Source organism: Typha latifolia, chromosome 6, assembly GCF_019914945.1.
Source record: "Typha latifolia isolate L0001 chromosome 6, TyphaL0001v2, whole genome shotgun sequence".
NCBI classification, from domain to species: domain Eukaryota; kingdom Viridiplantae; phylum Streptophyta; class Magnoliopsida; order Poales; family Typhaceae; genus Typha; species Typha latifolia.
In genome coordinates, this window is record NC_133091.1 from 9,735,821 (window position 1) to 9,879,999 (window position 144,179).

At 35.6% G+C, this 144,179-nt stretch overlaps 8 protein-coding genes and 1 long non-coding RNA gene across 15 annotated transcripts in view; 7 read left to right on the forward strand and 2 right to left on the reverse strand.

The window, feature by feature from the left end:
• Positions 1-16,388: 16,388 nt before the first annotated feature.
• Positions 16,389-22,273, forward strand: LOC140791137 (uncharacterized). 2 transcript variants are annotated; one of them, XM_073141543.1, is made up of 6 exons: positions 16,389-16,757; positions 18,496-18,809; positions 18,902-19,016; positions 20,651-20,769; positions 21,091-21,151; positions 21,922-22,273. In XM_073141543.1, the coding sequence occupies exons 2-5, from the start codon at positions 18,562-18,564 to the stop codon at positions 21,140-21,142; spliced, it is 534 nt and encodes a 177-aa protein (XP_072997644.1). In that variant the 5' UTR covers positions 16,389-16,757; positions 18,496-18,561; the 3' UTR covers positions 21,143-21,151; positions 21,922-22,273. The 2 variants fall into 2 exon arrangements, with proteins under 2 accessions (XP_072997644.1, XP_072997645.1); XM_073141544.1 differs by lacking the exon at positions 16,389-16,757 and having other exon boundaries at positions 17,430-18,809.
• Positions 22,274-22,598: 325 nt separating this feature from the next.
• On the forward strand, positions 22,599-23,532 carry LOC140791138 (uncharacterized). Its single transcript, XR_012109530.1, has 3 exons — positions 22,599-22,867; positions 22,958-23,080; positions 23,185-23,532. It is a non-coding gene; the product is annotated as an uncharacterized lncRNA (long non-coding RNA).
• Positions 23,533-35,402: 11,870 nt separating this feature from the next.
• LOC140790117 (mitochondrial fission 1 protein A-like) lies at positions 35,403-50,888 on the forward strand. The gene is made up of 5 exons (XM_073140047.1): positions 35,403-35,623; positions 41,063-41,192; positions 41,377-41,498; positions 42,764-42,827; positions 50,508-50,888. Exons 1-5 carry the CDS (start codon positions 35,531-35,533, stop codon positions 50,600-50,602), a joined length of 504 nt encoding a protein of 167 aa, XP_072996148.1. The 5' UTR covers positions 35,403-35,530; the 3' UTR covers positions 50,603-50,888.
• A 623-nt stretch (positions 50,889-51,511) lies between these two features.
• LOC140790203 (annexin D3-like) lies at positions 51,512-59,935 on the reverse strand. The gene is made up of 6 exons (XM_073140172.1): positions 59,756-59,935; positions 59,468-59,613; positions 53,168-53,395; positions 52,866-53,078; positions 51,945-52,034; positions 51,512-51,866 (listed from the first exon to the last, which is right to left on the reverse strand). The coding sequence occupies exons 1-6, from the start codon at positions 59,829-59,831 to the stop codon at positions 51,660-51,662; spliced, it is 960 nt and encodes a 319-aa protein (XP_072996273.1). The 5' UTR covers positions 59,832-59,935; the 3' UTR covers positions 51,512-51,659.
• A 3,110-nt stretch (positions 59,936-63,045) lies between these two features.
• On the forward strand, positions 63,046-64,857 carry LOC140790160 (annexin D4-like). The gene is made up of 6 exons (XM_073140110.1): positions 63,046-63,276; positions 63,379-63,563; positions 63,677-63,892; positions 63,992-64,216; positions 64,320-64,391; positions 64,465-64,857. The coding sequence occupies exons 1-6, from the start codon at positions 63,237-63,239 to the stop codon at positions 64,666-64,668; spliced, it is 942 nt and encodes a 313-aa protein (XP_072996211.1). The 5' UTR covers positions 63,046-63,236; the 3' UTR covers positions 64,669-64,857.
• Positions 64,858-83,709: 18,852 nt separating this feature from the next.
• LOC140791078 (F-box protein SKIP5) lies at positions 83,710-91,210 on the forward strand. 6 transcript variants are annotated; one of them, XM_073141465.1, is made up of 6 exons: positions 83,807-84,224; positions 84,355-84,469; positions 86,447-86,591; positions 86,682-86,760; positions 90,337-90,395; positions 90,616-91,210. In XM_073141465.1, exons 2-6 carry the CDS (start codon positions 84,445-84,447, stop codon positions 90,959-90,961), a joined length of 654 nt encoding a protein of 217 aa, XP_072997566.1. In that variant the 5' UTR covers positions 83,807-84,224; positions 84,355-84,444; the 3' UTR covers positions 90,962-91,210. The 6 variants fall into 6 exon arrangements, with proteins under 6 accessions (XP_072997561.1, XP_072997564.1, XP_072997565.1 ...); XM_073141461.1 differs by having other exon boundaries at positions 84,098-84,224; positions 84,342-84,469; positions 86,478-86,591; positions 90,235-90,395; XM_073141460.1 differs by lacking the exon at positions 84,355-84,469 and having other exon boundaries at positions 83,710-83,970; positions 90,235-90,395.
• An 8,738-nt stretch (positions 91,211-99,948) lies between these two features.
• On the forward strand, positions 99,949-110,500 carry LOC140791016 (probable ADP-ribosylation factor GTPase-activating protein AGD11). The gene is made up of 8 exons (XM_073141362.1): positions 99,949-100,282; positions 101,014-101,104; positions 104,909-104,984; positions 106,657-106,820; positions 106,898-107,096; positions 107,257-107,373; positions 107,467-107,562; positions 110,005-110,500. The coding sequence occupies exons 1-8, from the start codon at positions 100,237-100,239 to the stop codon at positions 110,284-110,286; spliced, it is 1,071 nt and encodes a 356-aa protein (XP_072997463.1). The 5' UTR covers positions 99,949-100,236; the 3' UTR covers positions 110,287-110,500.
• Positions 110,501-114,101: 3,601 nt separating this feature from the next.
• Positions 114,102-115,061, reverse strand: LOC140791414 (uncharacterized protein At3g28850-like). The gene has a single exon (XM_073141974.1). The coding sequence runs from the start codon at positions 114,916-114,918 to the stop codon at positions 114,328-114,330; it is 591 nt and encodes a 196-aa protein (XP_072998075.1). The 5' UTR covers positions 114,919-115,061; the 3' UTR covers positions 114,102-114,327.
• Positions 115,062-126,307: 11,246 nt separating this feature from the next.
• LOC140791227 (flowering time control protein FY) overlaps positions 126,308-144,179 on the forward strand; it is a 24,770-nt gene continuing 6,898 nt past the window's right edge. Inside the window, exons 1-13 of the mRNA XM_073141657.1 lie at positions 126,308-126,651; positions 129,086-129,177; positions 131,205-131,273; positions 132,252-132,356; positions 134,848-134,943; positions 135,035-135,117; positions 135,222-135,293; positions 135,370-135,467; positions 136,022-136,081; positions 136,193-136,253; positions 136,328-136,415; positions 136,568-136,631; positions 139,473-139,551. Coding sequence (XP_072997758.1) covers positions 126,513-126,651; positions 129,086-129,177; positions 131,205-131,273; positions 132,252-132,356; positions 134,848-134,943; positions 135,035-135,117; positions 135,222-135,293; positions 135,370-135,467; positions 136,022-136,081; positions 136,193-136,253; positions 136,328-136,415; positions 136,568-136,631; positions 139,473-139,551 — 1,106 coding nt within the window. The 5' untranslated portion in view covers positions 126,308-126,512. The remainder of the gene's footprint in view (positions 126,652-129,085; positions 129,178-131,204; positions 131,274-132,251; positions 132,357-134,847; positions 134,944-135,034; positions 135,118-135,221; positions 135,294-135,369; positions 135,468-136,021; positions 136,082-136,192; positions 136,254-136,327; positions 136,416-136,567; positions 136,632-139,472; positions 139,552-144,179) is intronic.

A 144,179-nucleotide genomic window follows, 5' to 3' on the forward strand; every position in this document is an offset into this window, starting at 1 on the left:
TAACGTGTGTATATTTTTGAGTGAGCATGACATCATGAATTTTTTTTTAAATAGCTCACTATTGATGTTGATTTGCACAGTTTGACCTCATGCTTAGTCATCTCAAATGTGTTCATAAAAGATCAATGAAAATGGCTACAATGAGTTTGTGTGAAAGCCATCTTGTTTAGAGTCCAGTTTGACTCAGTACATCGTTTGATATGTACTACAAGAAATGGGCTACCTACTCATGTGTGAAAGCCATCATTGCACCTATATGATTTATGTATAAAAAAATAATACAGGAAAAATTCCTGTTCGATTATGGAGAATAAGTCAAAAAGTGCAAATTTAAATACTAAGTCGGTTTAACTACTGTGTTGTATCATTGTTTAAATAGGAAAGTTTATTTTAGAAGAATGTTTCATGTTATCTATGCTCACCTTGCATATGTATATTGTTATGATCAATCAAGATTAATTTAATTTTGAGTGATGCATTAGAATTGATTATAATATGTTTTTGATGATTTGATTGATCTATGTATGACTTATTTCATTCGATTGTCATATTCTATGTCTTGAATATATTTTGAATTTTTAGAGGTGCATCTCCAAAAAGATTTTTTGATTTTTTCTTAGATTTTTTACTTAAAAAAAAAGGGGCGTTCGAACGCAAATTTTTGAGTTCGAACACGGTGACTAGCGCGTTCGAATGCGCAGACTGGTGCGTTCGAACGCACTCGAGGATTCTTTATATATTGGATCCGAACCCAAGGGTTTTCGTCTTAGATTTTTTACTTAAAAATAAAAAAAGGGCGTTCGAACGCAAATTTTTGAGTTTGAACGCGGTGACTGGCGCGTTCGAGGATTCTTTATATATTGCGTCCGAACCTAAGGATTTTCATCTTCCATCTTCCAAACCCTAGAAACCCTTTATTTTCTCCCTCTCAAATCTTCAAGATCTTGGTATTTTTCATCAAATTTCTCACCACAAACCCTTTTAAAGGGTCGTTCTCCTCCGGATCTAGCATCTTTCGGCCGAATTTCTTAGTTTTTCTTCACTTTTACGAGGTATGATCATCCATCAATTTTCCTATTTTTTATTCAATTAAGTCTCTTGATCTTGATTGATTTCGTGCGTTTTCGAGTTTTGATCATGTTAAAGTTACTATCTTGATGTTTCTTGTGTGATTGAACGTGATATCTTAGCGTTTTCAAGTGGATGATGGATTTCATTTAGGGCCTTCATGGTTTCTTAAATTTTTTTTTCTTGCTATCTTTTTGTTTGCTTCAGGCATGTATTGAATCTTGCATCTTGTTTCTTTCTCAAGAATGCCTAGAAAAAGCTGAAGTTTCCAAGAAACCTAGGGCACCTTCATCACCATCTTTGGCTCCAAAGTTTTCTACTTCAACGGCTGCAGGGTGATACAAACATAATTTTGGCACCCGTCCTATTATCTGTGAACGACCCGTAGTCATTTCCAATTTTTCATCTTTGGGGATAGAACAGATATTTACTGAGCGAGGATGGTTATCAGTGTGTCGGATGAGCGGGACTGCTTATGTGGAAGTTGTTCGGGAAATTTTTAGTAATGCCACGGTTTTAGACCGCTGTATACGTTCTACTATTCGTGGGGTGTCTGTATACTTGGACTCAGATGTTATTCGCGGTGAACTTCGTCTTCCTGATGGTGAGTTCTAGTATCCAACGTCTGCTCCACTTTCAAATGTCGATGAATATGCTGGCACTGTACTGATCAAAGGGGAACGTTGGAAGGGAAAAATGATGCCGCATGCGAAGCTGACGTCAGTGGCTCGCATGCTTCACCTGTTTTGTTTGTATAACATCACCACCAAGACTCGACATTTCAGTATTAGTCTGGATCGTGCATTCCTTCTTCATGCAATGTTATCTGGAGTCTCGGTTGATTTGACTGCGGTGATCTATGATTCGATTCTCACAGCTGCACAGAAAGAAGCACCTCGTGAGGGGTTACTGTTTGGCATATTTATTACAAATTTGTGCACTCAGAGTGGGGTGCGTGTGGATGCTTCGGAACCTTCCCTTACTTCGCACAAACCGTTGGATCGGATTACTCTTAAGCAGAGTCAAGCTCACGACCAGTCGTCTCCTCTCAAGCCGTCCTCTTTCGCCACTGGTCGTTCATCGCACCTCGACAGTTCTGATGATAGCTCTGACGGTGACACATCTCACACTGAGGGGGAGTTACCATATTACTCTGACCGTTTCGATCAGCTTAGTACTCAAGTGCAGGATCTCCATTCGGCAGTGAATGATTTACGAGTTGAGCAAGCTCGTCAGGAGACTGTACTTGACTCTGTGTTGACGATTCTTCATCGTTAGTTTCCTCCGAGTTCCTAGTCTTTGGCATTTGTGTCAAAAAGGGGGAGACTGTCTAGGTGTCTAGGTGTGTAGGGGGAGTATGAGAATAGGGGGAGTTTATTAGAGTCTTTAGAGTCTTTATAACCTTGCTTATAACTTTGCTTGGAGTAATTATGAACTTTGTCTGCTTAAGTACTTTTGAACTTATGCTCCATTGATAACTTGTGTTTGGATTGTTTATTTATTTCAAGTTATTTTCACTTGATCTTGGATTGGTATATGTTTATTTGCAAGGATTGATGTGCAAAATATTCTAGACTTGTTGATTGCTCAATTTGAAGTCTTTGTAATATCTTGTAACCTAGGTGTTTTGTCACAAATTGCCAAAGGGGGAGATTGTAGGTTTTTATTTTTTGGCAATTGTGTACAAAATATTATAAGTGTATTTTTTTCATGTATATGAGCTTTACACAAGTCTAGAATATCTCTAGTTTGAAGAATTGCAAGATTATTGGAGAAAAGCCATTGAGTTCACACCGCGTTCACAAACGCGTTCGAACGCGGAATCTGCGTTCACACAGACAGAGAGTCGCATTCACAAACACGTTCGAACGCAGAATCTGCGTTCACACAGACAGAGAGCCGCATTCACAAACGCGTTCGAACGCAGATACTTGCGTTCACACAGACCGAGAGTTGCGTTCACAAACGCGTTCGAACGCAGGTACTGCGTTCACACAGACCAAGAGCTGCATTTACAAACGCGTTCGAACGCAACCTGAAGAATTCAAGTTGTCGCGTTCGAACGCACTCGGGCCCGTTCGAACGCACCCAGACCGCGTTCGAACGCACCAACGAAGTTTGATAAAATTGGACTTTTGTGAGTACGGATAAGACTTGGATTTGGCTTTATCTTGGAGATCATATATAAGGATTGTGATGCCTTATCTCTAGGGTGGTTGAAGAAGCATTATTAAAGGAGACTTCTTGAGGCTACATCGGTTCTTCAACTAACAAGGTTCCACTCATCATTAAAAAGTTAATCTTTCGTCTTAAGTGTTATCTAGACGAAAGATCAATCTCGAGGGTTATTGAGGTTGGACTTCAATCACGAGAAGCAGTGAATCGTGGATTCTAGTGAGTGAGACTGAGAAGAACAAAGTCGTTTGGATCGACGGGTTGTTTTGTGAGTCAGTCTTGTAACTGCTACTATCCTAGTGATTGGTTTTGATCCGAGTTTGGATCCATCGTTTTTTTTCCCGTTTGGGTTTTTCCATGTTAAAATCTTGGCGTTCATCTCTGCTTTCGTTCTTAATATTTCTACCGACTTTTACTTAAGCGAACGAGTGATATCATTGCCTAGTATTTAGATACATACTTGTGTCTAGGGGTTTTTCAATTGGTATCAGAGGAGGTTCTCTCACCCTTTGAGAGAGATCAGATAGGCATGTATTTTCATAGAGATGGACCATCATCTATTAGACCTACTATCCTAGATGGATCAAATTATGGATATTGGAAAGCTAGGATGAGAGCTTATTTGAAGTCTATAGATGAACGAGTATGGTTTGCCGTTGTGAACATTGGAGTCCACCAATGTACATGGTGGATGATAAACTTGCTGATAAACCGATAGAGTCATGGGATAGGTCAGACTATGAAAAAGTTGGATGGAATAGCAAGCCAATAAATGCAATTTTTAGTTGTGTTTCCCCGGAAGAATTTAAAAAATAATCTAAGTAAATAATCCAAAGTTACAATTATCATAGCCTCAACAAGCTTTTAGGATTACAAGTCCATACACAAATTTAAAGCATAATAACTCTTGCAGGGGCTAAAGTCCAATTAGGAATAACTTAATAAACAATACTAATCGAAAAATAAATCTACACTCCTCGATATCTGCATCCTCTATAATTAGCTCTGAAATATATCCACTAAAATAGCGGTGAGTACACGGCCCAGCAAGTACAATCTAATAGTAATCTATGAATAATGTATTGTACGATAAATAGATATGCATGCCCATAATTATCAATATTTTAAGGTAAAAGTGTATAGTGTAATTTTCAATAAACTTTCACTTACTCATAACACACATGAGTGTATATTAACATCATAACTCAATGTATAAAAATCCACAAAGCAATCAAGTCCATAGTGTCATATTCCACATGGCAAACATAATAACGAGGGGGACTAATCATCTAGCGGTATTATCGCCCGTATATTCCTGGCGACGCTGCATATGATCGGTTATCTGTGCCCATTAGACTGAGGACCCAATCGTAGGCCCATCCTCAACATCATCACCGCTATAGTAAATCATCACACGGAGCAAAACCATTACTTGTAACTGAATCATCGCACAAAGCAGAATCATCGCTTACAATTAAAAAAAGCTCACAACTCATTAGACACCCTGACCCTACGCCCTCGGGTACCGCTAGAGCTATAATCTCTACGTCTCAAACATCTTACTAATATCATCCTAGACTAGTCTCGAAACAGGGCAGTGTAATCACCTGATTGCTCCATCAGCTAACGACTTCAGGTGTAGACCGCTAATATAATACTTATATAATACACTCTACCCTTAACCCTGGGTTGAGTGGGTCAGGGACACTACATAGTTAGAACTAGACTAAAAATGATACATACATGTGGTGCCATAAATTTTATTATTTATTATATCATGATCATCAAGGTAACATGTATCATAACTAAGCATAGAATCTATCATACATAAGTGATAAATAATAATTAATGCAAGTAAGAAATTAATAATAATTATGTAATTATCATCATAATAATATCATTTTTCATATGCTAACATAGGATCTAACTTGCCTGAAATATCCCTGAAATCAGTTCCACTCTCCTAAGTAGTCAAATAGGTGATTTCCATAGGCTAACATAGGATCTAACTTATAGAGCTAACTATCTTGCTGCATAAATTAAGTTTGATTTTCTAGGTCCAGGATAGGTGACTTAGTCTTGCATTTATTCTTCCCTATTAATATATTATTTTGTATTAATTAAAAAAATGGTCATTTATGGTAAAATTAGAATTATCCTTATTTGGAAATGCCAAATGCATTAATAAAAGATAATTAAAATGATTAATAAATTCACCTACCTAATTTAATTATGTATTATCTTAAATTATGTTGATATAATGATTGAGAAAAATTTTAGAAAGGTAACTACATTTATAAAAGAAAATAAACACTATTATTGGCTAGCCTATGGTCCAAAAGTTGGGCTCGGCTCAAGGCCCAGCATTGCATCCATAAAAAGGAAGTGGGCTGCCTACCCACAGCCCACTAGGCCAAAACAAATGAGTTGGCCACAGGTGTGAGTCACAGCCCAGACTGTAGCTCACCTAAAAATTGGTTGGGCTAGGCTTAAAAGCCCAGCCCACCACTAGCTATAGGTGTGGGCCGCAACCCATGCCTGTAGCCCATAGAGATTGGGTGGACTAGGCTCACAAGCCCAATCCATCGCTGACTACAAGTGTGGGCTGCACCCCACCCGTAGCCCATAGAGATTGGACAAAAGCCCAGTCCACCATAGGCTACGACCATGGGCTACGACCCATCCTATAGCCCACGTGACCTGGTCGGGGTTTGATCAACTCAGCCATCCTTAAGAGAAGAAGACTAAGAGAAGGAAATGGAGTTGCTGTCGACGATCACCATCACCAGCAGCCAAGATCACCGGCTACCAAAGTCGACAAGGTCGACTTGGGTTGAGGCTGCGATTGAATCGTCGGTCGGACTGGCTGATGGTGAGGAGTATGGAACTCCCTGGCCAACGGCCATGGAGGTTCCTACTTCGGTGCAAAAAGGGATCGTAGCCCTCAACTTGAGTACCCATCTCTTCCACGCGAAGAGGTGAGTCGATCGAGGTTGAGAGTGAGGCCACCACCATCGGTGGTGGTCGCCCGTGACTAAGGAAACCGGCGGTGGAAGGCAACATGGCATTGCCTCCCACGCACCCCATGGGTACCCAAATTGGGTACCCACGGCAAGGGATTGACGCAGGAAAACTTCCCGAACTGATGGTTGATTGACCCAAATTCGCCGACCAATGAATTTCTCCGACGAAGATAGAAAAACTAAACTATAATTTAACTATGATTATTTAGCAATATTCAAATTAATTTAAAGGGGAGAAGGAGGCTGACTCGAGGATTAAAGTGAGGGGGTTTTGATTGGCCATCGGCACTCTGATGATCCACTGTCCACGACAAGATCTTCGGCGGCTCGAAAAGAGAAAAGAGAGGAAGAGGTGGAAGAGTGAGAGAGAGAGAGACTACGAAAAAAGAAGGTACGAAGGGAGTGTGTGGAATTATATATAGAGATTAGGGGGAGAGTGAGGGCGGAGTGGAGTGGAGTCCAGCTCCACTCCGACACCTCTCCCACCTCTCACAACTGACTGTGAGAGATGGGGGAGAGGAGGACTAGGTCAACACATGCGCCAAGCGCATGCGTTGTGATTAGAGTGCACGTGCATAGCGCGTGCGCTATTTTTTTTAGTCATGGGTGTTACAACTACTCCCAACAAAATAAAATTTTCGTCCTTGAAATTATGTATCGGAGTTATCTAATTAATGTGGATAAGTGGACGAATCTCCTCCTCAAGCTCCCAAGTAGCTTCCTCTACACCATGATTCTGCCAAAGAACTTTGACTAGTGATACATTCCTCCTCCAAAGCCTCTTCACGCATCTATCAATGATCCAAACTAGTTGCTCCTCATAGGAAAAGTCCTTCTTTAGCTGAATAGGTTCCTCCTTTAACACATGGGAGGGATTATGCAAATATTTCCTCAATACTGTCACATGAAAATATTACAGATCAGATCTGGAACGATCCGTCCGTTAGATGATTATGAAAATTTAGATGGAGGTAGCTCATGAGTTAGGGTTCTAATGTCTTTAGTTGCACCTAAATCAAAGGTCAGGATTAAAAAATAAAAATAAAATAGTGAAGATAGGTCAGAGAGGGAAGAACGGTAATTTCTGACATTGTGGCGGTCGTCGGAGGATGGCGGACAGCCAAGGGTGGTGGTGGACAGCCGTATTGTAGGGTGGCTGCTGGAGGTAGGAGGTGGCTAGGGTTTGGATGCTTGAAGGGGATTCAAGGTTATGATCTAGTCCTATAAAAATATAGACAATCTAACGGCTAATGAAAAAAAAGATAAGGACGAGAATAATAACTGGCTAAACTCAGATTTCTCTCTATTCACTTTCATATAGTTATCAATACATGCCCACTCCTATTTATAGGAGTTAAAATCCATAGCGGATCGGATCCACATGCGGATTATCCAATTTATTTGAAATTCAAACAACAAGATAAAGCTAGCTAACTAACTAAATCAGCCTTCTTTATCTTTTACGAATTAATCCTTCATTTCACGATATATAGATTCTGAATCTAGAGATGTCATGAATACCAAAATTGTAGATCTGGAGGTTGGAGATCTTATCCAGCTTGCTTGTTATTATTTGGACATTTGTAGAATATTCTATGAATATTTTTTCGAAACTGTGCATAGCTAGATTTAGCTAATTAAATAAAATCTTAACCTTCTAACTAAACCAAATAAGCAAATAAGATAACTATTCTCAATCCATTGAGTCTAATCTCCCCTTGATGTGATCCGATCTAACTCGGTTTGCATCAGAAAAATATTATAAATTTGAGACAACTCTGAAGGCAGATCCACGCGATATGCAACTGACCCCATCCGCTCTAGTATCTCATAAGGTCCAATGTATCAAGGGCTTAATTTGCCCTTCCTCCCATATCGGACTATTCCTTTCTTGGGTGAGACCTTGAGAAAAACTCTATCCCCAACTTGAAATTCTAGGTCTCGACATCGACGATCAACATAGCTCTTTTGTCGACTTTGGGCAACCTACAAATGCTCACGAACCTTTCGGACCTTATCAATGGTCTATTGGATCAACTATGAGCTTTCTATCTTCTGTTCTCCCACTTCATCCCAATTGATAGGTGTCCGGCATCTCTGACCATATAAATCTGATAGGACCTATGGAACGATCCCTTTAAGATCTAGATTGATTATAGGAAGCAGTCTGTACAACTAAGAAAAAATATTCATCAAATATTCTATGTCGATGTGAACCTGATGCAGACATTCAAATGCGCCCGTCCGCATTCGAACGCACATTTTGCATTCTCTGTTTTTGCAAACCTAATGTAAGCGTTCGCAAAGGCGTTCTAACGTGACCTACAGAAAATTTATTTTAATAAAAATAAATAACTAATGCAATAAGAAAAGATTCTAACTAGGTGTATCAAAAGCCTCATAAGGGGGCATCCCAATGCTGGAGTGATGACTATTATTATAAGCAAATTCAATCAAAGGAAGGTGTCGATCCAACTAAGTCTAAAATTAGCAACTAAAGCACGTAGTATGTCCTCAAATGTCTGGATCGTCCACTCTGACTGGTCATTGGTTTGAGGATGATAAGCAGTGCTGAACTACAATTTGGTACTCAAAGATCTAGCAAATTGCTACCACAATCTAGATGTAAATCTAGGGTCCTAGTCTGAGGTGATAGAGATGGGAGCCTCGTGGCGAGCAAAGATCTCATCCCAAAATAAGGTAGCCCGCTGCTCCATGGAATCTGTGGTGCTAACTAGAAGAAAATGAGCAGACTTGGTCAACCAATCCACGACTACCCATATGGAATCTTTCTTCTTCATAGGCTTCGACAACCCAACCACAAAATCTATAGTGATATGCTCCCACTTCCACTCAGGAATGGGTAGAAGTCTGAGGGCCCTGTAGGCATTTAGGGCTCAATTTTTACCTACCGACATGTTAGGCACTGGGATACAAACTCTGCTATGTTCCTCTTTAATCCTGACCACCAGAAAGACTTGTGAACATCATGATACATTTTCGTCTCCCAAGGGTGGATGTTGTAATAGGTCTAATAGGCTTCCTCCAAAATTTCCTTTCAGAATTCGCCCATATCTGACACACAAAATCTATCTCCAAACCTCAAGGTTCTCGTAACATAAGTACGAAAATCCTCTTTGCCTAAACTTTGGACTTGCTGAAGTATCTATAGAAAGTAAGGATCCTCCGCCTATGCAATTCTGATCCTCTCAGCTAGAGTCGGTTTCACCACCAAATGAGCAAAAAGTCCTAAGCTCGCTCTGCTAGAAATAATAGGAATATCAATACTCTGCAGATCCTTTAAGATGCCCTCCTGTTGGGTGATCAAACAAGCCAAGTTGCCCATAAACTTCCGGCTCAAGGCATCAACTACCATATTTGCCTTTCTTAGGTGATAGCTAATAGTGTAGTCATAATCATTTACCAGTTCAAGCCATCTACACTGCCTCAAGTTCAGCTCCTTTTGGGTGAAAAGGTACTTAAAGCTTTTGTGATCGGTGAAAATCTCACACTTCTCCCCATAAAGGTAGTGCCTCTAGATTTTCAATGCAAAGACTACTATTGCTAGCTCCAAGTCATGCGTGGGATAATTATGCTCATAATCTTTGAGTTTCCATGAAGCATAAGCGACAGCTCTGCCCTCTTGTATCAAAACATAGTCCAGGCCCATATATGAGGCATCACAATAGACATGGTAGCCCACACCATTACGAGGCACTATAAAAATAGGTGCAAAAGTAAGTCTCCTCATCAACTCCCAGAAGCTTTCCTCACAATCATTCGTCCACACAAAATGATGATCCTTCCGAGTCAGCCTGGTAAGAGGGCTTGAGATTTTTGAAAATCCCTCGACAAAGTACCGATAATATCCAGCTAGCCTAAGAAAACTGCGCACCTCCGCCACGGTGCTCAGCTGCTTCTAACCCAAGACTACTGTGATCTTAGATTGGTCAACCCATTACCTCGTTCAGCCAGAACTCACACTTTGAAAACTTGGCAAACAACTTTTCTCTCCTCAAGGTCTCTAGTACCAACCGGAGATGCTCCTCATGCTCTTGCTCTGAGGCTAGATATATAAAAATATTATCAATGAAGACCACAATGAACTGATCCAAGAATGGACGAAAGGATCAGTTCATTAGGTTCATGAAAACAGCTGGAGCATTAATTAGCCCAAAAGGCATAACCAAGAACTCGTACAAACCATAACGAGTGCGGAAAGCGGTTTTTGAGACATCCACTTCCCTAATCCTCAAAAGATGATATCTGGACCTCAGATCGATCTTCGAAAAGACTCCAGCTCCATGCAATTGATCAAAAAGATCCTCAATACGAGATAGGGGATATTTGTTCTTCTCAGTCAACTAGTTCAGTTGCTGATAATCAATGAAAAGACGAAGAGTGTCATCTTTCTTTTTAACAAAGAGGACTGGAGTTCCCCAAGGTGATGAGCTAGGTCTGATGAATCCTCGATCTAGCAAATCATCAATCTATCCTCTAAGTTTATTTTCTTTGGAGCCATGCAATAAGAAGCCTTGGAAACTGATCCTGCTCCTGGAATCAGGTCAATGGTGAACTCAACTCCCTTATCTGGTGGAAGCCCTTAGAGGTCCTCAGGAAAAATATTCGAAAACTCCTGAACCACCAACAAGTCAGTTAAGGCTTGGGCCCCACTAGACTCATCAGACATGATTGCCACCAACTATGGGTGGTCCACCTATCGATCCTTAAACAATCGACACTTTATACCATCATTAAGCTACAAAATAATTTCCTTACTGTAGCAATTAATGTTGGCATGATAAGCAGCTAACTAGTCCATACCCAAAATCAAGTCAAAATCATGCATCTCAAGGGGTAAAAGGTCTGCCCTAAAATCCCATTTGCCAAAAGTTAGAGTGCAAGGACTATAAATTTGGCGAATCTCCAAAAAATCACCCATTAGAGTAGCTATGAGCAGAGGTTCATCAAGAGCCTCTAGAGTCGTATCAGTATGCCTTAAAAATGAGGAGAAATGAAAGAATGTATAGCCCCAAGATCAAATAGAATCCTAGCGGTATGAGAAAATAAGGTCATAGTTCCTGTCATTGCATAAATAAATTTATAACAAAAATTCTTTTATTAATCAAATTTTTCTCTAGAAAGAAAGAAGGGATAATTTGACTTCTATTTAAGTAGGAATTTTAAATTCTAAATAAGCATATTTAATTGTTACCTGTCGCCACATCATTAGATGCCTCTACATCCTGCTCCGTCATGGCAAATACTCGACCAGTACGTTCGCCACTTTCTCTGCTAGAAGTCCCCGATCGCGCACCAACATGTCCTCTACTCGTAGCAGTACTAGCTCTTGAGGCCCCAGAAATAGATGGCGTAGTCGTAGTGATTGACCCACCAGCTAACATAGGACAACGAGGTTAGGTATGACCAGTGTGTCCATAATGATGACAAGTCACCTCCTGAGTACCAGGTCAATCTCGAGATAAATGTCCCCTCCGACCACAAGTATAGCAAGTCCTCTCCTCCAATGTAGGACGTCGTGTAGATCCTCCGCTACTAGTGCTGCATGTAATCGTTGCTAGCCTCCCACTATTGATAGAAGGTGATGCCTTACTAGGTTTGCCCGAACTCTATGAGTCGAATCTGCTCGAAGCTGCACTAGAACTGGCACCACTAGTATATGGGTGAAATCTCGGTCGATAAGAACTAGAGGGTCCACTCCAACTCGAACCACCTCCTTGTGGATGCCCATCAAAGCGACCTGGACGTCTGGCCACTCGCTCCTGCTATTGAGAACACTCCTCTAGTAAATCTCTCTTGGCTATCCCTACGTTCTCCACTAGCTCCGCATAAGTCAGGTTCCTCGCCATATTCACCTGTTTATGGATCTCAATCTGTAGTCCCATCTTGAATTGCTCAGCTCTGGCAGCATCATCTGGCACAACTCTAGGGCAAAAACGGGATAAGGTATTAAACCTTTCCTCGTACTGAGCTATAGTCATATTCCCCTATTTTAACTAGGTAAATTCCCATGTCAGCTCAACTCGAAGAGATGCTGGGAAGTACTTTTGATCAAAGGCGTCTATGAACGCTTTCCATGTGATGTACTCTCCTGCATGTTAATTTGGCATCAAACGCTCAGTGGCCTTCCACCACTCTTTCGCCTCCCCACGGAGAAGAAAAGTGGCAAGAGTCACCTGCTGATTCTCTGGGCACCTAAAAGCAATCAAGATCTTCTTCACATCCACAAGCCACTAGTTCGTCTCCATAGGATCGGTCATGCCATTAAACACGGGAGGATAAAGCTGCATAAATTGGTTTAGTTGCCAAGAAGATCCACCTCCAGCTTGCTTGGCTGGGGTAAGATGCTCAGACGATCCACCCAGTGTGTTCGTCCTAACCGCTATCGTGCGCTCACAAACTAGCTCCTCAATGAACCTCTCCTAGTTACTGGCCAAACACCTGAGGGTCTCCACGCTACTAGCTAAAGCATCCATAGCCAGCTCATCAACTAGAGCAGAAGTTCCCTTAGAAGCAATCACATGAATCGATCTAGCATGTTTAGGCGGTATTCCAATTAAGTTCAAAGTAATGTATTTACATGTCACTAATATCATTTATGTCCAATCTATCATGGTCTCTAAACTTCCTAAATCAATATATGGACTGTACCCTAGATAACTTGCCGGATTATGGTGAACCTATGCTTTCATACCAAATTGATACATCCACTTTTAAAAATCATGTGTTCCTCACGTGGAGAGATCCACGTGACTCTCACATTACCTATTAGTGTAATAATCTCACAGATTATCTAAGTTAAGTCTAGAAATATCATAATAATCTAAGTAAATAATTCAAAGTTATAATTATCACATACCTCAATAAGCCTCTAGAAATACAAGTCCATACATAAATTTAAAGCATAATAACCCTCGCAGGGGCTAGGAATAACTAAATAAACAATGCTAATAGGAAAATAAATATGTTACTCCTCGATATCTGAGTCCTCCATAATTAGCTCTGAAATATTTCCACCAAAATGGCAGTGAGCACACAGCCCAGCAAGTATAATCCAATAGTAATATATAAATAATATATTGTGCGATAAATAGATATGCATGCCCATAATTATTAATATTTTAAGGTAAAAGTGTACAATATAATTTTCAATAAACTTTCATTTAATCATAACACACATGAGTGTATATTAACATCATAACTCAATGTATAAAAATTCACAAAGCAACTAAGTCCATAATATCATATTCCACAAGGCAAATATAATAACGAGGAGGACTAGTCATCTAGCGGTATTATCGCCCGTATATGCCTAGCGACGCTGCATATGACCAGTTATCTATGGCCATTAGACTAAGGACTCTAGTCGTAAGCCCATCCTCAATATTATCACTACTATAGTAAATCATTGCACAGAACAAAATCATTACTTGTAGCTGAATCATCGCACAGAGTAGAATCATCGCATACAGCGGGAAAGAGCTCACAGATCATTAGTCGCCCTGACCCTACGTCCTCAAGTACCAGTAGAGCTATAATCCCTGCGTCTCAAATATCTTACTAATATTATCCTAGACTAGTCTCTAAACAGGGCAATGTAATCACTTGAATGCTCCATCAACTAACAACCTCAGGTGTAGACAGCTAATATAATACTTATATAATACACTCTACCATTAACCCCGAGTTGAGTAGGTGAGGGGCACTGCCTAGTTGGAACTAGACTAAAAAAAATATGTGCATATGGTGCCATAACTTCTATTATTTATTATATCATGATCATGAAGATAACATGTATCATAACTAAGCATGGAATCTGTCATACATAAGCGATAAATAATAATTAATACAAGTAAGAAATTAATTATGACTATGTAATTATCATCATAACAATATTATTTTTCATAGACTAACATAGGACTAACTCGCCTGAAATATCTTGGAATCGGTCCCACTCTCCTAAATTGTCGGCTCCTCCTGAATCTCGAAATCTTCCTCACATAGTAATGGATATAATAATTTATAAAATAAAATAAAGCATAAGAATGATAAACTTATAGAGCTAACTACCTTGTTGCATAAATTAAGTTTGATTTTTTAGGTCCAGATAGGTGACTTGGTCTTGCATTTATTCTTCCCTATTAATATATTACTTTATATTAATAAAAAAATGGTCATTTATGGTAAAATTAGAATTATCCTTATTTGGAAATGTCAAATTCATTAATAAAAGATAATTGAAATGATTATTAAATTCACCTACCTAATTTAATTATGTATTATCTTAAATTATGTTAATATAATGATTGAGAAAATTTTTAGAAATGTAACTACATTTATAAAAGAAAATAAACACTATTGGTGGCTAGCCTATGGTCCAAAAGCTGGGTTGGGCTTAAGGCCCCGCATTGCATCCATAAAAAGGAAGTGGGCTGCGGGTCTACCCACAGCCCATTAGGCCAAAACAAATGAGCTGGCTATAGGTGTGGGTCGCAACCCACCCTATAGCTCGCCTAGAGATTGGCTGGGCTGGGCTTAAGAGCCCAGCCCACCACTGGCTACGGGCGTGGGCTGCGGCCCACCCCATAGCCCATAGAGATCGGGTGCCCTGGCTACGGGTGTGGGCTGCAGCCCACCTTGTAGCACATAGAGATTTGGTGGACTACCATTGGCTACGAGCATAGGCTGCGGCCTACCCCATAGTCCATATGAACTGGTGGGGGTTTGATCAGCTCAGCCATCCTTAAGAGAAGGAGATCGAGGGAAGGAGATGGAGTTGGTGCCGACGATCACCATTGCGAGCAGCCGAGATCACCGGCTCCCAAAGTCGACAAGGTTGACTTGGGTTGAGGCCGCGATTGAATCGTCGGCCGAAGTGGCCGATGGTGAGGAGTAAGGAACTCTATGGGTGGCGGCCATGGTGGTTCCTACTTCGGTGCAAAAAGGGCTCGTAGCCTCAACTTGAGTACCCACCTCTTCCATGCAAAGAGGTGAGTCGATCAAGGTTGACGAGCGAGGCCACCACTGCCGGTGCTGGCCACCCGTGACAAAGAACCTAATGGTGGGAGGCGACATGGCATCGCCTCCCACGCACCCCGTGGGTACCCAAATTTGGTACCCACATCAAGAGGTTGACGCAGGGAAACTTCTCAGACCAGTGGTTGATTAACCCGAAGTCATCGGCTGGTGAATTTCTTCGGTGAAGATAGAAACGAATAAACTACAATTTAACTATAATTTACTGAGTAATATTCAAATTAATTTAAAGGGAAAATGAGGCCGACCCTGAGGATTGAAGTGAGGGGGTTTTAATTGGCCGCCGATGCTCCGGTGATCCACTGCCCACGACGAGATCTTCGGAAGCTCGGAAAGAGAAAAGAAAGGAAGAGATGGAAGAGTGCGAGAGAGAGAGAGAGAGAGGACTACGAAATAAGAAGGTACGAGGGGGTGTGTGGAATTATATATAGAGATGAGGGGAGAGTGAGCGGAGTGGAGTGGAGTCCGGCTCCACTCCGACACCTCTCCCACCTCCCGCAACTAATTGCGAGAGATGAGGGAGAGGAGGACTAGGTCAGCGCACACGCCAAGCATGTGCGTTGCGATTAGAGTGCACGCGCATGGTGCATGCGCTAATTTGTTTTTTAGTCATGGGTGTTACAATTTATATGGGGTTTATATGATAAAAAAATTTAGGAGTATACGAAAATATGTAATAGTACCCATTCGAAAAAATTTGTCCTGGTTTTGAGAAACTTAGAACATCTCCCAAACCAGCCTATTTTAGAGTTTTTGTCCAAAATAGATCTATTTTTTAACTTATTTTACCGAAATAGACTATTTTCAAACTTATTTGTTAAATAGGGTCTAATTCAATATAACAAAAAAAAAATGCTGAACTAATCAACGTTTAAAATATTTTTATCGTCAGAGAATTTTTTTTTCTCTAAACTACCGAAAAACTAAGTTTAAGGGATTTACATACATAAAACGCTGAACCAATCAGTATTTTAGGACTAGATAAACATACTATATTTATCAGTGTTTTTGCTCAGAAAAAAAACGCCGACCAATTTAAAGTTTTTATTAGGGCTTAAATGAATTAGACCCCATTTGTTAAATAAGTTTGAGGGCAGTCAATTCCCGTGAAAAAGTTTTGGAGCAGGGCTAATTTGGTCAAAAACTCGCTTATTCTAATCATTTCTGCATCTCTTCTTCACGACTCCACGAGGCCGCTCCACCTCGAGATCCTCGACGTCTCCTTCCTCGACAAACCAGGCTACCGCTTTCGCCGTCGGTCCATCGGCTCCCTCGACACCGACCGCTGTCCTCGTGGATCTCCCTCGATAGTGGAAACCGGCCGCCGTGCTCGTTGATCTCTCTCGACAGTCGACACCGGCTGCAGTGCTCGTGTATCCCTTGCTGGTTTCTACTAGATCTGCTCGCTTTTTGATAGATCTAACCGATAAATATGTAAGCATGCCATGATCTCCTTTTCTGCAATTTCTCGGGAATCTTGAGTTATTGGTGCGAGGTCGGAAAATCTGAAGCTCTGTAATAGGTTTTTGATCGATCGATTTATTTATGGTGTTAATCTCTTGTCTTTGTTAAGGTTTGGTTCTGATCCATGTTTTAGGGCTTCTTTTGATTTAATTTTCAGTGATGTAACTAGTGTTAGTTACCCAATTAATCAAAAGCTTAAAGTGGTTGGTAATTGGCCAACAATAAATCATGCCTTAACAACTAGTTTGGTACTCTGATCTGAAATAGGAGTTTAGTCTTGGATCAGGACTCTATTTTAATGTGCAAGTACTGTCTTGAAGTTTCATCTTTGAAAGAACATGATGATTGAATAAATTGTGAGTGATCAATAAATTGATGTTTTCAAGAATAAATTATCTTCTCTGATGTACAGAATGTTGCTATTCAAAGAAATCAATGAATAAAGTGTTTAATTGTCAGTCTGTTCAAATTTTGGCTGCGTATCAGAATAGAAGAGATTTGAAAACTATGTTCCTTAAGTTGAAAGTGATGATGTATTTGCTGCTTTTGATGATACTGAGAATGTTTGGTTAGTTCAATTTAACAACTATGGTCTCAACTTAGTGGAATTATATTTGTTCTATTTAATTTTCTGAAACAACTGGAATGTTAGATTTCCCACAGTATAAGGGCAATTTCTCTGCAAGGGTGTTGCTTCTAATTTTCTGAAACAACTAGAAAGTTATATTTTCTATACTTCTGTTATGTACTTTTGTTCTAAGATTTGCTTAAGTAGAATGTTGAGTTTGCATAATATGATCTTGTAGAGTTTAATTCTGAATTATGACCATATCATCTCTTCTCCAAATGCATAGAGATTTTTATTAGTTTATGCTTTTATAATGTTTATGTCTTTATAGTTGAATTAGGTTTGTTTCAAGCATGAATCAAGCCTAAATCAAGCTTGGTTCAATTTAAGTTTGATCAGGCTCAAAATTATACTTGAATTTGTTTGGACTTGAAATTGCTTATTGATCAGCTCGCTTGGGCTCGAGCTCGGCTCGAATTGAAATGATTATAGTTCAAGCTTGATCCAATATCTAAGATGAAAATTAATATCATTTCAAGCTTGATGAGAGTTCGGCTAAGTTAATCTCCTAATATGAACTTCTATCTTGTTTATAATTTATACTTGTACATAGCATCTCGCTGGGGCAATTGTGGCTAGGGTGACAAAAGTTGCACTCTTTGACACAAGAAGATGCATTACCTTTAAACTAGATGGTGAAGCTTCTTGAGGTCATTGCTTTGACTTTCATCGGCAATTTGCCTAAAGACTTTGAGGGAGAAAATTGAAGAAAAAAATAAGTTTATCCTAGTGAATAATACGTCTAATTGACTTTCACCAATAGTTTACCCACATGTTGCTTTAATACATCTTATTGACTTATATTTAGAGTTGGTTGAATATTTGATCCATAATCACATAGATTTGAGTCCAAAATGATTAAAAATATAAAATGGGCCGGAAATGGATCACCAAGTTACGTTCGCAATTCGCAATTCACAATTTTTGCTACAAATTGTTTTATATGCTGAAACATATGATAGCTTTTTACTAACTAATTCTTTTTCTCTAACACGTAATCTGAGAGATTTGGCAGGAAGATGATAAAAATAAATTAACTGAATCGCAATATGATGTTGATTCTTTTTCTCTATTTTGCAGTTCACGATCGACTAGTTTAGGCTCGATTAGACCCTTAACCATCCTAGGTCATCTCGTATCAAATTGATGCAGTTCTTTGGTGGCTCCTCGGTTGTGGAGGCAAGCCCCTCCCCAGCGGCACCGCCGGGAACGGCAACTGGCTTGGCCGGTAACAACGCGAACATGATCTATGTGTTCAACCGTGCGGGAGTTTGCCTCCTCAACCGTGAGTGGCACCGGCCCCTTCGAACCCTCGATGCCAACCAAGACCACAAGCTCATGTTTGGCCTCCTCTTCTCGCTCCGATCTTTCACAGCCAAGATGGATCCCACCAAGTATTGCTATTTCTCTTTCTTCTTTATTTTCTCTTGCTAGATTTTAGGACTCAAGAATCGATCAATTGGGCTTTCTTGGTCTTTTGGAGCAGTGCGGAGAAAGGCAATCTTGGGGTGCCACTACTTCCGGGGCAAGGGTGCTCGTTTTATAGTTTTCGGACAAATACTTACAAGTTAAGCCTCATGGAGAGCCCCTCTGGTGTGAAGGTATTATATTGTGATCCTTTCATTCTGAATTGAAGAATTTTTTATTTTATTTCTATGAAATTAGTACTGCTTATGCATGTGAGTTAATACATAGAGTTGCAAAACAGGAGGCAATTTAAGAGAAAGTTTTGGATATAGTTGGTTGATTCATCCTATTGTATTTGGTAAATAGTGCTGAATTGCAATCAAATTTGCATGTATTGTCTCTCTCATCTATTTAGTGTGGAAAATTGAGGAGGGAGTCCTGTTTTGCTTTCCTTCCTTTTAAAGGTCTTCTCTCTGGATCCTTTTCTTCTTTTATTTGGGATTGAGAAGGTGAGAGGGGTGCGTAAGAAGTTTAGGCTTGTATTTGATGCTAATGAATTTTATATAAGAAATAAACTAGGAGCGATCTAAAGGAAGAACACATTTTATTTTAAAACTCTAAGGGCCATTTGGCTTCATGCATTTAGAAAAACTGCTTCTACACATATAAAGTGTTATATATAAACTAGTTTCTATTTTATGGAATATCCTTTCTAAGTTCTAAGTTGGGCTTATATGCACCATATTGATATTCACTTCAATTAAGCGAATGTCAAAATACATTCTTTCAATCTTTAATAGGAAGAAAGAGTGAAGATATAAGACTTTTATTCACATTGGTTTTTTATTTAACAGTCAGATGTTGCATCTTCAAACACATGAAATCAAACAACCTATAAATCCTGCTTCAAAGTCTGAAAATGCTGGAAAAACAAAGTTTCAAATTTACCAACTGTTAATGAATTGCCCACTAGATGTTGGATCAACTAAAGATGAATAAAAAACAGAGAGTGGTTGAAGGAAGTGATGACTTCTGTAAGAGTTTCAGAACAATGAAAAGGTATTGACAACAGCTTGAAATGTTGGAATGATAAGTTAGATCTCTGCTAATTGAAAGTGTAGTGCAAAGGCTATAAGATCTTGCCCTTGGATTCAACTACAGGCTTCAAAAGAGGATAATTTCTTATAGAAAACTATCAGGACAACAGCTATTGAGTTAACAAATAATATAAGAGATAAGATGAGCAGGGCGGAAGTTGTAGTTGATAGGATTCGGGATAAAGGATAGCCTAATGAACCTCTTTTCTATCTCTATTGAAAGGGGAAGGAAAGAATCGACACAGAGCCACAACCTTAAAGAATGGCATGGGTAGCAACCTCATCAGCAGCTTCAGACCTAGCAATCAGAAGTAGCTTATCTTATGTAACCTTGACATCCTTGTATAGGAGAATATCTAATGGAAGCAACACAGGCTTTGTACAAATTTTGTGCTTTCTTAAATGGTAAAATTATGTCAAGCTCTTTATTTGATAACTTATGACTCTTGCTATCATGATTTTTGAATTTCTAGCGGAATATTCTAGGCTAAGTTATAAATTTACAAGCTAGGGTCAATTATTCTTCAAATTCCAAGTGTTTTGAATGTTGCACGTTGATGGTGATGATACCAATGTCATCTTATTTTAGATTATACAGGATTGAACCATGACATTTATTTAAGGTTTATTTCTTAACATGATATCGGATGCATAATCATCTTTTATATGGCCAAGTTGTTTAATTCTTTGCAGACAGTACATCATGCTGCATTATTGTGAACTTGATGCAGATTATTTTAGTTACTCATCCTAAGACGAGTGACCAGCGGGAGTCATTGAAGTATATATACAAGCTTTATGTTGACTATGTTGTAAAGAATCCCCTCTATGTTCCGGGGACCCCTATTAAGTATGTTTCTCACACTTACTAGATGAGTTTTGCAGTTTGTTTTTTCCTTCTATTATGAAAATATGCAATCATCACAGCTGTGGCACACTTATTCAATGGATTAACCATGCACTTCTTAGTTCCTAACCAATATATGAAGTCAAGTTTGTGCCAATTTCCATATCACTTTATAGTGTCATTCTTCTCATTCTGGTCATTTTTAATGCTTCAATTTTCTGAATCATATTGTGGTTTTGATATCATTTTAACCATGTCTTTCCATTTCAAGGATAAATTTATTGCTAAATGTGAATTATTGATTTTTATCTTCTTATATTGTAGGTGTGAGCTCTTCAATAAGAACCTCGATCAATATGTGAAAACTTTAATTTAGCTTGTAGAGGTAATGTTTTGTGATTCTATCTTATCTTATCCTATCATTTAGTAATGGTACTTTGTTTGATATCTTTAACATGCCAGCTGGTGCTATTTTGGTTGATCGAGATATGGCTATGTGACTATGCTTTCAGTCGACCATACTCTACTACTTTAGTGATTTCTGATTTCATGTTTTTTGTTGGATTTAGACTATCTTCAAATTGATTAAGAAAATCAGTAGTGACTTGTTGAGAAGGAAATAGAATAAAGAGAGCATTTGATTGGAAATAAGATAGGATTCTGTGTTCCTCTTCATTTTGTTGTGCAATTTAACAATTGGTACAATCTGCATTAAATTCCCTCCTGACCTTTATGAGATTTTCAACGATTAGGAATCAGAATTCTCCTAACTAATGGAGAAAGAATCTTGTCACAAATTCACCATTCTCACTTCATTTTACTTTGGATAGCCTACCATTTTGTCTCCTTCATGCTAAAGGTTTCAGTGAGTATGTCGCCGCATCTTAACATATCTTTTTGCTACTAATTGCTAGAACAACTCAGCTTCCACCAAGCTATATATTATATTTTGTGATGTATGTTCTTAATGCTTGTTAACTTCTATTGAGTTGCATTATTAAACTTCTGCTCATAGTACGCACTACTTTATTTGGTTGTTTATCAAATTATTATGATATGATTGAAAAGCAAGACAGTTATCTGGCATTTATCACCAATGCTATAGCTTGCATAAGTTAGTGCTAGTGGCTCTAAAGCATTGCTGTTTTTCTTCAGGTTTTCTTTTGCAAAGTTGCTATCTTCAGCCATCTTTCAGCATTTTCTAACAACTCTGGCCTCGAGGAAGGTTATATTAGCTGTAGGTTGTTTTAATCATTTATATATGAATTGTTTATTTCCAAACTAGCTTTCCCAAGAGTGTGCAATTGCATTATGAGAGCATAGTTCGGCCTGAAATGTACTCTATCTTGAGAATCCCGAAGTTTGCGGGGAGAAGTAAAGCAACTTTAGAAGCTTCTCATTTGCTTAAATTGTATTAACATATAGTGGTCAAATTACGTGACAATTTTATGAAGATTTTGAGTGCCATTTATGATAAATATACTATTTTGGCAGTTTTCCCTTTGAATATATTGTTGTTAAAATGAATAGTTTACTGCTGGTACGATGACACCATTTATTGGTACTGTTGTCACTGCATGTTTTGGTTTCTGATGAAATGAATAGTTTAATGCTGGTACAAATACACCATTAATTTAATACTGTTCGCACTCAGTTTGGTTCACAAGGTGTGACAGTGCCACTATTTCATAACAATGGCATATAAGCTGTTGCATTATTTAATGATTTAGTAATTTGCCGACTTGTTTCAAGTTTGCGGACTTAGTGAATCCTTATTTCAGCAACTTATTTTCTAGTCTCAAAGAGAGCAATAAATTGACAATATCATTTGCCAAGTTATTTTTTAATCTATAATCTGAAGTTGTACTTCTCTATTTTCCTTCTACTATATAGTTACTCTCTTGTTTGATATCTGTATGTATGTATCCTTAAATTAGTCAAGAACTTTATTTACTAACTTACACGTTCCCTTGGCCTTTTGCTCAGCCAACTTCCTAGTCTCTGATTATTACCTGCCACCTGTTTATTATCTATAATCTCTCCAGAAGAATTGGGTCAAGGGAGCAAGTTAACATTTATCACAAATAGGGAACACTACAAAGTAAATGGTTCTTCCTGTGTCGTCATTATACACAACTTACTTTCCCTTTTAACCACAGGTATGAAAACTGATACTTTCTTCACCTCTTAGGATTCTCTGGTTAACACACAAAGCTAACTTTCCCCCATGGAAAAGGCAAAAGGAGAAGGGAAGGGAAGGGAATGCAAGAAGGGCAACAGCAACCACTCCTAAACGATTGTGGTGAAACCCAAAGTAAACTTCTAAGAATGAAGCAACTGATTTGTTTTCTCCCAGCACCCTAATCTCCTTTTTGTAAATCTCCATATTGTGAAGTAAAGAGGCCATTCATTATCCAGGACAAAGGAGCAGATATAAAAGAACCAAACCCACCACTTCGGAATGTGATGCAAGGAAGAATATTATAATGAGTTTTATGTATCATATATATGCTACCATCATGAGTTTATATTAGGACGCCATAGTAGAATAGATGCGCAGTTTCTGAATGCAACATCCAGGAGAGGACTCAAACTGGCAGCATACATAAAGAAATTCTGTGAAAGAAGAAATGATTGGCATACACAAAGGCCGGGGCTTTTGCAATAATTTAGTGATATTTAGTGTATAAAACTGAGGGCACATATTTTTCATAGTTGATATATTTTTGTTACAATGGAGTATATACAATATACATATACGGTGCACACTATAGTCTATTATTATAAATTAAAAATAAAATACTATTAAATTATAAATGCCCCGCTACATTCCACATTGATGTCAGAAATTTACTTTGGGTTTTCAATTTTGTGATGACATTAAAAGCATCTCCAATCAGGCTTCAAGTAATTTTAACTTTTAGAAATTTCAATTTTGTCTTATAAATGTTTAATCCAATCATTTTAATTTTACCGGTATCTTTTATTAAATAATCTAATTTGTTAAACTGATATATAATTAGATTTACTAATTAATTTTTAACAAAAAAATATTGTTGGAAAGGTCTTGTTGAGACATTTAATGAAACATCCACCTCTAAAAATCGTGTTCTTCACGTAGAAAAAACTGACGTTGACTCTCATATAACCTATTAGAATTTGATATAAGAACAATTTGAAATATTACAAAATTTAGTAAGGATCAAAATCTCATTTCTCTCTCCTCTCGGTAATAACTAATTAACACTAATTGACATTAACCACGACTCATGCATAAGCCATGTGGTGACTTAAAAGACTCTAAAGCAACAAAATAATTAGTAAATGATGAAAATATAAAAATTTAACCTAAGCCATTAATATGGTATTAAAGTGTAAAAACTAAAAACCCATCGGCTAACCCAATAGCTTTACCATGATACGCTCCTCCCCTTAAAATCCTTGTCCTCAAGGATTTAAATCTGGAAATTAGTTAACCAATGAATGATAGTCCTCCTCCCTATAAGCTTCTTCAAGTGGGGAGTTACACCATTGTACAAGAATCTAGGAGATAGGTTGGTTTCCTCGCTTCACCATGCGGTGGCCAAGGGTTCTTTTATGATATAATGGGATTTACATCTGAATCAACTTAGGGTAATAATTGGCTGAGAATAATCTGAGGATCTAAATAGCTCTTGAGTTGAGACACATGAAACACTAAATTTTAGACTCAAAAAGATAGATTCAAGTGGTAAGCAACTAGTCCCACTTTATCTTCAATGTGGTTAGATCCATTGAATTTGGCAGGTAATTTAAAGTTTTGGCTAATCTCAAGCATACCCAATCTCCAATCTTGCAATGCCTCTCACTTCTCATTTTACCATCAACATATTTTATTTTTACTTAAGCTTTGGATAAATCTAATTGTAGGAAAGGGACATTTTGATTCCTTTCCTGTAAATAATCTTCCATAGCTACTACAATAGATGAAATGGGTTCAATCGAGATAGCCAATTGCTGTGGAGTATACCCTTACAAGATTTGGAAAGTTGTTACTTAGAAGTAGTTGTGGTAATTTGTGTTGAACAACCATTCTACTAGAAAAGTCATTTATCCAATTTCTAGAGCTTAGAGCTTGTCCTGAATCAAAAATAAAATTATAGAGACTCATTTACTCTCTCCATTTGGCTATTAAATTGAGGGTGCTAAGTCATACTCACGTAAAGAAATACCCAATTGACCAAATAATTCCTCCCAAAATGAGCTAATGAAAACTAAGCCTCTATCACCAATAATATATCTATCAGGCAGGTCATACAACTTATAAATATGACCCAAAAAGAGAGTAGCTACCTAGGGTGTTAGTGTAAGGATGACCAAGTGGTAAGAACTGGGAGTATTTACTCACATGTCTACTAACACCAAAAAATCCACTTCTTTTCCATTTGTTTAGGGAGTCCATCTATAAAGTCCACATGAATAGGTAAGCCAACATGGTGAGAATTATCATGTTTATGCCTCTCACAAACATCATAAATTTATATGAATATGCATAATTGTTATTTCCAACTAGGCCAATGAAAGAATTGCTTGATTCTGTGGTATGTAGCTTGTAATCCTAAATGACCTCCAAATGAAGAAGCATCAAATGAGTGGAAGGAAGGATTTTGGATATGAGATATGTCACCTTTCCCACATAAATTCTGTTGTGGAATATAATGATGTATGTGATAGTGTATAATTATAATAGGAGCTGTTGATAGCAAGCTTAGGTAATATAATAGCTCAGAGGCTAATCGATCAGCATCATCATATCAGATTTCAATATTTTTTGCACTACATTTTCAAATATAGATTTCTAAACAAATGATTTTAGATTAGGAGGACTTGCATTAGGTCTTAGATAGTTGCGGTGGTTTTGAGACCTGAAGGGAGGTAATTTCTTTGGCTCTTCAAATTTATTTGAGAAGCTACCCAAAAGATTACTGATTACAGGTAGAATGTTAGTTGACCATATCAGTTATGGGTGAAATAGGTTGGATATTATTCGATTTGACTAGCTATTGAACCTAAACTAGATTGGGTATGAGTTAAATAAATCCTATTTGACCTAGATATGAATCAATTTTTTGTCAAAATTCTCGGTACGGATATGGATACGAGTCAGATAATTTTTTTCGAATACGAGTATCAAATATTATATTACACGCGGTGATCTTGGAGTTGGAGTGGGCTTTTCTTCCATTGCCCATGTACCATTATGATTATTTTCTTTAAAGATTAAGGGCCCAACTCGAGGAAACAAGGGGGAACTCATAGCCAACTTTCATTTATTATTTTCTAGTAAGTAATTAATTAATTAACCAATCTTAAACCTTGGTTGATCACGTGAAGTTATAGTGCATATTCTATATAATTAAGTAGCTAGCTTAATTAGCTACATTAATCTATGGAACTACTTTAGGCAACTAATATATACGTTAAAGAAAATGATGAGTGTTCATAATATAAAAGGAGAAAGGAATCAACACAAGACAATAGCATAAATAAACACAATCAAAACTGCTTATTATAATTAAACTTAATTTACATAGTAAATTTCTCTCTCTCTCTCTCTCTCTCTCTCTTACTAACTAGATGATGAGATCGATCTCATTACTTAGCATTTCGGAATAGTCGTAGTAAATGGATGAATCAATCTTTCTTCACTCATAGATCTTCCATGGGAATTGATACTAATTGTTGCCTCCTGGACGAGTAGTCTCAAAAGATTTTTATGTATAGATGCTATTGAAAAAATTTATTTCGTTTTCATATTCAATTGAGATTTGATTTGTATCTGGTTAATATTTGTACACGGTTAAAATCTGATTCATATTTGGTGTATATTTGTTTAACATTCTGTCAATATCCATTTATTTAGGATATAGTTTTAAATTTTGTTATTCATCTTATATTTATATCCAAATTTATATTCAAAGCAAAAATATGGATCCTTCAGCAGTATCTGATCTGCATTTGATCCATTTTCACCCCTAATGGATGTGGTTTAGATTTAGCTATAAAAAAATGACCAATGTAAGCATAGCAACCCTTTCTAGTCATCTTATGGACTAAGGATTCATAAATAAATCCTTATTCATCTATGGCTGCCTTTAAAGTGATTTCTTTCCTATCCTTGTTAAATGTGAGCTAAAGTTTATGGAAGTCATAAAATATGGCTATACAAATTCATCCAATCAACTCCTATCACCATATTACAACGTCCCAAGCTAAGAACAATCATATCCACTACTAAGGGATGCCTTTGCATGGAGCAAGATAATTGAGAACATTTAGAGGAGCTGATTAATCTTTGTCCATTGGCTATTGTGACTTAGAGAGGGTGTGTGTGCTTAAAAATGCTATCACTTTTATGGACAACAATGAGCTCATTTAACCTGATTGTATGTAGAGTATTGTTTCCTACTGAAGTCTAAAGCAATACCTCCGTGATTTATTCTGATTGAGTAGATAACTTTGGCATTTGGAGTTCTCCCTCTTCCTCACCTAGCACATCGTTCCTCTAATTTAATCATAAAAATCTGCTGATTAACTTAACAACCCAACCTTATAAAAAAAAATTTATTGCATGGCACGACCTGTGGCCGGCCATGTCGTGCTATGCAGTGGCAAGAGGGGAGGGCGCCACGCGCCCCTGCTGCCACCACAGCCTCCCTCCCTATTGCCTCTCTCTCTTTTACTTCTCTCTCTCTCTCTCTCTCTACTACTGCCGCCACTCCGTCAGCTTGCCACCGCCACCGCCACCTCCACTAATGCCGGTGAGCCTCTTTCCTCTCTCTCTCTCTCTCTCTCTCTCTCTCTCTCTCTCTCTCTCTCTCTCTCTCTCTCTCTCTCTCTCTCTCTCTCTCTCTCTCTCTCTCTCTCTCTCTCTCGGGTTCGTCGGAATAGAGCCACCGACGAGAGGCCGGCCGCTGGTTGGCCAGCAGCGGCTGAGCCCCTCCCCGCCGACCTAGTCCCCTCCCTTCCCTACCCCCTCTCTTTCTTCTCTTCTTCTCTTCTCTTCTTTCTTCTTTCTTCTTCCTTTTTTCTTCTTCTTCCTCAACTGCCTCTCTTTTCTGCAACAATGCTGAGCTCGGCCCAGCACTAGTGCCAGTACTCCTTATTTTTATTTTATTATTTATTTATTTAGGTATTTCTTTCTTAATTAATACAAATAGATTTAGACATTAATTATTTTAATAATAATATATATTCATCAATATGATTATTATTAATTATAATTAATTAATAATTAATTAGGTTATAAACTATTACACATAAATATAGGTAATACTTATATTTATTTATTTATTTACTTATATGTTATTAGATTAATAGATAGATTTGTAAGTTATAATTATTAGATTTATGTTTTAATATTCTTATGATATACATTTTAAGTAATTCTATTAATTTATTATATATTATTATTCTGCAACAAATAAAATACTATGCTTATTTAGTTATTTATTTATTATTTTATCGAGTAAAGACCGCATAGTCCATAATTAATCAAGATAGAGTATGAATTATAAAATTAATTATAATTAGACATTGTTTATACTTATAGTTATTTAGCCTTTTATTTTATTTTATAATTATATATTTAGAAATATTCTTATATAAAAGGAAATAGACCTCTTTTCCTTATACTATAATTAGCATTTTATGATAATAGTATAATTATAGTATTTGAATTGTATCTATAATATAGATATAGTTATGTAATAAAAAATAAAAAGAAGTGATTATAAACCTAATAAACATTTATATTTTATTTGAATTAATTCTAATTAGATAAACGATTAATTTCATGCTACTTAAATATTTTCAAATCCCGAACTCCCCCATATTTGAGACCCCATGGACCTTGTCGATGAGTTGACGTTTGATTAACAGATGTAAGGGATACATGGTTCAGGTCTTCTAATCAGATGTGAGTAGTCTTATCCCTTAGATGCTTTTATCAAATTAGGTTATATTATATATTATGTACATGCATGTTTTGACCTCCAGCATGATTATATGACTTTATCTAGAGATGATTATAGTCGAGCATATTTTTATTATGCATATAATTATGTTGATCTTAGATATGAGTATGATAATGATAAATAGAGATGATGAGAAATGATTATATTGTTATAATTTTATGTCTGGTTGTTATGTAGCATGAGTATGCATGTGTTGACTACATGGTTGGAGACTACATTGCATCATTTTTTTCTCTTGATTCCTGTTCCACCTAAATTCCTATTATGCATTGACTTGTTATCGTATTGGATGTATGCATATAATCTATCATTTAGAAGGAAAGCGTGAAATGTGATTGATATGATAGCTGATAAAAAGCGTGAGGATACCCGAGTAGGTGCGAGGGTTAGGGCATGCTTGGAGATGATTGATCGCTCGATATAGTCGCGATCATGTTGGCCTTACGTCTGAGGTCGTTAGTCTATGTGCGCAGCAGACATTGGGACACATGTCGTTCGCTAGGGTATATGTGGCGAGTTATCCTCACGAGGTTTTTATCAACTAGGAGGGTGTCCGGTCTGGATGGATGTTAATACCTTAGTGAGTGGCGGGGTATGGTTACATTTGAAATACTCTTTGCGGGTGGCAGAGTATGCTCTAAGCCTTCGGACATGATATTGAGATAAGGTACCGGGTGTTGACTATGTATAGTGATCTAGTATGATGATATACAGAGATGACATTGATGACTGAGATGTTGAGAAATATATATGATTTCATTATCATCTAATTATCTGATTATCAAGTAGTCAATATACATCATAGATGGTTACATTTGATATCATAGCATGGTCATGGTCGGTATGCATCATGTGTCATATTTGAGATAGAGTTATGATGATAGTATGACATAGAGATTTGTTTATTCATTATTAAGGATTATATACTTTCATCAGTTAAGACATGTTATTTACTTTTTATTTATATATTATTGAGGATACATTCGTATACTCATTCATGACATGATTTACTCTTTGTTTGGCATCACTAATTTAGGGTAAGGTCTATCCACTGAGCCATTTTCTCATGACTCTCTTTATTTTTTTTCTAACTCCCTCAGATATGTGGTACGTGATAACGATTTGGGATATCTCGAGAAGATATTTTAGAGTGATAATGAGGTGAGCTATAAATGTGAGACGATATAAATGATAGTTTATATAGAAATTAAGTTGTACCAGTATTTGATATTTGTACTCCTTTGTATTAGACGACAATTTGTATAATACATATCAGATTATAATGTACTCATGTATCAATGATTCCAGTTGTATCTTGATGGTTTGTCATGGCTGTGTAGGTCTTGTCAGATTATGTAGTGGTAGTGTATATTATTATGGACTTGGATATTCATATATTAACAGGTTTATTTGGTGGATAGTATGATTTATTTGGTATTGGATTATGTGAGTATGAATATATTAGCAGGTATTATTTGATGATATCATGATTATATATACACATGAGTATATCTGTGCGTGACGGGCCCCGCCCGTCCTATTGCGTGAGTCACGCGTGCCGTATGGACGCGTAGGCATGCATGTGGCCGTGCCGGGCGGGGGCGTTACATTAACACACCCGTGGCTAGGGGTGGCAATGAGCTAAACATGAATGAGCTAGACCTTGCTCATGTTCGACTCAAATTTAAATTATCAAACTCGAACATGAGCCCTAAAAATATGAGTTGAAATTTCGCTCGAAAAGAATTTGAGCTTGCTTGTATTTGGCTTGTTTGGCTCAATAGCTAAGTTTTACTTGTTCAAAATACAACTCATTTAATTCAGTTAGATCTCAACGAGCTCCATTCATTTAATAAATGATCAAACGAGTTAGATGCTATAGAATTCATAAGACATAACAGTATTATATCATAGAGAACTTAGAAACAATAGCTATATAATAATTATATTGTCAAAACGATAATTATAAATAGAATCTGTTTAAAATTGCACTGGTACAAAATAGATAAAAAAAAAAGCTAAATTTAAATTGACTACAAGGCATTGATCATGTCCACCAAATCTGCAGAAAGAAAAAGTTGTGTAAGACATTTGCTGAAAGTTTCATTTTAATAATTATAAATCTAAACAAACTAAAAAAAAAAAAAAACTATAGATAAAAATACTACATATAGAGTTGGTTACTTACAATTAGAGGTTTTGCAACTTTGTGGGCTCTTATCCAATTTCTATCACAAACTAGGGCATTAACATTTTTTAGAGTCAAGGAGCTTCAATAGTCATATAAAATTTTGCCATCAACTGAGAATATCTTGAGCTAACTTGGATAATATGCTAAATTTTGAGATTGTTTACTCTCCACCAATTCAAAGCATCAAAGCTATTATGAGATTCTTGATTAAGAGATACAACTCCATCCTCTAAGTATACTTCTAGATCAGATTTGGAGGGCTACACATTTGAACTAGAACTCACATAATCATTGTAATTCTCTTCACTCAATTTCTGCTTCTTAAAAAGAACTTGAAAGATCAAGTGACATATTTGATGCTACATTGATGCATTTCTTCACTGTTCCTACTTCCCAAAGAATCGATACCAATGCATTTTGAACAACCATAATGTAACAACCCAATCCCCCCCCCCCAAAAAAAAAAAATTCATGGGCACGACGCGACCGGCCACACTGTGGCCGGCCTCGTGCCCATGCCAGCTGCTCATGCAGCTTGGTGGGGCGCCACTACTCCTCCTCCACCGCCTTCTCTCTCTCTCTTTAAATCTCTCTCTCTCTCTCTCTCTCTCTCTCTCTCTCTCTCTCTCGGCCACCCTCTCACTCTACTCTCTCTCTCTATGCCGGCACCTTCCCTAGAGCCGCCGCCGCCGCCACCGGTGAGATCTCTCACTCCCCCTCTCTTTCCTTCTCTCTCTCCCTCTCTCTCTCTCTTGCCCGAGGTTGGGATCGTCAGAGTCGAGCCGCCGGCAAAAGGCCGGCCGCTGGCTGGCCAGCAGCGGCCGGTGCCCTCCCCGCCGGCCCGGGTCCGCAACCTCCTCCCTCACCTCCTCTCTTTCTTCTCTTCCTCTTCTCTTATTCTTCTTCTTCTTCTTCTTCTTTCTTTCCTTCTTTCTTTCTTTCTTTCTTTTTCTCCTTCTTCCTCAACTCCTTCTCTTTCCTTCTGCACAGTGTTGGGCTCGGCCCGGCTTCGGAGCGCATGATGTTGGGCCGAGCCCATCACTGATGGCAGATGTAATTAATTTATTAATTAATTAGTTTATTTATGTTATTTATTTAGGTATTTTTCTTCTTAATTAATGCAAATAGATTATTTAGACATTAACTATTTTAATAATATTATATATCCTTCAATATAATTTTATTAATGATAATTTTTATAATTAATGATTAATTAGGTATAAATATAGGTAATACTTATATTTATTTATTTATTTACATATCTATTAGATTAATAGATAGATTTGGAAATTATAATTATTAGATTTATATTCTAATACCCTCATCATATATATTTTAAGTATTTCTATTAATTTTATGATTATTCTGCAACAAATAAAATACTAAGTTTATTTAGTTATTTATTTATTATTTTATTGAGTAAAGACTGCGTTGTCCTTAATTAATCAAGATAGTGTATGAATTATAAAATTAATTAAAATTAGACCACCTCTATACTTATTTAGCCTTTTATTTTATTTTATAATTATATATTTAGAAATACTCTTATATAAAAGGAAACAAGCCTCTTCTCCTTATATTATAACTAACATTTTATAATAATAAAGAATTATAATATTTGAATCGTATTTATATTATAGACCTAGTTATGTAATCAAAAATAAAGAAAAGTGATTCTAAATCTAATAAGCCTTTATATTTTAACTGAATTAATTATAATTAGATAAACGGCTAACATCATACTACTTAAATATTTCAGATCCCGAACCCCCTTATTTGAGACCCCGTGGTCCTTGCTAGCGATGAGTGTCACTTGGTTACCTGACTGACGTGAGAGATGCGTGGTTTGTAGCTTCTGATCAGACGGTGAGTAGTCTTATCTCTTAGACGTCTTTCTCAAATTAGGTTATATTATATATTTGTGTATATGCATGTTTTGGCCTCCAGCATGATTATATGATTTTATCTAGAGATGATTATAGTCGAGCATATTTTATCATGCATTCGATTATACTGATTTGGAATATGAGTACATTGGTGATATATATAGAGATGATCAGAGATGATTCTACTGTTATGATTGTTTACCGAGTTGATCTGTAGCATGAGTATGCATGTAATAGATTAGCACGAGTATGCATGTAATAGATTAGCATGAGTATGCATGTGTTGACGATACAGTTGGAGACTACATTGCATTATTTTCTCTTGATTTCTATTCCACCTAAATTCCTGTTATGCATTGACTTGTTATCATACTGGATATATGCATATGATTTGTCATTTAGAAGGAAAGCATGAAATGTGATTGATAAAATAGTTGATAGAAAACGTGAGGATACCCGAGTGGGCGCGAGGGTTAGGGCGTGTCTGGAGATGATTGATCGCTCGACATAGTCGCGATCTTGTTGGCCTTATGTCTGAGGTCGTTAGTCTGTGCGCAGCAGACATTCGGACACATGCCGTTCGCTAAGGCATATGTGGCGAGTTATCCTTACGAGATTTCTATCAACTATGTGGGTGTCCGGTCTGGATGGATGTTGATACCCTAGCGGGTGGCGGGGTATGGTTATATTAGAGATACTCTTGCGGGTGGCGGAGTATGCTCTAAGCCTTTGGGCATGATGTTGAGACTGGGTACCAGGTATTGACTGTGCACAGTGGTCTAGTATGTCGATATTATACTGAGATGTCGGTGATGATTATGATGTTGAGAAATGCATATGATTTCATTATCATTTGATTACCTAATTATCGAATGGTCAATATTCATCATATATGATTGCATTTGATATCATAACGTGGTTATGGTCGGCATGCATCATGTGTCATATTTGAGAGAGAGTTATGATGATAGTATGATACGGAGATTTGGTTACTCATGGTCGAGGATTATATATATACTTTTATCAGTTATGACATTTTATCTACTTTTCATTTATATATTATTGAGAATACATTCATATACTCATTCATGGTATGATACTCTTTCTGATTCATATTATCCAGTATATGATTTACTCTCTGTTTGGCATCACTGATTCGGGGTAAGGTCTATTTACTGAGCCTTTTGCTCATGACTCTCTTTATTTCTTTTCTAATCCCCTCAGATTTGTGGTACGTGATAGCGACCTGAGATATCTTGAGAAGATATTTTAGAATGATGATGAGGTGAGCTATTGATGTGAGACGGTATAGAAGATAGTTTAACCAGACATTGAGTTATATCGTTGTTTGTTATATTTGTGCCTTATTGTATCGAATGATGATTTGTATAGTATATATCAGAATTTATAGCACTCGTATATCAGTTGTTTAGTTGTATTTTGATGGTTTGTTGTGGCCTGTGTGGGCCATGCCAGATTATGTAGTGGTCTAGTGTATATTATTATGAACTTGGATATTCGTATGCTAACAAGTTTATTTGGTTGATAGTATGATGTATTTGGTGATGGATTATGTGATCATGGATAGGTTAATAGGTTTTATTTGATGATGTCATGATTATATGTGCACAGGACAGTATCTGGGTGTGACGGGCCCCGCCCGATCTGTCGCGTGCGCCGCGCGTGCCGTGTGGGCGCGTGGGCGTGCACGTGCCCGTGCCTGGCGGCGGGGGCGTTACACGTAATATTTCTTTCAACCTCTTTGAACGCATTTTATACTTTGAATCAAGAATTGATACTACTATTGCCATTAATAATTGCAAGTACCTCGGTATCACCATTGCTACCCTTTCATGCTATTATCATAAGATTATAAATATTCCATTAACAATTTCTTAAGATAATAAATATTTCTTTAAGTTCATCTTGGATCATCAGATTTCATACAAGTACAAGCACCTGACGTGAAAAATATATTCACTTGAAATGTAGTTTGCTTCTTTCATTACTTGATGTATTATTTAACGTAATTGTAGCCAATTTATATTGAATTCCTTAATCTAATTGACAATCAAAAATAGGTTCAGCAATAACTATGCCCGAGGCTATAGATCAAGGAAACTAAGATTTCGCTTTGGTATCTTCTAGTCTTAGTCTATATATTGAGGAGTTAAAGACAATAATAATAATACTTTAAGGCAATCATTCTTGATTGTATTTCTCGTAATTTTTTAGAAATAGAAAATTTTATAAATCACCTTCTATGTTTTATTTATTTTGTGATTCGCATTCTAAAATTTTATAATTCAATTATTTATTTATTTTATAAATTTTATTTATTACACTAGGTCAATATGAACGGTACTAGTATATAAATATTTAGTTACAATATACTAAATACTTTATAAAACACCCAAATTATTCTGTCTCTTATATCCTAAACCTCTAAATTAAAAAAAAAAAGAATTTACTTGGAGGAAAAAAAAAGATGGACTTAGTGTAATTATATATATATATTTTTAGCAGTACTTCGATCCAAAATTCCTCCTACGTGTCTTCCTCGTTCGTTTCACTCTCTCCCAGTTCATTCCTGTTACCATTTCCCTCCTCCGAGCTTCTTCTCGCAACCCAACCCAACCCATAACCCTAACCCTAAGAATTACCGTATCCAAATGGACGCGAAGATCGCCCAATTCTTCGACTCGGTCGGATCATTCTTTAGTGGCGGCGACAACCTCCCCTGGTGCGATCGCGACATCATCGCCGTGAGCATCTTTCTCCCGCCCTAAACCCCAATTTCGTGAATTCTTGTAATGCATACCGCTCCATTTCAATTGTTCTTGGGCCTAGATTTTCATCGGGTGCAACCTTGAAGTTTTTGGCCAAGAAGATTAGAATTAAGTAGTTGAATGAATTTATTTGCATTTTAGCAAAAAAATTATGTAAAATTGCATTAGTGTGGGTCAAATTAGCATTGTTATGTTCGTGATAATTAAGTAATAGATATACCAGAATGGAAAGGATTGGTGAGAAGCTGGCTGGATGGTTTGGGTTATTTGAATTTAGAGCAATGATTTTGACGCCCAAAAGAGAAGTCCAGATAAAGAGATCCATTCATGGGAGCATCGAATGAACTGAAATATTCAGGTTTCTTTTATGTGGATTAAAGGCATTTCTCATTCTTTTATTGATTGTGATAGTTGGATTTATTATAGTACTTATGGTTGCAAGAAGGAAAGAAATTGATTCCAAATCTTTATGTGATGTAAGACCTGATTTTTCATTGTGTCAGACAGGGATAAATAGGTTCACTACTTGAGTGTTGGCTGCAGATTTTGAGAACAACTGATGCTATCCTAACTGTGAAACCTAGTTCAAATAGCATCATATTGAGCTCAATTATCTGAATCCCTCATAATCCATTCTTTTTGAAGATTTGCTATAGATTTATCTGAATGCCTCATAACATCATATTGAGCTCAATTATTTGAATCCCTCATAATCTTACTAAAGAGAAATTCTTTTAACTATAGATTTAGTAGTCTACTATTTGTATCAGTCATAACTCTTATTTATTTCTATTTATTTGTTAAGCTGCTTTAATTAGTGGCTCTCCAACTCAACTGTAATTCCCAGCCCTATTTTAGGTTTATAAGCTAGAGATAGCTCATTACGATGATTTATCTTTAATTGATAGATTTTAAAAAATATTTCTTGGGGAAAAACTTGATTTGGCATGAACTTCTTTGGATGCACAATTATTTTATTCTCTCGAGCTAGTTCTATTGCTTTTCAGGATTTAACTATCTCATTCCTTTTGATCCAAGTTAAACCAAAGAAATATGATGCTGATAAAATATAGTCTATCTATAGCTTCCTACATATCCAGCATAAGAAAAACACTATGAGTTGATTATACTACACTATAGAGCAAGATCTACACTTCTTGATACTATTCACCAATAAATTCAGATCAAACACTGTAATGTTCTCTTTGAAATCAAATAGTAGTTTGGACTTCAATATGAGTTTATTGGAAAGTTTAAATGATAGAGAGGTCCATTGCCCCATGCTACATCTGGATGCCTACTATTCTTGAACAATTGTAGCTAGGGTTGTAAAAGAGTTGAGCTCAAGCGAGCTAACATTAGCTCAGGTTGGCTCAGCCTAAAGTAGATAAAACCAGGGGTTAGCTCCATTTCGACTCTTAAGACAGCTAAGGATCGATCTAAGTTCAGCTCACTCTATTACTGAGCTAGCTTCAGCTTAGCTCATTCTTCAAAGAACTATTACAATAAATGGACGAAATACAATCTAGCATTCCACCTTCAATAGATGTCAACACCTTAATTCGACGGAAGATATGAATTGTCTTTTAATTTGTTAGCATTTCCAATGTGGGACTAATTAGTACAAATGGTCAAAGAGTGAGTCCTGAAAATTCAAATGCACATTATAGGAATCTGCCATAGAATTAAGCTAAAACATTTTGCATATGTTGTCACGACTTGAAGTCAGAATTATGACCAGCCATATTCTCCAATAGACTTAAGATACATGAAGTCTTAACATTAATTTTTCAAATCCACATTATAAAGAAATTTAATTTACTTTGATAGCACCGAGTCAATAACTAAACTCTGAAGGAAAAGATAAAGATGATCCAATTAGACAACTAATGTCTACAAAACAACTAATACAACAATAAAGAAGAGACAAATTAAGTGGAACTAAATGAGTCCCACTGCACCGCATTCATTCGCCACGCCTATCAGTGTTTGAAATATTAAAGCAATTTAATGAGCTAACACCTTTAGTTTAGTGGTTGTATTTATCCAAGAGTCAGTAAAATTCATAATCCATAAGCATGATTTAAAAATCAAAGCTCAACAATGAATAACAATAACCAACATGCTCATATCGTGAACAATAAAACACAAGTTATAATATTGCAATTAAGCTTATAACATGCTCAAGATATTTATTATGTGAAACTTCTCAATCTTAATAAATGTCATCTTTTTCATTTTGGATCTATGTTCATGGATCCACTAGAAATCACCTTGAGATGGCGATCAGGTCTTTTCTTCGTAGTTGGTTCGATTAGAATTACTAGGAAGTGTTACTATGTGATAAATACATTATATCTTTTCCACTAATCGTTCAGAAATACTAGAGTCATCTTAGGGAGATTTTTGGTCAAACTTGAGATTGTTCCCTGATTCTGCTAAAGTCATCTAAATGGATCACTATATGATCAGAAATATTCTTTAGATTTTAAGGTAAATTTGAGTCGCCATAAAGAGATGTACAAAGAATTTCTAACCTAGGACTATTCTTAAAGTCATATTTGCTCGTAACCAACGTTTTACTATATGCACGGAGAATACTAATGTATGAAGTAGAACATAGCACGAAATATAATATAGCACGAAAATATAACATAGTACGAAGAACAATACAATGACATAATTGCACGAAGAAAATACAATGGCACAATAGCATGAAATACAAGAAAAATAAATACGTGAGTGAATATGCTCACCTAAGGTCCATGTAGCTCAAGTTATTAATTTGGTACGAGGAAAAATTGACAAATTTAAGGATAAAAAAATTTATATTTAATTTAACAATAAATAAAATTTATGCAATTAAACTAATTTAATTGGACTGAAATAAATTCTAGTTGTTGGGCTGGGTTATAGGCCCATAGCCTGCAGAACTAAGCAAATTAGGGTAGCTCACTTGGTCCAACTAATCTAGACTTAGCCCTCACACTTCAGCTTGGCTATTGCTAAAGCCCAAACTAAACCAAATTGAGTTGGGCCTTCATCCATCCCAAGTGAAGAGCTCACCCAATCTGAAAACCATGGTTTGCAAAAATTGGCCGATTTTGATCGGGATCAGCCATAACTGATCCCAACCTAAAACTAGTTCGGTCCAGGATTGGCAAGCCGAAACTCGACCAAAACTAAATTTGAAAAGATTCAGGTCAAATCTAAAATAGATTTAATCTAGGAGACATTAATAATTGATGCCCCCAATTGCCTTTTTTTTTAATTTTTAGTTTTTACCCTCTATCTCTCACACACACTTCTTCTATGCCTCATAATTTACCGAGCTCATTCGGCAGTCGATTCGGTGAATTTGAATGAGTGTTTTTTTCTCATTTATCATTTATCATTTCTTATTTCTCTTTCTTGCCCACTCTTTAACTCTCATTTTCTTATTGCTATAGAACAACAGTGGAGAGAGATTTCTCTCTTCATCTTACTTTTACAGCGGTAATTACGAGCATAAAAATTTATCAAATTCAGCTCGGAACTCATCATGGTTTTGAATGAGTTTTTTCGTTAGTTTTTATATTTCATCTGAGAGGTAATTTTTATTTTCTTATTTTTCTATTATTTGTTATAATTTTTTTTAGAAATTTTTCTACATGTTTAAGTATTATTTTAGAATTTTATGTAATTAGAAAATAGTCTGATCTAATGTGGGCAACTGATATAACTGAAACAGCCGATACGGTCGATACATATTATTTTTTCTAGTTTCGATCTTGAAAGCGATTTTCTGAACCTTGCCGAAACAACTCGGGTTAGGATCGATCTGACACTATCTCCCTTGGAAGGCTCCATTAAGAAGAAAGAGAGGAAGATGGCTGCCGACGATCATTGTTGCCAGTAGCCCCTACCAATAAGGCCAACTCGTTTGCCATGATTGGGCCAAGACACACGAGGTGAAAGGAAGTTGATTCAGGTGACCAACGGCGAAAATATCACCGTCCATGGCTGGTGGCCATAGTAGTAGCCAATCCTTCCAACAAAACCATGAGGGCTCAACCAAAAGGCACCAACACCTCCCTTCTCGCGAGGGAAACTTGTTTGAAACGGTGGATACAAACAAAACCGATGACATTGACATGAGGTCGTTGGCCTAGAGGCTTTGCCAGTGAAGCCAAAGAGGCTACAATATTATATAGTTTACTAAACTGAAATTGATCTTTAGGGGTGGAAGAAGACTCATCGACAAATCTAGGGGTGGTCTCTGCTTGTTTCGGCGACGCTCCAACAATTGATGCTGACAGCTACTCCTTTGGCAAGGTAAGGAGGAAGGAGAAGAAGAAGAGAGAGAAAGAGGGTGGAGGCGATGTGGGGAGAAAAGGATTTGTGAGGGTTCTATAGGGCAAGGTTACTTAGGTTAGCACGATTTCTCTTCGACAAATTCACCAAGGAAATCAAGATTTCCCCTCCCCTATTGTTACAGGAAGAGGAATAGTGACACATGCGCCTAGTGCACCCACAATTTATTTTTTATTAAATTCTTGTTATTACATATGATTTGTTTACTCTTCCATGTGTTGCTTCATGGTTCCAGTTTATGACCATTATCTTTGGTCATTTGGTGCCAATTTGGTATATCATCAGCTGGATAGTGGTCTTATGAAATATTGATGCAAAAGTAAACCTGATTCATTCTCATTCTTTAGGATCATGGATTAGTGAGACAGAGTTCTAATACAGTTAAAGCAGGTTGAAATAAGACAAATTGGGGTTAAAAGGGAAGGAGGCAAGGAAAGAAGAAATAAAACAGATATATATAAAGTTAAGGAACACAGAATCATATTTTTCTTGTCATGAAGTCAATCACCTTATTACATGCTCTTTTATCTCTCGTGTTTATGAATTAATCACCTTTATTTTTTATTTTAACTCAAAACCCTTCCTGAAAGGGATTCTAATTTCTAGATGCTTATTTGCCAATCCATAAAAGAGAGTTCTTTGTAAATTTGATGGCAACATATAAGCTTCAAGTGATCGAGTGTCAATCAGATGGATTGAGATGTGAGACATGTACAGTTGTTGCTTAATCTTTTTTCCATGCTTACTACATATCTTCAGGTTAATAATTATCATGCAAAAGTAGACATGTGTAATGTAGTGTGTCTAGTGACAAGACATTGTTTTCCTGCCTCTCCTTTCCCTTGTTTACTTTTTACCTTCTGCATCCTTGTGGAATGCTTCTTAAATTGCAAACAAGGTGCACATAAAATACTTTCCTGCATTGTTACAGAACACAAGGTTTTTTGGTTCTAGTTTTCTTGAGGCAAATTGAACATTCATCATCTTATTGCTTCCAGTACATATGTAGCTTACAATGCACATAGATGCAACTTAAGACCTTTTTACTTGCCTCCTGTTCAGGGTTGTGAGAGAGAGGTTGCTGAGGTTGGGAGTGAAGAACACAAGAATGAAAGCCTCATGAGATTATCTTGGGCTCTTGTCCATTCCAGACAATCAGATGATGTAAATCGTGGAATAGGAATGCTTGAAGGTAGTGTATGATATATTTTTTGTAGTATTTTATACCTTTCTCTCGCTCTTAATTAGTATCTGAATGTGTTTTTAATACAAGAGAGCTTTACTTTTGCTGCAATTCTGATCATTTTTCTTGACATTGATGCTTTTGAATTCATATGAGTAATAATTGTAGCAGTCAATGCTTTCCATATTTGCAGCTTCTCTGGAGAGTTCTAGCAGCCCATTGCAAACACGAGAAAAGCTTTATTTATTGGCTGTTGGGCATTATAGAAGCGGGAACTATTCGAGAAGTCGGCAGCTTTTGGAGCGGTGCTTAGAGGTTTGTAGTCATGTATTACCACCAGTGAAATTTGTTTTTTCAAATCATCCTTTTTTGAGGTTTATTGCCAGTAAGATTTTTGCCATATTCTGCATGCTGGTAGTCTAGGTTTTAGTAATCAAAGCCATCGTGCATTCCTTATCATATATAACTTTTCTATATCTTAGTAAATAATTTTTAGGATAGCTCCTTATGTGCACTAGATCAGATTGCAAGTATTTGATATTCACCATTGCTATAAGAACTTTAGTATTTATGATGCATTTACCTTCCTCAACCTTGGTCAAGAGTAAGAGCCAAATATTTAGGGCCGGACGTTCAGTAGATCTTCCTTGTTCATACGAGCTTGAACTGCAATCTGTTTGATATTGTCATGCCTACTGAGAAGAACTTTAGAGTGTATAATCTCTTTCCCTTCAATAGCATTTTTAAGGAGAAAATGCCAATATTTTACAGTAGATGTCCAGTTAAAGGAAAATTATGTTCAGTTGGAACCTTTGTGATATCAAGTTGTGGTCGATAGCTGACCTCATTTTCATTGTCGTGGTACATTTTTTCTCAAAATCTTTTGGTTTCTTGCAGTTATCAACATTGTGTTATTCAATTCAGTTGACATGAATATCCTTAATCTTCACCCGTAATCTTATGTCTTATCAAGCTTAAACAATCAAGAGATTGAAATGCTGAGTTTTCTTATTCTGTTTTACTAATTGTGTGATTCTTATTCTCTTTTTTCTTCTTGAAATTTTCCACTTTGTATTATTGTTTTCCAGACATAATAGAACTTTTCATTTATTGGCTTTCTGCATTTTCCTTTTCTGGTTCATTCTTTGACGTTAACAAAAGGAATTTACTTTAAAGGGAATCAGAAACCAAAGTTTGAAATTTAATTATATGATCAAATTTTCCTATCCATCACTATTTGTGGACATATCCTCTTTTGGTTTAAGCAAGCGCTTCTAGGTAATTGTAGGCCCATGAGCCAATGCATGCAGTTTATTAGATCCCTTAAATGCAGTTAATCTGGTGGCCCAAGAATCCTAATCAAGTGTTTTAGTTCTGAGAATTCTGTCTGTCAACTGATCTTTTTATTTATTTATTTTATTTTTATTTTTGGATCTTGTAGATTATAAAATATGATAAATTGGGAAATCTTCTTTAGATCTTGAACTATAATTTGGTTATATTTAGTGCTTAGCTGCACATGATATAGCATGTTTCTTTACTTGCTTTAGATTTATTGAACCCTATGAGTCATTTTGTAGATTGCACCTGATTGGAGGCAGGCTCTAACTTTACAAAAAGTGGTGGAAGATAAAATTGCTAGAGGTGAGAATTTTTCTGAGGATGTAACCAAGGATCATTTTGCCTATCTCTTAATATTATAATTGCATGTGAGGTCACTATAGACATACTTGATATGATATGCCGCTTTCCATTGAATTTTCCTTGTATTCTATTTAAATATTTTTTTCCCTATTAGACAACCAATTGGCCAAAATGCGTATGACTTTGTTTGGTTTAACGCTAAGCCTTGAACTTGATTAGCTGGCCTCATTTTTTTGTCTTGATTTAGGTATCTTGAACTGAGCTAAAAAAATATGATGTTTAGTTGTAAACTACGCTAAAATGTAATTATTACTTTTGATTACGGGTGGTAATCGGGTCGGGTTAAGCAGGTTCAGGTCGGGTCAGATTCGGGTCGAGTCAACATTACCTTGACACGAATACGACCCGAATAATAAACGGGTTGCTTTGGTAAACACGAACATGACCCGACCCGTCTAACCCGTTTAATAAACGGGTTGAGTTAACACGAAATGCTAACACGACCCGTCTAACCCGTATACTTAAACGGGTCGTGTTAACCTGACATGTTAACACGACCCGTCTAACTTGTCTAATATAAATCCTATATAAAATTTAATATTTACTGATTTATCATATATAAATAGTGTATTACATAAATAAAATAATCTATTTTTAACTCAAAACTCATACAACATCAAAATTACAATCTTAATAATTCATCATAACAAAAGTTCATACAATGGAGTTTAGAACAAAGTTTCAACTCTTAAAAAGTGTATCATACATTCATACAAACAAAATAATACATTTCCGACTCAAAATTTATACAACATTAAAATTGTAATCCTAATAATTTATCATAACAAAAGTCTATACAATGGAGTTTAGAATAAGGTCCATACAATCCCATGACAATTAGAACAAAGTTTAGAGTTTATAATCTATTACAAATTACAAATAGTTTGAAATATGCAAACACTATCATTAAGCCCTCCATCTCCAAATATCACGACCCTGTCAAAAAGAACAAAAGAGAACGTAAACATCTAAAATATAAGATATATACAAAAATTTCACTTACATTAGTCAACGAGCATTCACTGGATTTAGATTTATGTATTTGAGCATTCACCAGATCCTACAACTTCACTTGCATTAGTCATTAAGTCCAAATTTGTAATATCTTCCGTTAGCTCCTCCAATGCTATCAAATTGTCTATCATAATATGATAAAATAATTAGTAGACTAAACTTTTTGAATATTTATATAAGAAAATAATAAATATACTTACCTCTAGTATAAAACAACCAATCTTGAGTACAAATTAAAGCTTCCACAATTTCAGGCTTTAAAGCACTTCTATATTGATCAAGTACTCTACCACCAACACTAAAAGTAGATTCAGAAACAACTGTGGAGATAAGAATACTTAATATATCGCAAGCTATGGGAAAAAGATCTGGATATCGGAATTGATTGGATTTCCAATAATTTAAGAATATCCAATTTAGAATTCCGATCAATTTGAGGCTCTTCAAGATACAACTCTAATTGTGACTTTTGTGATTTACTCACAAACTTAAAACTCTCAAATGAATCAAACTCCTACATAAAAAGAAATTATTATCCTGAATATATAAAGAACATTAAAAAAAGATAATAATAAGAATATACTAATGGTGCTAAATTACCTTCATCATAGAGTTGTTATCTTTAGTATCATTTGAAATTTTACATAAAGTAGCTGAAGATGTCACATTAGAAATTTTAGAAGTGTTTTGAACATAGTGATAAAAAAGAGCAAATAACTTCTCGCGGATCTTTATCATCTCATAAGAAGAGCCATAGAGTTTTTTGTATGAGAATTTCACAAAATGTATTTTGAATCGTGGATCTATGATGATAGCTATCTCTAAAATAATACTGTATTGTTTCTAATATTTCTCAAAATTCACATTCATCTGTGTGGCCATACGACTAATAAAATTATTTGAGCTTTGCATAGCTTCCATTATATTTAATTGGATCAAAATCACCTTAGGAAAGTACAAATTTGCTGTAGGGTATATAGATCCAGAAAATAAAGATGTAACATAATAAAACAACTTCAAAAACTTGCAAATATTTTTAGTTTTGCCCCATTCTTTTTGTGATGGACAATACTTGTAGTTTGAATCACTCAATTGTAAATGAAGAAATGCACGACGATATATAATAGCACTTTCAAGTATTAGATAAGTTGGATTTCATCTTGTAGACACATCTTGTCTTAATCCTTTACTATTCAAAGAAACTTGTTTAACACTCTCAGCAAATCTTTGTTTTCTGACTTGTGACCCCTTAACATATTTGATGCTTTCTTTGATTTTGAATATAGAATTATCTATTTCTTTTAGACCTTCTTGCACTATTAAGTTAAGAATACGAGCACAACAACGAACATAAAAGAAATCACCATCACATAATAAAGCATCATTTAACATAAGTTGGCTCCTCAATAACTCAACAAACAAATCATTTGCAGATGCATTATCAAGTATAATAGAAAATAATTTTTTCTCTATACCCCATTCAGTCAACAATGTATAAATCTTATCAGACAAAGCTATTCCAATGTGTGGAGTTGGCATTGCCCAAAAATTTATAATTTTTTTTGCAAGAACCCAATTTTCATCAACAAAGTGTGTCGTGAGACATAGATAACTATCAATGGTTATGGAGGTTCATAAGTCAGATGTTAAACTGATTCTTCCAGGAATAGGATGTAACCAATCTTTAAGTTTATCCTTCTCCATTCTGTACATTTTTAAAATATCTGTCTTAGCTATATTTCTACTAATATGTTTGACCTCATTACATAAATAACTGTACAATATTCTAACTCTTTCATAATCAATAAATTGAAAAGGCAATTCATGCTTAACAATTGTCATTGTCATCAATTCACGATATTTCTCCTAATCAAACTTAGAAATTCGTAAAGACATTGATCCTACTGATTTAAAATAATTGGCCTATATCTTTAGTTTTCAATTTTGGGTATATATATGATGTTTCATATTTTCAGTCCCGTACTTACTATCTGATATGTATACAACACCACACAATTTACATTTAGCTCTCTTTAACCCATCTTCTTCTTTTGGTAGCTTCATAAACACTTCCCAAACACTGTATGTTCATTTTTTTTTCTTTTACTACTAGAATTCTCTCCATCTACTATGGGAGGAGGAATCTCCTCGGAAATATTTTCTCCATCTTTAGTGAATATCTCCACACTATTATCATCCATAACTAAAATGAGAGCAAGAGAAATAATATCATGATATGGAACTAAAGTCATGAAACTAAATTAAATTGAACTAAAATCAAGTGAGATGGACTTGATTAAATAGATCTAACAAGAAATTAAAAAAATAATACAGTAAAATAAGTAACTAAACAATAATCAGTAATTAAATATTTCAAACTAATTAAAAAGTTTGTATATGATTGATAAAAATTAAAAAGGCTAATGGATAAGATGCCACTATAAGATTAGTAAGATATTTAACAAGCAAATCTAAGTAAAAAACACCCATAACTAAAATTAAAGCAATAGAAATAATATCTTGACATGGAACCAAAGCCATGAAACTAAATTAAATTAAACTAAAATCAAGTGAGATAGATTTGACTAAACAATAGCAAGAAATTAAAAAATAATGCAGTAAAACAAGTAATTAAACAATAATCAGTAATTAAACAACAGTCTGGACTATGGAGTTCTGTCATAGGAGGGAGCATAGCTAAATTACCATTAAAGGTGAACAATAACATATCAGATCCAAAATATCAATCAAATAAGCTAAACTACCATTAAAGGCACTAACAACTTTGCTATCTTCTAATGTATTTGTGAAAGATGGCCTAGCTCAAAACTTGCCTAATAATCTTCACATCAGGAGAATAAGCACACTTAAGATAGAAAGAATCTAACTCAGAAAAGGAAAATTAGTATTACAATGCTTAACAGCCAGGTGGAGGATGTCATGAAGACCAGCAGTCTAAAAATCTAGAGTAGACTAATATCAAACAGCATGCACTAACAACTGAGTAGTCTAATATCAAATAGCATGCACAAACAGGAAGCTAGTATAACCTCAATGTATAACATTGAATTAATGTTAGTAACAAGCATAGCTAAATTACTATTAAAGGCAGAGTCAGCCTAAACTATGTCTAGATTAATTTAATTGAACTATCAGTATAATAAGCTAAAATGATGCTCAGCTGCTCAAAGTAAATTTCTGATCTCATTCATACTTGACAAGATCCGATGGTGTGAGGCGACGACAACTGAGGAGGCGAGGAGCTCGGATGTTCGGCGACGTGAGGAGCTCAGGTGTTCAGCAACGTGAGGCGACGACAACTGAGGAGGCGAGGAGCTCGGGTGTTCGGCGACGTGAAGAGACCCGATGGCGTGAGGACCTGACAGCGTGAGTGAGGTGGATCGATGGCATGAGTGAAGGGGATCGGCGGCATGAGGACCCAACGGAGTGAGGGGGATCGGCCACGTGAGTGAAGGGGATCGACGAGCTCGGAGCGTGAGTGAGGGGGGAGATTCGACGTGAGAAGCTCCGGCGTGAGTGAGGGGGAGATCCGGCGTGAGGACCCGACGGCGTGAGAAGCTTGAGTGCCGAGCGGTATGAGCGAGAAAGGCTGGCAGCGTGAGGAGGTCGATGTTACTCGGTGTGAAGAGTGAGGAGGGAAGGGGCGACGACAAAGTGGGCTGCGGGTATGGATAAGGGAAAGGGGTAAGGGAAGGGGGCGACGACGCCTCTTTTTTGGTGTGAGGACTGAGGAGTTGAGTTTGGGTCTTAGGGTATTAGGGTATTAGGGTTAGAAATTAGAATATACATATATATATGTGTGTGTGTGTGTGTGGCAAGTTGACTTAACTCGTTTACTTAAACACATAGTTTCCAGTTTCGGCCGATCCCGATCTAGGCCGAAACCACCCGATTTCTGCCCGTACAAGTGGTTTCGGCCTGTACAGGTGGCTGCTTGCAGCCACCTGCAGCAGCAGTTGCAGGCGGTTACCTGCTGCTAGCCTAGCTGTAGCTGCTGCTGTCAGCAGCAGCTAGAGAGAGGGAGAGAGAGAGAGAGAAAGAGGAAGAGAGAGTGAGGGAGAGAAAGGGAGAGAGAGAGAGGGAAAAAGGAAGAGAGTGTGAGGGAGAGGGAAAGATAAAAAAAAAGAGGGTATGAGAGAGAGAGAGAGGGAAAAAGAAAGAGAGAGTGAGGGAGAGGAAAAGATAAAAAAAGAGGGTGAGAAAGAGAGAGAGAGAAAGATAGAAAAAAAAAGTGTGGGAGAGAATTAATACTTCAGACTAACAGTTAGAGGGATAGGAAAGAAGAGAGGGAGGAAAAGAGATTTTTACTTTTTAGGCTTTATATGTGAGTAATTATTATTTCTTATTTTTTTTATAATTTTTTTCTAAATTTTTAGAAATTTCTCAACATTTTTAATAATATTTAGAATTTTATTTAATTAAAATAGGCCGATACAGCCGATACATATCATTTTTTCGGACGGCCGATCCCGATCCTGATACCGATTTTTGGAACCTTGCTTAAACGGGTCAAGTGGGTCAGAAGTATAAACCCAAACACAACTCGATTAATAATCGGGTTAGGCGGGGTGACCCGTTTATGACCCGAACTGATAAGCTCTGATACCAATTTGATATGTTCTCGAACCAACGATAGGCTACGCAACGATTCCTTCAAGATCTGGATATATTACAGGAATCAATCCGCACAACCATGGAAAAATATTCGTCAAATATTCTCCAGTAGTCAGAAAATTACAAAACCAAGTGGATTAGATTCGTAATTCCTTGATCTACAACTTTCGTATTTATGCCCTTTGTAGATTCTAACTGCAACTGGGACGAAAACACAGAATAACATGGGTGATGGTGGTGGTGACGAGTGGAGTGGATGTTAGAGTTATGGATGGATATGGAGATGAAAGTTGATTGTGGATGTGATTTATGAATATAGACGAAGGGAACGAAGTGGTCGAGATCCCAAAGAAGAGGGGTGGCTCGACAATCGAGGGAGATTAGAAATTAGGAGAAACCTTGCCAACGGTAGAGGTGGAAGGATGGTGAAGAGGGAGGAGGGAGATTATGGTAGATAGATGATAGAGAGGCAAGAAATCAATAATCCAATAGCATAATAAATTTGGCTACCATCCACATATATATAGAGGCTAGGCAATAAGTTCTAATACAATATTCGTTCTCTGTATTTGCAAACCTGATGCAAGCGTTCGCAAGGGAGTTCGAACGCAACCCCTCCTGCGTTCGAACGCAACTTACAGAAATTTTATTGTAATGAAAATAAACAACTAATGTAATAAGAAAAGATCCTAACTAAGTGTATCACGAACCTGACTAACCTAAACCCAAACTCGATTAACAGCCGGGTTATCGTGTCGGGTTATCGGGTCGGGTCAAGTTTTGCCACCCCTACTTTTGATGTAATGTAAAAAAGTGAAAAAAATTAGTTTGAGGAAAATAAATTATATATAAAATTAATGGACCAAAATACCCTTCTATTTTAATGATAAAAGTAATAGACTTAATCATATCAAGTGTAAAATTGGAATCAATTTGATTAATCTTAACTTAGTTAGGAATAAAAAAGATAAAAATATGTTGGTTACTAAACTTAGCTAGAAGGTCGTTGTCCCACCTCAAAGCAAATGAGGGCGAAGCTTTTAGGCAATAGATCAATAATACATATTATATCTTTAACACACACCCTCATGTGTGGCCCCTATACATTGCACATAGACAAATAAAATACAATAACGTGTGCGGCCTTCCACACTACACAATAATAGCTAATATGAGAAGAGATTTAGGGCTAAATGAGGTTGTACTCTAGACTTTAAGAAAACTAGTCTCTGATATCATGTTAACTCACCAGCTACTCTAAAATCTTAAGTTGTAAGATAATAGACTAATAATACATATAGGCATATAATGGATACTGATATAACTATAATGGATACTGATATTTCTAGCTGTTATAACTCAGATATCTAGGAGATCCAACAAAAGCCATCCTTTTGGCATAATTAAAATTAGAAGATGTCTATCCAACTTATGGTGTATATGCTTTTATCCGATTCCATTTGAATGATAGTCTGGCTCAGAAATGAAGTCTACATGAGTAGCCTTATGTGGGAAAGCCAGAAAAGATGCTGTTTTAGTGGATAGGTGAAATGGCTAGATGAACCTCTTTGAATCGACTCCTCAAATCTAGGCTCCACGTATGAAAATTGGAAATAGGTACTCGTCATATCTTGCAATTTGGCAGATGCCCTTGCATTATGTATATACCTCTGCTCTTGGTGAGTAACCACGGTGAGGTACCTAGTTACTTACAATAAATGTGCATAATGCAGGGGGCTGAACATAAATATGCAATGACACAAGGGGGTGTTCTCAATATGATCTTATTGCAGGGTTTATTTACAGAAACACTATTTATATTCGTATATTTCAGATATTAAATGCTATGAATATGATATGCTTTCACCAAACTTATTTCCCATCCAATTGCACCTTAATAGCTTACAACCTGCATCACTGGATTCCGTATGCCATACTTCCAGAATTAACATTGTTTGTGTTTGGAAGCAGATGGTTTAATTGGCATGGGAATTGCTTTTACTGCCTTTGGAGTAGCAGGGCTTCTGGTTGGGGGGATTGCAGCTGCTGTGTCTCGGAAGAAATGAAGAGTTTTCTTATAGAATGACCACAGTTCTCAGATGCAACTTTTCTCGTAATTTCACCTTCCTGGAGTGTCATCACTTAACTACCAAAAATTGTGTTACTGTAATGTTCATAATCAATATGCGCTGATAAAATGTAAAATTTTGCTTTGATAATTTCAGTTCGTCCGTGTGGAAATTAGCAGCTTATGAGGTATAAGATCTTTATTTTCATGTCCTGCATTAAGATGCAATCTGCCTTGTTTCTCTTGTGTGAATTCGTAATTCCAGTGTTACACATTATGAGCCATTTCCTTTTGTTTGATGCCATTGTTTTCTTCTAAGTATGGTTGTAAATTCCTGGGAGAGTATAGGTGGACATATGACGTTTATGGGGTATTCAAATGCTCCCCGAGTTGAAGTTTCTTAATTATTTTTCTGCAACTCTTTCCTAGTTCTTAAATCCACAGTTGCAGAATAAATTAGATGGTAGCTTGCTACTTCACTTGAATAACTCTTGGATTGCACAATTCAAAAGTTATGCAACATGGCCAGGATAAAGTTGCAATTATTTGAAAGTTGGTATTATTAGGGCAAAATTTTATCTTTTAGGAGCCCAAGTTATAAGCAGCAACATACAAATGCACTTTATAGGCTATCAGAAGCTTCCAAGATTCTGTAAACCTGATCAAAGGCAAAAAGAGAACCACACCGGCTTCTAACAGTAAGCGTAGATAGGAAAACAACTGGAAAAAAAATATTATGTTACCTAAAGTAGTGAGAAAGATCACAGCCAGCCTACCTGCACCTAATTGGATTTAAAAATAATATGGGAAACATCCACTGAAGCTTTGTTATTCTTTCGAGATAAAAAGTGAGCGATGGCATCAAATTTATGTGGAAAAAAAAACATGTTCATACTTCTGAAGTCCATAAATAAACAGTTTGATATCTACATTAAAATAGGTGATGAAATGTTTACATTGGAGAAACCAAGATCCTTGAAAGATGACAAGATAAATTTTGTCTTATTTAACTGATTATTTAAGTTACAGTTCTTGCTGATGGCTTGCTAGATGTGTCATGGATCTTCACTACCTACCAATGTTAGCAAGATATCCTTGTAATAACCAGAGGTGTCGCCGGTAACATCACGAGTTACAGTTGTCTTGTATCTGATCTTGTATTCCTCTTTGATCTTCTTCATATCAATCTCAGCTCGGCACACAATCGCTCTAGTTAGGGAAGCTTCATCTGTTCCAAGTCCTAGTATTGAAGACCTTATTACCTGGATAGAAGACATACATTTCAACAGAATAATTATCTCTTACATGCTACTGAATGATATGGATATGCTGATATTCACCTCTGCAAAATGCTTTTCAGGTGATGCTAAGCATAAAACAGCAACCTTCAGCATTGCTGAAAATTGACTGCTACCATGATGCTCAATGTCCTGTAACAGTCAAGAGCATTAGGGAATTAGATTAGTATCAATATTGATTGCCCTTCTTTTTGTACTGCGACCAAGGAATTATCGTATAAAGTACAAACATGATGACACCCTTCATTCGAACTGGATGATGAAAAGATTGGAGGAAGAGATATTGCTACTGAATATGGAACTTCTATACACCGATGAAGGAATCAAGCTTTGGCTATTTCAATCTAGAACTTTTTCTTTCCTTTGATTTATTTTGAAATATGGGTTGACGTAACAAAGCTATGCATGAAAAATTAAACCTTTTCTGTAAAGAAAAGTCAATATACTAATATTAAGGAATAATTTTTAGTTTCTTACTGTACTTTCTACGAATAAAAGCCAACTATCATCCAAAATGATATATATACTAGTTTACTGCATGTCCCTACGGGCCAATATGTACAACTATCTAAGCTCTTAAACACTTCATTGAAGGTGCTTAAAGAAAATAATATAATCAAAATTAAATGATCCTTGCTAATGCATGCCATTGGAGCTAGCCCTTTGCCAATACCTTGCCAATTTTGTCTGACTGTTTGACACAGCATCTGCACATATTGTGCTAACAAGGTGTTGAGGTAGGGGCAAGCTGCAGCAAGTAAAATCTCTCTGAGGAGTCCTAAACTATTATTAGAACTCTTTGTTGCTTATGGAAATAACCCCTATAAGTGATACCTACTTGTTTCCAAAACGATTTGTCATCCAAAGGAAGGAAATCAGACAAGAGTTTTCATTTGCACCTTAGTTATACTTGGACTTGCTGATTCATGACTCATATATTAGATAACTTTCTCAACGAGGTACCTCATCGATGGCTTTCCCATGATCTTGCTTATAATGCTGGAATGTTGCTTTAAGTTGAGACTTGTTCCTTGTGCTAATTATACGGATAACATCCTCATGGTGCGGTTGCTTCTTTTTTATGGCACTGTATAGCTCAACTGACTCAAATTTTGCCAAAACCTGATCCACATACTCACCCGTGTACCTATAGGAGGTAACAAGGCGCCCCAAAAGCTGCAGAAATGAAGCCATTTTCCTCAACCTCTTGAAACTCCAAAATTAAGCTAGAATTTTGCACAAGAGCGAAAGCATGATATATTTACCTCCTTGAGAGGCTCTTTGAATGCAGAGGAGAATGCAATATCTTCTTCAAGAGAGGAGTAGAAAAGGGAGCAGTAAGCCTCTCTCACAGCCATCAGATGATCTGGAGTTGAAGCACATGCAACTTCAATGAGCACCCAGATGTACCGGTCTCCCTTCTTCTTCAGAGCCTTGTTAGCTAACTTTGCATCCCTTTCTGCTGGGTTGGTTGCCCATAAGATCATTGCATTCTGAGGCACAACAAATGCATTTAGGTTCTAATAACAAAATATAATCAAAGAGAGCTTTATGAAATTTCTTAATAATAAATTACATATGAAGTATCTTCTTTTGTTAATTGACTAGTAAATTTGACTCGAATTTGCAGCATTCTTATGGCTTAGAGATCACTTGCTCAAATTTGGTACATAATGATACACGAAAGTGTAGAAGTTGGTAATTGCCAAATTATCATGCTTTTATTTATGGTGTTCTTAGACTGCCTAATAACTAAAGACAGTACAAGAACTGAATCAACTTTGTCATTAAATGGTTGTAAAATTTTCAACTTTATTCTTTCCACTAATAAGTTCTGATAATTTCCTACATCTAATAGACGATTCATATCATTCTTGCAGCTTACATATGATATTTCAGTAATTAATAGAGCATTTCTTGGGTCCAGCTCTAGCTTACCAACTAAACTTGTTGTGTATGTGAGGAGTGGTGTTAAGGGAACATGGCCGGATTAGTGATAATTTAGACATTGTCAGTTCTCATATCTTTCTCAGTATAGGTGCATATATAAGAAAGCAGCATCTCTGCAAAGTACTCCAAGAGCATAACTTAAGTCATTTGCAGATAAATTTTCTTCTACAAGGACAATTTCAGTCGAATGGAGAATTAAAAACGTTTCTACAATAGCTTGTAGCACTTCACCCTGCAGCCTCTTTATAGACCAAAGAATTCGACAACTAAAATTGCCCAAGAATCTGAAAGGGCCAAAAGCCATAAAGGCAATCCAAATTAAATTCGGAGAGTGTGAGCCCTAAACAAGGCACCATCCTTTTACTTCAGAATCCTCTCAATATATGGTATCTCAGCTCAAGATCTTATCATCTGGTAGAAGTGTTCATAGAGATCCAGTTACTTCTTGAAAAGTTCAGCTGTCTCCTCAAAACATGTCAACTCCATTGTTCATAATCTACTATTTTAAGATAGTTCAAAGGAATCATGAACTGTATGATGAAAATTGTGTGTCAGAACTAGTGGTTCCCAATTTATCATATTTGTAGAGGCTTATAAAATGCAAAACAGAAGATAACGTATCACGATCAAATACAATATCTTTCAAAGAAAACAAAACAAGATCATAGATGGTACCAGAGATTGACGTTAATCTTAAATGGGCCTACTAGTTCAAAGTTCGGGTTAGTTTCACTAAAAGCAATGCATTTCGGTCTATTTTGGTCAGTTCTAGTTTCAATGTGTCGGTTTTGGACTTTCAATGAATAAAGTTCAAATATTCTAAACAATACAAGGAACAAGAGAAAATTAATAATGATAGAAATTAGGTACAAGTTAGATCCAATAGATATCTATGTTGGAATCTGAAACATACTTAAAATAATTGTTATAAGGGATATCTTGATTAAATGATAGTCTAGGGGATGTTTCGGATTGGTTAGAACTAAATAACAAAAGATTTTAGCACAACATCTTGATTTCAGAAGAAATTCTGTACATTCGGTCAGAATTGTATGAATCACAAATACTTGAATTAGTTGATTCATATATCGGTGATGCACTAGGTAGCCCAATAACATATGGTTCGAGATGCAAAGAGTGACCCAATCACGAGTAAATTAGCAATGCACAAAGTAGCCCAATCACAAGGATTCACTATTTCACACTAAACTGAAGTTCAGACCGCAGCATGAATCATATAAATAAGTTATAATAAGTTGAGTCATGTATCGATGATGCACTAAGCAGCCCAATCACAGAGTGTTACAGTTTCTAATTCCTTTGACAAACAAAATACGAAAAATTCTAGACAATACTAGAAAATAATAAAATATGAGAAAATTAATAATAATATAAAAAATAGGTACAAACTGGATTACATACAAATCTACCTTGGACTCTATTCTTAAAAAGAATTGCTATTAGGGTTGTTTTGGTTCAATGGTAATCTCATGAGCAATTTCATATTCGTTGGCATTGAAATGCCAAATGTTTTAGCATAATATCTCAGTTCTCAATGAAACTTTAAATCATGGCTATGATCATATGAAATTATGAATCATCTAATACTTAAATCATTTGATTCACGCACCGATCATGTACCAAGCAGCCTAATCACAAGCAGGTACAATTCGGAGTTCTTTTAATAAAGACCCTACATTTTAACTTATTTGTGGTTCACACCCTCTATTTTTAATATTTGCAAATTGATCCTTATGTTTTATCAAATATTTGTGGTTCACACCCTCATGTTATTATATCTATGAAAAATTTGCATATGACACCTTATCTTTTAATGAAATTACGGTTTATATCCTACATTTTCACCATTTACAAATCGACCCCAATAATTTAACGAATATATGTAGAAAACACTTGTTAAATCTTTTAACTAAATTTAACCAAACTCATAGGTTAAATTAACTATACTAGAAAGATTATGACCCTAGCTAAAATATACTTATCTAATTTATATTCAACTTAACCAAATCTAATCTAACCCAATCCAACACCAACCCAACCTATACCCAACTGGAATTAAAGTACCAAATCCATCCCAACTCAGAACACAAAAGAGCCCAAGAATTTGTTCATTTTAGTTTTTATGTGGAGAAGAAAGAGGTTCTCTTTATAATAACCAAAAAACCCAAGCTATGCCTAAATAAAAATCTAAGCTATACCTAAATGAAAATGCTAAACCCAAGCTATACCTAATATGTGGAAAAGAACTTTTTTTTTTATCAGATCTAGTTCATCTCTAATCATGTTGTGCCCTAAAAGAGAGAGAGAGAGAGAAGAAAAAGGAATAGAGAAGGATATGAAGGAACTAAGGGTATTTTAGTCATTTTAAAGAAATATATTTAATTTTGACGGAATATTTTTATCTGTCTAAACAGTGTTAGTTTAAATCTAATCTAGGGTGTTTTCTACATATATTTGATAAATCGTAGGGCTCGATTTGTAAATAGATAAAATGTAAAGTAAACTGTAATTTTGTTAAAAGGCAGGGTGTCATATATAAATTTTCCTATATCTATTAAGTAAATTTAATCAAACTCCTACGTTAAGTTAACTATATAGAGAAGATTATAAAATACCCTCACCCAAGTTATACACAACCTTACCCAACCAAACTTTACCCAAATTATACCAAACCTTACGCAACCTTATCCACGCAATTTTCTCTCTTGCTCCGTTTAGGGATCTCTTACCTAAGGAAGAATAAGCAATCTTGTGCCCTAAAAGAAAGAAGGAAGTGAGGGCATTTTAGTCTAATTTGCTCCTTTTCTCTTTCCTCTTCCTAAGGAAGAAAAAATGAATCTAATGCCCTAAAAGAAAGAAGGAGGTGAGGGCATTTTAGTTATTTTAGAAAAAATATATATTATTGACGGGATATTCTCTTTTTACGCCATCTGCCAAAACATTGTTAGTGTAAACTAAGCTAGGATATTTTTCACACACATTTGACAAAGCTTTGTGCTTGATTTGCAAATTGAAAATGGAGGGCATAAACTACAAATAGGTTAAAAGACAAGGTGTTAAATGCAAATTTCTCTTTAATAAATAAGTTTCAAAAAATTTTACACCAAATACAGAAAACATGATAATTAATGAAAATATCAAACAATGGGTACAAGATGAATTCAAAAAAAAATCTACCTTGGAATTTGAAACATACTTAAAAAGAACTATTCTTGTTACTGTAATTATTTATAGTTGATAATTCATGAAAAAAACACATTTAGCAGAGATTGGGAAGAGAGAGAGAGAGAGAGAGAGAGAGAGAGAGAGAGAGAGATAGAGATAATCTCTATATGGGTTACAATGTTGAGGAAAACGCTAATTTTATTATGTTGTCTTCAGTGTGCACCTTGAACTACAAGGGAGAGAGATTGGCAGAGATTGGGAGGAGAGAGAGAGATTGAGAAGGACGTAAGAGAGAAATAGAAGTCATATCACGGTGGAGTTGCTACTGGGAGGGAGAAATGTGAGGGGAAAGGAGAGGAAGAGGATCGATAGATATTGAGAGAGATTTATATCTAGGAAAATGTCTGATATAAGGGTGGCAAGGAAGATGTGAGCCACTTCGATATAAATGAGATCCAAAATGCTCACATGATATTCACATGCCAATCTCGGATGAAAAAGCTAACATAAGGGTCAAATTGAAATATCTGGATAGTTCAGAAGGTCCTAGCGTTAACTTTTTCTCTAGGTGATCAAGTGTAATTGAGCCAAGAAAAAACTACCACATATTAGAATATTCCGAATATATTCTATTATTTTCCTAAAGACAAATATTTTAATACCCCTCTAAAATTTACAATCCATCTCGATACCAATTTTTTTGTACCAGTTTCAACACCACATTATATATTAAAAAAAAGGCATCTTGGTCCTTGGCACTAACTCTCAAGTTACACATTCTTTTTTTCATTAAAATTTTTATCTCCTAAGCTTTAAATATAAGAGATATGATTAGGCTTTGACCATAGGAGACAACACTTAACATATGACAATTTAAATTTAACCTTTTATCTCTATAGGAGAAAGACTTCAATTTAAATTTGATTCTTTATCTCTATTTATTATCAACTTTTAGTTTAAATCAAGATTAATTGCACTTTACTCCATTATGGTTTGGCTCAATTTCACAAAGCTCTTATGTATTTTCAATTTAAGTACTTAACATTATACAGTATTGACTAAAATACAATTATTATTTTTTTCATCGTATTTGACTACACTAGTGGTAGAATTTGAAGATTCTCATTAGAGACAAAGTTGTAAATAATTAGTTAGGCTTTCTAATGCATTTAAAATAATACTGATAAGATTTTATATAACAAAAATATAATAAAAAATATACATATATTCAATATAGTTATTATATATTTATTATTTATAATTTGATCGGTATTATTTTAGATGAATTGCAAAATCTATCTAATTCTCTACAACTTTATCTCTAATAAAGATTTTTCAAATTTGACCTCTAACATAGTAAAATATGATGGAAAAAATAACAATTTGTAATTTAGTTAAGACCATAGAGGGTTAAATAGTTAAGTTGAAAATGCACTAAGGCTTTATGAAAATTTGAGCCAAACCATAAGCAGGTAAAATGTAATTTCCTCTTAAATCAATCTTAAACTAATAAGAGATATATGTAAGTAATTAAAAAATAATACGAGATATAATATAATTAAACCTCTATCACGTTAACTATAAAAAGTCATCAATAACCTTATTCAAATATATATATACATTAGTCTTAGTTAAGGTATATATGTCTTTTACCTAATAAATCACTAAGATAATAATTGTCAATAAATTAAATGAATGGTATACATATAAATATGAAATTAAAGGATTAGATAAATAAAAAAAAATGTTGACGGTTTACATGTAAAAGAACTCATTAAATAAGATATTTTTAGGAGGCTATATAATCAAATATCAACTTTTGAAGAGTATATAGGCAAATAAGATATTTATAAGGATATATATGTAAATATAAACTTTAAAGTATATATGCTAATAAAATATTTTTAGAAGGATGTAGATGCAAAAGTATACTATGTTTTAAACTCAAATTATAATTTAAAAATAAGTAATCACCTGTTGAGTTGAACCAGTTATAACACTTAAGTTTTTAGTATTCTTATTATACCTTTAAGTATATCAAGGGTGTTAGATTTCTCCTCATCCTAGATAGATAGATAGATAGATAGATAGATACGAAGAGTAAGTAAAGAAGAGCTCTTTCCTTCTTTTTCTCTCATCACATTTCTCACCTTGAAAAACAAACACCAATGGCATTTTTGCAAAAACCAGAATATTCTTAGAATACTGTATAGAGCTGTTCTTTTTTATTTCTTAGGCAAGTACGCCAATAGAATTTTAATCAAAAAAACAAAAAGTATCACCAATAGAATTATAGGAGTTGATCTGTGGGCATGTAAAAAGGACAAAAGGAGGAGGTATTTTGCAATGAGTTTTTCAACCTAGGAGGAGGTTATCTGAATGAAAGAAAACCCCAAAAAAGAGGGGAACTTTTAAGATTGAAAACATACCCTGAAATCACCCGAGAGCTCGGCATGGAGGCGATCGACGAGTGATTCGTTGTAGAGTTTAGCATAGGCACCCGCAATCTCGGAGCGCTGAGACGCGGTTCTTCTACCCAAAATCTCTATGAGGGCCTTCTCGCTCGTCCCCCACCCTGCAATCGCCCATCAAACCACATAGCAAAATGTTAGGACTTCAAGCTCAGACATTCCAACACAAACACACAGATCGAGAAGAAGAGTTTTTCTTTTCAAAATTGGGTAATGCATGGGAACTTGATGGTGATCGCTACTCACCTTGGACTGCCTTCTTTAGATTCTCGGCGTCCTCGGTTGGGGATGGAAGGGGATTTGGAACGGCAATCGTTGCCATTGCTTCTCTCCTCCTCTGAGCTCGAGCGTAAACTAATGGCCAAACTAGAGGGCCGTTTGGAAAATTAAAAGCTCTCGCTCTCTTTCAGCTGTTGGCTTAGTAGTTTAATGGAATTAATTAGTGCAGTTTAGGCCACTAAAGAGAACGTAGTGATTTTGTAACTGCAATTGCAAATAAATTTCACTTTATAATCAAACTAGCTCGGTTTTTTGTCCAAAGCTTTTGCAATTTAATCACATTTAGTTTTTTATATAATATAAAACTAAGTATGTATATATATATATATTTTTATAGTCTACCTGTATTTTAGTATAATAAAAAGAATACAAGTTATGTACTGCAAATTAAAAAAATCAAATACCAACATGCTATTCCTGGCAGAAATTTTTTTTTACCATTTTGTTGTAATTTTTAAAATAGTCAACGGAATGATTTAATAAATTACTTTTGAGACAATAATTTATATAGAAATATATCTTAGAAGATAATTTTTTTTTTGTGAAGGCATTTTTATGAATTCATAATAGTAAGTTGCTATTGAAAAGCGACTTTATAAACAGCTTTCTGTTGCTTACTTGACAAAAAAAAATAATTTTAATTTTAATAATTTGTTAAATAATTTGAAAATTATAGTAATACATATAATAATAAGTTTTTGTAGGAATAGCAGATTGGTTAAAAACTCCACATTAGCTAGCTCATTACATATATAAAAAATGAGCATACAATTGAAATCAAAAGTAGTCCTTATTTGCAAGCAACCTGATTTTTGGACCATGTTTGCTAATATAAGTATAAACTGTAATTATCTAAGACATTATTCCCATATACTCGTCTAGTATTTTGTTATTATCCATTATACCATATCTATTTGCAGATTACATACTTAATCACAAAAGAATTTATTTTTATAAGAACAGGTGAGAACTGATGGGTTTATATTTAAATCATAATCCACCACTAGAATGCAAAGCAAGTCTTTATATCATTCAAATACCAACAAAAAGAAAAAAAATCACAGCTGCTTAACTTAATCATATGCTAATATAATTCTCAACATGATACTAGGCGTGCACTGAACTCATCTCCATGATACTAGACCCTTAACCACCATGATTTGATTCACATAGTTAATTAGGATCTTCTAATGAGATGCACACTTAACCTACCTATAAATTATATGAACATAATACTAATATATTAATAAAAAAAATCTTTTTTTTTTCTTTTTTATTTTTGTTTTGGTATCCAGTTCACAAGTCACAAGGCCTTGTATTAAAACCCAATAAATTAAAACACGTGAACACCATTTGCCAGCAATGCATTGATTCAAGTAATGTATCAAAATCATATATATTTAAATGGTGACCCTACTAAAATCATCCAATATGATATGAGGATGTCAACATGTCAATTTGTATTATATGTTTAGAATTATTTAGACCTCCAACAATATATAGCTGTACTCATTAATGTTGAGCAGGATAGCTACAGATCAGTTGATCCATTATTGATGGATGTTTTCTACATATATATTTTTATTTCATTTTTTTACTACTTCTTCTGGATAACCTTCGTTGAGAGATTTTTTTTATATATATATAATAATTTTTCTTGCATGTGGGCATCCTATTAATTAATTAATTAATTAATGATGCATTATTTTATTCTCTCTTAATTTGTATATACAAGTGACCCCAAGGCCATATAATTAAAGAGAGAGTTAACCTTTCCCTTAAGTAATTGAAAGGATATCATCCTCATCCATCGCTTTAAGAGGTTAAAACTTCAACAATTCTCTCAGTATAAATTTATAGTTTCATGGAATATATTCATATGACAAAGTTAAAATAAAACAGACCTATCTTCTCATATATTTTAAGTTCTCATTCATATCAATATATGTATATATATATATATATATATATTATAAATTAACATTTCGTTTTCATCCTTAATTTTTTTTATTTAATTTATTTTCTCTGATCCTGGCAATCCAACAATAATATTTATTATGAAGACATAGCAACGTGAAACACGATGACGCAAATTTAATTCGGTTGGAACTTTCGAACAACCTATATATATGAATATATATATATATATATATATATATATATATATATATATATATATAATGCACAAAATCCATTTATGCATGTGTTGCACATTTTGATGGCATGCAGCTGATCCTCTGGAGCCTTGGCTGTAGGAATTTTCTTCAACCCGGATGCTCAACCCAACTAATTATTAGGATGCTGGCCTTGTATATATATATATTTTTTTTGAATTATTTTAGTTACAGGAAAAGGAAAAAAAAAACTAAAATGTTCATTAGATATGTGATTATTAGTACCCTTAAAATATATTAATAATTAATTAATATGTGATTATTGATTATGGATAATAGACAATAACTAGACACCTTATCCTATTTTATGAGTCTTATAACAAATTGACATTATAACTTATTTTTGGAAGGTAGAAGGGAATGTATCAAATAATTAGGTAGTTAGGTATTTTTCTTCCTTTCTTTATTTTTCCTTTTGTTAAATGTATGACCATCAATCTTAATTACTCATCTTCTCTTTTCTCTGAGGTGTAGCTGGAAAGAGGGACTGCATTAATTATTGGGTGAATAATCCAATGCTGGTGTTTATATATATATATATATAGCTGCCTATTAGATGGCAAGTTATATCAGTCATCATTCATCAAACACAAGTAAAGAATTAAGATGCTTGGTAATTAACTATAGAAAACAATAAGCATCAAATGACTAATATTTAACCTAAAAACACTAATTCAAGGGTATTCGTGTTATTTTACATTTATCTTTGCTTTAACTCATCAACTGACCACTAAGAAAATTAATGGCATGATATTCTTTAGGCATTGAATGATAATAAAGGCAAAACAAATGGTGTTTTTGATTAACTTTCCCCTAGTTTAAATCTTAAGAGAGGGTATTTTTCTATTAGATTAAACCATAGGTGGTGATGTGCAAAAGAACCCATAGTTTATTTCTTTCCAAATGACCAAGAGGCAAGAGGGCATAAATATCGTTTATTCCAGCACATCAAATGGCCCACTAAATTAGTGGGAGTTAATTAGATTCAACATCCTTCTTCACCTGTCCATATTAAAATGTTATAATTTATTTGTATGCATTAATTAAACAACGTTACTACCAGCAAGCAAAGAGGAAATCCCTCTCCTGCCCATATTGACTTCCAGAAACACCACAAATCTCCTTTACTTGATCCACAGAGTGCATTATAAAGCACCAACAACAGTGCATCAGTTTCTTCCATCTTTCAGCTCACAAACATATCAATCTTCTCTATTTACCTTCTTCAATTCACACATCTCCTTCCAATATCTAGAGAGAAAGTGATAGCAACCATGGCTGATGAGCATCATGCACTCACAAGGGCCTTCTCAGGTTAATTTTCATATTATGTATAGATAGATAGATTGGTATTTTGCAAGTTTGTGCTTATGATGAGCTACTTATACTAACATGGAATGGTGTAATGTGATGAAGGGCTTGGTGGACTTGGAGTGGATGAGCCTATGCTGGTGTCAATGGTTGCAAAATGGCGAAAACAACCCGAGAAGCGATCGGAGTTCAGGAGGAACTTCCCGGGGTTCTTCACGAAGAACGGTAGCATTGAGAAATGCGAGGATGAATTCGTTCGCCGCCTCAAGACTGAATTCTCTAGATTCAAGGCAATTCTTACCATCATGCATCCATTTGAATATAAATGAGAGATTGAGAGGCATCCAAATCCAATTAGTCCTCATTTGAGTTTCTTGTTGAAATTTCGCATGTTATGTTGCAGAACACCATGGTGCTATGGGCAATGCATCCATGGGAGAGGGATGCACGTTGGGCTCACCACGTGCTCCACAAGTCTCATCCCTTCACCATCATATTGGAAGTAGCATGCACTCGATCGTCGGAGGATCTTCTCGGGGCGAGGAAAGCTTACCAGACTCTCTTCCACCATTCTCTAGAGGAAGATGTTGCCTACCATGTCAAGGAGAACTACTCTAAAGTGAGTAGATTGATAAACTTCCCTCATCTTGATCAATCATGAGAAATTTAAAGGTCTAATTAACTTCATATGTTCTTTCAAATTGTGATGGAAGAGCAGCTGTTGGTGGGGCTCGTAAGTGCTTACCGATACGAAGGTCCTATCGTAAACGAGGAAATTGCGAAGGCGGAGGCAAAGGTGCTCGGTGAGGCGATAAAGAGTGAAGGCTCAGGGAAGCTTGTTGAGAATGATGAGGTTATCAGGATACTGAGCACAAGGAGCAAGCTGCATCTGAGAGCAACTTTCAAATACTACAAAGGAATTTATGGCAAGTCAATTGAAGAGGTATGCCACATTTGCCTATTTGAATTCTAATATAAATTCTCAAGAACAAATTTTGTTCCTAAATTACATTCTGATGCACTATGTTTTTTTTGCTGATAATTAGGATTTAGGTACTGAATTGTGCTTGCTAGAGACAGCTAAATGCTTGGACTCTCCTCCTAAATATTTCAGCCAGGTGATGTACCATTAACACTCTTGTTATTCTGCTGTTTCTATGATCCTAAATATAATAAACTTCTGTGTACCAGGTAATTGATGAGGCTTTCAATGTGCGGGCAGAGAAGGCTACAAAACTAGCTCTTACACGAGTGATTGTGTCTCGTGCCGATGCCGATATGGATGAGATCAAGGAAGTGTATGAGAAGCAATATGGAGCTAAACTTGAGGACATGATAGCGAAGAACACTCATGGATATTACAAGGATGCATTGCTTTCCTTGCTTGGGCAGTGAGGACTGAGAATTTGTGCTTCATTTTACACATTCACAATCTGGTTCAGCATCTCAGACCATCTTAATGGTCTCCTTTTATGTCATCATATGTTATGTTTGTTTTAAATTTCTCTCTATCTCTGTGAGGTACAAATAAGAACTTGTTCTTTTAAAATGGAGCAGAAAAGCAGAATTTTGCTTTGCTCATGATTTCTTTTGCTTTCTGGGCCTCTGGTCTGTGTCCTCAGATGCTTTCTGACTTATTCCAAAGAGTTTTATCAGCTAAACATCCATTAGAGGACATATCAATCTCAAAGTTAAATGATCAACTAAGTTATCATTAATCATTCATTACAATTATCAAAAAGCAATAGGTTATGCTATGCCTATACTTGATATCAAGTTATTTTTTTCGATATCTGATAAATGTTGGATCATTGAACAAATAAACAGATGGCCAGAAATTAAATGAATCCAATGTTTCTTTTCATGCTTCTCCTTTATGGCTTCATCTCTTTCTAATTTCAAAGGGATACCATAACCTACTCGTACATCGTTTGTTAATCGTGTTGTGCGAAAAGTGAAAATTCCCTAATTCTCTGGTTAACAAGAGGAATTATAAGACTCTTCAGGCAAGCAAATCTAGGGAACAGTAGAGTTAATTTTGAGGAAAACATATTACACTGACTATATAGGAACTTTTAGATGATTTTAGATGTGCAGCCTTCTAATGCAAGAGTACTTTCTAGTAAAGAAATAATGCTCCTACTAATTCATCTGGTTTAACATTCTTTGAACATCATATAAATAAATATATGCTAATAATTTTTTTGGGACTGCACAAACTATAAATTTCTAGAATTTAAGGACTCAAATTAAATCTGGATCATATGTGAGACCTTATTTCAACCAACTAGGAGTTATTGTTGTTGTAATCATCCAATCTGGTTGAGATTCGCTTTCCCATGTGGGTGGTTCATGGTTTTGATCTAATCAACTAATAACTTACACCTACTTTTAAAAAAAATGGGGTTGATCACAAAATTTCTAAAATATACTATGTTGAAAGCATATTTAACAAAAGAAAAGTAAAAGTAAAAATGAACAACTAGAGGTTGGGAAGATGATAACATAATGAAGATTAGTTAGGTGGCAAATAACAAAAAGAGAGAAAATCTAGATATGTAAATAGTTTAGAAGTACTATTATTTTTAAAATTTATATTAAAATGTAATTTAAATGTAAAAAGTAAAACCATAATAATTTTTTTTTTGTTTTGAGAAAAGTTCAAGGACAAAAGTTTTCATTTAGGGCTAGTGTTACAAGAAGGATCCAAAAGGTGGATCAGTCCATTCTTTTTGAAGAGCTAAACTGGCCAAATCATTAGCAAAGCCCACACCTCCATAGCTTTCACAACACCTTCGTAGCTTCCACCATGCCAAGCCATGTCAACCGATGCAACCACAGCCCTATGTGAGTAGGAAATATTGGGAAGAGGCTCATGCACAGCGAGAGGCGACGGGGAGGCAATAGGCATGTAATTGCTTGAGAGTAGGGGTGGCAATCACGTCAGGTTAGACGAATTCGAGTCACGTCGTAAGGATGCAAACACGAACACGATCCATTCATTTATTAAATGTGTTAGAATTTCTAAATACAAACATATCCCGTTTAAAAGGGTTACATGGCTCATAGACGAATCATCGATACGTCGAGTGGCACAAAAAATTATAATTTTTATAAATTATTTGAATTATAAATATGTTTATTTGGGTTGTGAATAAGTTTATTCGGATTATAAATATTTTTTTTTTGTGTTATAAATAGGTTAATCAGGTAATAAACATATTAATTGGGGTCAAAACTAAATTATCATGTCATAAACGGATTGACGAGTAATAAATGGGTTAGCAGGTCGGGTCATAAACTAGTTAATCAGGTTGAGGTAATAAACCTGAATACAACCCATTTAATAATCATGTTAGACGGATTAACCCATTTATGATCCAAACTCGATTAAATTGAATTCAAACTCGTTTAAAAATCAGGTTATAATATCGGATTATCGAGTCAGCTCAATTTTCATTTACCACCCATACTTAGAGAGTATGGCTTAAGCCATGTCTACCTAGACCACTGCAGATGGAGTTGCCTATTGGAACAATATTGCATTGTGGCACTTCTAGATAGTCCAGAGAAGGAAAAATGCAAATTCTAGCTGATCCTTGGAAAGGGTGGCTCTCAGCAATAAAAGTCATGAGGCCAAATCTTGCTTGCCATTGATGGTTCAAAAGGAGAGCGTGTTGACAAACAAGGCAACCCTTGAGAAGTTGCAGTAGAGAAGGAGGTGATACATTATTTCGAGCTCATGACTGCAAAGTGAGCAACATCTCTCAATCGTTGATATCCTAGACATTAGTTTGGTCTGAATAGGAATAGCTCTCACTATACATCTCCACACAAAAAGCTTAACTATGGCACCAAGTTGCTTCCAACTGGACTTCCAGATCAATCAATTGTTTTAGAGGAGGACGCACACCACTAGTCATCTGCTAGAACTTTAAGAGAACACTTCAAAGTGATTTCTCTAGAAGTAGAGGGATCCGATTTGGTAATGAAAGGAAACGAGACTAATGAAAATGTTACAAATCAAATCTGAACTGATCCGGATGTAAACAAATTATAAAAGTTTAGGTGGAGGTCGTGAGTTAGGGTTCTTTCTAATGACTCTAGTTTCACTTAAATCGGAGGTCAGAATGAAAAGTTAAAAATAAAAAGGTGAAGATAGGTCAAAGAGGGCATAATGATAAATATCTGATGTTGCGGCGGTCATCGAAACACGGTGGATGCCCAAGAGTGATGGTGGATGGCTGTATTGTAGGGCGGCTATTGGAAGTAGGAGGTAGCTAAGGTTTGGAGAGTTGGAATGTTTTTATGGCTATGATCTACTCTTAGAAAGATAAAGTGATCTAACAGCTACGATAAAAAATAAGGACGAAAATAATAGCTTGGCTAAACTCAGATTAATTCCATTCCATAATTATTATCAACACATATCCACTCCTATTTATAGGAATAAAAGTTCTTAGCTGATCGTATCCACATGCGGATTATCTGATTTATTTGAAATTCAAATAATAAGATAAAACTAACTAACTTGACTACATCAGCTTTCTTTATCTTTCTTGGATTAATTCTTCATTTCGTCATAGATAGATTCGAGAAGTTGTGAATACTAAAGTTGTAGATATTGAGGTTGGCGATCTTATCCAGCTAGTTTGATATTATTCTGACATCTGTAGAATATTATGCGAATATTTTCCTAAAACTGCACATAGTTGGATTTGGCTAATTAAATAAAATTCCAACATACTAAGACTTTAACTAAACTAAATAAGTAAATAAAATAATTAGACTAAATCAATGTCCCCTTGATGTGATCCGATCTGACCCGATTCGCATTAGAAAATATTGTAGATAGCAATTGAGACTTCAAGAGGGAATATTGAGTGGATGAGCTACTCATATGAATCGTTAGAGGAGTTGAGGTGGAGGTCACACACTTTGCTAATGCAATCGGGGAGGGGCTAAATCCTCGGATTGAATATAGTATCCTATGAGTCAAGCGAGATCGAGATACTTCTATTAGTACCTACCACAAAATGACCGTCATTGGTCTTCCTCCCATCCACAAACTCACTCCAGTTGAGAGGAAGGCAAGGCGAGATAATGGACTATGTTACAATTGCAATGAAGTCTACCAAAAAGGACACCGGTGCATTCGACAACAGTTGTTCATGATTAATTTGGATGTCGAAGAGACTGAAGAGGGAGACATGAGGGAGACATGGCAGCTAGTAATGAACATACAATTGAATCAATAGATTCAATGGACTCTATCATGGAGATATATTTATATGCTTCTCCTAAAACTATTAGGCTTGAGGGTCTTTTGAACAAGAGGACATTCTGTATATTGGTGGACATTGGCAGCACACACAGCTTTATCGATCTAGTGACGGCAAAGCAATTGCACCCCTGAATACTCAGTTCCACTATATGTTACGGTGGCAAATGGTCAAAAATTATTGAGCTAATCTAAGAGTTCTAACTTGTCTTAGTCTATTTAGGGGCAAGAGTTCTCTATAGATGCCTGAGTGCTATCTCTAGGTGGTTGTGATATGATTTTGGGAGTAGACTAAATGAAATATATATATATAATTCTATATTGTTTGATTTTGTTAAACTTACACTTGCCTTTCAGAAGGATAGCCATGAGATCACACTTAAGAGTAATCACCCTAATTATACTTGCAATCTCATATATGGATCTTCTTCCTAGAAATTGGTCCAAAAAGGCCATTGTGCCTATGTTGGTCAATTTTTCACAATTAAAGCAGCGCAACCACAGCAGCTTGTTACTCTCTTAAGTGAATTCAAGACTTTGATAGCTCAATCCATATGTATTTTTTGAAATTCAGCATCTCCCAACCCCTAGAGCTCATGATCACTATATTTACTTAAAGATGAGGCTACTGCACCAAATCTGAGGCCATATCGAGTCTCTTTTGCTCAAAAAGCTATTGTGGAGAGCATTATTTAGGAAATGCTAAGCTCTGATATTATCCAACCCAGTCATAGCCCTTTCTCTTTACCGTTTCTACTAGTGAAAAAGAAAGACAGTAGATGGAGGTTATGTGTGGATTACTAGAAGTTAAATGATATCACCATTAGAATAAATATCCCATTTTGATAATTGAAGAGCTAATGGATGAGTAACATTGGGGCTAAGGTATTTACCAAGTTGGATTTGCAGTCAGGTTACCACCAAATCAGGATTTACCCTGCTGACATTGAAAAAACTGCATTTAGAACTCATTTTGGCCATTATGAATTCAAGGTTATGCCATTCGAATTATGTAATGCATCAGCCACATTTCAATCACTCATGAATATCTTATTTCAGCCTTCCCTTTGAAAGTTATCTTGGTCTATTTTGATGATATTCTCATTAATAGTCCTACACTTTAGGTTCATATTAGTCATTTAGACCAAGTCTTGAAGACTCTCGGGGACAATTCACTCTTTGCCAAAATTTTCAAATGTGTTATTGCAGTAGATCGAGTGGGAATATCTTGATCATATTATCTCTTCATCTAGGTGGAAGCTAATCCCTCAAAGGTTCATTGCATGGTTAATTGGCCTTCTCCAAAAAATCTGAAACAATTACGTGGATTTTTAGGTCTTAGTGGTTATTACCACATATTTGTCATTAATTATGGCTTATTGGCATGCCCACTTACTGAATAGCTGAAAAAGGATGCCTTGTCCACTGAAGCAGAGCTTGCCTTCTAATGACTTAAAGCCACAATGATATCCCTCTTACTCTTGCCTTCTGAACATAAGACATGTAGCTGCAATAGAAGTGGGTGCAGTCTTATTGCAATACAATTGCTTATTTTAGTAAAGCTCTTAGTTCTAAGTTTGCTTCGTATTCTACCTATGAAAAAGAGCTTTTTGCAATAGTAATGGCTTTCTCTAAGTGGAAGTTCTATTTGGAGGGTACTCATTTCATCATCTACACGGATTATCAAATCACCAAGTACTTTTAGGAGCAGCGTTTATGCACTTTCTTGCAACAAAAATGGCTCTCAAAATTACTAGGCTTTGATTATGAACTAAAACACAAACTTAGTCAGGCCAATCGACTCGTTGATGCTCTCTTTTGGCTTTCGGAATCAAGGGTTTCCTTAGCATCAATCACTAGTGTTACCCCAACATGGTTAATCGATGTTCTAGATTCTTACTCAAAAGATGAGCTTGCGACCACATTGCTACCACCTTTAGATATTAGCAACTCTTATAGTGATCTCACTCTGTCATAGGGGCTAATCAAATGACACACTCGGATCTATATTGGTGGTGTCACTAACATCCGCTCATGTGTCCTCTTAGCATTGCATATCTCTCCTCTTGACGACCATTTTATGATACACGCAACTTATCAAAGAGTAAAGCAATATTTTTATTGGCCTAAGCTCAAGCAACACATCCTCCAATATATACAACAATGTGACACTTGCCAACGCCATAAGCATGATCACACACATTCAGCAGATCTTCTTGGTCTTCTTCCCATTTCTACTCTACTATTGACCGACAACTCTATGAATTTCATTGAAGGTCTTTTGAAATTTGCTGGTAAAGACGTCATCTTAGTTGTGGTGAATAGGCTTAGCAAGTATGCTCATTTCATTGGATTAGCCCACCCATTCGCAGCACCTCAAGTAGCCAATTAATGTCTTCGTATATCACATATTCAAATTGCATGGCCTTCCTTCCACAATTATCAGCGATCATGGGTCTATTTTTCTCAGTGCATTTTGGAAAGAGTTTATAACGCCCCCGCCCGGCACGGGCACGTGCATGCCCACGCGCCCACATGGCACATATGGCTCATGTGACAGGACGGGCGAGGTCCGTCACGCACAGATACACTCCTATGCACATATAATTATGACATCACAAAATAATACCTACTAACATATCTATGCTCACATAATCTAACACCAAATAATTTATACTATCAACTAAATAAATCTGTTAACATATGAATATTCAAGTCTACAATAATATATACTAGACCACTACATAATCTGGTAGGACTCACACATACCACAACAAACTATCAAGATACAACTAAACAACTCACACACGAGTACACTACAATATGACATGTATTATATAAATCATCATCTGATATAATAAAGTACAAATATAACAAACAACGATACAACTCAATTTCTAGATAAATTATCATTTATACCGTCTCGCACCTATAACTCACCTCATCAATATAAAATATATTCTCAGGATATCTCAAGTCGCTATCACGTACCACATATCTAAGAGAGTTAGAAAAGAAATAAATAGAGTCATGAACAAAAGGCTTAGTGAATAAACCTTATCCTGAATTAGTGATGTCAAATAGAGAGTAAATTATGTACTGAATAATATAAATCAGAAAGAGCATCGTGTCATGAATGAGTATATGAATGTATCCTCAATAATATATAAATAAAAAGTAGATAGCATGTCATGACTCATAAAAGTATATAATCCTTGACAATAAATAAACAAATCATAATGTCATACTATCATCATAACTCTCTCTCAAATATAACACATGATGCATGCCGACCATGACTATGCTATTGTATCAAATGCAACCATATATAATGTATATTGACCACTCGATAATGAGGTAATCATATAATATTAAAATCATAGGCATTTCTCAACATCTCAGTCATCAATACCAGCCTTATATGTCATCATTATACTAGACCACTATGCACAGTTAACACCCGGTACTCGGTCTCAACATCATGTCCGAAAGCTCAGAGCATACTCTGCCACCCGCAAAGAGTATCTCAAATATAATCATACCCCGCCACCCGCTAGGGTATCAACATCCATCCAGATCGAGCACCCTCCTAGCTGATAGAAATCTTGTGAGGATAACTCACCAAATATGCCCTAGGGCACGGCATGTGTCCGAATGTCTGTTGCGCACACAAACTAATGACCTCGGACGTAAGGCCAATAAGATCGCGACTATGTCGAGCAATCAATCATCTCCAAGCACGCTCTAACTCTTGTGCCCACTCGGGTATCCTCATATTTTCTATCACCTATCCTATCAATCACATTTCATAATTTCCTTCTAAATGACAGATCATATGCATATATCTAGTACGATAACAAGTCAATGCATAATAGGAATTTAAGTGAAATAGGAAATAAGAGAAAAATGATGCAATGTAGTATCTAACTATGTAGTCATCACATGCATATCCATACTAACTTATTACATGCATACGCATGCTACAGATCAACTAAACATAAAATTATAACAGTATAATCATCTCTTATCATCTCTAAATATCATCATCATACTCATATCCAAGATCAGCATAATTATATGCATGATAAAAATATGCTCAACTGTAATCATCTCTAGATAAAATCATATGATCATGCTAGAGGCCAAAATATGCATGTAAATAATATATAATATAACCTAATTTAAGAAAAATGTCTAAGGGATAAGACTACTTACAGTCCGATGCGAAGACACAAACCACGTATTTCTCACAACTGTCAATCAAACATCACAGGGTCCACGGAGTCTCACATAGGAGGGGTTCGAGATCTAAAAATATTTAAGTAGCAAGAAGTTAGCCATTCGTTTAATTAAAATCCGTTTATGTAAAATATGATGATTTATTAGATTTTAGAATTTTAACTTACCTTAATAACTAGCTAAATTTTATTTTTAATTATAAACAAAAATATAAATATAAATAAATCTAATTATAATTAAATTGTGGTTCTCACTCTATCTTGATTCATTAGGGACTATGTAGTCATTACTTTATAAATAAATAAGCTTAGTATTTTATTTGTTACAAAAGAATAATAATATATAATAAATTATTAGAATTTCTTAAAATGTATCTCATAAGAATATTAATATATAAATCTAATAATTATGATTTACAAATATATCTATTAATCTAATAGAGATATAGATAAATACTAAATATAAGTATTACCTATATTTATACCTAATTAATCATTAATTAAACAAATTATAATTAATAATAATTATATTGAAGAATATATATATATATATAACTATTAAAATAATTAATGTCTAAATACTTTATTTGCATTAATTAAAAAAGAAATACCTAAATAAATAACATAAATAAAATAAAATAGAATAAATAAAATAAAACAGGACATTGGTGGTGTCACTAGTGGGCCTGCCGAGCCCAGCACTGTGCAGAAAGAGAAGGAGAAGAAGCTGAGGAAGAAGAAGAAGAAAGGAAGAAGAAGAGGAGAAGGAGAAGGAAGAAAGGCTCGGACACGGGCCAGCAAGGAGGGCACTGGCCGCTGCTGGCCAGCCAGTGGCCAGCCTCTCACCGGCGGCTCGACTTCGGCAAACCCGAGCTAAGGAAGAAGAAAGAGAGAGAAAATAAGAGAGAAGAAGAGAGAGAAGGAGAGATAGCTCACCGATGTTGGCGGTTCCAAGGGAGGTGGTAGTGGGTCGATGCCGGTAATGAGGAGAGAAAGAGAGTGTGAGAGAGAGTAGAGTGAGAAGGTGATCGAGAGAGAGAGAAGGCGGTGGAGACATCGGCGTTGTGGCTTGCGGCGGCGCCAGCCCACCCGAGCTAGCTGACCCAACCTGGTTGGCCGGGCCGGCAACTCGGGGTGCATGGCACCCTCAGCTTGTGCCACCCATGGCACGAGGCCAACCACATTTTAGCCGGCCACGTCGTGCCATGCAATTTTTTATTATTATTTATTTATTTATTTATTTTAAGAATAGGTTGTTACAATATAGAAATTTCGACCCCGAAATTTAAATCACACTGGTATTATAAGAAAATCAACATATCTAGTTTCACTACCTTCTAATCAAATCGATAATTGTGTAATCTCACCTTTTCAGATCCATAAACTATAGTTTGTTTACTAGTTTACTCATTAACTCTTAGCATTACACAACCACAAGTAACTCCCTTACAAAGATAAAATTCCTAGATCTAGGTTAGTTAGGTAATCATACCATGTCTATAAACATCAATAATATCACTAGTCTGCAAAAAAGAGTACATTCATTCTACAATATAAAAAGTGTTGTCATCTATTAATTAAATCATATTCTACTCTAAAATACCTCAAGCTATCCAAATATATCACTATAACAACATAATGCCATAATCACATATGATAATACAATACAACCTATTTAAGTAAATTATCTCCAATCTACTGAATGTATACTCCGATCCCAAACATACTCAATTGATTATCCCTCAATACTATCACTAATACCAAGTAGAATGATAAATACAAGTTATTTTAAGAACATCTGAAATACTTAACTTATGCTTTTCTTTCTAGACAAATAATGTCACTAATCTAAACATACTCAACATCATTTGATATCCTCATAAAATTTAGGCGATAGCACAAACTCTCTTATTTAAAGTGCACTGTTCATATATTTAAATCATTATACAAATTATTAAATAAATCAATATAAGAGATCACACCTATCTATTTAAGACTACAATATCAACTTGTATTCATAATACATTCTTTAAAATAACATACAGTTCATCAAATCCAACCTATCACTGTTAATTCTAATGCACCATTTTGATTTTCCACATTATCTTCTTTCTTAATCTGCAATATCTGAAAGGTTAAATTCAAACTATCTCAAGAAACATACATGATGAACTTTATAATGATTTTTCTATCAACTATTTTCTATATCCAAACTATTCATTCCTCAATTCACATAATTCCAGTTTGATCATTATCTATTTAATTACTATCACTACTAGTATTCCACCAAAATATTACTTAATAAAAATGATATTCAGATCCAAAGATTACCTACTGAGTTCTACTAAGTAATCCAATAATCTCTTCAATATCTTAACAGATATAATATTCAATTTATAATATTAATCTATTGCCACACAAATATTTACTAATCCATCATACTTCATCTTTAAGAATACATAAACATAACCTAGACAAATCTACAAAAATATTGTACATAAGCTAAAGTCTACTAAGATTAATCTCCTAATTTGGTCATGCTATTATGATCTACCAATAAAATAACTAATACTAATTGATTCATATAGATCATAAGACATCCAAAAATATAAATTATAACCTTACTACTAATATATCTTCTATTTTACTTTAGATCAACTCACAATCTTAACTTTGCAATTCATTAAAAGATCAAATTTTTACAAACTATAATGGAACCAATCATGAAATCATTATCTCCCAATCAAATATCTTTATTTTAAGACTCAAATGCAAATTTGTAAGTCTTTACAATTATTAAGATCAATCTTATCATTCTAAAAGGCTCACTTAATAACCTCTAGTAATAATCGAACATGTAAGACAGTGATTAAACAAATGCTAATATAAGCAATTTCCTATACATCATTATATGTTTATTATCTAGTAGTATAATACACATCCACCAATATACTGTATATGAAATGTCATAGTCATCTATCAAGTAATTAGTTCAACTTCCAAATCATCTATCAGTTATAAAAAAATAATCATATCTATAGGCTCTATGAATAACTCTATCAAGTTATTTCTCCAATTAGTATCATCAAACAACTAACATATTGAAGCACATAATATCTCAATTTAACATCTATGAGTAAAACCAACATATCTTATTTCTAATTAAATCACTTAAACCTCATATTTCTTCAAGAGTCTCAACTTAATATTCTATCACATCATTTATACAACGTTCACTACATATACTGCACAATTTAATCTTATAGCATCATCAAAATCCTTCTATAACATCATTAATATCACCTAATAATCATAGTAAAATAAGACTGTATACTTGTAATTAAAATTCATCATCCAAAATATACGATCTTCATGCTATAATATTCTTATCCTCTCAATCAATGTCCAAAACTAAACTAATAATCAAAATATATTTTCACTGTCATACAAAATGTATTATGAAACTATCAACATAGCGACTATCATCACCCTATATTATTCATTTTATTATCATTCTTTCCATCTAATCAAATTCACACAATTAGCAACTTCTAAACTAAACCTACTATCATGTTATCCAGAAATATATACATTAAGTCTCAACTATTGAAATAATTCATAATCTAATAACTATATCCATGTCATATTTTCTATGCTCATTACCCTATTTGGTAATCATCAACTTAAAGATTTAAATGAGACGTTAATTCTCTAGTAATACTATTGAACAAGCATATCCCTATTAAATCATCCATCTTATCGGTACAATCAAAATTTTATACCTACTAGCACAAGTATCTTGCAAACATAATTTATCATACTAGTCATCTTAAAAATTATTTTCCATATACAATCTATAATTATCTATATTACATCACCTAATATCTTTTCCACTATACCAAATCATCACATATCTTTTTTTTTAAAAAGAGGAGCTATATTCAGCTATTTAAAAGGTTTCCAGATGGACAACTGTCCATCTCAACCAAGGCATACAGCTCTGGTGGCATAGGGTCCCCCGCTCAAAGTGCTCCGGTCTGGGTTGCACCCAAGCCCCTTCGCGCTGCCCAATCCGCAGCCTTGTTCCCTAACCTACTTACATGGCTAATGGTATACTCAGCCACCTTGGCTAATGTGGCCTTACATTCCCACACAATGCCCTGGACCTGCCATGGGCAAGGGCTCTCCTCTCTCAATATCTTCACCAGCTGATCCAAGTCCGATTCCACCTCCACAACCTAATCCCCGCTTAATAAGCTTAAACCCATTTGCATTGCCCAAGCCTCCGCGTGAAGTGGTGACACCACTGGTGTGGGCTCCCACCGGACCATCACCACTCCTCCCTTATCATCCCAAATGATAGCTCCAGCTCCCGCCTGGCCCGCACCCGAGCGGAAAGCTCCATCAATGTTCACCTTCACCCATCCTCTTAGAGGCCAGCGCCACCCGACCTTCTTCTGCATCGCCTTTGTTGGTTCAACGTTCCTGGGCAGGTTGTATTCCTCTGTCAGGAGCTGAGCTCGTCTGGCCACCAAGCAAGCTGCCTCCCCCGTCTCACCAAAAACTATTCGGTTTCGTTGTTTCCAGATGCCCCAGTACGTGGTTGCTATTAGCGCCCAGATGCCATCGTCGTTTCCCTTCCTGCACCTCCCCCACTCCGCAGTAATCCACTCCGATCCAACCAAGCTTCCCATCTTCTCTAGTTCTGGTTGCACCTGGCCTAGTATGGTCCATATCTCTTTGTTGTACCGACACCCATAGAACAAATGCTCTATAGTTTCCGTGAACAGCCCACAAAGACTGCATTTATCATTTCCTCCGATCCGTAATGCATGCAACCTTTCTTTGGTCGGTAGTCTACCCCTCAGTAGCTTCCAGCAGAACAACCTAACTCGTGGCGCCACGTTCAGCTTCCACAGCTCCTCCCAGCCTCGCTAGTTATCCTCTTCAACAGGCCTAAGAAAGCGATATATGGCACCGCCTTGGGGCTCCCCAGAGGGTGTGGCCAAAAGATCCATGTATCCTTCGACTCTATCTTCCCCAGTGTGATGGATGCCATCTCTACTGCCAACTCAACACCTACTTCCTCCACCATGTTTTGGCCATTGCCCTCTCTCCTCGTCAAGAGCTCAGCCACCGTTAGCTTTGGCCTTAGGAGCTCCAGGTTTATGATTCGCGGTTGCCACCTCCATGGCACGGCGGAGGTCCACGGATCATCTGCTGCGCTCGAGTCAGTCCCATCACCCATTAGTTTTCGACACCCCATCTTAATAGCATCTGCAGTCCCGGTTATGCCTCGCCAGATCCACGACGCATCCCGCCACTTCCCTTATCTCCAAGGATGCAGTCCACCATATTTCCCTTTCATGATTCGGATCCATAATGCATCATCACCATTTAAGATGCGAAATACATGCTTGCCGAGAAAACTGCTCCTAGTTTCCTTTAGTCTCCTCACACCAAGGCCTCCCATCTTCTTCGGCTGTGTCACCTTTTCCCAGCTTACCAGGTGTAGACCTTTATGTTCCCCTCTGCTCCAAAGAAAAGCTCTCGCCACCTTGTTGATCTTCTCCAGCACCGTATCTGGCACCCAAGTGCAACTCAACCAAAAACTCGGGATAGACATCAAGGCACTTCTCAGGAGAGTGAGCCTGCCGGCAAAAGACAGGCTGTTGCGTTTCCATCCCGCCAGTTTCTTCGTTAGGCGCTCCACCAGCCAGCTATGGTCCCGGACACTCACCCTCCTTCCTGCTATAGGTACACCAAGGTACCTAAACGGCATCTTGGCCCCCGGTAGTCCCAACAAATTGCGAATGTTGTCAGCTTCTCGTGCCTCCATCCACTCCGGCAGGAACAGTTCCGACTTCGCGACGTTCACCTTTTGGTTAGTGACGCTGGAGTAGACCTGAAGGCACTCCTGAATGACTCTAACATTCTGAACTGAAGCTTCCACAGTGACTAATAAGTCATCCGCGTAGAGGAGGTGTGATAGGTGAACCTCTCCGACCCGGTAACCTTGCAGTAGCCCTCGTGTCATGCGATCCTTCGGCAGGCTGGACAGTATCTGGGACACGAGTAGGAATAGATATGGGGAGAGGGGGTCCCCCTGTCGCAGCCCACGGTGGGGAGTTATCCACCGTGACGGTGAACCATTCACTAGGATTGCATACCTCGGAGACTTGATACATGCACTGATCCACCTGCACCACTTGGTCGGAAAACCCATGGCTTCCAACACCCCCAGCATTGCCTTCCAATTAACTCGGTCGTACACCTTCTCCATGTCCAGTTTGAGCATCATCGTCGGCTTCAGATGCTTGTCACTGACCATCGAATGTGCTATCTCTTGGGCCGCCAGAATATTATCGTATATATTCCGGCCTCTGATAAAGGCCGCCTGCTCTTTGTCCACCAGCTGCGGCAAAAGCCCTCGCAGCCTTCCTACCAACACTTTGGCTATGGTTTTATACGCCACATTGCATAGAGAGATCGGCCGAAACTCTCTCACCGTGGTTGGGTTCTCCACCTTCGGTATCAGGGTGATATAGGTATGCCCCCACTGCGGAGGAAGTCTTTCATGCTGGAAGAAGTGTTTTACCGCGTCGCAGATGTTGTCCCCTACCTCCTGCCAGTACAGCGAGTAGACTTCCACCGGTATCCCGTCTGGACCCGGCGCCTTGCCCGTCGGCAAACTGCGTAGGGCTTCCATGATCTCGATGTTGTCCACTGGCTTCAGCAGGTTGACACGATCTTCCGCAGAAATTTCAGGCAGCTCTAGCCCTTCCGGTAATGTCCAGGCATCATCCTATGTTGGTCGAGGCATCATTCTTTCCATCTAATCAAATCCACACAATTAGCAACTTCTAAACTAAACCTACTATCATGTTATCCAGAAATATATACATTAAGTCTCAACTACTGAAATAATTCATAATCTAATAACTATATCCATGTCATATTTTCTATGCTCATTACCCTATTTAGTAATCATCAACTTAAAGATTTAAATGAGACGTTAATTCTCTAGTAATACTATTGAACAAGCATATCCCTATTAAATCATCCATCTTATCAGTACAATCAAAATTTTATACCTACTAGCACAAGTATCTTGCAAACATAATTTATCAAACTAGTCATCTTAAAAATTATTTTCCATATACAATCTATAATTATCTATATTACATCACCTAATATCTTTTCCACTATACCAAATCATCACATATCTTACTCATCCATCCACAATCAATAATTATGACCCTGATACGATTCGATCCATATTGGCTTCACGCGTGACATTGGGTTCATTAGAATGAGCCTATTTATCTAGTTGAGTTTGTTAGAAGCAATACAAATATTTTTGTCGAGGCACGTTCGAACACAAGGATCGCGTTCGAACGGGGTGGTGCGAACGCTTGCATCACGTTCACAAAAATAGAGAACGCAAATGGCGTGTTCGAACGGAATTGGGCCGTTCGAACGCCTGCACAACGTTCGCATTGACTGAGAACGAAAATTTCGCATTCGAACGCGATCAGGTGCATTTGAACGCACCGCGATGAAAGTGTGGGTTTTGTTAGGGTTCTTTGTAGTTATTTAACTTAGTGATGAGTTCTTAGGGTGAGCCTCTATATATATGTGGAGGAAACCCTAATTGATATATTATGATGATATTGGAATTGATTTTGGCATTTATCTCTTTCTCTATTTATCTCTAGCCATTGGCGCCTTCTCCCTCCTCTCTTCTTCCGCCGCCCAAGTATTTGGTTGGCCTCTTCCAACTTCTAACCCCTCTCTTCTACAACAACTTCTCCCTCTTCACACCAAGAACTAAACCTAGCATCTATCTAGCCATTGGTGGGCTATCAAGCTAGGATCTAATTGATATTCGATTACTATTTGGTCGATATCTTGAGATCTAACTGTCTGAATCATGTGATCTTAGATTCGTTGGAATGCTCTCTCCAAGAGCAACAACATATTCAAAATTTAGGAGGATCCGCTGGTTAGATTATTCACATATTTCATTGGACGTTACGTGCTTCATCGACTCCAGAACCGTTGCGGATCGGATTAGGTCGGTTCGTAATAGATCCTCATAAAGAATCAAAATAGTCTCTCTCCACATATATCTTTTTACATCAATCTTCAAATCTCAAATGTATCCATAAAAAGATCAAAAATCTAAAAATATGATATATCTGTTCAGAATAACCTCAAATCTAATAATAATAATTCTTCTGCATAAATAAATATCTTCACATGTTTACAAATTTCTACACTTTACGACATCATATGAACATGTATATATCTCTAATATTATGCCCCACGGACTATAACACCTCGACATCAATAACATCAATGCATGATTTAGTAATATCTCTTCTTATTCATTAGTCACTTAAATAAATTCTCAATATACCAATATCACAAATTATTTCTATCAATATGGTCAAGTATCAAGACTTAATAATCTCAACATTACAGCCTAGATCTCATGTCAATCAATTAATATCCCACTCGTAAAGATTGATTACTAGCATAATCCTAAAACAAACCGACAACTACTATACTTGATAGTTTGTCAGATTATTCTTAAACCTAAGCTCTGATACCACCTGAATTGTAACGCCCCCGCTCGGCATGGGCACGTGCACGCCCACGCGCCCACACGGCACGTGCGGCTCATGCGACAGGATGGCTAGGGCCCGTCATGCACAGATACACTCCTATGCACATATAATCATGACATCATGAAATAATACCTACTAATATATCTATGCTTACATAATCCAACACTAAATAAACCTATTAACATATGAATATATAAATCCACAATAATATACACTAGACCACTACATAATCTGGCAAAACCCACATAGGCCACGACAAACCATCAAGATACAACTAAACAACTCGTACACGAGTATACTATAATCTGACATGTATTATACAAATCATCATCTGATACAATAAAGTATAAATATAACAAACAACGATACAACTCAATTTCTATACAAATTATCATTTATACCGTCTCGCAACTATAGCTCACCTCATCAATCTAAAATATATTCTCGGGATATCTCAAGTCATTATCACGTACTATATATCTGAGGAAGTTAGAAAATAAATAAAGAGAGTCATAAGCAAAAGGCTTAGTGAATAGACCTTATCCCGAATTAGTGATGTCAAACAGAGAGTAAATCATGTACTGAATAATATGAATCAAAAAGAGCATCATGTCATGAATGAGTATATGAATGTATCATCAATAATATATAAATGAAAAGTAGATAGCATGTCATAACTAATAAAAGTATATAATCCTTGACAATGAATAAACATATCATCATAGAGTTATTATTTAAATTGAGTACTTCACTACATTTCAACACGGTAGACCACCTACAATCGAATGGTTAGACGGAATGAGTTAATGGCTGTCTTGAATCTTATATGTGTTGTATGTCAAGTGCTAAACCTACGAAATAGGCTAATTGGCTTTCCTTGGTCGAATGGTGGTTTAACACCAACTTTCACAACAATCTTCATCTTACTCCATATCAAGCTTTATATGAATATCTACTACCACAACTTGTCATTTCCTTATAACCAACTTCCAAATTACTTCTGTAGAATCTTATTTGACTAATAGAAACAAAATGGTGACTATGTTGTGGGCTGAACTATCTAAGGCCTAAGCAAAGATGAAGTATTTTGTGGATAAGCTCCGAACCGAGAAGCACTTTCAAGTAGGAGATTGGATTTACCTCAAACTCCAACTATATTTCCAATCTTCAGTCCAAATCAGATCAAACCTCAAGTAAGCTACTAAACATTATGGACCTTACCTTATCATCGACAATGTGGGAGCAGTAGCTTATTGCCTCTAACTACCTATTGACACTAAGATTCATCCAGTCTTCCACATCTCTCAACTTAAACGCTACCTTAGGCCCAGGATCCTTTCTAACCCATCATTACCACCGGTCGATAATTATGGCGAGTTGTTTCTTCGACTTGTTCAGATTTTGGTTCGACGTATAATCAAACGAGGCGACCATGATATCCCTCAAATCCTAGTGCAATGGAGCAATTCTATCTCGGAAGAAGCCTCGTGGGAGGACTACCATACTCTCGTCAACCAATTTTCTGCTCTTGATTCTTGAGGGTAAGGATCTTAAGGATGGGGCATTGTCATGGCTCAACATATTCAGGCTCTAAGCTTACAACTCAGATCTAAAGAAGAAGATGATTTTAGCAGAAAAGTCATGTATCAGTGAGATAGGGATTGAGTTTTTACATATTAGCCCCGTATTAGTTTACCTTTCATTAGCTAATTCTTAAGTTACCACATGATAGATCAAGTGGAGCTAGTTAGGACAAATGATGTCTGAATCGAGTTTGTTAGGGGAGGGAAATCTCGGTGGGGATTTATATTTTAATGACCTCCCATTTGCTTGGCAAGGAACAAAAGAAAAAAAAATAGAACATCATTCTTTTCAGTTGGAGAAGGTATGACCTAATCTCGTGAATTATGAGATTATCTCCTTTTGATTTACTGTTGATCAGTTGAATCTAAAAATTTCAGACTGTTACACAGCATATTCTTGATAAGACAACGGTGAACATGTTGTCATATATTCAAACTTACATCGTGAAGCGGATTGATCCAAACCAACTCGTGCTTACAAGTAAGTATCTCAAACCTTATCTCAGTCTCCTATCAGTCCTCACATCAATGCCATCTCTTTTTGATTTACTGCGATCGGTTTAGATCTAAGAATTGGGGTCTGAATCTAAAGATTTCAGACCATTACACCGACCTATTTGTAATAAGACAATGGTATACGAAAGGACCTATATTCGAACTTAAATCCTGAATCGAATAGATCCGTGCTGACTCGTGCTAAGTATCTCAAATCTTATCTCAGTCTCCTAAGTCGGTCCTCACATCAATCCGTGCTAAGAATATGATATTAGATACATAAAATAGGGATGTAGAAGAGTTGGAGGCGAAAGACGAAGCGTGCGAGCTGGAGAAGAAGGCAATGGTGAAGAGGAAATGGGCGGGCGAGAACGCGACTGCGGCGTCTTCCGCGGCGATCTCGCCCATAAATAGCTTGGACGATGGCTGCCTCATGCACATCTTTAGCTTCCTCAGCCCCATCCCAGGTTCGTTTGGCGAAGCTTGAACCCCCTTTTGCCATTTCCCCTTCTTGGATTTGATTGGAGAACACGGCGATTTGGGTATCTTGGTGGTGTTAGTTTTGGCTGATTCTTATAGATAGTTAGGGTGGTTATGTATGGCCGGATTCTTATGTTTTGGATAAAGTTTGAAGCTATGATTGGGAGGAGACTATCACGATGGGATTTTGATTGATGGGTTGTCTCGTGATGGAGTGAATTTGGTTTTGTTATCAGGAAAGGTGATATTTTTTTTCTTATCAATTTCTCGACATTTACTCTTCCCGTTCTTGGATTTTGATGGGATGGCGACGCAATTCGTTTTCCTGGGTGTTGCTTCTTATGTTTGATTCTTGTAGAGGTGAATCCCAGGGTCTTAGCACAGTAAAGGAATTAGGATGGTTAAATTCGAATTTGATATTTGCGTCTTGAATGTTCATTTGAAGCTCTGTTGCGGAAGAAATGGATCGATATTGGATTTTGATCGGTGAGTTACTTCGTGTTTGAGTTTGTTTTTCTTTTGTTACTATTTTTTCTTCTTCTTCTTTATTCTTTTTTTTTTTCTTTCCACTTTCTCCATAATCCATTCCGACCCCCTTGCTTTTGATTTATTTTGGATCACCACAAAACTTTTTTTTTTGGCGAAACCACAAAACTTTTGTTAAAAAGGTTATTATCCTTTTGCCGTTGAAGATGCTAAAATCATGGTCTTGAAAGAATTACTTTTGGAATTCGGATGGTTAGATCATGCAAGCAATGCTGGTATTACCAGCAACGATGGAATGATATTACTTAGATGAATGATGGATTTCATTGTATCGGAACTTTTGTTAGTAAGGAAGACAGAATAAAGATGGAATTTTGAGTAGTGTGCCATGTCGAATTGGAGTAGATTTGATTATTTTTTGGGGGGAGAAAATATAGTGTTGCTTCCGTAAGGAAAAATGGAGCCTCTAATTCTAACTTTTCAATGGAACCAACCAAATTTTAACAGGATTTGGTTTACCTTTCTTTGCTTATTGCTCATGTGGGGAAATTTGTTATCTGAGTCATACAAATTTTGGAACTAGGATGGTTAGGTTCCTTCTGATTAATTGTTTGGATGTCGTAGTAGACGAAACAGATTTTAATTCAGGTTTGATAGGTGGGCTATCTTGGGGTGTGTTAAATCCATGAACTTTTTGAGGAAAATTAAACTTTAATCTTTCCTTTGATTATGGTCTGTCCCTCTATCTGCAAATGTTGCAGATTTAGTGTCTTTCTTTGATAACTTTAGGATGGAACTCTTCCACTGTTGACCTTTAAGGGGCCATGTCTAGTTAAGTTTTGCATGAAATTCTAATATTTCTTCATTTCAAAGTCATAGATCATGCATAATAAAATAGTGCATGGCGTCAACTTTTTTAGCAAATAGAAATTTCTTGGCCTAATAGAAAACCTTTAATCTGTCTTGTTTTTGAACTCTCAAAAATATATAAGAAGTTTCTGGAAAGAATCCAAGAGTATCAATTTTATTTGTTTTAAAAAGACTGGGTACATGAAAAAAGTATCAGATAAGTATCATATCCAATAGAATATAATTAGAGTTTTGAAGTATCCACATCATTTTCCTTTATTCTACACATGCTTGAAAATTTACATTTACAATTTTATGTGTACATATTAGGGGTGAAAACGGGTCAGATTAACTCTGACCCGATTTGGATTGGATTTAGACAAAAAATTTCTACCCGACCCAAATAAGGGTAAGATTTTTGAAAAAAAAAACAAATGCAGATTCTGATACGGTAAAAAACTCGGATACTAGTCGGATATAATTTTTTGGATACGGATATCGGATATCCGTTTCGCTATATATATTTTGAATATTTACAATTTTTAGTTTGCTTATTTAAATAATGAATAATGATGTTGTTACTAAAAATGTGTTCTATATTATTTCTAGAGATTGATTTTACTAAATTTATATGTATTTCACATGAATTTTTTTTGAAACTCTTAATATTTTGTGTTAATTGTCTCCAAAAAAAAAGTTTTTTTTTCAAGTCAGTTTAAGAAAGAGATGTCATAATTCATTTAAAATTCAATCCACAACCGAAGTGGCTGTCTCTCCAATTGTAGTATCATAGAAATGTTGACCCTTTGAGGCTCTTCACAGCAACAATGTATATGTATAATGAGCTTGAATATAACTGACTTTTTCTGCCTAGTAGGTCTAGGCTGTCCAGTACAGCTTTATTCTGAGGCAGTGGCACTTAAACATTGATGCCTTGAGACTTTGGTTTATACATAATACAGAAGAAGATCAATTGAATAGACTGCATCAATGTTTTTATGTACATTCTCAACCATCATATTTCCATATTTTAGAGTAGATTATCATGTACATTATGTATGATTATGGTAAAGTTTGGTCCTGATATGTTTCTGATAGTTTCTTTTAGCACCTTGTTTAATTTTGCAGATAGATATAACACCGCCCTCGTTTGCCACAGATGGCGTTTCTTAGCATGTCACCCTCGGTTATGGTTGCGTGTGGACAGATCCATCAAAGACGTCAATGAACCTGGAGTTTTTCCCAATCTTGAGTCTGCAATTTCTGCTGCAAGGTAAGGGAGTAATCTTTTTTCCCATATTGTTTTTGCTTATATAAGGAGAGGCAGGATAAACAATTATTTCTATTGTTTTTTCTGCTGAAGGCCTGGTGACACCATTCTGATTGCTACCGGTGGTAACCATGTTGCGTGTAACGTCCAGATTAAAAAGCCCTTGTGCCTTGTAAGTTGAGCAATTTATTTTGTCAGTTGGTCATTACTACCAAAATCCTTTCAACAAACATAAACTGAGGATGCCTACCTCCATTTAAATGGGGAATATGTGCAAACCCTCCACAAGCCACATGGAATAAGAAGGGGGGTCAAGGAGTACGAGGATTGAACTCGTGACTTCGTGAGAACTAGATTTGATACTGTGATGTCATAATGATCGTAAATATATCATATGTCCTGAAGGAGCATCTTGAATTTTCTAAGAGCATAGTCTTAAAAGATTGTAGAGCAGCCAGGTGACTAGTCAGATGCCCAGGCCAATTCCCACAGAAAAAGAGTGAAAGATAACACTAATATATGAAATCAATTTAGAAAAAGGCTAAATTACATCTAGACCCTTAGAACTATAATGCGATATTACTTATATCCTCTAAAGAGAAGAAAAAAATTATGATCCCCTGACCTATCATAGTTCAAGGGAATTTGGTTGACAAAAGAGTTAAAGTTTACAAAATTACCCTGTAGGGCGGGAGAGTTTGATAAACATTGAGAGGGAGAAGAGAGAAGTTAAAGATGAGCTTGTGGCTGGTAGGGAGAAATGTAGGGGAAGGTGAGGGTGAGTTTGACAGAGATAAGTGGGAGAGAGGTTGAGAGAGTAAGATTAGAAACAAAAGTAATGAAAATCATATCATAGTGGAGCTTATTATTAGGAGAAGGAAGTGTAAGGAAAAGAGGAGGTAGAGAATTAAGAGCTTGAGAGAGTACAAATGTCCTGGTATGAATTTGGGGAGAAAGATGATGGCAATTTCGGCACAAATTAGAGCAAAAAATTGGTCAAATGGCATGCACGTACCAGTTTTAGACGAAAAAGTAAAAGGTAGACTAGAATGTAATTTTGAAACATTTGGATATTTTGGGGGATCTTCGTGTAAACGCTTTTTAGGGGTCTAAGTGTAATAATCATATAAGTGATTCATGGTCATAGTTTAGGGGTCTAAGTGTAATTTAGCCTAAAAATATTGTAATTTTCAGTAAGGACATAGTAAACCATTATATTCCAAAATTCTGGCAACATGTACGATTTCAAAATTGACCTACGTTTCTAGAAAAACGATGTAGATATTAATTCAGAGACCTTGGCCGACCTAAGAAGCTTAGGAATAATTAGCCTAGGGGAGGTGCCTAGGCGGTGAGACAATCTTCTTTAAACAATGTAAAAGCTCGTGTTCCAGACCAATGTTGATTGGTCTTATTGGGAGATTAGTTTCCTTTCCGCAGTTAGCATTTATTTAATTTGGTACTGCTTGCTTATGTTGGTATCTGTATTGTGCTTGGTAGACACTAGGGGAACCTATAATAGTACGGATTCTAGTAATTTTTAAAGGAGTGTGGGTCATCGTATCATACTACAAATATAACAGGATTCCTAATTCGACTAGATCTAGAGATATAAAAAGAAGAAATCAAAGTCAAAATCAAAAGTTAATTACTAAAATCCACTTGGTTTAGGAAAACCGAATCTTACTAGGTTAAAAAAATTGATTTAGAATCGTGTTTTGAAAACCTAAACTGAGTAGTAAAAGGAAACTCCAATCCTAGTCAGATTAGGAAAACAAATCCTACTAAAATTAAAACTATGAAAAATCGAACTACAATCTTGAGTGCCATCTAGATGCCACTTAAATTTACTTAAGTGTTTTGGTCCAGCCATCCAGATGTCTATTACCTCATTTGGACAGTTGTAGCAGTGTACTGTAGCAAAACACTGTTTGCAAACACTATAGCAAATACTAAATTTTGAATTTTTTGCTTCTTTTTGTTTGAATGTTCAATTTCTTCACACATAACACTCTTTTATGAGTAATGTGTCTTGATCAAACATAATTCATAGATTATATATTATAAAGGCTTAATTACACTTTGCCATCCTGTACTTTGACTTGGTATTACTTTACTCCTCTACACTATAAAAGTGTACAAATACTCTTTTAGACTTTTGAAAAATTACAACCTTTTAGACGTCGTTAATAGATGACCTAAAATTACCTTTTTATCCCTCTATTAATGGAGAAAAATATTAGAGTTTACTAATTGATTATATAAAAATTACCTATCTACCTTTACCTGCTACCAATTGAGAGAAATCCATTCTTCTTCCCATCTTCTTCCCTTCTCATCCCATCTTCTTTCCTTTTGTATCTTTGAAAAAACACTTGTCATGACAATATTGATATTTAACTTTCTTCTAAAATCATAATAGATTAATTCTGTTTTTACTTTAATGATCGCACATCCCTATTTCATATGAAAATGATAAGACTTAGTTCTTTTTTGCCTTACGGTAGCAACTTCCTTTCTCATTGCTTACCTAGCTGCTACAACATTCAATGGTAATTTTGAGAGTTATTTATAGATCTTAGGTGTCATATTTGTGTATTTCTGTTTTTCTTTTTAGTTGCAAGAAGCCTAATTTGATGAAGTCCTTTCTTTTTGTATATAATGTTATATAACAAGAGATAAATTCAGAGGTGCAGATCTAACTGAAAAAATATTTTGGAAAGAGATGGCTTGGGAAAGAAGAGGGGCAGGGCAGCATAAGGAAGAAGATGAGGACAAAATTATTCAAAAATTAATTTTTTGACCTTCATGAGAGTAATTTAATCTATCTGAAAAAAGCATATTGTTCACGTGCTTGGGATGTGAGTTTTAACTCGGGAAAGGTTAACAAATGGGTTTAGTTTTAGCTTTTCAAAGCCTAGAAAGAGATTTGTATGCTTTTATAATATAGGGAGGCAAAATGATACCGGGTCAAAAATATGAGGTAAAGTGTAATTAAGCCTATCATAAATACAACTTAGTCTTTTGTAACCATGAATTTGCCGTTATAATAATTTACAGTAACAGTTTAGTATCCAAACAACAGTTAATCTTAAAAGTAATTTACTATTATTTTCTCTTCTCTCTTAATCCAATATTTTATATGTACCAATAAAATCCAATTATCATTTCGCCCTTAAAAGATATCACTTCAATCAACGACATTTCAGTCCTTCTCTCCCTCTCCTCTCTTCTCATCCATCTACGATGAAAATTAATTTGGTCATTTGCCAAAATACCTCCGAAATTTATTTATTTTATGTCACATTAAGTGTAATTATTATACATATTACATCCAAATACAATATTAGCCTAAAACCGGTTTAGGCTAGCTTTTTTAAGATTAAGATATGAGCATAGCTAAACTAATTTAGGACTTGTACTACATCCAAATGCCACCTAATAATTGAACATATTAAGGGATTTTTCAATCTTTATGACACTTTTTTTCCTCATTGACTAAGATTTTGTGCCTCATGACGCCCTAATTGCAGAATGACTGTAAGGGTTTATTCGTTCCTTCTGGCTTTGCATTATTTTCTGCTGCTGCTTACCAACATGGAGCTGTTTTCACAGTCATGTGATGACTAATTCCCAGATTCTGTAGGAAAGTGTGAACTTAGTGTTGGAGCTTCTTTTATTACGAAAAAAATGTTGTACCATTAAGCGCAACATATGGCCATGTTCATTGGTTTCTGTTATTCATCAGATTGGTGGGGGTGAGCTTCCTGATGACACCATTTTGACCTGTTCTCGTGGCTCGGAGAGGTTTGATTCTTTCTTTTGTTAAAGCTGTCTGCAGTTATTTTCTAAATCAAACAACATCTCTCATGAGATCAATCTACCCTTTCAGAATAAGCTAAGCACCAAAATTTGAGTTAGCCTTCCAAAATGGATACTGCGTTGAACCAGTTTCTTGTTCTGTTTCAATTTATTTTAGTTGAAATTGAGTTTTGACTTTTGACCCCCTTGTGAAATTTCAAACCAGTGCATTAGAGTTCCTTTCCACCTGCAAGATTGCTAATCTGACAATCAGAGCAGAGCTAGGGTGCTGCTTGCTTCACCGCAGTGGTAGACTTACCATCGAAGGGTGCGTACTGCAATGCGAGGAGAACCCATTGGATTACCTCTCCTTTCCCATAGTGAGCACTGCAGATGCATGCGAATCTTTCCATTCTAGGGAAGGGCAAGGTCATGGAGTCACAGTTGCTCGCACAAGGATCGAAGGTGGTGCTAAGGCTGTGCGGACCAGTGGGACCATGGAGTTGCAGCGAGTGCGAGCCATCTATTCTCGCACTTCCATCTTTTTCTGGTTTGAGGTTGGGGAGCAGTAAGAATTGTGCTCCAGTGTATGCAAGTAGCTTATTTTGTTGGTGTTTGTAACTATATTCAACCTGTTTAGGGTCTGTGATAGATTTTAATTTATTTGTACCTCTTTACGGACTGCCATTGATTCAGAAAGAACTATGAGGCTCTTGTTATTTATCTTCTGGATCAATTTGTAAAGTATTTGGGTAGTTCTTAACTGGAAGCTGGAGTATAGTGAATTAGTGATGATAATGGAATCAAAATATTGAAGGAAATTCCAGTGCAACTAAATTTGCTAGTTCAACTTAATATGAAAAATAGCCTTCTATATGTCACCCCGATTCAATTTAAAGCATAATAATAGCATATTAACTTCTCTGTCTTACTCTATATTGCAGTTTATGGATGGATGAACTTTAACATCTCCTGCGGTGATATCATATTGACTTATTGATTATTTGTTACGAATCGGTCTGATTCAATCCGCAATGGTTTTGTACTCGATTAGGCTCGTAATCTTTAAAAGGTTTTGCGAACAATCTAATCGATGAATCTTTCTGAATTTTGGATATGTTGGCGCTCTGGGAAAAAGCTTTCTAACGAATCCAAAATTATCGAATTTAGACGATAGATCTCAAGGTATTGACTAAACAATAGCCAAAGGTTAATCGAATCTTAGCTCCATAGCCCTCCAATAGCTAGATAGATGCTATGTTTACTTCTTAGTATGAAGGAGGAGAAGTTGTTGTAGAAGAGGCGGGGTTAAAAGCTTAAGGAGGCTAACTAAAGACTTAGGCGATGGAAGAAGGGAGGTGGGAGAGAGCGCAAATGACTAGAGACAAGTTGAGAAAGAGATAAATGTGAAAGCCAATTTCAATTATCCAAGATAAACTCCAATTATGATTTTCTTCACATATTTATAGAGGCTCACCGTAGGGACTCATCAACTAAGTTAAACAACCCTAACAAACCACTTTCGCCGTGATGTGTTCGAACGCAGAATTTTAATTCTCTATCTATCGATGCAAACATATCTAGGCTTTTGAATGGCCCGATTTCGTTCGAACGCACAATTTGTGTTCTTTATTTTTACAAACTTGTGCAGGCGTTTGCATTCCTGTTCGAACGCTGTCCTTGCATTCGAATGCGCACCAGCAAAAATCTTTTTTTTTTTTTACTTCTAAAAAAACTCAACTAGATAAATAGGTTCATCCAACGAACCCAATGGCACGAGTGGAGCCAATATGGATCGAGTCATATCATTATTTTAAAAGCTTAATAGAATAATAATATTAATCATCTGCGCCTCTATACAGTAACATATAACAATAAAAGAAAAAGAAAACAAAAGCATAGTTAAAAAAGAATAAATATAGGGTCTAAACTTAGCCAATGACACCCAATTTGGTTGTTGCTATAAATGGGTGGCTTTTTGGATAAACCCCATATTTATTTTTAAAAACTAAGATTAAACTGGTGTTAAATGACTGAAATAAAGGAAAGCGTGATAAATAGGATTTATCACGTTTTCTCTACCTCAAACTCTTAGCTGGGATAAGGAAAATGAGATAAGGGGTTAGTTATCTTCTTCTTTTTTTTGGCAAATAAAATTCTATCCGCTCCCTTTATCATGTTATTCGTCGAAATTTTATTTATATACTATTATTTATGGTCATGTATTGTTCATTTTAGTTTGGATATTATAATACTGTAAAAACTATAATATAATTAGTAATATCTGTATTGTATAAATTATGGTGAATTAAATTAAATTATTTTTTAGGCAGAATTTCTAAAATTAACTGAGTAGATGTACAGTATAATAATTTTCTATATATAAAATAAAATTACAAATATATATTTATATCAAACTAAGGAAAAGATAATAAAGTTAATTTGATCATTTTTGTCTCTTGTTCTTTAACTATAACAAACAAACATCATTGTTATCCCTTATTTTTATTTAATACATTATTATATTTATCTTTCTTTTTCAACCAAATAAAAAGAAAGGAAAAGTAAATAGGATAGCATTATCTCTTATCCGGTGATAAATTCATCTTTTATCTCAATCCTAGTTTTATAATATATATCTCAAATAAATTATTATATTTTATTTTTTCATTGAACCAAAGAAAGTGGTGACCTCAAATAAGAATTAAAACCTTTAGCCTTTAGCCTTTAGCCTGTCAAATAATTAGTTCCCCCAAATTTTTTTCTCTCTTAGCTGGTCAAATTATTTTATTATTTATACCCTATTGTAACATTCAATCATTAGAAAAAAAAATCCACTGTCCCCTCCCCCAATTTAATTGGAGTTGTATCTTCGAATCTAACAATCAATTTTAGAATATCAAATCCCATCAGAACTTTGAACAAAGACTAAATTCTAAGGCTACCATGATAAATAATATTAATTTAGTTCTATCTTGTGGGCCAAAGACTTGTTGGAATTAAAAATATGAGAACATGCTCTAATGGATGAAACAAGGGCTGAAAAGGATATTTTTGTTGCTACTTTATGGAGAAAATAGTAAATAAGTAACACAAACATTCTTTTCATTTGTTATGGTATATCTTTTGTTGCTATTTTATGGATACCAAATTTCATTGGAACTTTAAACAAAGACTATATTCTAATGCTACCAATATAGATAATGTTAATTTAGTTCTATCTTGTGGGCTAAAGATAGCTAGAATTGAAAAGATGAGAAATTGTCTTAATGGATGAAGTAAGGTATGATGGTTATTTGCAACTTAATTGCACTTCTTTTATTTATTTACAATTTTTTAGTCTAATTTTTTATTGGATTGGCAACCCCTAATAAATATTGGAATAGTATGTTTTCTTTTCTCTCACCCACATCACCTTGCTGAAACAACTTTTCTCTCCATCCCTATTCCATCTCATCAACTCTAACCCTCATCCTAAGCAAGCAGAATCTCAATCATCTAAAATTTACTCCATCTAACCTCTTCTAATATTGTGAATCAGAACTAAACTAATCCATTTATAAGAATAGTCTGAGATTTTTATTAGAGATAGCCTCTTGAATCTTGGATCTAATGGATTTATAATGAAATAATTTTGAGATCGGATTAAAAATATGTGAAGGAAATAATAGAGAAGGATTATAATAAGACAAAAACTAGTAAATCAACATCGTGGTGGTTGTTAGAGGGTGGTGAACGGTCTTGAGGTGGTGGAGGCTGGCCGTATGATTGGATGGCTTGTGAAAGTAGAGGGTGGCTAGGGTTTGGAGGTAGAATTAGAGTTTCTAAGTTATATCTGCTCCTAGAAAATAAACAGCTATAATTAAAACGGTAAAAGAGAGATAAGAGAGCGGTTAAACCAATATTTATTTTATTGAAGTAAATAGATAATGATCACTTTTATTTATAGCAGTAGAGGCATAACGGACCATGGCCCAACTTGCACTATTGGGATTATATATGCAAATTTCTTACTTTAATATAAATATAAAAATAATAAGTAAAAATAATTAACTAGACTCAATTCTACTCAACCTAACTAACTCGATCCTCATAGTCAAATTATAACAATCAACCATGCTTCCAACACTTTGTCTTCAAGATAACTAGTTCTTCACATCCTTATACTCATATAGTTTCTTATGCCAATTGAAGGACTCAGGTTCTTCTTCTTCAAAACTACTTAAGAATATGACGTGAGTCAGCTCACACTTGTACTTATGACCAGGGGTAAAATGCTCATCATAGTAAAAGCACAAGATCTTCTTCCTATAATCTTCCAAGTTATTGGGCACAAAACAGTGTGTGATCTACTATCGGTTTAATTGGGCCTTTTGTGCAGGCTAAGTCAGGGTAGGTGCAGCCTCTAGTGGGCCCTGAGCTTAGGTCATCATAGTAAAAGCACAAGATCTTCTTCCTATAATCTTCCAAGTTATTGGGCACAAAACAGTATGTGATCTACTATCGGTTTAATTGGGCCTTTTGTGCAGGCTAAGTTAGGGTAGGTGCAGCCTCTAGTGGGTCCTGAGCTTAGGTCATCTTCCTCCTCTCTTCTTTGTGAACCTAGTTCAACTGATAGTGATATGTAATATATCATTTGTGCTGCACTAAAGTCGATGAAAAGTATGTGCTAATATAAGTCCGTATTAAGGGGGATTATCTAATAGATATCATAATGAATATGCATGACAAAATATTTAAGTAGGATATCATTGTGCATCTTCATGGCTCTCTACAGGAATATAAAAATAAATTGTAAAGTTATAAGACATAACAAGACAAAATATATTGTAGATTAAAATAAATTAAATAATACAATTAGACTGCTATATAAAATTATAAATAAATCTTGCATGATGAACATTAATATTCAAGAATACGCATGCAGTATAAGATCGATTGTGAAGTATCTGTTGATAAACCAATATAACATCTCCTTCGATCATGCTTCGAGTAATAAGACCCAGGTGACGTTGTATGTAAGTAGTAAATGGTTAGTTATGCACTCTTATCCTACTTATAGCATTCAATTAAGTAAATTTTGCTCATCCTCACTAACAAATTTATGACTAAGCTAATCAACAATATTAGTGAACATTCCCTTCACTGGAGACATTTCTAAAAAGCTTATAGAAATAAATGCTAGTGATTTATTATTGTCTTTGGCACTGTCTAGTGGATTAAAATATTATAAAAATCTACAACATTGTCGACACATATAGTAGCAGAGTATGAGGTTATATTAATTGATTGATAATCCATGGACAAGTTAATTACAAACTAATTCATAGGAATTCAAAAAGTGCAACAAATTTAACAAGTAAAAGACAATCAATCGTACAAATTAGATCAAAGCATATACTTTGCTTGTGTTCAAATTAAATTAACAAATAAAGGGTAGCGTAAAATATTAATTGCTAAAATAGTGAGAAGAGAAGAGAATAAAGCTATATTCTTTGCCGAAAAAATTAGTATTTGTTTGGATTAAACAAAGCATATTAAAATATCTTATTTAAGAAGTGCATAGAAGGATAAGTAAAACAACTTGACCTAAATATTCACAATCTATCAACTTTAACTATAAATTAAAAATAAATACAAGTAGATAAGCATCACATAATCCATTAGAAATTTGTTACTTATTGTAATTCTAGTTTAATTCATAAAGAAATCAACATCAAATACAATTGATACGGTAAATTTAATGGTAGAGCTTCAAATTTCATATCATAAGGTATCTATTTGATATTAGTGAAAGAAATAGGAATGTTAATAGTTTCCATGAACTGACTCAAAAAAAAATTATTTCATGAACATCAAGCTTTAATTTACGCACACGTAAATAAAAAAATATGCACTAAGTAATAACTATTCCATTACTTTGAGCTGCAATAAATTTTCTCTTCCAACGAGATGCCATGATTGTAGAAGATAATTCGTGAGAGAGATCGAGAAGAAGAGGGAAGAGAAGGAAAAATGAATTGTCGGGCTTTGGGGGCTTTTTGGTCGATGGTGACTTAGAGCTCAATGTCTATTGTAGCCGAAGCCAACGAATTTGTGGTATTATAAAATTTTACTAATCAATTTTGCCAATGCCATAACTTTCAACCCAAAGTTACAAAGAGATAAAAGAAATGCAATTAAGTTGCAATTGCAACAAGGAATGAAAATGATATTTTTGTAAACTTTTGACCAAATTAGCCATTTTCAAACTTTATTTACAGAAATAGACGTCACTCCAAACTTAATAATATTAGAAGGGGTCTCTTTTATTATATCCCTAAGTAAATACTGAATTATTAAGCGTTTCACCCATATAAAAGTTAAACGCCGATTATATCAACACTTTTCTGAGTAAAATATTAATATTATTTACGTTTTTATTAAAAACGCTTTACTAGGGAAAGAAAATTTATATAAAACGTTGAATAATTAAGCATCTTATTGTTTAAAATACCAAATTATTTAGTGTCTTACTAAGACGCTGAACTTCTCAGTTTTGCAAATTATAACTTTCTAATTAGTAATTTATTTAGGATGTATGATACGTCATTACAAAGATAAAAAAAAGTTTGCAATGCCGTAATTTTTTACTTGGTTATCTATTTTAGTTATAAAATGTTATTTGTGAAGAAATAGAAAAAATCTATAAATTGAAACTATATAGTTACTCTCTCGAAGTAAACTACGCTCAGAATTGCACAAAGAAAAACAACAACTCCAACTATTTTATTTTAGAATAACTTTTTAGTATTTTTTAATATTAAAAGCTCAATTGTTCGATATTTTCTAAAATATAAGACACTGAACAGCTGAGTGTTTTATAAAACAAACTTTTTTTTAGTATTTTCATCTAAAAATAAAATGATGATCTTTAGTAAAACAAAATCATTTTGGTATAAAGTTTAAAGTGTGATCTATTTAGATAAATAAAATTTAAAAGAGAGCTAGCTTGGTCAAAACTTTTTATGTTTGCTACTTTATGGAGAAAAATAGTAAATAACTAATAGAGCATGTTCTTTTTATTCACTAGAGTTTATTTTAGAATACAATCCAAGCCTGATCTGAGTCCAAGCTGAAAAATAATCTGAGTCAGTGAATTGTCAAATTTAGTCTATGCAATCTTGAGAAAATAATTAGATGATATACAAAAAAATATGAAACTAGATAAATTAGATCAGTGATATCATGACCTATTATTTGAATTTATTTTCTTTATATTTAGGTTCTATCTAGGGCATAACGGGGAACAATTCGAGAGAGATATGAAGATTGTTTGAAAACCTTAAATAGTTTGATCCTTATATGTAGACCTCCCAAACTATTATTATGTTACAAATTGGCCTAATCTGATCCTTAACTATTCTGAAGTCGATGAAGTCCGTAACTTTCAAGGGAATCTGCGATCAATCTAACCGACGGATCTTCTTGAATTTTGGATATATTGTTGTTCTTGGAGAGAGATTTCTAACGAATCCAAGATCATGGGATTCGAACAGTTAGATCTCAAGATATCGATCAAACAGTGGTCGAAGGTCAATGGGATCCTAGCTTGATAGCCCTCCAATGGCTAGATGGATGCTAGGGTTAGTTGTTATGGAAGAGGGTGATTAGAGGCTGGAAAAAGCCGACAAAAGACTTGGGCGGAGAAAGAAGGGAGGAGAGAGAATGTGTCAATGGCTAGAGACAAGAGAGAAAGAGATAGGGCTAAAGGCTAAAGCTAATTCCAATAACATGATAATCCCTCAATTAGGGTTTTCTCTATATATACGCTCACCCTAAGGACTCCTTAATTAACATAAAATACTCTAAAGAACCCTAACAATCCCTAACTTAACCCACACTTTTGCCACGGTGCGTTCAAATGCGCCCAATCGTGTTCGAACGTGGAATTTCCGTTCTCTGTCGATGCGAATGGCGGTCGAATGGCCCCGTTCGAACGTGGTCCTTGCGTTTGAATGCGGCCCGATAAAAAATGATTTTATTGCTTTTAACAAACTCAACTAGATAAATAGGCTCATTCTAATGAACCCAATGTCACGCGTGGAGCCAATATGGATCGAATCGTATCATACTATTCTCTATATACTTCTCTTGAACTTTTTTGTGACACATATATTCTCTAAACTATTGAAACTATTTCAAACACTCTTTTTGTAGGGTTTTCGTTACTTTGTATCATCCATAAATTATTATATGAGTAGCTATATGACATGTTTATTCTTATTTTTTGGAGGAAAGAAAAGCGAAACTTTAGCTTGCTAAAATATCATTTCCTTCTTATGGGGTGATACATTTTTAGTAGTTCAGGGATCTATATGATACAACAGAAATATGAAGAAAATAATAATAAGTTAGAAAGTCAAGTATAATTACTGGTATGTATCCCCTAATAATCGGTGCACATTCCATAAATTCATCAACAACCAGAGCTCTAGCCCGAGCTAAATGTGCATCATATCTTAATAGCAGTAAGGGCCCTTACAATGCATCAACAAATGCTCTAGTTGGTCCAGCTACAACATATTTGGATTGATCCATTAACCTTAATGTAATGAAACATTAGAATTATATGCCTAAGAGCACTTTGACTTGAAAAAAGACAATAAAAACAAAAGGTGTAATGTTTGTTTTATAAATTTCCTAATTGAAATGTAATAAATTTTCAAAAAAATAGTGAAAAAGGTCTCATGAGAAATAGGCAATTTGTAGCAAAAATCATTTAGTTTTCTAGTCAGTAGAAATAAGCCCTCCATTATCAAATTACAATTTTAGGCATTTTTTTACTAATTTAGACTAATTATCTTTTCTCTAACCCAACTTAACTATTTAATCTCAATGTATATATTATTAAAAATTAGAGCATACATTTTGCATAGGCGATGCGTATAAATTACATAGGTGATGCGTGATGTTTATTTTGAAATTTCAATGCTTGCATTGTTAAAAATTATAGCGTACATTTTGCATAGACGATGCGTATATATTACATAGGCGATGCATATAAATTATGTAGGTGTGAGACATTTTTTTTAAAATCTCAATATATATATTGTTGAAAATTAGAGTGTATATTTTATATAGGCGATGCATATAAATTACATAGATAATGTGTGACGTTCTTTTTAAAATCTCAATATACATATTGTTGAAATTAGAGCGTACATCTTGCATATGCAATAAGTATAAATCACATAGGTGATGTGATGCGTGATAAATTTGTTAAAAGACGACAATCTTCCTGGAAATTATTAGAGTTAAATTAGTAAAAAGGGATTGAAATTGTAATTTGATAGTGGATGTCGTATTTCTGCTATTAAAAAATTGAAAGACTTTTTTGGCCGTAAATCATCCGTGAGAAAAGTAACAATTTCTTAATTAGTTATTTCAAAATAAAAAAGGTGGGGACGGTTAGTTGCATCTGCCAGTAAGTGGAGAACCACCTTTATGTTATCCATCCTAAGCGTTGACTTTTTTCCAATTCTTGCCTACATTTCCCCCCCTGTTCACAAATAAATAAAATAAAGTTTCATTAACTTTAGAAGAATATTATCGAACTAGTTAAACGCGGCGAGGTGCAGTGCCTTAATGTTATCGTTTGGATGCTCAACATTCTCCTCCGATAGCTGATAGCGATCTCAGCTGCAAAACTCTTTTATCCAAACTCTTTGTTCTTGATTTGGTATCTTCGTTGTAGATTCGTTAGTATGTCTTCATCTTTTTTTTATCTAATTGGAACCATAGAGTCGAAGTAAATGGAAGCGTTTGTCAAAATTCTTTTGCTTTGATGTTTGGGAAGAGCTTGTAAATGACTAGCAAACTCGAGAATCACCACCACTCCAGGAACTCCTCAGGTTCGTTTCTCAAATTTGGGCATCTCAAAATTTCGCATAAACCTTTGTTCTGTTTTGGAAATTTTGATGTAGTTGTTGTTTAAGTCTTGCTGTAATCATTTGTTGATGAGCTAAAGGAATAAAGATGTTCAAATCGCACACATTTGATGAGCTAATTTTTTTCCTTTAACGTTTGGTGTTAGAGATTCTTCTTTCCATGAATTGGGTACCGTTGGAATTGGAAGCATTTAGCTATAATTTACCTATGAAATGTAAACTGCAGAATAAAGTAAATGAATTCGGAGGATACAACTAGAATCTACCTGTTGTTAGTGCGTTAATTTTTATTACATTTGCATCAAATACTGAGGAGTTCTACCCACAACAATAAGGAAAGTTTTTCTTATATGTCTGATCTGCTATATAGTCGATGAGAAGAGGCTAATAGGTGCAGTACAATATGATAGCCTCCCACATGATGGAAATGCTAACCATCAGTCCAAAGAATCATGATAACTAGAGATAGATCGACATATCACTGCCTATTATTGCCACTTACACTTGGTAATCTTCATCTTATTGTGGGTAGAGGTTCTTTCAGTTTCCATCATCACATCATGTCGAATTTAGTTTCATGTCTTATGTGCTGGAAGTCTCAAATCTTCAAAACCAGAAACACAGTTACATGCTACAAGAAGATTGTCTTTAGTGCTTATTTTAGTTCTTATGAAGTATATGGCTACAATCTGCAGGTTCTGATCCATTGCAAAGGTTAGAAAATCTTTTGAGTCAACCAGGTAATAGATTATGCGCTGATTGTGGCTCTCAAGATCCAAAATGGGTGTAAGTATCTGGGATCTCAAGTTGATCTTTTAGTCTTGCCTTTACTTGAATGCAACATGTCATTGTAAGCACTCATGAAATTCTAAATATGGCACAACTTGAAAATATTGTAGACTAATATTAACTATAACATCGCACTCATCTAGTAATGAATCTATAGCTTGAGTTTATTTTCAGATCATTGAATCTGACATTGAATGAGATATTAGTGTGAAGAGTTATTAATTTTAAATCCCCATAGGAAGTATCCCTATGCTAATATTAAACATCTAAATAAGAATACTCCAGTTTTTATGTGCAAAATATTTTGCAATATAGATGATCCTACAAATAAAAGTGTACATAGAATGAAGAAAGTTATTCAGACTATGATGTAGTTCTTTCAAGAAAGATCATGGTAGTACCCAATTCTTGTTTCATGCTCACTTTTAATGTTCTCTAATGCTCTATAAATGACTTGTTGGGGGGAAATTGTGAAGTAGAAAGGAATCAAATCAAAATTTGGGTTGAGAAAGCAAGATGCTTATAGCTTTCATTGAGATAGTAATTTTTCCACCAAGGTACAGATGGACTCTTAAAAATTATATTTTCAGGATATAACGCCTTCATTATCAGGTTTTCAAGGATTGTACTTTTAAGCAACTTGGATACTAATCACCAAACCCAAAGATCAAGAATAAAGATTAAAATCAATAATCTTATTTGAATGCTCTCTGCTGCATTCGAATGTCAGAAGAGATCTTGCTCTCGAGAAACACCATCTAAAGCCTACTGCAACACCGATCGGACAAATTTTCTCAGCAAAGGATGTTTGAATGCCCAAAGCATGGATGGCCGTGCCGGTGGTGTACTAGCACGTGGCACGAGGGGTGCCGCACGGCACCTCTCCTAATAGCTTCGCCATCGACCTCGTCGTCGAGCTCCCCGTTGCCGCTGGCCTTTGCCGTTGCCGTCGCCGTCGCCCAAGCTCGCGTCGAGTGCCCTAGCCCGAGGGAGGGGAAGAAAGAGATCGAGAGAGAGAGAGAGAGAGAGAGAGAGAGAGAGAGAGAGAGAGAGAGAGAGAGAGAGAGAGAGAGTTTATTAATTTAAACTTAAGTTGCAGATCCAAATCTCTCTCTCTCTCGATCTCTTTCTTCCCCTCCCTCGGGCTAGGGCACCCGACGGGAGCTCGGGCGACGGCGATGGCGAAGGTGTTACCTTTTTCTCTCCTTTTCTTATGGCACGGCCGGCAAGTGTTGCGGCACGTGCCGTGCCGGCCGGCGATCGGGACGGGCTGTGCCTGTGGCATGGCCATCGTTGGTCCAAAGGACCATTCAAATGCCTTGTTAAGGCTGATTTGTCTCCATTCCTAATGATTATTATGTTTAAGGTGCACTCTTCCTTTTTATTTAAAGAGCTTACAAATGTATTCATTAGGAATAAACATCTTTTCATAATGGGGCACATCCCATATGAAAGAGCACTTTTTGGATCAATTAAAACTATTCTTTTTAATAGGAAAAAACTATTTTTATGATGGGATTTCAAACACTAGAAACACTATTCAAACACTTTCTTAAGATTGTTCAAATTCTCTTCGAACGCCTAACCAAACATTATTATTGGTCCAAACCGTTCGAATGCCTAGAAAAGCATTCGAATGCTTATCTAGTCTCTCCTCTCTCTCTGTCTCTCTCATCTTTCCTTCCTTTCTTTCTTTCTCTCTCTCTATATATATATTTAATTAAGTTTATTTATGAAGGCTTTCCAAAGAGCTTTGGCAGAGTAGCAAGAGCTCATTGTGAGACTAAACCAAGGAATTCATAATTTCCCTTCCAGAGAGCTTACCAAAATTCTAGAGGACAACTTGAATTTCACCAATAGGCACTTAAACACTTTCTTTTAAGCCATGCTTTGTTTTATATTATTTACGAAAATACCCTACATGGATAGATCAGATTGATTGTTGCCACTTCAACTCACTTCTAGAAGATGTGGAAACAATAGTATGTGTAATGCTTTGTATTAGCAAATTCATGGAGAGTATCACATGTTGTAGAGTTGTAGACAATATATTCAAATGTATGGTCAAGTAACATAGTTTGTAGAAAATCAAATCATGCGAAGAAATCGAGCAAAATTTTGAAGAAAAATAATTTCAGCAGGCTATTTTAGAATCCTATCTATACTGGACTAGGAGCATCTGAACACCGACATAGGATCACTTAAGGTAACTTACGTGGCATCCTAACAAACCTAAGGACTCCCGAACGACATGCGCAGACCTAAAAAAGGAACTTTCAGTTTCATATTTAAACAGGAGATTTTCTTCGGCCACTTTTCTATTCCAAAGCATAGATATTTCTTGTCCATATTTAATGACCCTAGAGGCTAGAGAGAGATTATCCATCCATCCAAGGATTTCTCACCAAAAAGAATCTCAACTTTTTATCGTTGTGTAGGAGTTACTTGCAAGGTTCCAAAATTCGGTCAGTATTGGGATCGGGATTGGCCTCCGAAAAACGATACATATTGGCCGTATCGGCCGCTTGTATCGAATTGGACTATTTTTAATTACATAAAATTCTAAGTATTATTTAAAAATGTAGAAAAAATGATAAAAAAAATAAAAATTACTCACTTATGAAACCTAAAAACTTTAAAAATATGTTTCACTTACTCAAAAGTTAAAACTTTGATAAATATGGTGATGGCTTTTATAAATTCTTGTCGTCTTTATCATCGTAATGACCATAAGTTTGCAAATGATGATATTAAGGGTTTGGTGCTTTAAAAAGTGATTGCATCATATTAATCAGATTATATGGATTTTGTTGTGTCTGAATAAAATAATATTCACTATATAGATCTTGTATCTGAGAGTATTAAGGATATAAACCAACATATGAATCTTATGATGACTTTAAACAGTAAATTCTAAGTACTATAATCATAGGGAGCAACATCTGTATGACGACGTCGCTGATATGTATATACATCCTCGGTTTCTCTATTTTCAATCCCTATACCTTCTTAACAGATGATCTCACCACCAAGTGTATCATCAAGATCATCAGGGTTATCATTAGTGCTAGTAGATGTACATCTCTTACTGCCGAACGACTCATGCTAATCTCTGCCCTCATTGTAGTCTCTCCTAATACTTCATCTAACTATAGATTATCTCTATCATCTAAAATATGTTCTCCACTTCTCTGATATATGGAGTCAAAAGGTTTTCTTATCAAAAACATAATTTAACCATGATTTGAACTATTTAAAGAGACACACTTGGAAGAGGGTATATGACTTTGTTACTCTTCTATCTCTTTCTCCTAACTAACTTGATGTAGTCTAGTGCATGCCTGCATGGATATGTTGTCTACCACATGAGCTTCGCGTAACTTCATGTTATTGCTGCACGTCTTTATGATAAAATTAAAATGCAATAGTGTTGATGGTTACCTGCAAAACTGAGAAATTGAAAGTGGAATAGGAGAGAATGATATAGAAGACAATGCTAGCCCAGAAGTTCAACAGAGGTTCATAACTGAGGCAATGGGATTTTAGTATTCAGTGTTAGTGAGAGATTATTTCCTATGTAGCTTATGGATCATTTTGTTATCGAAGCTTAACTCTGTATATTGGAACTTCCGCTATTTGGGAGTTGAATGCTTATTGTGTTCACCTATTGTTTATTTCTTTAATTCTTATTTAAAATAGTGGAAATTGTTCATTGCTTTTCCAGCATGTCATTTATTTCTTTATTGCTCTAGAAATTATCCAATATGGGATCATCTAATTGGGACAAATAATGATACTCAGGTCACTAAGTCTTGGTGTATTTATCTGTATAAAGTGTTCTGGTGTTCATAGAAGCCTTGGAGTACATATATCTAAGGTACTGAATCTACAACAGTTTTTGTGATTCATCCACAAAATCATTACAGGTTTCTCCTTGTAAAGTTGTAATGTTTCGGTGTTATTAATCATCCTTCATTCCTGTTTACACATTAATTTGATAGAATGGAAGACTGTTGCAATATCTATCTCAAGGTGTGTATTCATACTGTTATTTGCTTAGCTACGCAGTGGAAGGTCTTCCCATATAGATAATTGCATTAGCCATGTAAAGTGCTTACATGCTAGATAAGAAACATTTAAATTAGAGAAGACTGATCTGATTGGCATGAGAATCCAGAAATAGCATGTGAGAAATAAATCTCTCGTGTCTTATATAGCAACTACTTGGGGAAAACTACGTGTAATATAAACTCAATATTTTGGCTGTTGTTTCCATCATAAGTCTTGTCAAATTCTTATCCCAATGTTTCTTACCAAGTCTTTCAGGGTCCTTCTATCCTTCTTAGATTGCTTTTAACCTAATCAATCTACTACTTCTATGATGTACTTGGGCACGTTTGAACCATCTTAATTCTCTTAAATCTTGTCAGTTTGTTCTACTCCAAATTTTCACAGATATTCTTGTGAATGTTGTCTCTTATTCTATCTTTTTTAGTAAGACTGCTCATGTAAGTCAACATTCTCACCTCAGCTGCCCAGACACAAGTATTATGAATTTTTTATTTTTCTCTTGTTATATGGTTCACGACTTCACATAACTCAATATTGTCATCTCAGCTAACCAATACACAAATCTTTGAGTATTTTGCTTCCCGACTGCTTAGCATTCAACGACGTAATTCTTGTCCTAAGTTTCATTTTATATTATTCTCCTTAATATGAAGTGTTTCTTATGGTCACAAAGGACTCCTATAGAGCTTTACCACTTCAACAGTCATCTTGTTCTATTAGTGATTTCCTCTTCAATTGCTCTTTCTGTTGGACCATCTATCCAAGGTAAACATGAAAAATACTTTTTTCACTTTTCAGTATTTCTTGAGTACCAAGTTTGACTTTCTTTTTCATTTGATACTAAGTCTTACAGAAAATTAATTATATTATTCAGTAGTGATTACATATTTTCAAAACCTTTAGATTCTGATGTTCTCCACTATTCAAACTTAGAATTGTCGAGACACATGGCAAATAGAAGCCTTCTAGATCATAGCATCATTACACAAAACTGCATGCAATATTTAAGTAGGACAAAATATGGTAATCTAAGATAGTACAATATCACTTCTCAATCAATACACTTAAAAAAAATATCAGAACATTGTAGTTAGAGGATTTATTGATGTAACTTCTTTATCCCCAGTATCTCAGTCCAACAGACATTTGAATTTAGAAGTAGAGGAACTGCTGAATAGTGATTAACTTAAAAATTATCCTTTGTTGTAGCTTCTGATTAAGATATGGATGATTTATTTTGATGATAATCAAGCATTATAAGTTATAACATAGAAAACAAGACAATCAGATTTTCCATAACATAGAGTGAGGTATCATATTGTCAAATACGTAATGGGTCCAGTCCTTAAGTCAGCATAAAGGCAAATGTGGCTACCATTTTGGTCATTCCCCAGAAATTGTGTAAACATGCAATGCTGGCTAGAAGGCTTTTGGCACACATGTATCATCATTAGTAATTTTATTGGGTTTTGCCTCAGGTCCTATCAGTGAAGTTAGATGAGTGGACAGATGAACAGGTTGATTCTTTTGCTGATCTGGGCGGTAACACTGCCGTGAACATGAGATACGAGGCATTTCTGCCTGAAAAATACGAAAAGCCAAAACCAGATTCTTCCATAGAGGAACGCTCTGATTTTATCAGGTCTATTTGGGTGATTTAATTACCAATTCTTTTATAGAAACTCTGTCTTTAAAATGTTTAACTTCTTTGAAATTCAGGAGAAAGTATGAGCTGCAAGAATTTTTAAGCTCTACACAAGATATGTGTATACTACCTTCGCATTTCAGCAGACAAACAAATTGTTCACGCAATAAACACTCTGACAAGCAGCTGTCTGGAGTCCGTCACAGTCTAGGTCATGCCTTTAGGAGCAGCTGGAGGAAAAAGGAGTCAGAACATAAGGCAGTAAAGAAGATGGTTTAATTTACCTACCTTCTTTTCTTTTTGTGATTTACTTTTCTGAAAGTTAAAGTTTGTCCTTTTGGGTGCCTTGTCTCTACTTAATTTGTTTTAATATACCGTTGCTTTATATTTCATATTATCATTCTGAATAATATAATCATTATTTCTTTCTTAGATGGGTATGGTAGAATTTATTGGATTGATAAAGGTCAATGTTATAAGGGGGACCAACCTAGCTGTTCGGGATGTGATGACTAGTGATCCTTATGTTATTCTGAACTTGGGACACCAAGTAAGCAATTTTTATGTGGTTGAATCTTAATGACCCTGAGTTATATTTTCTTCTTGTGAAATGCTTTAAGCTTTTCCCTTCCTCTCTTTGCAGTCAATGAAAACACGTGTTATAAAGAGAAATTTGAATCCTGTATGGAACGAAAGGCTAATATTATCAATTCCAGATCCCATCCCACCACTGAAGCTGGTAACTTTTGTGCTTAGTAGAAGAGATAGGAATATGTTAAGTACTACATTGCACTTAATTTTTCTTAACACATCCACTGCAAATTACCTTCGAAACATTTGATCTTTGACTGCTTCATTCTTACTAATGTTACTCTGCTATATATGATGTGAATCTAAGACGCAAATAAGTTAATGAGTAATTATTTTCATGGAGGATATTATGGTACTTTAGGCATCATGGCCATTCCAACATAATCCAATGGCTATAGTCACTAATACTTTAATTTGTTAGCTAGATTTAAAATTTTAAACTCTATAACTATAGACCTTCATTAAAATGCATCCTTCTCATGTAAAGCATATATCTCATAAGTGAGTGCGCTTTACTGCCCTAATCATGTCACTTATGAATCTATGGACAAATAGGCAGCAAGAAATGTTTAACTATAACTTAAGGTTAGGCTAGTATATATATATATATATTATTAATTCAGTCCATTGCATTTTACTTAGAGAAAAAGTTCTAGGAGTAAAGACATCCATTATTATGATACTATCTGCTACTGCAGGGAGGACATGTACTGTAAACACTCGATTTCTACATAGACCCCTTTACAGGCCTTTCTTTTCTTTTCTTTTCTTTTTTCACTTGGAACTTTCAAAATACATATAATGAATTTTTCTTCAGCATTCTCCTTCTTGATCGGTATGCCGATAGACTCTATATGTCATAAAAAAAATTTCATGTAAAGTGCTGAAAGTCCATTAATTACAGAAGAATGTTTAATGACCCTCTCTTTGTTCCATTTTCTCTTGAGCTATTTTTCTTACATAGAGCAATTTTGGTCATGAACCCAGAGGTACTCTATGTTCCTTGATATGCGTATACAAAGCCAACTGACTTGATGCTTCCACCCATACATTTGTCACAATCCAAGGGTTGTAAAAGTCGTTTGCTGGCTCCAACCCTGACGTACTCAGGATTGACGAAGGCCATCAGATGGGATCGTAGGTTGAATTTTATGATTGAGAGGTGGCTTGCAGTGCTCTTAAATTATTATTATATAGTTGTTAGTGTTGAGGACTGACCAATTTTCTTAGTCTGATAATAACCTTCTACTCAAATCAAGCATGATTAATCTATCAAAGCCTTCAGAAGACATTTTTAGATCATCTGATCGTGCCAGTCATCAGACTTCGCTTCTCAGAATCTGTTCTTTTTCTTCTTAATTCTACTTCTTCTTTTTTATGTTAAACAGCCCCCTCTAGCTGTTATATCATCTATCTGTAGGGTGGTCACAATCAGGGCTTGAACACGATTGCATGTCCCTTATGAATCATGCAATGCCCTTCACTCAGGGTGTGCAGTCACACACAAGTTGTGATCCCGATCAACCAATTGTTGGTGCCAATATCTGCTAGCAAAGATTTCAACTTCTCCCAATTTCCCGAATAGTAGAAGACAATTGTTTTTCTACCTCAGAGTTCTATATGATGTTTTACTTTTGCCATCTCTATGGGAACAGAGATATTTGCCACTTTTTAGGAGATTCAGAAGATTAGCAGATGCAAATACAAATGGCGAAAGCAGAAAAAAGAAATGTAGTTGATTATCTACTTGTTTACCGGTTAATTTTACATTAACTACCTTTTGTTAACTCACTAACTCTAAAGCTTAATGTCCATTACCATCATAAAATGGTTTTGAAAAGCCTATGAAAGAAGATGCTAGCTTCCATGGTTAAGATTTGGTTTGCCATTCAGTCTTTTAGTTTTAATGGAGTCTATAATTGCTCTCTAAAAATTTAATGTCTCAAAGGTCTATAACTGCTCCCTAAAGCAAATTTAATATTCTTGGGATCTTCTATTCAGAAATCCTCAAGCATGCAAACTGAGTGACCTGCCATTTTCACAACTATCATGCATATCATATTCAAGATGCTTCTAGCAAAATATTATATAACTTTTTGGTAAAAATGTATTTACTCATCATTCTGAAGTATAATACTTCTGCGTCACATCAGTAACTAGAACCCATCTGCCTATTTACATAAATTGTTATCACTATTCCAAGTTTCATGGCCTTGTAAATTGTAATAAGCAATGAAAATTTAAATTCTGTCCACCTTTAATTTAATTACATGGTTGATTTCCACCTAAAAGTCATGTGTCAACTGTCAAGTACATCTCTGCATAATGATGAACCCAGTGCCAGTATTTAAGTAGAGCTTAAATGTTTTTGACAGTAGCGATTTGAGGTTATCTTTAGTTTGACTTGGTTTGTTTTATTTATGATGTAAAACTTGCATTCTTTAATTTACAATATATGTTAGAGATCATCATTTTGTTTGCAATTATTCCATCAGTAAAAGAAGAAATTTTATGCTTCATATATCAGAATTTAGTCGTATATAAATCAAACCAAAAGCGGGGATCAAGTTTTTTGTGTTTCTTTCGACAGCAAGTTTTCGACAAGGATATGTTCTCAACGGATGATCACATGGGGGAGGCTGAAGTAGACATCCAGCCGCTGGTCTCAACAGCCAAAGCTTACGAAAACTCTTCCATCTCAGACTCCATGCAGATCGGGAGATGGCTCGCTAGCAATGACAACCCCCTGGTGAAAGACAGCATCATTTTACTTTCCGATGGCAAGGTAAAGCAGGAGATGACCCTGAAACTCCAGAACGTCGAGCGCGGTGAGTTGGAGATTGAACTGGAATGTGTGCCTCTTAGCCAATAATTACCAAACATCGGAACATACCTGTGTAATACGAACAACAGTGTAAGCATTTATTTGCAAGCTGTTTGTTTTGTTTTTTTATTGTAATGAAATATAACCACCTTTCTTGCTTTCTTGTATAGTGATGTTAGAAGGTAGCAGTATACTTAAAGTGAAAAAAAGTGAAAACCTTCTGAAGAACTAAGCTAATGCATTTTGCAACTTATAATCCACATGTGATAGTAACTTTTTCATACCAAACTAATGAGATAGTTAAGTAGGGGTCTTTGTGTTAATTTGTTACACAGCTATTTCTGAGTGCTACCTACAACCCACCTTGTTGTATTTGTGGTGACATTGCAGCATCTACAACTGTGGTGATGTTGCAGCACCTTTAGTGGTTGTTAGGGCACTGACTTGAGGTAGACAGAAACTATGATGAGCTTAAGATGCTAGTAAATGGAAGAAGTGGAGAGAAAGGGATTATAATGATTTCAGATGCTACCACATAGTATGATAGTATACAAAATGAGGCATGGTTCAAAGTTATGTCTTTCGGTTTCGGCTCCATTAAAAAACGAAATATTTCGGTCAGTTTCAGTTCTAGTACCGTTGTGGCGGTTTCAAGTTTGTTTTGATAAATAGCCTTCTTTTATCTTATTTTCCAGTGCATTACACAATTTCTAAGAGCATGTAGCCAATGCAGTTGATATTAGGATTCAATCCATTCCAGAATCCAAAACATAATTTTAAAAAAAATAACTGTTATTAGGGATGTTTTAGTTGAATGTTATAGTCTTAGGGGAAGTTTTAAATCGGATAGGACCAATACCTGAAACTTCAAACCATGGTGTTGAGTATTATATCTAATTATTTAGTCTGACATTAGAAAGATGATTAAAACTTAATTATTAATCAGTCATCAAAAAAAACTTTAAAAAAAAGAATAAATATTCAAAGTGTGATTCTTAACACGTAATATAAAAATTCTGATATACAAGATAAAACGAATTAAATTTAAAACATTAAAGGCTATTGGCGTTGTCATAAAAAGAATGAGTGATACCCTGTCCAGCAACCAAGTAGCAAAACTTTTTCTAAAGCCAATTTCATCGTTCAAAAAGGAAAAGAAGAAAGCAATGGCATGAGCATTTCCCCAAAGATGATGATGCATCACTAGATCATCAAATCCTCCCCACATACACCTCTATCTCAACAAATATTTTTGCACTAGTTATCGTACTGAACAAGCCACCACTAAAATTTGTAATCTTATGATTTGCAAATTCATACCAAAATCCTGGCAGAAATAGACTGGAGATCCTTGACTTACATAGTTCCTTATCTATATATCACTGTCTAAAAGCATCAGGTCCGGGGGAATCTTTACATTCTCCGGAGAGTAAGAGCCGTAAGAGTATCAAGAACCAAAGGTAGTCAGAAGTTGGAGAATGCGAGAATTATAATTGCACAAATGGCCAGAAAATAGAATACAAAGTACACTGGTACTAGGCCATGAAGCATCTCCTGAAACTTCACAGGCAACACAGCTCTATATGTGTATACATTACATGCAAACATTACGCAACCATGCCAATTCAACAGGAGGTTCATAAAAAGGTACAAGAAATTCAATCCCTACTACCTGCAGAATCATCAAATTCAGACTCATTTGTCAATGACTCGGAAAATGAAAATATTTAACTTCTGCTTGTTCCCTTAATAGATGAAAAGATTAATCTATACCTAGAACAACTTCTGAAGTGAATCAAAGAAACATTAATCTATACCAGGATGATGGCTGTCTATCATGTAAAAAAGGCAAAATGTGCTTCAATAGCAGAGCCAGTGAAAAATTCCAAATACACAAGTCTTTTAAAACTTGGGCACATTGTTGTATTAAAGATGTGTTCATGAGCATAATGACCTTTCTTCACCCCAGCTACACTTCTTGCATCAACAGTCTAGTTTTTACATTTAACCTTGGAGAATAGTGAAGTCAAAGAGAACCAGAATTTTCAGAATACAAGTTTCAGAGCTGCAATATCCTACTGACCCACAGTAAGCAACAGTAAAATTTTAAGATCCTTCAGAGATGGGGTTCAAAGTTTCGGTTATGGGTTGTCTCATCATGTTCTGAGCCCTAGAGAAAAACAAAAAAAGAGAAAGAAAACAAAACATTTGTCCTGTTTCATGCAGACTCACGAGTGGAGGAGCAATCGAGGTAGAACATTTTGAAGGGCATTTAGATTGGAATTTATACATTAAAGATATTGGTAATGACTACGTATGTCAAGACCAAATCTGAACTTATTGTGTTAAGAAAGACATTAATTAAAAACAAAAAAACCACATCCAAAAAGCCCGACACTTGATAAAACAATTGCAAGAAGAAATAAGAATAATTCTGCAATGCTATAGAAATTACAGGAGAGAATTATGACTTTGCCCCAGCTATAAGCAGAGAAATATCAACAATTGTTAATAGAAAGTCAATGATAAAATAAGCTAAAAGAGCTGTTTTTTTATAAGAAGAAGAATGATCAATGTCCTTATTTGTCCTTGCAGAAAAGAATAATAATTTCTGAATTTCTTTTTTTAGATAATTCTTTTTTCACGTCCTGTTCTCTCCGGTGATCCTCTAAATCTAAAGGGATTAAGTATAATATTTATAATAGTTCAAAGGAGTCGTTATATACTAAAAAAATAATTCAAAAGTTCATTGCGAAAAAGGATGATACTTCAATGAGTAAAAAAGAAAATTATCCCTTTTTTCACAACTATAAGCAAAAACAATAGCAACACGTCGGCTATGAAACAAACTAGAAGTAAATTCGATCAAGAATGAATATTCTCAAAGTTATAGAAAATCCACAATCCATTGCAAAATGAGAAAACATGATTAAAGTTAACTGAAACAGTCAAAACACCAAAAGAACATAGGAGAAAAACCAAAAGATCTTCTGACAGTTCATCCAAGATCAAATAAAAAAAACATTGACAACACATGCTGCAGCAGTATAATGAAATCTCATGACAAAAGAGGTAAATTATGAGGAAGAATAGAAAGATCAGATGTCTATTGACTTATATCAAATCATTAAACAAACTCAACCTACAAAAAGTTCAGAAACATTTTTCAAGACATACTACTACTCATTATAGATACAAGTTATCCAAAAGTTGCATTTAACATTAAGTAGAACAAAGGATGCAACACTTTTCTTCTTGGGAAAAACAGGGTAATATGTATACATGTGTTTGTATCTATATATATATATATATATATATATATATATATATATATATATATATATATTTTATAAGTCATTAGAAAACTTCATCTTAAAATGGCTAGATTGATAATTCTGTGTACCACCTAAAGGTATCCTTCATCATTCAGGTATTTTTGTTGCATTTAATCTCCATCTATGCCACTCATCTATCCCTGACTATATTCAAATCAATCTCCTTTCTTGATGAGTTGGTAATAGATAAGTTTTCCAAACCACATACTGGAGGCATATAAGTAGAGTTCATGCAGACAAGAAGAATGAACAACCAAAACAAACAACCAGCAAACCAATGCATTCTCATTCTTTTAAATAGAAGATAAGTTTAGCAAGCAGGGAGGAAAATTGAAAATTGCTGCTAAGATAACAGAGAAGGAGCACAAATAAATCTCCAAAGAGTAGTAGTCAATTTCATGGCAAACTTTCAATCATAGAAACCAAGGAAAATCATTTCCTACTTCATCAAATGCATCACTATACCCTCAGTAGATGATACGATAAATCAAATCAAAGAAAGGAAAAGGAGAAGTAACACAATAAAAATTAGGCTAAACTCAATATTTACATTGATATATATTTTGTTTTATTGTATCTTTTATACAATCAACTTTATTCTCCATCCTGATCACAACATACACTTTACTTTCAAAGGAGAAAGAACCCTAAGTTCTTCTCTCCCACTCAAATCACCAGAAACTATTTGCCCATTCACCAATCAATCACACAACAGCCAACTCAAATCTCACCCAAATCAAGAATCAACCCCTGTTCAGTAAGAGCAGCAGTTAGGGCATCGTACCAATCCGTTCTCGTTGCATTCCTCACACCGCCGCATCCTCCCTTCCTCCTCGACAAACACCTTGCGGCTGCCGCCGCAGCCGCTGCAGGGAACGAAGCGGACGCCTCCGCAGCCGCCGCAGACGAAAGCTGGGTCCTGCCCCGCGGCCCCCTCGAGCAGAACCCTAAGCTCGCCGGCCTCGTGGAGGCGGCGGACCTCGTCGGCGCCACCGACCAAGCGACAGCCGACGAAGAGCTGGGGGAGGGAGAAGGGCTTCCCCATGCTCCCGAGAAGCGATTGGAGCTCGCGTCGGAAGGAAGCGTCCATGGAGACGTCCCGCTCGTCGACGGCGACACGGAAGCCGCGGAGGATCGCGCGGACAGTGGAGCAGTCAGCGTGGGTGCGTCGAACGCCGCGGAGGGAGGTGAAGTAGAGGACGACGCGATCGCCGGAGAAGGAGCTGCGTGTGGGTTTCGGGGAGGGGCGATGGTGGTGGTGGTAAGTGAAAGAACGGGGAAGGAGGTAAGGTTTCTTGGGGATGGTGCCGGCGGCGGCAGTGGTGGTGCCGCCGTCGTCAGCCATTAGGTGGAAGGAGGCCGGATTTGGGGGATTAGGGTTTGGAGGAGGACGAGGAGAACAAGAAGGAACGAGGAGACGAAACTCAGAAAAGAATTGTAGCTCTGCTTTATTGTGTATGCAAGAGAAAGAGTAATATATTTATTAATGTAAAGAGAAGAGAATGGCTTACCTAGTTATGTATTAATTGCCTTTATCGGAATAAGAAAAATTAACTGGGGAGTTTTGTTTTCCATATTGCACCTTTGGTTTTCTATTTATTATGAAAATCCTCCTAATTGATTTCCCACAAATCTACTAAAAGAGAGGTATCTATTTGTAAAACAATGAAAGAAAAAAGTAGTAAAGGTCAAAGTGCAGGTGGTCTTAAAAGTCTACTATTAGATAGGGAAATCTCTTTTTTCTCTCTAAAGAAGGTACATATGTCATACATATATATATATATATATATATAAAGAACTAAGATAATATTATAATATTTATTTTGACGTAATATAAAGTTGAAATAAAATTACGTTAATATTATATGAACATGATACAAATTATTTTAATTTGATATGTAAATTTAAATTAAATTATTTCTTATTTTAATTTGAGAAGTAGAAATTGAAGATATCTCATATAAATTGACTAAAATAGTTATTAGAGTTGATGAATGTAGTACACTAAAATAATATTATTAATTCAATTATCACCGTATTTTATAATGACTAATAGAAAAAAGTGATAGTTTAAAAAATAAAAATAGAATTAATTCTTCTTATTAAAGTTAATTTTTTACCTCAAAACATATGTTCATTAATTACATGAGTTTTGTTGTGCTACTTTAATTATACATACCCAATGCTTGCTTATAGATATATATTATATTACGCGCATATTTCAACAATGCATATACGTAAAACAACAATGCTTATTTATATAGTCATAATACTTATCTCTACATAAGCAGTGCAATTTTAATTTTATAGGTATGTAATGCATACTTTATAGTTAATTAATACAAGTTTTTAGGTACGAAATAATAGTTTTTAATACGAAATGGTAAAAGAATTTGACGTGAGATTGAAATAATTTTAATCACATCAAAAATAAAATGATAATTAGATTTATATATGAAATAAGATCCAAACCAGCCATGCTAGAGTTTTTTTTTTAATCTGATGTGGGAATAATTCTATGACATAATAACATGATAAGCTAAATAATAGGATTTTTATAATTAAGATTATACTTATGGTACCTCAAAATGATAGCTTTTTTTTTAAACAAAAAAGTTAATTATATCTAAATCCAATATTATTGTCTATTTTTACATAAATTTCTCCTACCTATAGAATATCTTCCACCCCGGCGGCTTAAACTAAAATTTCAAACTCAATTTATTCTCTCTTTATTTCTTCTTTCTTCTAAGTCAAAGAAATTTGGTCATTTTTCATCTAAATTAACCATGTGATACTCATGTGATATTTTCTTAATCTAAAAAAATTAGACAGACAGTAAGATGATTTCAATAGTCAAGAGAGTCTACATGTCATTAAAAAAAATTATATATAAATATATAATAATTTAGGGGGTATATGTGTAATTATCTCCTGACAAAATAAGCTGATGATTAACACTTCTTGTCTATCCAAGATTAAGACTATAATTATATTTTAAATAATACTTAATACTTTTTTGATGCATTATAGTCTTGTCCCCAAAAAATAGGAAACCTATAATTATCAATGACAATTTTGGTACCTTATAAGGACCCAAAACATCACTTTCTTCATAAATACTTTTTTTTAAAATTTCATAAATATTAAAAGAAGGGTTGATGGGGAAGTTAGAAATTGAGTTATTTTATGGAATAATTATATTTAAACATTTTAGTATTTTTTTTAGTTTTTTCTACCACAGAGGCCGGAGAGTGAGATATTGCGCACATAATAATCTATTGATAGAAAAAATAACCAAACGAGTGTTTGAAATATTTTATTGATCTAAACATCATTAAAAAAAAGGTCTAAATGTAATTAATTTTTATTTTAATTACAGAAATTTTTAAGTAGTACACTATATCTTAGTGATTTTCTGGTTGGCATATAGCTTTTGAGTTATTTGTAATTGGCCCTCATTTCTGTCTATAATTCTATAATTCAACTCATCTAAGGTTTATTTAACGCGTAGAGCTAACCAAATTTACTAAAATACTCTGAAAAAATTTCTTTTTTTTTTCTGAAGAAGTTTTAGGTTTTGGGGGTGATACCATCAAGCAACTATATTCTAAGAGTTAAAGTGAAAATCTGTTAGATTTTGTAGTAGAATATTTTTATTTAGATATCATTTTGTTAGAGATAGTTTAATTTAAGTTAGACATAATTTTTTTGACACTCCCATGAACTATCACTTTTTTTCACAATGACCCTTGAAAAAAAAATATTATACATAATAATTCTTTGAATTATCAGCAGTACCTCACTTTATCCCTTTTATTAGAGGATTATTTTGTACTAAAAAAATTTAAGGAGGCTATTATGTACCAAAAAAAAGTTTGGGAGTTATTGTATAAAAAAGTGATAGTTCAGGGGTGAAAAGAGAATTATCTCTCTAAGCTAAGTCTGTTGTGATTTAAGACATTGGAGGGTCAAATTATAAATAGCTCAAAAGGAAGAGATGTTAATCACAAAATCACCATAGTATATGGCAATATATTTGAATTTCGTATTTGAATAAAGGTAAGAGAGTGTGTCTGTGAAGCAAAGAAAGAGACGCGGTCGCTTTGAATTGAAGCTTACGATTAGTTTAAAGGAAAAATTTTGGCTTTGGGGCCAAGTTAATGTTAATGTAAAAAGAGACGTATCGAAACTTCTTAAGCTAAACAATTTTCGAATCAAATAAGTTGATTTTTGGTTTAGCATACATACCCTTCAAAAATCTCGTATTTACTTTATATGCCTTTTTAATATATATATATATTAAAATGCATAGTTTGGAAAGAATATCAATTGGGAGACAGATGATGTCTACTGAGTAGGGGTGAAAACGGATCGAATACGAATCGCTCAACCTATATTCGCATCTATATTTTTAGTCCGAATACGAATTCGGATACAAATATTGAACGAATAGCAAAATTTAAAATTATATCATAACTAAATGGATACGAATAATTTTCGGATAGAGGATCGGATCTTAAACGGATATTAATTAAATTTAAAAGAATTATAATATTTTATTTAGATATAATTAACACAAAAATATTAAGAGTTCTACAACAAATAAATTTTTTGTATGTCAAATATGTAAAATTAATTTCTATAAATAATATATAACGTATTATTAGTAATAATATTAATATTTCTTATTTAAATAAGCAAATTAAAAATTGTAAATCATTCAAAAATATGTGGGTAAATGAATATCTGATATCCGTATCCGAATTAGTATCTGAAGTTTTTTCAAAAAATTTATCTATATCCAAATCGGATAGAAATTTTTATCCGAATCCGATCCGAGTCGGGTCAAATAGCGAGTCGGATCGGAGTTAATCCGACCCGTTTTCACCCCTACGGCGGAGACATGGAAAACTTAGGATAGGAATAAAATATTAACTTATCACCGTATTAGATGTGGTAATATACTAAAAAAAAATTTAGTGTTTGATTGGAAACACAAGAACAAATGTAATAATTTTTGAAGTCTTCATTCATCTTCCTACTACGATAGCATCGAGATATTTCCAATATAAACTCTGATCGACATTATTTTACGTATATTGCAGGTTATATTTAATTATCTAAAACTTCATGTATCTTTAAATTCAATATATTTAAATAATAAAATAAAATTTATTTTACTTTTTTATCCATATGTTTCTCATATGACCTCCGAATTATGAGTGACAATTGGGTCGGGTTAAGCGGGTTTGGGTTGAGTCAACATCATCCTAACACGAACATAACCCAATTATTAAATAGGTTGCATTTGGTAGACATGAACACGACCCATTTATTAAATGGGTAACATGACACGTGTAACCCGTTTAATAAATGGGTCGAGTTAATATGATACGACCCGTGTAACCTGTTTAATAAAAAGGTCGTATTAACACGACCCGAATAATATAGTAATATTTAATTATTTACTAATTTACCCTATATAAATAATGCATTATCCAATATTCTTTTCAATTCAAAATTTATACACCATAAAAATAAGAAGTATAAACATTAAGTCATTAACCATGCATTCAATCCTAATACAAATACAATCTATTATACAATAAACTCTCAGTTATAGAAATCGTTAACCCACAAATCCTAACACAAATCCATTCTTTTAATTACAACAATAACAAATCCATTCGAACTCCTCCACGACGGAAATTCGAGACAGACAAAGACGGAGATGGCGAGATCGGAGACGACGAGATCAAAGACGGCGAGGCTAGGAGAGTAGGAGAGATAGATCGATCAATCGACAGCGGCGACGATGGCACAGGCGTGCAAGGATGGTGATCCATCGAAGATTTGAGGAGAGAAGGGCGACAGTGGAGGCGAGGCTGCGAAAGGGAGGACAAAAGGAGCCTTGGGACTTTGAAGAAGGTGGAAGGCCCGTCAAAAGTCTAAGGAGAGAAGGGCGGTGGTGGAGGCGAGATGCCCACCGGAGGAGATTAAGAGTTTGGGATTTCGAAGAGGGTGAGAAGGTGGAGGCCCATTGGAGATATGAGAAGAGAAGGTTGTAGTGGCGGCGAGAGGGAGGATAGGAAGAGATGATGGGCTTTGGGATTTCAAAGAAGGTGGGAGGCGGCTGGTGAGAGAGAATGATTTCAAGTAAATCTCTCCTCCTCTCCTCACCTGCTGTGATAAGGCCTCCGTCTCCACCGCCACCATTGCCATTGCTGCCCTCTCGATCGACGAGCTGATGGCCTACATCGACTACCACGAATCTCCTCCCAAGTTCATATTTTGCACCATTAACACTTGACTCAAAGAGAAGAGCTTTAACGAGATGACCGATGTAAATTGAAGAAGATGACGAGGAGGGTTGGTGGGAGGCAGCTGGTGAGAGGGAAGGTGTGAGGCAGTGAGGGTTAGGATGTGAGTTAGGGTTATAAAAGTTTAATATTTATATAGTGGGGTTGGCAGGTTGATGGGTTGGCGGGTTGACAGGTTGACGGGTTGACGAGTTGACCCGATTCGACCCGTATACTTAAACGGGTCAAATAGGTCAGAATAGGTCAATTGCATAATCTCAAACAAAATGTTGTGGGGTTGAGCCCTAATTTGGTTGGTTGGAAATTACTATTTATTTGCAAGTAGATTTAATAGCTACTTTCTTAATACAAAGACACTTTAGGTTTCACTAGACTTATAGCCAACATATAAAGCCATTCAGTCTATGATCTAAGTCATTGTGTCATCGAGTCATTGATTTTAGCTAATCGTACCAAGTCATCACTCCAAATTGAGGCGCTACCGAGTTGCTCCTTCATACCAATACGCCACTAAGCTATTAAATTAAGTCGAGATATCTTGTCCCCTCAAGGGGGAGAATAAGACATCTATAGATAGAATACTACCTAAACCCGAGGGAATGGGGTCATCTAGGCCCCATAAAATATATCGAGACTTAATCTTATCTTGCTTAGCCGCCAATCAACCATCTAGCTCCTATCCCATAAGACATGAACGACATAAACAATTTAGAAAGAGCCGAGCAAGGAATAACACTCAGCAACTCCCTTACTTAGCCACCAAGGGCTACCAACTTCTTTTTTTAGAATCTTAAATAGCTCCAGATAATCTAACTCAACTACTAGCTGACTATGATCTTTGGCCAACCTCAGCCCTAGTTTGACGACCCACCTTCAGCATGACTCATCTTGCATTGGCTTCCATGCTATCGTAAAAAGCGACCCATTAGATGCCTTTAGGACTACGTCAATGCCATCTTGGTATTCTCTTTCAAGTAAGCCCCGTCCACATTCAACTTAACCCACTCGAGGTTATATGGCTTCCATTTGATCACTGCAGCCTTTGACGAATTGGGTGACCTTCCTTCCGGCTTGGCATAGCTTTGTGCAAGTTGGACATGCTTTGCGAACCACAGCCTTTGGGTATTCCACGTCCTTGTGGAAGACTTTTGTATTTCTTTGGTTCTATATCATGCAGAGGGTGAAAACTATTAATGCTACTTTGTAAGCCACATTCTTATGTTGGTTCATATCATAGTCTATACATAGCCAAAGCGAGCTAATATGGTCTACAAATTCACTCACCTCTCTTCATTAGCCTCTAGTTATTTCAACACTTCAGCCACATTCCTGCATGCAAAAATAAGTGATCCACACTTTCCCTATAGATCCCATAAATGACATAGTTTTATCTGGCCCTATTCGTAATGCATGCAACTTAGCCCTTTTAAGCAATCTTCCATAAGAAGTTTCCAATAGATGATGATATACTTCGAGCTAGATCATATCACCTCAAAAGATATTAGGCTCGATGGATCGAGTCTAGTTATCTTGTTTATTATGCTTATGTCGTCAAGTTTTAGTAAATTAGGATTTTATTTAATTAGCTAAATCTAACTTTGTGCAGTTTCAAGAAAATATTTGCAGAATATTCCATAGACATCCAAATAATATCAAACTAGTTAGAGAAAATCGGTGACTTCCTCAACTATAACTTTATATTTGGCATTTCCTTAATCCGAGAAGATAAAAAAGACTGGTTTAGTTAAGTTTGTTTATGACTTCTTAATTTAATCTCTATAAATAGAGCTTTATGACTTGTATCTTAGAAAAAAAATCATTAATAAATGATTATCCATTTGTAGCTCCCTATCTCTTCTATCTAACCCTAGTCGTCGGTGCCCATCTCCCACCTCTTTCCTTCCACCGCACCAACTCTTTGGCTTCAACTCCTAAACCATCTCTTCTACAACTTCTCCCCGTTCCCTCTAAAAAGAAGAGTTTATTTGGCATTTATCGACCATTGAAGGGTTAACAAAGTGTGACACTGTAACACCCCAATTTAAAAAAAATAAAAAAATAAAAAAAACCTGACTGACGCACGTGCCGACAGCCTGCCACCCTACCCTTCCCTTTCTTCTTCTTCTTCCCTTCCTTTGCCGTGCACGCCACCCTCCCCCCATCTCCCACATCTCTTCTTTCCCTCACCGCAGCCCCTCCGTTCTCCTCTCTCTCCCTTGTGGTTGCCGCCAGCCGCCGAAGCTGCCGAGCTCGCCGACCCCCCCCTCCGGTAAGCTTTCCTTCCCCTCCTTCCTTTCTTCCCTTCTTCCTTCCCCTCCTCGGCCTCGTGCTGTGCCGGACCCATGCCGTCGCCGTCCCCGCGCTGCGCCGCCGGCCTCGTGCCGCGCCGCCGCAGCCCATCAGCCTCTCCGCCTTCCCTTCGTCTCCTCCCTCGGATGGGGAATACCGAGGGGGGGTGGGGGGGTTGTTTAACCCCCCGTGATCCCCCTCCCGTTTTCTTTTGCGGGCTGCGGTCATACCGCGGCCCCACCGGCTCCCCAGGTGGGCTGCGCGGTCAAACGCGACCCATCGAGCTGGGTGGGCTGCGGTCCAACGCAGCCCACGGGCCACTTGGTGGGCTGCGGTCCAGACCCCCGACCCACTAGGCTTGGGTTGGGTGGGGCTGCGGACCGCGACCCACCAACCAAGCCTGCGGTGGGTGTGTTGGACCCAGCCCACTTCGGCCAATCTTGTGGGTCAGCCCAATTGCAGCCCACCTTGACCCATTGTCTATTAGGTTAGGTTTGAGCCTAACCCAATACCCCTAGCCCAGCCCTTTGGGGACCATTTGGACCCTATAACCCCGTTTACTTTTTTTGCACCTGATTTAATTAACCTGATCTAGTATCATGTGAATTATAGGATGACATAAGACCCGCCCTAGGAGACCCTTGACTCATGTAATTGCCAACCATAATTACGCTAATAAGATAATTGATTCTATTAGTTGGCTAATCTTACATATGACTTTAATTGCGTGAATTAATAGGATTGACACCGCGTGAGGAAGATTTTGGAATTCCGGACTAGCTGACGAGTTTTACCATACCGTGGAGACCCCCGAGGCGAGTAGAGTTATACAAATCTAGAATAACATAATTACAGTCATTATACCTGTCATGATACGGTAGGAAATGTCAGTATTAATGCATGCAGTTGGTACTCCCTATTATATCTTTTGCATATGTAGTTATTTATAACCTGTTCATCATAGTATCATGAGGATGTTAATGTGTATGATAATGCTTTACATGTGTCCTGTATGGTATACCATTGCATAGATGTATGATTGCTGTGAATATGGAATGTAATGATCATGATGACTATAACATGCTTTATACACGCATAAACACTGCACCACTTCCACCTATCATTAGTAGTCGAATTCTGACTAGGCAGTACCCCTACTCACTCAGCCCAGGGTTAAGGGTAGAGTGTATCATATATGTCTATACTATTAGCGGCCTACACCTGAGGTCGGGAAGCCTGTGTGGCATTCAGGTAGTTATACTGCATAGTTAGGACTAGATTATGATGATAGAAGAACATAATTGTGAGGCGGGGATATAACTCTAGCGGTACCCGACGACGCAGGGTTAGGGCGTCTGTTGATGAGCCGAGGGCTCTCGATTCTCCCGCCGAGGGCGGTGATGATTTAGAGAGAGTGAGATATGGGCTTACGACTGGGGTCCTGAGTCTGATGGCCACAGACAACCGGTCACATGTAGTGTCGCCATACACGTGTAGGTGACATTATCGCTAGATGTGTATATATCTCCCCTCGATGTATGAGATGATGGATGATTGTTTCTTAAGAGTATTTATCCTGTGTGGTGAATAGCTCGGTGAGCGAGGATGAGTATGATTATTGCTTTGGTAGACATGAGGTGACTAAACTGCTATTTTATTGCTATGCATAACATGTAAAGCCTATGATTGAGATGTGCACGAATAAGAGATTGTCTCAAGCTTTATATTTGTGTGAACTTATCATAATATGTTTAGGAACTAGCAGATTCCAGGATAGTGATTGGTAATCTTTATCAATTGCATTGACTTAGTAAATTATGGTAAGTCATTTCAATAAGCATGTCGTTATCATTAGCAAATATAAGCATATATTGGATATACACATGTGATGTCATTATTTTAGATTCTATGGATCCGACTTTCGTCACCTATGCAGTGAACATGCCATACATGGAAAGGTAGCCATGGTAGCCACAGCAGACTTTAAAGAGGTCTTGGATATTCGTGATTTCTTTCGTGTAAGCTCACCCCTCGTGGTGGTATTATTTCAGAGCTAGGGGACGCAGGTGCGGGTAGCGAGAAGTAGCCGTTTTCTTTCTTTTTAGTAAGTATGTTAGTTGTATTAAGCCCCTGCGAGGGTATGATGATGACGTTGTATTTTTTTGGACTTTAACATAGTATTTTGGATGTATATTTGGAAGGCTTGTTGTGGCCTGTGGAACTTGTATCCGGACTCCTTTAGTTGAGTTATTTATGGTGAAATTATGCTGTTGTGTGCCTTGTGAAATCCTTGTACTGACAGGTCATGTGATGTACCGCGTGGGAGGATTTACTCACGCAATTTACACGTGTATTTGGAGGTTTGGGTGTTTCAGACACAGTCTAGGTTATGATCTAATAAATTAGGTAATAATAGTTGAAGGTAGGATGAAATCATAAATAGACTTTGTCTTTGGTTTCCCTTTGGGATGTGATCTTAAGATCCAACAGTCTTAGCAGTTGGCATCCCCCAGCAATATTGAGTCAATACCAAATGCCAAATCCAAGCCACCCCCGTCAATAAGTTGATCCGACAACCAAGCTAACAGCTAGATCACCTACCATCAGGGTTGACATCAAGCGGTGAGGGTGAATGATGCGCAATTGGCAGCTCCAAGGAATCCCAGGTCATAAGTATTTTTTGACAATTCAAGAGCTCGAAGACTACATATCGACTAAACAAAGGGCCAACCCTCTACTGATACAAAGGCATTAAGTCTCACTAAGTTTTTAGGTAATATACAAAGTCATCAATTTAAGCTCTTAATTGTTAAGCCGGCCGCCAAGCCATTGCTTTTAGCTAAATGTTGTCGAGCTGCTTACTAAGCCAACACACCGCTAAATCATTGAATTGAACCGAGTCGCCAAGCCAAGCTAAACCACCAATAAAAAACTTTTGCTCATAATAAATTTGTTTTGAATTGAACTTGAAGTTGTGATCTCCTCGCTCACTAGTGGGTACCCTCCCAACTTCAAAGTTGGGTGGTCCTAGGTCACAAATTTTTTTTTTTATCATTCAAGAGCTTGAATGCTAGATATGAGCTTGACAAAAAACTAACTATCTTTAGGTATAAAAGATTTATGCCCCACTAAGCTTTTGGTCTAACATACTAAGTTACTTAGACTAGGCTTCAAGTTGTATGCGTTGCCGAACTATTACTCCAAACATTGTCAAGCTACTTCTCTAAGCTATCGCACTCCTGAGTCATCAACCGTGCCAAGACAAGTTATTGAGCCAAGCCACCAAACCACTAGGTAATTTCCTCCATAATAATTGCTTAAGGTTAGAGTCGACTCTATGACATCATTTGGTCGCAGGAGACGTACATATAAATTTTACTAAAATTGGTTGGTCCCACTCACAAGTATTTTTTTATGTTATTCGAGAGTCCAAACGCTAAATATGAGCTAAACAAATGGCAAATCTCCTTAAATACATAGATACCTAGGTCTCACTAAGTTTCAACTAATATACTAAATCGCCTAGTATATATACTTCAAGTCATGTGCATCATCGAACTATTGCTCTGAACTAAATATTATTAAGACATTAACTAGGCCAAGCCGAGTCGCTAAACCAAAACCAAGCCACTAAACTACCAAATAATTTTTTTTTTACAAGTGAAAACAATGCTATGTGCTCGCACACTGAAGAGTAGAACACATCATGAGCATACCCAATTGTAAGAATTCTCCAGCTCATGAGACGCTACCACGAGTTCCAATTGTAGAACATTCTTGCAATTTACGATCGAAATTCAATGCGGAGTTCATACTAAGGATGTCAAAAAAGCTCGTGGGCATACGAGGCTCGCCTCGCCTCTCTCTCTCTCTCTCTCTCTCTCTCTCTCTCTCTCTCTCTCTCTCTCTCTCTCTCTCTCTCTCTCTCTCTCTCTCTCTCTCTCTCTCTCTCTCTCTCTCTCTCTCTCTCTCTCTCTCTCTCTCTCTCTCTCTCTCTCTCTCTCTCTCTCTCTCTCTCTCTCTCTCTCTCTCTCTCTCTCTCTCTCTCTCTCTCTCTCAATTCTTAGCCCTGGACCTTCTTTTAAAAAAAGGGCCCAACTAACTCAAGCTCGGCTAGTTTACACCCTTAGTTCTTACTTCTTAGTCGCTCTTCGTTCCATTTCCTCCTCCCTCCAAAACCCTAAACATCTCTCTTCAATTTTTTGCCTTCCCTCTTTCTCCCTGCTTCAATCCGTATAATTTCCCGTTAAACACCGCAGAACTCGGTCTCCTCTCCAGCTCGCGAGCTAGGGTTAGGGCTTCGGAGGCTCCGGTTGCCGGAGTCGAGATGATGTACGGGGACCCGCCGCCGCCACCGCCTGCTCAGGGCGGCGGGGATTTCCACCGAGGACCGCCTCCCATGCGGCAGCCATCGGCTTCTTCCACCAATCTCCCGCCGGATTACCACCATCCGTCTCAGTACGAAGGTATGATCCATTCAGAAAGAAGAAAAGGATTTGTGGAGCGCAAAAAGTGATTCTTTTCCTTGTATTATTTGATTTACTGCGATTGAGTTGTGGGTTGTCTGTGATTGAGTAATGTTGATTACATTTGTGTCTATTCGTTCATCTTGCTGCACTTCCTTTAGGCAGTTTACATAAATAACTTGCTTTTATTTTCTTATTTGACTGCTTGATTTGACATGTTGAAATTTACATAAAAAGAAGATGAGTGTATGGGGTGAAACGGCTGCCAGTGCCACGAGCTTGTATATATAAGTTAATGAAGATCGAGGTTGAGTGTTTTGTGGTCTCATAACCACATGTGATTGTGGTGAAAGCACAGAAAGATTGGTTGAAAAAATTGTACTTGGCGAACTTTGTTACATCTATAATTGTTTTGCCCACTATCCTACTTCTTTGGGATGAGTCCAACTTGTTTTCATTAGCATATTTGAGCATACTACCGAGGCTCTTTTTCGGGACTGAGTGGAAAGATTTGTGCTGATTGTTTGATAGGCTTTATGAATTGTTTGTAGCAATGCCCCCTCCATTCTTTTTCTTTTGTGACCATGCCCCATAAGTTAGATGCGTTATGTTTTGTTGCAAAAGATGGCCAGGATTTGCTGTCCTTGTCCATCAGCATATTTACCATTAATTAGGGATTTTAATTTCAGAAGTGTAGACAATATACATTGATTTGGGAGAATTATATGGCACAAAGTGGTGCACAAATACAATTGGTCATTGATGCATCTAGTAGAAAAGTGACCAAGCCTTTTTGTCTAATTCACTATTACAGCATTTATACATCATATTATATTAGGATGTGCTTTCCTTAATTATTCATGGAGAGAGAACTTGTCAGTTAGCACAAAATTTCACAACCTAAAGAATCTTTAAGAAATCATTGTAAAATTGTAAATCACAATTTAGAATAGTAGTATTCACTCCTACAATTTTAGGTCCTTCCAATTTGTAAACTTGTCCCCTATAAGAACATGCAAAGTTCCTGAAACTCAACAAAGAAAAATCTCTATCTTGTCTTACAATTTCTTACCCATGTTGAAGACTATTTTTGCTTGCCGTGCTTTAGCTCTCTTCTTTTGGATGTGTTTTAGATCCATCTGAGAAGCTATTGAATTTTTAAGGATGAATATTCAAGAAGCATCTGACGTGTGATTTATGTTGTATCTAATATGCTTATTGTGCTTGGGCACAATGGTTTCATCTCCTATCCGAATATGAAAAAATCACTTTCCTTCTCAGCTCTGTGCACATTGTCCAAGTGTTGTTTGAGTACTGTTCAAATGCTTCTTAAGTATCCTTTTGGGATACTATTCTTTTTCTGTGCTGGCATCTGAATGCCACTTAATATTCGTCTAATATTTTTCACTCAACATTGTAGCAAATTCTGAATTTTTCTTCTTTTGACTTGAATAACCGATTTATTTGCACGTAACACTCTTCTATAAGTAATATATTTTGATCATACATAGTTTCTAGATTGTACATTATAAATACTTAGTGTTTTGTGGCCACAGGTTTGCCATTACAATGTTTTGCACTAATAAAAGTTATAACTTATAACTTACTATAGCTTCTTGATGAGTGTAAGAATACTTGAGTTTTGATCTTGTCCTAACATGTCAACATAGCTTGATTTTAAGAATAGTTGAGTTTAAGAATAATTGAGTTTTGATCTTGTCCTAACATGTTAACATAGCTTTATTTTAAGAATAGTTGAGTTTAATTTATGAACTATAGCTTCTTTGTTTCTTTTCTCTTGTCCTAACATGTTAATATGTGAGCTCTTTTTGTGAACCTAGTTTATACCATAGAAAAAAAATGAGATATGTTAGCTCTTTCTGTTTTCAAGGTTCACCAAAATGACAACCTTGTATAGACTAGGTGTCATTATCAGATAATATATGTTCTTAGGATCGGCATTAAACAAGCTAAATGTGATCAAAGTTAATTTCAAGCCAAACTAATGTAAACTCTATGAAAGCTCCACTTGATTAAAACTTTGATAATAACATGAGTTCACTTTTCCATGTTTCCATTTGTTTAGTGCCTTAAATTAGGTAGTTTTGGGTATAACTTTAAAACGTTAAGTTGAACTTGATTCTAAGAAAAATCAGCTTGTAATCCTTTTAGTTACTTCTTTCTGGAGTCATCTTTAGTTTCAAGATGGTCATTTTCTTGTTCTACAAATAGAAGTATAAATTTACCTTTTCTTATAGCTTTGTAGGTTTGGTTCCTTTAAGTTGCAACAACTTGTCTTCTCTATATAAGATAAATTGCTTTGTTCTCCAGCAGATTCATGTCTTCAGTATGTTTGGAACCTACAGTATGCTTTGGGACCATATCTTATCATCTTTATTTTATCAACATAACACAATCTGATTCCTGTTGACAGCTCATGGAGATAGTTTTGCTGCCAAAAGAATGAGGAAACTTGTCCAACGTCGAGCTGTAGACTATACCAGCACTGTTGTTCGATATGCTCAAGTAATATTCCTTACTAGAATTTCACGTCTTCTATATTAAAATGTAGTATACAGATTAAGTTGTAGATACTAAGTCTTTGGACCTGGTTTTTGTGGGTTTACAGTATGTACTAGATTTGCTTTGCATTCTTCACATGATATTTTCTATGAATTTCAACTAATTATTTTTTAGAACAGGGTCTTTTTAGCGAAGTTGAGAGTTAAACACATAGTTTAACACTAGCAAAGTTTAAAGTTAAATGCATGATTTAACGGGCAAAGGGGGCATCAAGTACCTTGACACTACTCTTAGCTTTTGATTTCTTCATACCCAATGTAGATCTTGTTTCGCTTAATAATTACTTTGATGTGGTGAACTGTTGAATATGGCTCTGCAATTGTCATCTCATAAGGTGGTTTTGAGTTGTTCCATTAATTGTTCCTTTGCATCTAATGTCATATCTTATGCAATGTTTTGAAAGGTGCCATCAGTATGCGAGCAGTCATCCTACCGCATAACTCCTAGATGGTATGTGGGCACGTATGCAGATGCTTATTCGGTTTAGAATTTTTAATATATAAAAAATTTAAAATAATTATTTATGATATAATACTAATATAGCAGTAAACCAATCATCTATGACCCAACAATAACTAGCAATAAGCTAATGATGGCAATTGCCATAACTAATAGCAATAATCTAACGGTGGCAAATAGTAAAAACTAAAAAACCCAAGGACTACAGGTGGTGGTATGTGTATGTGTATATATATATATGGATGGAGAGAGAGATAGGAGAGTGGTAGTGGCTCTGGGACATGGTGGCTGCTGGTATAGGTGGCGAGACGGGGTGAGAGTGAGGGGGAGTGACTGAGTGAGAGAGAGGGTGAAAGAGTGAGATTGAGAGAATGCACCTCCATTGTCCCCTCAACACTGCCACTGTGCGCTGCTTGTCACTATGTCCACTCACCATCGGGGAGAGGAGAGGGCTTGAGAGTGATTAGGGCTCAATTGGTAAAGGAGAGTTTTTTTATTTTTAAAACTTACTGGTGGCTAATCTTGCACCGCTAACCGACCCGACCCACTATCCCACAATGGCGGTCTGACCTGCTATAGTTTGCTATGACAAAAGTGGCCTGCCAAGCTCCACCAAGGAGGTTGAACTACAAAGTGGTGCTGCTTACCCAGTTTACGGAGCGGCTGGCTAGGTGGCTGCCAAAATTGATTTTCAATACATTTATCTTATGTCAACAATGCTGTTTTCGTCCAGCACTCCAAATCCATATTTATCTTGAGCCTAGGATATCCTAGAAGCCAGAGGTTTATGGAATCATTTTCTTTTCATTTTCAGACAAGAAGGGTGAGTTTAAGTGTGCAAGATATCCATTAAGTCTAGGGAACATGATTCCGTTGTCTGGTTTTGGGTTATCTTCTATTATAATATCTTTTCATAGATTTTGGTGTCTTCTGTCTAATTTGGCATCATTTCATGAATTTGATCCTGTGATGATCCCTTGGGTTGTGTAACTCGTGTCTATGTTAATCTCCCAGTAACAAAGACCATAAATTTCTGTAAGGAATTTTATGGATTAGGATCTTATTATTGCGCGATCACGTTGTGTCTTCCTGGCAAATAAACAATGATATCTAAATGGACTCTTTACTTTTGATTTCTAGTTTTCACCTATTACCTTCTTTTAGACTGAGTATAGAAGGCTTAATGAAGGTAGCCCCTTTGTTTTTCACTGTAGAGCATGTCTTGCACTTGTAGAGAAAATTTCACGTGCCAATACTTTTGATATCATAATAGCTACTTTTCTCATTGTAATTTCTGATTATGGTAAAGGCTAATAAATAACACTGCATGACTTAGATATACAGATTAAAAGCAGTGGTAATTTTCAATCACTATTCTACTAACAAAGTTACCATTGGTTGTCTTACTATTTATCTATAGTATTGTACCTTCATTGGTGTTGCTAAATGTGCTTTTCTGGTGGTAATTCTCATGCAGCTTATTTGATTTCTGTGTTGAAAATATTTTGTAGGTTCGCATGTGGCAGCGGGATGTCAGGGACCGAACTATACTGCAACCTACAAATGCAGCTGTCATAGATGTTAGTAATCAAGTTCTCCTCTGAAGTGCCATTTTAGGGTTTGGGTTATGTAGATCTAGTTATTTATTTTTCAGATGTTCTCATCCATTATGATGTAAATGTTGGGTGCGTCTTTGCAAGCATTTCTTTTTACTAATCTCAATGCTCTTATTTATTTATCTATTTAAGGAGGGACTACTTCTGAATCACATCTGTCACTTTCTTTTATAGTCTTGGAGAACTTCGACTATGGCTTGTCTAGGTTTAATAATCCAAATATTCGTGCCTCAATTTGGGTGCTAGGTAGGCAGGTTTTAGTGCTGGTTTTCAGATATTGGCCCTTCTGTGATAGTGTGTAATTTGTCTTTCTGTGAAGCACTAACACATTTATCCTCTAGCCTTGTCTTTATTGGATATATAGTGGGCGTGATAGTCAGCATGCATTTTATTTTAATATTTTTACATGTTGGATACTCGTTGCAAGTATCTGATCTTTTTGAATGTCAAATTAAAATGGTGAAGATTGCTTGAGTTTCATATTATTTGCTGAGGAATTTTGTGATCTTCACCAATTGTATTGATTGTCATAAAGATCAGATAAATAGAAGAGACTGCTGTCCTTTTGGTTAAATAAGAAGTGTTCTTTTCCTAATAATTTTTTTCTTTAGATGCAATTTTATGAGTTATAGTTTTATACTGTCTTCATTTTTGGTAATATTTCACAGTGATGACTTTACAATCTGGAGATGAAATTTTTGTATTTACTGTTGCAACCTAGTAATTTAACTGCTGCTTATCAAAATTTAACCTTGTATAACTTAAGGAATAAAAGATGATTAAAGCTGCTGCTTATCAAAATTAAGAGCTTGACCTTTGTAAAGCACCAGTAAATGAATAGATAGATATCTAGCTCTAAATTCAATTTCAAGAGATCTGAATTCTGAAGTTATATTATTGTGTATATGCTGCAAGTGTTTTCTAAATTTTCCATGGATGCAGATGTTACCAGCGGTTGCCTATGCCGACAATCCTTCGACTAGCTTTGCTGCAAAATTTGTCCATGTTTCAACAAATAAAAATAAATGCTCAATTAATCGTGTACTGGTAAGTTTGTATTATAACTATGTTTATTCTTTATTATGGATGAGCTGACTTCTGCTAAAATTTTCCTAGTATATTTTTAAGGATTTTTACATAATTGCCACTAAATTTGTTTAAAATATCATTTACTAGTACGTTTTTCGAAATATCATAATTGCTACCGAAATCTTTGTACTTTTTCAAAAATACTATTCTATTAGTTAAATTTAATTAATCAAGAAAAACCAAATTTATATTTGAAAAATTTATTTTGCCCTTGTACAAATTATTTAAAATGGTTCAAAAGCTATCCTATACTTTACTCAATATCATAGTATATGGAAAAATATCTTCTTTTATGCAAGACAAAAATCATCGATAAATATCTCATGCCCTGAACTTCAAGAAAGAAGAATATTTTAGTCATTTATATGTGTTTGTTAACTTTAACAACATTATGTTAGGAATATTCTGTAAAAACTAACCATAGTGATAATTCTGAATAGTCAAAAGATTTTATTGGCAATTATGATGTTTTGAAAGTTTCTGGTGGCACTTATGTAAAAAAACCTTATTTTAAAATATGAGCTTACTGAGCTACTTTTGTCATCCTTATTACTGTGAGCATCTTCTAAATTTTTTTTTTTTCAAACTGATTTTTATTAGAGAAAAACAACATTGTTATATGGTTGGTGACTAGAATAATAAATAGTTGATTATGAAGGAGCTTAAACTAAGGTTTCGAAACTTGGTATTAGAATCGGCTGTTAAAGAAAACAATATGTATCAGTTATATCGATCGCTTGTATTGAATCAGACTATTTTTAATTACGTAAAATTCTACATATTATTTAAAATATAAGAAATTATTTTATAATTTTATAAAAAATAATAGAAAAATAAGAAAATAAAAATTTGTCACTTATAAAATCTAAAAACTAAAGAAAAAACTTACTCAAAACTATAATAAATTTCGACTTGAATTTGACAAATTTATACTCGTAAATTACTACTGTAGAACAACCGTGAAGAGATTACAACTGTAAAAAAAAGGAGTTACAAAGTGGGTGAGAAAGGCACAAATGAGAAATGAAAGAAATAAAACTCATCCGAGTTTATCAAAGTGTGGACTAGCTGAAAGGGTTTACTGGGTCAGACAGTATGAGAGTGGAATGAGAGTGTGTGTGAAAGATAGAGGGTAAAAACTGAAAATTTAAAAAGAAGTCGGTTGATGACATCAATTACCAATGTCTTCTACATTAGATATATTTTAGATTCAACTTGAATCTTAAAAAATTTAGTTTCGGCCAATATGGTCGATCCCAAACCGAAATCAGTCACTAGATTTGTTTTGAGTTTGGATCGGGATTGGCTAATTTTGGGATCATGGCCCAAACAATTACCCAGTTCCTACACGCCAGATAATTCATCTAGGCATTATGAGATATAGTAGCACAGCTCATGGCCTTATTTTTCCATTTACATCAATTTTTTGAATTATCTTGTGTTGGATTGTTGATATAGGCTTGGTTCTTGGTTCTTTATCGTGTTGTATCTTGTTAGAACTAATTATTGTTGATATTAATACATCCATATTCTCTTCTATAATTTAGATATTATCATATCCAACCTTCAGCTAACTCTTCAACTTTATTTGAATATCCAGTAAATTATGTGCCCATTTAAGTTTCCAAAACCCTCTTGCACATAATGTATATTTTATTTACTGTAATCTAATCTCCACTGTTAATCTTGTGAATCTATGAACCATTATGATAATGTTCATGTAGAACATTTTGGAGAAAAGTAGATCGAAGGGATGGACATTGATTAGTATGAGAGGCTTGAAATTTTTAATATTTTGTTGGCTATTTGGGGTGTGATTTTGAATTTTGCATTAATTTCTGATTTTGATATGGAACTCATTCTATTACTTTTATTCTGGTTAAGAAAAAGCTAGTACTGTAGTGAGATGGGTTATGAGGATGGAGCTAGAGGAATCTGTACAAATGGAATCACTTCAAAATTTTTGGAAAGTGAATCTTTTTCGGCATTTATAACTATAAATATCTGAATCAAAATTTCATATTCAGATAAACAAAAATTGCCCATTTAGCAGGATATACTTCTGCTTCGAATTGAGTAGTTCTGATTCTAGAAAGAAACACTTCCAAATTTGTTCTCCCTACTTTTGATAGATTATTTTTTCTCCCTAGACATAATATCATTTCATATAGATTCATGAGTTACTTGCAATAACTTTTCTCCTTTTCTTTTGTAAGGCTATTTCTTATGCACACATTTCTTGGTTAACAGGTAGTAATGCATAAGATATTTTTTCTCTGGATAATGCAAATTACCAATGCGACTTTTATGTAAATATGCATTTGGGATTTGGGTTATGTTTATAGTATGTCTAACCTTACATCTTCTAGTTAAGCTATTCAACAATGTTAGTTATTAACTTCCTTGTCTTTTGTTTTGATCTAATACTACCTTTTCTTTTACAATGAAGTGGACCCCTACAGGGCGTCGTCTTATAACTGGGTCTCAGAGTGGTGAATTCACTCTCTGGAATGGACAGTCTTTTAATTTTGAAATGATTCTTCAGGTATTCAATAACAGATCCCTTTCAATGAACTTATTGTGGCTCATGAGTATTGGTGAATACATTCTATCCTATCTTCCTATTTATTCTCCAGGCTCATGATCAAGCAATTAGGTCAATGGTTTGGAGTCACAATGAGAATTGGATGGTCACCGGTGATGATGGTGGTTCAATCAAGTAGGCTGCTTATCTTATTTAGCAAATCTTCACCATCTGCGTCCATTCTTTGGATTCAAGAAATATCTTATGCATCAGAACCGTTTGCTACTAATTATTTGCAGGTATTGGCAAAATAACATGAACAATGTGAAGGCAAACAAAACTGCCCATAAGGAGTCTATCCGTGACTTGAGGTGCATTTCAGCACTGTTGTGTCTTAAGTTGTGTGCATTTGGATTCCTTAATCATAAAATTTGCTTTTCTCAACAGCTTTTCTAGGACAGATCTGAAATTTTGTTCGTGCTCTGATGACACAACTGTTAAAGTTTGGGATTTTGCAAGGTGCCAAGAAGAGAGATCATTAACTGGTAATGTTGCTATAAAATCAATTTAAATCCTAAGCTTGGTTTGTTTATGAACTTTGTATAGATGTATATAAATTTAGGGTAAAATACAGTTTACCCCTTATGGTTTAGCTTGATTTTAACTAGTCTCTATATATTTTAAACTTAAGCACTTAGTCCCCACATGGTCTAGATCAAGTTGCAATTGTTAATCAATCGTAAATGGGGATATGAAAAGATTTAATTATCCCCACAGGATTACAATTTGATTTGATGATAATAGGGGTAGTTTGGTCAATTACAACTTGCTTATGGTGAAAATTTTGGTGCCAGTGATGGTAGGGGTAGTTTGGTCATTGGCTCCATTAGTTTTGGATGAAATTTTTTATAGTTGCAACTTGGTTTGCACTATAAGGGGATTAAATGCTTAGGTTTAAAGTATACAAGGGTAAATTAAAATCGGGCCAAACCCCATAAATTTAGTATGTATTGCATTCTTTTGCAAATGAAGATAATTTATGATTTTGAACTTGCATGAAATAACCTGAATCTCTTGAATGTGCCTTGAAATCAGACAGGTCATGGCTGGGATGTTAAAAGTGTTGATTGGCACCCAACGAAGTCCTTATTGGTTTCAGGTTTGCTGTCATTAACAATTCTCCACTTGTGTTGGTTCCAATTTTCTTCTACAGCTTTAGACACTAGACAGTGATTCTCTTTCTCTTGCTGCCTGCTTGATGTTACAACAGGTGGAAAAGACAACCTTGTGAAGCTCTGGGATGCAAAGAGCGGTCGAGAGCTATGTTCTTTGTAAGTAAAATCTCATCATTATGATGTATATAGTTTAAGCATTACATTTGATGTCATTTATATTCTTTCTACAGTCATGGTCACAAAAACACTGTTCTTTGTGTCAAATGGAACCAGAATGGTAATTGGGTACTCACAGCTTCAAAGGATCAGATCATTAAGGTACTTGGTAGTATTCTCTTGAAATTGCTAATTGTGTGCTGTCACATGATACCAGCTAAGCATTGTTTGTGACTCAATACCAGGTCATTCTTTCAGTATTTCTGAATGTGTTACTTAGTTACAACTTACAATGTTATCATCTTTTGATTCAGCTTTATGATATTAGATCCATGAAAGAGCTTGAATCATTTCGTGGACATTCCAAGGATGTCACTGGTAAGTAAAAGTTGAATATATTTCGTCATTACTCCTGTGGATTGCCTTTTATAGTTCTAATTTTTATTGTGCCAGTTTTTTTGGCTTATGCTCAAGTATTAACCATACTTACTTGGTAGTAAATTAATTGAACTCATGCCTTTTCTTTCACTATCTTTTGTGTTCCAAATTTAATGATAAGCATGCCATTTCTTTCACCATCTTTTGTCCTTGAACTCAATGACAAGCATTTCAATTTTACTCATAAAAGATATGTAAATAGTAGTTGTAGGATATAACCATCTCTATGTTTAAGCTTGCCGATAGTAACTAACATAAATGGAAGTCTACAGATATGAATTGTAGGAAGTTAATGAAAATCCATGTATAGGAGTTAAAGATCCTACTATTCTAGTATATCGCATCTATGAGTTGGAGTAGAGAAATTAGTGAAACATAGCTATAACAAGTATCTACAAGAATGTTTTACCTATCATTCTTGTGCAAATATGTTCTAACTTCTAAGTTTGTCATTTATTACCATACATCAAATTAAAGATACAAATTGAGATAAACACAGTTGATGGAGGACTGACGAGTGGTAAGGTGGCGACCTCGTCTGTACTCTCTCTCTCACACACACTAACTAGAGATCGGGCTTGTGAGGCGGCGTGGAAGTTGGCCTTATGTGGTGGTGGCAGCATCATCGAGATTGGGCTCGTGTGGTGGCAGTGACGTGGAGTTGGGCTTGTGCAGTAGCATGGAGCAAGGATCCCCTTCATTGTTTCCATCATGTTTGCTCTCTTGTTGTTTTAATGGAAGTGATGTTTTAATGTAAGTGATGGAGTTGGAAGGGGTAGAGTTGGTGCTGGACACGTGCTGAGCAATCTTCAATTATCTCCACAAAAAAAAAACTCACATGGTGATGAGATGAAGTGGAGTGCATCTAACCAACAAAAATCTCCCACTTAATTTTTCTTTTTGTGAATATATCAGCCCCTATGTTTTAATAGTTTTGGTGTGGTAAACTATTTAAAATTTTATATACAATTATACATTATATTGATTTAGTGCACTATTAAATTTTTTGGTATATACTACACTGATTACAACTTACATATTATATATGCTTATTTATTTTATATATATTTTTATATTAAAAATGCTAGACCGCCTTATTACACACCTTGTCGCCTGCCTTCTGCCCACCACCTGCTGCCGCATTTTAAAACATTGCTTTCAAAAACCAGAAAAAAGTTTTGATATAAAGTTTTTGATCTAAAGAACAAGGTAGTTGAAGATGATAAATCATGTCATCATTGTCATGTCAGTTTCTAGTGAATGAGCTGTCTTTCAACTAGCAGAAAAGTTTGACATAATTTTCTGATCCAAAGGAAGAACTAGGTAGTAGAAGATGATCTTTTAGTGTGCTTTCATTGGTAATGTGCAACCATGCATAGAATAATTGGATTATATATATATATGGAGAGCTTGCTGATGCTGAAAATTGTATATCAATATCATGTTTTAACAAGTTTTAGTGTCAGAATAGCATAATATATTTTTTCTGAAGCCGAGTACCAATTAAGCATAGACACTGACATAGACAAGGCCACGATACAAACACAGCGATATGACAAATCTTAAAAAAATAGGATATGGACATGGTTAGGATACGACAATAAATAAATTGATAAATAATATATATATGTAAAATTATAAATTATCAACCTATATATATACATGTCAATCACTAACTCACAGTGCTTAAATTACTAAATAAAACTATTTATAATTTAAATTTTACTCATTGCTGTGCTGTAGTGTTGTGTAAAAATAAAAAAAATAAAAAAAACCACACCCACCCACTAATCAAAATAAAAACCCACCTACCCCCCACCAACCCACTCCATCTACTCACTCAACTCGGCCACATAGAGAGAGAGATATACCTCAGCGGGAGGGGGAGCTCGTTGGGAGCGTCGTCGAGGGAGGAGGACGTTGTCAGGAGCGTCAAGGGAGAAGGAGCTTGTCGGCGTTGAGGTAGGTTGCAATTTAGGTTTTTAGGGTTTGAGTTTTGAGGGTTTGAGTTGAGAGCTTGTTCACGGCGTGTCCGTTTTTTTTTTTAATTATCAGATACTTGGCGACGTACCCGACATGTGTCGGCGGGGTGTCCGTGTCCTCGGTGTGTCGGACACGGCCACAGCATCCATTTTGCCGTGTCCATGCTTTGGAGCTGAGTACTCTATTACTAGATTTTATTAAGATAATATGCCCATACAATAGAACATGAGAGAAAATTATTTAGTGTTGAGTTTAAACAAGGATTACTATGCCTGTTGCATGACACAACACATGTTCCAATCGTGCCGCATTGAAAGAGGCTCCATTGTTGGCTCCAAGGGGGGGAAAAGAGAGAGAGAGAGGGAGAGGAGGCTATTTATCGTGCTACGCTCAGCTAGAGGACGGGTGCCATGCAACACTAGTATTTCACCGGCATAGCAAGTGATCAATATTGTCTAGATGTTACATAATTATTGCTAATACTTGTTTTTGATCATTACTTTCAGGTGGAAAACCCTGATTTCAGCTTAAAAGTTACTCTTGTTGTCTTATATGATATTGTACTTTACATTCATTTTTTCTATTGAGGTAATTGTCATGGCATTAAAGTCTCTATTGAGATTTACCAACTATATTTTTTTTTGCATTGTAGATAAAAGTAGATTACATTTGTGAAGATTATAGCTTGGATTTTTAATATTGATGAAGCTTGAGAGCATGATCTATTTTGACTTGTTTTGATGATTTATTTTGTGACTTTTGACATCTGCTTGCTTTGGGAATCTTTATTTTTTCTAGCTTTGGCATGGCATCCATTTCATGAAGAATACTTTGTCAGCGGGAGTTTTGACGGGTCAATCTTTCATTGGCTTGTTGGGTGAGCTTTTGCCTACATTTGTTATTTTCACTAATTTAATTCTTCATTTAATTCTAGCTTTTCTTACAACTATCTATAATTTAGATAATTCAAAAATCAAGATCACAGGGCCCTTTCATATTAAATATGCATATGTTAGTTGCATTTTGTATTGTGCATTCTCTTTCTCTCTCTCTCTATTTTGCTAAGTTAGTGCCTATTCGCGACTCAATGTAGATTTTTCATAAGAAGGCAATATATTAGATGAATAGATCTAAGGTTTTGAAACTTAGATTCGGAATAGGCTGCTAAAAAAAATGATACGTATCGATCGCCCGTATTGGATTAGACTATTTTTCAATTATAAAATTTTAAGTATTATCTAAAAATGCAAGAACATTTCTAAAAATTAGAAAAAATGATAAAAAATAAAAAATAATTACTCACATATCAAGCTTAACAACTAAAAAGATTTTAATTCAAAATTTTGATGAATATTATGTTGGCTCGTAAATTCTTGTGGTCATTGTCATCATAATCATCATAAGTTTGTAATTTCAATGAATGATTGCATTATATCGTCATATCAAATGGATTTTTTTATGTCTGAAGATAATGAGGATAATAATCAACATATGAATTTTGTGACGGCTGTAAACAATGAATACTCGATGTACTAATCATGGAGAGTAACATCCTTATGATGACGTCGCTGATATGTATGTACATCCTCAACTTCTTTGTATTCAATTTTTTTGTCTCATTGACATTTCTTATCAAATATGGAAGGAATGATCTCACCACCAATTATATCATTGGGTTAATTAGGGTCACTGTTGGTAGTTATACTATATCTCACTATCAAACAAATACCAAGCTTTGCTCTATCACAGTATCCTTTAATACCTCATCTAACTAAGAGTTATCTTTATCTTTTAATAATTTGTCCACCTCTCTGAAGCCATAAATTCAACAGTCTTTAGAAAAAATGTCTTAAATTAATCAGCTCATCATTTTCTACATTTTTCCTTAAATTTCTCGTCCTTAATATCATATTGTAATGATAGAAAACTAACTTCTCTAATTTATTCTTATTAATTTATTGTGTTTTAGTATATATTAAGGAAAAATTAGTCCAATTTTTTTACGCTATGATGAAAACATATTTTGACTTAAAATCTTTTTTGTTATTAGTGTCAAATTTAGTGTCTTCTCTCATCTAGAAATGAATTATCATTTAGCTAAACTGTTATGAGATATAGTTACAACAACTTTAGCATTATTGAATTGCCTAAGATATTGATGAACTTAAATCGAAAAGCAATAAAATTATTTAATTGAATCATAACTCACTTTTTTGTCACAAATGTGTCATAGCCCGTTTTCGAAATCATGATCGGCCATATATCCTAATAGGCTTATACACGAAGCCTTAACAATAATCATCCAATTCCACAATATAAACAAACCTCAAAATTTATTTAACAACTCCAACTCAAAAACTTCCAAAGACATAGAAGTAATACAATCAATGTCTTCCAAATAAAAATAAGGCTAAATATAACTTTTCAAATTGAAATTAAAACCAGTACTATATCTAAAGGTAGAAAGGCTAAAATCTTAAGTGGAGATAGATCTCATCGGCCCTTGTTTATTCGCTACGCTGACTAGTATCTAAAATATTAAAAGAGTTTAATGAGCTAACAACTTTAACCCAGTAGGTGAATCCATCCAAAAGCCCGTCTTTATTCGACATAATATTAAAATCAAAGCTCAACAATACTAACAATGGCCAATATGAATAATAAACACATGTAACAAATTGATAACCAACTCAATTTCATTATGCAAAACGTCTCAATATCAATAATCTCAAATATCTTATTTTGGGACTATGCTCGTAGATCTATATCAACTCGAAGTCACCACAAGACGATGCTTTGGTCTCTTCCTTCTAACTGATCCGGTTAGGGTCACCAGGAGATGTCATTATGTGATAAACACATTATGTTTTTTTTATTATATTATTAGGAGAGATTAGGGCCACCTCGGAGAGATTGCTAGTTTAGCCTGAGGTTATTTTCTAATTCTGCTAGAGTCACTAAACAGATCATAAGTTGATTAGGAATGTGTTTTTATTTATTTATTAGTAGACGTGAGTCACCACAGGGAGATGCATGAAAAATATATGACTTGAGACTATTGTCAAATTCTACCTACTCATAACTATTGTTTCGCTAGCTATTCATGATCAAAATATTTGCCACTTGCACGAAGAATAACATTTCATGAACTATAATATTTCACGAAGTAGTGTATGGAATGAAGTATAATACTGCACGAAGATAATACAATGACATAATAACATAATATATGTGACGAATTACGAGACGAATAAATACTTAGTGAATCCACTCACTTGAGGTCCAAGTGGAATAGCTGCTCAAATCATGGATCTCAAAATCGGCCGATCCCGTTCAGACTAGTTTTGGTCTGGTTTCGGCCAATATCGATCGGTTTCGGCCAGTATCGACTGGTATCGTTCAGTTTCAGCCAGTATCAGCCGTATCGGCTAAAAACAATAATATCGGCTGAAATTATTTTTTTTAAAGATTCAGGTCGAATCTAAAATGTATCTAACCTAGAAGACATTAATGATTGATATTATTAACTTCTTTCTTTTTAAAATTTCAATTTTTACTCTATATCTCTCACACACACTCTCCTCTCATGCCTCATCGAGTTTATTTGGCAGCCGTTCTAGTGAGCCCCTCTTGCTAATCCACACTTTGACGAGCTCGGATGAGTTTTTTTTTTTCTTTTTCACCCACTTTTTAACTCATCTTTTCTTACTACTATAGAACAACAGTGAAGAGAGATCTCTCTCTTCATGTTGTTTAGTATTAATAATTTACGAGTATAAAAATTTATCTAATTCAAGTCGAAATTCATTATAGTTTTAAGTAAAATTTTTTCTTTAGTTTTTAAAGTTTATATATGACTAATTTTTATTTATTATTTTTATGTTATTTTTTATAAATTGTTAGAAACTCTCTGCATTTTATATAATATTTAAAATTTTATGAAATTAAAAATAGTTCGATTCGATACAAGTGGCTGATACGATCAATACATATCGTTTTTTCTAATGGTTGATCCTGATCTCAATACCGAGTTTCGGAACCTTGGCTCAAATTAATAATTGAAGTAAAACTCTTCATCTTTATTCATAATAAAATTATACTTAAATAACAATAAACATAAAATCTAGATTTAACAATAAATTCTTTATCCTTTAATTATAAACAAATACATATTTAGTCTTTCCATAATAAAAGTTTTAAATTTAGGACTAAATAAACTTAGGCTAAAAGAAGCCCAAGGCTGGGTTGCAAGCTTGTAGCCCAAATAAATTGGCTAGGCATAAGGCCTAATCCACAGTCCAACACAGAGTGGGTTCTAACTCGCAGCCCACACCACTAATGATTCGGGTTGGGTCTTTTCTGACCCAATCGACCCCAATTTAAATCTTGAAACCAACTCAAAAAGGCACTCGGGTTAAAGCCTCGTACTCATCTTTTCCTATGAAGGAACTAGCAGCGAGGGAAGGAAGGTGATCATTAGCGATCACCTCCGCTGATAGTCCAACATGCCAACAAGAACCTAGTGGCCACCACGACCTACACATGGTGGAGGGATCGGGCCCTACTCTATGCCATGGAGTTCACTTCCATGGTGATCTGAGCCATGAGAATTATAATGAAAAGCACTAAAGGCATGAGACCAACGATGCAAAACTTCTGGAACGATGTGACAACAACTCGAAGTCACCAGCAATTGCACTTTGTCAACAAAATTGCAAACCTAGAAATCAATGTACTACACTATTTACCCTATTAAATCCAAATTGAAAATGTGGGATAGACGAGGACTTGCAAGCAAATCTCGAGATGTTCTTCGATCACTCCAACAATGCTCAGACGACCAACTCTGATAGCTCACACTCCGACAAGTGGGAAGGAAGAGGAAGAAACAGAGGAAGATGAAAATTGCGATTCTCTAGAAAAGAAGAAGGCTAGGATTTTTGTAGGGGAGGTTTAATAGATAAACACAATTTCTCCACAACGAATTATCAGAGAATTCACTCTCAAGACTTCTTCGAAAGGGAGAAGGAAGAGCAATTGTTAGGCATGTGCAACCAATTTTTTTCTTGAATATTATAAAAGGATTTGTGTTTATGAATGTTAGGCTCTAATCTGCTTGTTACATTCCTAACTCTTGTTAAGATTTCAGCATTATTAGTGACATTTGTAGAGAATGAAAATTCTGGATTAAGAAAATACTGTGTAGAATTGTAATTTGAAATTTATAAGTATTTAAACTTCAAAATGTTTATAAATTTAAAAGTTAATTAGTAAATTAAAAGTATACCTACCAATAAAGTATATGTCTTGATGGAGTTGTTTGTTCTACCTGGAGTCAACCAATTTCTGTCATTTCCTGTGATGTTTGCCCATGTTTTTTTTATTGACTCCTTTGTCACATCCATAGCCTCATATAAGAAACTCATTTCAAACTTAAGACCAAAGAGATATCGCCTTCTCGAAGAATAGAATATCAATGTCGCTTAATCTGTACCTTGTAATTCG

Coding starts and splice junctions, on each gene's coding strand:
- LOC140790160 (XM_073140110.1), top strand. CDS start 63,237: ATGGCTGATGAGCATCATGCACTCACAAGGGCCTTCTCAG. Junction 63,564..63,676: donor CTGAATTCTCTAGATTCAAG/GCAATTCTTACC, acceptor GTTATGTTGCAG/AACACCATGGTGCTATGGGC. Junction 64,217..64,319: donor ATGGCAAGTCAATTGAAGAG/GTATGCCACATT, acceptor GCTGATAATTAG/GATTTAGGTACTGAATTGTG.
- LOC140791078 (XM_073141460.1), top strand. CDS start 83,847: ATGGTGAAGAGGAAATGGGCGGGCGAGAACGCGACTGCGGCGTCTTCC. Junction 83,971..86,446: donor CTTCCTCAGCCCCATCCCAG/GTTCGTTTGGCG, acceptor TTAATTTTGCAG/ATAGATATAACACCGCCCTC. Junction 86,592..86,681: donor TCTGCAATTTCTGCTGCAAG/GTAAGGGAGTAA, acceptor TTTCTGCTGAAG/GCCTGGTGACACCATTCTGA.
- LOC140790117 (XM_073140047.1), top strand. CDS start 35,531: ATGGACGCGAAGATCGCCCAATTCTTCGACTCGGTCGGATCATTCTTT. Junction 35,624..41,062: donor GCGATCGCGACATCATCGCC/GTGAGCATCTTT, acceptor CCTCCTGTTCAG/GGTTGTGAGAGAGAGGTTGC. Junction 41,193..41,376: donor TGGAATAGGAATGCTTGAAG/GTAGTGTATGAT, acceptor CCATATTTGCAG/CTTCTCTGGAGAGTTCTAGC.
- LOC140790203 (XM_073140172.1), bottom strand. CDS start 59,831: ATGGCAACGATTGCCGTTCCAAATCCCCTTCCATCCCCAACCGAGGAC. Junction 53,396..59,467: donor AGCTCTCGGGTGATTTCAGG/GTATGTTTTCAA, acceptor GTTGTGCCTCAG/AATGCAATGATCTTATGGGC. Junction 52,035..52,865: donor ATGGGAAAGCCATCGATGAG/GTACCTCGTTGA, acceptor TGACTGTTACAG/GACATTGAGCATCATGGTAG.
- LOC140791414 (XM_073141974.1), bottom strand. CDS start 114,918: ATGGCTGACGACGGCGGCACCACCACTGCCGCCGCCGGCACCATCCCC.
- LOC140791016 (XM_073141362.1), top strand. CDS start 100,237: ATGACTAGCAAACTCGAGAATCACCACCACTCCAGGAACTCCTCAG. Junction 100,283..101,013: donor CCACTCCAGGAACTCCTCAG/GTTCGTTTCTCA, acceptor TACAATCTGCAG/GTTCTGATCCATTGCAAAGG. Junction 107,563..110,004: donor CCATCCCACCACTGAAGCTG/GTAACTTTTGTG, acceptor TTCTTTCGACAG/CAAGTTTTCGACAAGGATAT.
- LOC140791137 (XM_073141543.1), top strand. CDS start 18,562: ATGCAGTTCTTTGGTGGCTCCTCGGTTGTGGAGGCAAGCCCCTCCCCA. Junction 18,810..18,901: donor GCCAAGATGGATCCCACCAA/GTATTGCTATTT, acceptor CTTTTGGAGCAG/TGCGGAGAAAGGCAATCTTG. Junction 20,770..21,090: donor GTTCCGGGGACCCCTATTAA/GTATGTTTCTCA, acceptor CTTATATTGTAG/GTGTGAGCTCTTCAATAAGA.